The 144,179-nt window shown below is 39.3% G+C and overlaps 1 protein-coding gene and 1 long non-coding RNA gene across 3 annotated transcripts; both read left to right on the top strand.

Moving 5' to 3' along the window:
• Nucleotides 1–30,621: 30,621 nt before the first annotated feature.
• Nucleotides 30,622–99,175, top strand: LOC136881092 (sphingosine-1-phosphate phosphatase 2). Of its 2 annotated transcripts, XM_067153713.2 has the most exons (5): nucleotides 30,622–31,519; nucleotides 36,836–36,999; nucleotides 48,018–48,107; nucleotides 87,884–88,056; nucleotides 97,654–99,175. In XM_067153713.2, exons 1-5 carry the CDS (start codon nucleotides 31,045–31,047, stop codon nucleotides 98,069–98,071), a joined length of 1,320 nt encoding a protein of 439 aa, XP_067009814.2. In that variant the 5' UTR covers nucleotides 30,622–31,044; the 3' UTR covers nucleotides 98,072–99,175. The 2 variants fall into 2 exon arrangements, with proteins under 2 accessions (XP_067009814.2, XP_067009815.2); XM_067153714.2 differs by lacking the exon at nucleotides 48,018–48,107.
• Nucleotides 43,050–45,356, top strand: LOC136881093 (uncharacterized). Its single transcript, XR_010860982.2, has 3 exons — nucleotides 43,050–43,941; nucleotides 44,028–44,211; nucleotides 44,395–45,356. It is a non-coding gene; the product is annotated as an uncharacterized lncRNA (long non-coding RNA).
• Nucleotides 99,176–144,179: the final 45,004 nt, after the last annotated feature.

Here is a 144,179-nt window from a genome sequence, read left to right on the forward strand (position 1 = left end):
TTGTGATAGCACATGCGAGGATGTGGGCTGGATAAAGTCCAGAGGTTGTGTTAGTTAGGAATAGGTGTCATGCAATCATAACCATTTCCTTGCAATTTTTGTTATTATGGGGATCAGTCCTTCTTGTCACTGCCGGGTCTGCTCGGGTCTGCTAGCGTCTGGGCTTTGGGCCACAGGTTCGTCCCATTGTCCAGCAGCCAGCAGTCCCTGGTGCCAAGTCTCCTTTTGGAGAGGGGGGAATTAGAGCCAAGCCTTGCATGCAAGGGGCTATCTTCTTCCTCCTGTCGATGTCCCTCTATGCGGTGTTGTTTGAACACACTTGTCACTGCAGATCTAAAACTAAGGTTATTAATAACATATGTATATACAAGTTCTCATTGGAGTGCCGGCTGTTTGCCTGCTCTCATGTCCAGCGTTCAACCTAGATAGGAGTGAGATAACTTATTAGACAGATAGATATTAGTGCTGTTTATAGGGCGCGGGCTGGTGTTCCGCTCCCATGTCTCTGTAGGGGGGCGGGGGTGGATTGATACGTCCTTGGCCGTCTGGCTTCGTTGCCGTCGTCTTCTTAGGTTGTACTTTTTGTCAATCTTCCTCGCCTGGTCCCTGGGTCTAGGACAGCTGAAACATATTTACATATTTACATAGGTGTCTGCAGTGTGTGGGTTTATGTGGTATATAGGTGTCAGCTTGGCGGGAGTGGGTTGGCTATCGGCCCCTCGCCCACCCAACCCTGTGGCTGAACAGAATGTGCTTCGGTGTAGGATACTTTTTGTACAGATCAACGCCGTAGCGTCCGATCCCGCTTATTAACGGGTTGACCTTGTTACTTCATGACTTTCTGTACATGTTTAGTGTCTGTTTACGTATTTGGTGCCTTATTGAGCTGACTTTCGCAATACTGCGTAGTTGGCGTATTGGCGTGTCGTAAGGGAGTCTGGTCGCTGCTCGTAGGCATTTATTTTGTATTAATTCCAGCTTATCCAGGTTCGTCATTGCAGTGAACCCCCACGCTGGGGCTGCGTACATGATTATTGGTCTGATTAGGGCCTTATACATGTTTATGGCTACTTCCGTGTTAATACTGGACTTTTTGTTCAGTATAGGATATAGCTGGTTAAGTCGTATGTGTGCTTTTCTTTGAATATCATTGATGTGGTGTAGCATGGTGAGCTTTCTGTCTAGGACTACTCCTAGGTATTTGACTTTATCATGCCACGCTATATCTTCGTTGAAAAGCTTTAGCGCTTTTATGTTGGCTGGTCTGCGTGTGAGTCTGTTCTTCTTAGTGAACAGCACTGCTTGGCACTTGTCAACATTGACCTTGATGCGCCATTTCGTTAGCCAAGGCTCGAGAGTTCTTAGTGGTACTTGTAGCCTCTTTCGAGCGCACGCTAGCTGTGGATGTTGAACTGTGATAGCGGTGTCATCAGCGTAGAGGTGTGTGGTAGTGAGTTCTGTCGTAGGCATGTCGTTTGTATACAGGACGAAGAGGATTGGGCCGATAAGGGACCCTTGGGCTACGCCCGCTCTAATCCTGCGTGTACTTGACAGCGTGTTATGTACGTCTACTTTGAACTCTCGGCCCTCCAGATAAGATTTAATAAGTCTTATATAGCCTGGGTGGAATTCGTGGTCTATTAGTTTCGCTAGTAGGCCTTCGTGCCGACTTTGTCAAATGCTTTCTGGATATCAAGGAAAACCGTTCCTGTGTCTCTTCGTTTGTTGAGCCCTATGGTGGCTTGTTCTATGAATCGAGTGAGCAGTTGTGGGGCAGAATGTGCGTTCCTAAAGCCAAACTGCTCGTTGCGAATTATACCTTTTTCCTTGATATGCCCTATTAACCTTTTCAGTAGTATTTTCTCGAATACTCTACTGAGGACGTCCAGAAGGCTGATGGGCCTGTAGTTGTTGGAGTCTGACTTGTCTTTGCCTGGTTTTCCAAATACGAGGATCCTAGCCCTTTTCCATTGTTCAGGGTAATATTGGAGTCTGAACATTGCATTGAAGATGCTAGTAAGTAGTGTTAGGGCTTTGAGAGATAATTTCTTAATTATTATGTTCTGGATCTCGTCTGGGCCTGGCGCCTTCTTGGAGTTAAGATGACCTATAATCCACTTAATTTCGTGTATATTTGTCCTGTTAACCTCCGGCTTAGGTGCGTTTTCAAGGAATTCTGCTACCTTTGCCTCAGTTTGCCTGATGAAGGCTGGGTCAGATGGTATTTCGTTTGGAGTGAAAGCCGCCTCTATGGAGTCCGCTATGATTTCGGCTTTGTCACGGTTCTCGTATACTGGGCCGTTAGGTCCCTTGATGGTAGGGATGCTGTGTGTTTCTCGCGTGAAGTGTCTCGCTAGGTTCCACACTGGCCTGGTGTTGGTGTCGAAAAGTTTGAGGTGGTTGTTCCACTTTTCCGACCTGTATTCCAGTAGTTGAGTTTGAATTTCCGTGTTTAGTTCGTTTTTCATCTCGCGGTCTTCGTCTCTGTGATGTCGAGCCCAGTTACGCCTGTGGCTGTTGCGCCTGCGTATTAACTCTTTTATGTGCGCTGGAATCTCGAAAAGAGGTGATTCTCTGTGTTTGCTTAGCGGTATGCTCGCAGTTGTGGCTGTTTGAATTGCTTCTACGAGGGCTTTGACTGCTTCGTCAATTTGGGCTGTGCTGTCTATTAGCATGCCTTCGCTTCCCTGTAGGAGTGTGTCTAGCTTGCGTTCGAATTTGCCCCAGTTGGCTGCTTTATAGTTGAGCCGGCGTCTGGGGTTTTTCTCATATTCCTCTGGGTTCGCATCTAGTGTAAATATCACGGGTTGGTGCCTCGACCCCAGGTCGTTCACTACCTTAATGCTATGCCTTTGAGGAATATGTCGCAATAGGGCTATGTCAAGTATGTCGGATACGTGATCGTTCGGTGCAAGGAACGTGGGCTCACTGGGGGCTGTTACCACATAGTCCTGGGATAGCATGTGGTCATACAGCCTTGTGCCTGCTGGGTTTGGTTTCAGGCATCCCCAGGTGGCGTGTTTCGAGTTTAAGTCCCCTCCTAGCACTGTGTTTCGATTTAGCCCTAGTACTGTTTCTATGTCCTGAGTGTTAAGGCTTGTCGGTCTGGAGTATGCTGCTATTACATTTATGAGTGTTCCCTGCACTGGTAGGGCTATTCCACATGCCTCTAGCGTGACCAGCTCTGGTATGTCTACCTCCATGTGCTTGATGTCCTTCCTTACCAGGACTGCCACTCCTCCAACTTTGTTAGCCTTATCGCTTCTGTGCATTTTGTAGCCTCTTATAGTGAACTTCCTCCCCGGAGGGAGGAAGGTCTCTGTTAGGAGAGCTACGTGTATTGAGTTCGCGGCTAGGAAGGCTTCGAGTTCATATTTCCTAGACCTGACGCCCTGGCAGTTCCATATTAGAACTCGAAGCTCCTGAGTGTTATTGTTATTATTATTATTATTATTATTATTATTATTATTATTATTATTATTATTATTATTATTATTATTATTATCTTCGTTGGGTTGTTCAGCCATCCGGGGTTAGGAGTTCGGAGATTGCATTAGCCAGTTCCCTTAGCCAGGGGTAGGGGAGCATGTTGGCCATCATAACCCCAGTGGTTATGGCTACCGACAGGTTCAGGTTCGGAAAGAAGGTTTTCAGGATTTATGAGTGACAGACAGGCAGCTCATTATATACTGCACACGACGTAACAGACACGCGCACTGAAAACTGCGCGTCGAGTCTCGAATGATCCACGCTTGCGTGCGTGCGGCTGGCTGGCGCTGAGCGAAGAGAGCGGAGGACATACAACACCCTCCCGTTGCCTACGAGATACATAAGGCCGGGAAATAGGAAGCAATTTGCCGCTGAAAAAGCGGCCCGATCGTGTTCGCGGCTTGGCCGCTAGATGTCAGGTTTCCGTTCTGTTCTTGGCGGACTTTTAACATTGTGAGGTGCGGACTAATAGTGATGTTGTGTTGATTTTGTGCAATTTATTGTCAGTATTTTTTCTGTCGGTGTGTGTATGTGAGGTTGAGAAGATGGCGAACTGTTGTGTACCTCTGTGTACTTCCGATACTGCTAAAAAACAAGAAAATGTGACGTTTCATAGCTTCCCTTCGGAGCGCGGTTTAAGAGAGAAGTGGAGGCAAGCCATTTCCAGGCAAGGTGATAAACTAGGATGTCTTTAGGTACATAACAATTCTTATCGAGTGTGTAGCTCGCATTTTAATACGTCAGATTCACCGAGCTCGATAGGTGCAGTCGCTTAAGTGCGGCCAGTATCCAGTATTCGGGAGATAGTAGGTTCGAACTCCACTGTCGGCAGCCCTGAATATGGTTTTCCGTGGTTTCCCATTTTCACACCAGGAAAATGCTGGGGCTGTACCTTAATTAAGGCCACGGATGCTTCCTTCCCACTCCTAGCCCTTCCCAGTCCTATCGTCGCCATAAGACATATCTGTGTCTGTGCGACGTAAAGCAACTAGCAAAAAAAAAAAAAAGTTAGATTTTAGTGTAAGCACATCAATCAAGCGAATTCTTCCCAACAAAGTTCCTTCTGTTTTTAGTGTGTACCCTGTTCATAAACAGAACAGTAACAAGCGCAGGAAGGATCCAGCTCCCAGAAATGACATACCATCAAAATTTAGTAGAATTTCTGATTCAGATAATGATATATCTTCAACAAATAACGGTTCTACACCAGTCACAAACGAAAAAGGGTTACGAGTCTCGTTTCTATGTAAGGGAAAGTCTACGAGTAGCTCTTTTAAATCGAAATATTTATTGACGAGAAAGTCAAATACCAGGTTAAGGGAAACAATATTTAAATTGAGAAGTAGGATACGGGCAATGAAATCAGAAAAACGTTTTAAGATATCTGAACTTCATCGAAAATTTCCGATCAGGATGATGCGTTCAAGAATTTCCGAAGGAAATCCCTGAACCGCAAAGTGCTGAAATTTTGATAACTTCCTGCACCTCCGGTAAGCTAATCTTATATATCGGTACGTCATACATTATAGATAATATTGTATCAGATTAAATGAATTGTTTCTTCTGATCATTTGAACATTAATGCTGCTGATATGTATTTGTCTTAATTGATCACGAAGTTTTCGTGAATTACTTATTTCGTCTTAACACAGTGTGAGACAAAGGCATACGTTCTAGAAAATAAGTCATACAATTGCTCTTAGTCTATTTTTTATCTTATATCTGTTTGGTGTCCTCTGAAATTACTAGTTTTAATTAAATTTTATAGTTTTTCGCAAACCAACGTGTTGCAATGAGCGCGCAAGACAGAATAGTAAAGAGAACTCTAGCGGCGCTTGTCGAAAGTATCTCGAGACAAGTTTAGAGTGCTGTATTTCCCGGCCTTGGTGTATCTCGTAGGCAACGACCCTCCCCACCTAAATACGCCGATACGGCGTGAAGCGGCGGTGGCGCTGGCGGCGGCTACGATGCTGGGCAGGAGCTTCTGACGTCTCTGTTGTATTGTCCGGAGCTGTGACTGGGCGGAGTGGCGCTGCATCGTCCTGAAAGGAACCCATGGTTATTAAATGGTCTAAAGCTCGTTCAGCAATAGATTTATCTGGCTTAACAAGAGAATCAATAGCCGGATATGGACGGTAGCGCAGGCGTATCTGGTCCTGGTAGCGGCAAATGCGTTTCTCAGCAGTCTGAATCTCGTAGAGACGATGGCCCAAAGATCTGCGGATGACACCAAGTAACCAGAGCGGGTTTGACTTGAATGTCCTTACGTAGACCCTGTCGTTGACGGTGAACTTTGTTGGCGAGGTCTTAGGCTGGGCCAGAAGAGGCTGCAACAGAGAAAGTTAAGTTCTGTGAGGTCGTCCATGGAGCTTTTGTGCGGGAGTGACATTATCAGCGCCGGGCAGAGTTCTGTAGTTGCTTAAGAGTTGTAACAATGCTTGGTCTTTAGTTAAGCCTGAAGAGACAGCTTTTTTCATACTTTTCTTAAAAGTTTGTACAAAGCGTTCAGCTTCACCATTAGATTGAGGGTGAAAAGGCGGTGCTAGGATATGGCGAATGTCGTTATATGTACAGAAGTTTTTAAAAGCAGTAGCTGTAAATTGCGGTCCATTGTCAGAAATTAGGACTTGAGGTAAGCCTTCAGTTGTAAATATTTTCTGAAGAGCACGAATGGTAGCTTCTGTAGTAGTAGTCGAATGCATATCCACTACATAGGGAAAGTTCGATAGAGAATCGATGACGATGAGCCACATGGAATTGAGGAAAGGACCTGCGAAATCGATGTGAACTCGTTCCCATGGGAGAAGTAGCAGGAGGCCATGAAGCTAGATCAGAACACGGGGCGTTCTGATTAATTTGACATTGTTCACAATGGCGGATGAGCTTTTAGATGGCGGCATCAATACCAGGCCAGTAGCAGTGCTGACGTGCCAGTTGCTTAGTGCGGGATATACCCCAATGACTTTGGTGTAACAAGTCGAGAACTTGTGTCTGCAGCCTAGGTGGGGTAACCACTCGGAAGGTGGTGCCGGTTTCGAGGAGTATAACTCCGGCACGAGTCGTAAGACGATGCTGAATACGATGATAAGGCGCAAGGTGGACAGGAAGTTAGTTCTGAAGGGGCCAACCATTGCGGATGTAAGTACGTACCGTAGCAAGTGTACTGTCCTTATCCGTAGCTTTAGCAATGCAGGTAGCGTCAATAGGAAAGGTGGACACGGTGTATTCGAGTTCTGTGTCTAACTGAAGACATTCGCCTGAAGACATTCGGATTCTTGAGAATCGAAGGCGGTATCAGGACCGACTGGTAAGCGAGAGAGAGCATCAGCATTACAATGCTGGGATGTGGCACGATAGGCGATCTGATAGGAATAATCAGAAAGTAACATGGACCATCTTTGAAGCTTTCTGAGGGAATGCTCAGGGATCTTATTACCAGGATGGAATAAGTGTACTAGAGGCTTGTGATCAGTAATGATCAGGAAATGGTTGCCATAGAGATATTCATTGAAACGGCGAATACCGAAGATGATTGCTAAAGCTTCTCTTTCTATCTGGGAGTACCGACGTTGATGCTCATTAAGTGTCTTCGAAGCAAAGGCGATGGGGCGTTCTTGTCCGTGACGATCCTTCTGGGAGAGAACGGCGCCGACGCCGTAATCTGATGCGTCAGTAGCTAGCGTGATGAGCTGGCCAGGCTGAAAATGAGTGAGTTTAACAGCTTGAACAAGGGCTTTGTTGATCGTTTGCCAGGCCTGTTGGCATTGCGGAGACCACTGAAATTTAACACCTTTTTTGCGTAAGGCGTTTAATGGAGCTGCAACTGAAGCGAAGCGGGGAATGAACTTGTTATAGTAGTTCGCTTTGCCTAGGAAGGATTGGAGCTGCTTGATGTTCTGTGGTACAGGCATGTTTACAATCGACGAGACATTCCGTTCACTAGGTTGAATGCCGTTTTTATCGAGGATGTGTCCCAGGTAGTAAACTTGCGGCTGAAAGAAAGTGCATTTAGCGAGATTCGCTCGTAGGCCATTGTCTTTCAACTTCGTGAGAAGGAGGCGCGGATTATGGAGATGATCTTGATGATCTGCGCCGGTCACAATGATATCATCAAGGTAGTTAGCACAACCGAGAATGGAGGCGGTAAGTTGAGCTAAATAGCGCTGAAAAATAGCAGCTGAGGAAGAGACGCCGAACGGGAGACGCTGGAGCTGGAGCAGGCCGATAGGAGTGTTGTGTGTGAGAAATTGCTTGGATTCTTCGTCTAAAAGTAGCTGTAGATAGGCTTCTTTAAGATCCACTCTAGAGAAGAATTGTCCACCAGCTAGCCGACGGACTAAGTCCTCTGGACGGGGAATTGGAAATATATCTGTGTCGATTTGTGCGTTGATCGTAGATCGGAAATCACCACAAAGTCGTACATTGCCATCAGGTTTCTTGATTACAACTAGTGGAGTGGCCCATTGACTGGAATTGACTGGTACCACTATTCCAGCTTCTACCCATCTTTCTAACTCCTTAGTGACCTGGTCTTGAAGTGCCAGGGGTACTGGACGTGCTTTGAAAAAACGCGGCTTAGCTCCTGATTTCAGCTGTATGTGAGCTGTATAGTTTTTGGCGGTTCCGAGCGTAGAATCGAAGACTTCAGGAAACTGCTCGAGGAGAGCCGTAATATCAGACGTAGGTTGCAACGTAGATACTACGTTGATGTTGTCATGAATCTGGAAGCCGAATAAATTAAAGAGATCCATGCCCATAATGTTCGATGCGGTGTAGTTGTTGACTACGAGTAGTGGAATGACCTTCCGAACTCCTTTATAACTGGCTGGAAGCGTGATTTGGCCTTTAATGTCAATCTTCCGTTTGTTAAATGTAACCAGCTGGATGTCAGCTGCAGAGCATGAAGGTGAACCTAAGTCGTGATATGTAGCCAGGTTAATGATAGAGACAGGTGATCCAGTGTCTAACTGAAAATCGACAGAGCGATCAGAGAATGCTAGAGGAACGATGATCTTGTGAGAATTCTTGATGGGAAGAATAAGATTTATCTGATCAACTTCCATGTCCTGTCGGGGCTGTATATGCTTCGGGCGCGCTGCAGGAGTCTTAGCAGGGCGGAGCGAACTCTGACATACAGTCTTGATGTGTCCTACTTTATTACATCGTTCACAAGTGGCTTTGAAAAAACGACAGGCACGACGTTCATGATGTTTGAAACATCCTCTGCAGGAAGGCAGGAGTTGCGACTTGCTCTTAGAAGTGGGCTTCCTGGGAGAAGAACGAGAGGGAACCGGGCGAGAATGCTTGGCAGAGAGCGACTTGGCTGCGCGGTTCAAGGAAGCAGAGGACTGGCGGGCTGGAGTAGAGACTTGAGCGACTTCGTGTTTAGAAGCTATTTCTGCCGCAGTCTTGGTAGTAAGTTCGTATATCGTAGCAATACGCTGGACGTCTTCTAAAGAAGGGTTACTCTTCTTGACAGCGTCAAAACGAACTTTGTCCTCAGGAGTATGCAGAATGACCATATCCCGAATGAGGGAATCGGTATAGGGCGTACCACAACCGTCCTTATAACATATAAACTGGCAGGGTTTAGCTAGACCTCGCAATTCCGCTATCCATTCAGCATGAGTCTGATGCAGTTGCTTCCTGCTCTGAAAAAATTTGTAGCGAGCGGCCACTAGTGCGGGGCTTTAGCATAGTGTTCAGTGATACGGGCCAAGAGCTGTGCGAATGGCACTTCAGAGAGTTGCTCCTCTGGACTTAATTTTTGTAGTAATTCGCACGTAGCATTGCCAACCGAACTGAGAAATAGTGCACGTTAGCGCTTGTAATCCGTGACGGAATGGCATATGAAATGTTGCTGTAGGCGGGCGAAATAGACTGACCATTCTTCCTTAGCCGGATCAAAAGCAGAGAACGGAGGAATTGCTGAGGGCTGTGTAGAAACAGAAAGAGTTTGCATAGCTGTGAGCAATGCCGCTTGTTGTTGCTGCATGAATTGCTGTTGTTGCTGCTGTAGAGCTTGCAATACGGCAGCTAGCTGCTCGGCTGTAGCCATGTTGAGATGCGTGAGAGAAAAGAACTTGTCTAGCAGCGTGTACTGAGCTGGCTGTAGGCGAGACCTTCACCGGAACAGCTGGGAGTGTGTGAGAGAGCAAGCCAGGTGCTGCGAGCGAGAGAGAGCCTTGGAATGTCGGCTGACTGTCCGTAGTTCGAAGGAGGCTAATAGTTGCACTGTAGAAAAGGCTAACTGCTGGTAGAGGCCATACAGGTTCCAATGTGGAGTGGTGATAGTTACGGAGTATAGTGTCACTGTGCCAATGAGTGGACGATATCCTGTAAGAGTTTGTTGCCCTGTCGCGAATGAGTTGACGACAGAATGTACTCACTTTTGTACCTCGTTTCGAATGAGTGGGCGACACACTGACCACTGTTTGACTTCGTCGCCAATGTGTTGGTGGCAGATGGCACGTAGTTTTTTAACTCGTCGCCAATGAGTTGTGTTGTAAACAAGATAAGGTTTACAAGAACACAACTTATTTATTTGCTTCACACAGAATTCTACAGTATGTACAGGTATAAAACATAAAATTGTCTTGAAGCAAAGTAGATGATTAATCTTGAGAGAGTTTCTGTTTCTATACACTATGTACACTCTGAATATATTTACACTCACTGCTATCTTGAAAAGATAGTTCTTGGGAAAGATATAGTTCGTGATAGTTGAAAACTATCATTTGCACTAGCATAGAGTAGCTAAGATAGTTCCTTCTAACTTGAAGTGTCTGAGTTCATAAGCTTGTACTAAATGAAAGCTATGTTCACAATTAGAGAATCTAATGTGTGTGTCGGAGCTTGAGTGAGCTTGGGGATGTGTGACATACAACATCGGGGCTCGACATGGATGAAGGAACGGGAAAGTGGAGTAGTGACCTGAGGTGAAACCTCATACTACCAGAATTCCGTCCACCTGGTCGAGACACATTTTTAAGAGGAGTAGCCTCCGTGTTCGACGTTCAGTGTATTCTGGAGCAGGACACTGGGGAGAATCCTCATGAGTGACAAGGACCAAGGGGGAAGTTTTCATTCCCCTTCCCGAAGGGAAGGGGCGGGCCACCTAGAAGGTTACGCCTTCTCTCTGGCCAGGAGATTTGGCGGGGTTCGGGGATTTGGAGTGGTTTGATGTTAAAAGGAAGGAGCTTTGGATTTGGTGAAGTGGGTGTGTTTGGCCTCTTGGCTAAGGGTGCAGGACCTGCTCTTGTGCTTTTTATTGAGTTTTCTTGAGATACATTGAGTTACAATTATACATATTAGGTTTACATTGCGGTTTACAGTATAAGATTTAGTTTCACAAGTACATATAGAGTTTACAATACGGTTTTACATATAGTGATGGTATAGTTGCGAGTTGGACGGGGTGCTAAGGTACAGTTGGGATCTTAGGAAGTGGAGGGTTGTTGTGATGTTTGTGATAGAGGTAGCTAGTAGTCGGAGAAGGTCTAGTATTGGGAGGGGTGGTATGAGGTAATTGGTTTGAGGAATAGGTGGGTGGATGCCTGGCGGAGGTGTTGGAGGTGGGCGGGGGCGACGGTGGGAGTTGTTGTTGTTAGGTGTACGCGTGGTTGGGGGTGGGGAGCGGGATTGCTCTACTCGGTGGTGCTGAGAGTGGATTCGGACGCCGGTGGTGATGAGGTGATGTGCATCTTCTTCAGAGGGGACTTGAATGCGAACCATGAATGTTGGGCCGTTCCTGTTGTAGATTCGGTATGCTCTGAGGGCTGAGATGCCTGCTGTTTTGAGTTGTTCGAGGATGTCACTTGTGGTGATGGCTGGGTCTATACCCCGTATGACACAACTCGGCGCTGGTGGTTGCTGAGGTTCTGGTGTTGTGGCACTTGCTTCTTCTTGAGTGGCTGGCTGAGCTGTGCGGGTTGCGTCTACTCGGTTGACGGTTGCTTCTTCTTGAGTGGCTGGCTGAGCTGTGCGGGTTGCGTCTACTCGGTTGACAGGGGGTTGCTGGGTACTGGGTTGTGGGGAGCTAAGTGGGGTGATGGGTATTGACATTATGGGAGAAGGGTGCGTAGTAGTGGTGGTGATGATAGATGTGTAGGTAGGAGTGATGGCCGAGGTAGTGATGGTAGTAGTGGTAGTAGTTATTGAGATGGACGATATGGCGGAGGGGGTGGTGGTGGTTCCTGAATTGTGGGTTGATTTTCAATAACAGTGGGGAGAGTGTTGGAGTTGTCATCCATTTGCTGAAGAATATAATCTGGGGTTGGTACCACTGCATATAGCCTGTTGTTGATTTTCGCTCCGTCGACTTCCAGGACTGCTACATCGATGTCGTTCCGTAGGTAGGCCAAGACTTGCGTAGAAGGTTGAGAAGTTGTACGGTCCATGAGTCTGCGGACATCGTGGACTCGGAAGCCGGCTTTTCGTAGCTGGGTCCGGATGACATGTTCTGAGAGGTTGGTGTCTACACCTGTGATAAGGCAGGAATAATACATGTTGTTATGGGGAGGCGACAGCCAACTAGGCGTCTGCCTATTTATGCTTGTGTGGGCCGACTGAGTTGCGATTTAGAGTTGAGGGCACCCCAGCCGAAAAAATACAGGTGTATTAGTTGATCTCGAGTATGGAGAGGAGATGCATTAGTGACAGACAGGGAGCTCCTTATATACTGCACACGACGTAACAGACACGCGCACTGAAAACTGCGCGTCGAGTCTCGAATAATCCACGCTTGCGTGCGTGCGGCTGGCTGGCGCTGAGCGAAGAGAGCGGAGGACATACAACAGGGGATATAAGGCCTTTCATGGAGCCCTCTGAGGTTGCGGGGTCTGTAGAATATAATATCCACGGTATCCCCTGCTTACCGTAAGAGGCGGCTAAAAGAAGTCCCAGGGACTTTCAGCTTGGGAGCGTGGGTTGGCGACCACGAGGCCCTTAGCTGAATCCTGGCATTGCTTCCACCTAGTAGTGCCACTTTCATCAGTCCTGTCCAATCTCTCTTGGTCAACTCTTGTTCATTAACAAGCCCGGCGGTATTAAATGGTTTCCCATTTTCACACCAGGCAAATGCTGGGGCTGTACCTTAATTAAGGCCACGGCTGCTTCCTTCCCACCCCTAGCTCTTCCCTGTCACATCGACGCCATAAGACCTATCTGTGTCGGCGCGACGTAAAGCAACTAGCATGGTATTAGATCTGCGAATGCTACGGGGTCTTTCATTTTCATATCCTTTGTGACCCTTGTCTTTCCTTGGCCGATACCTTCATTTGTCGAAGTGTCGGACCTCTTCCTGTGATCAGTGTTAAGCGTTGATGGTTGCCCAGTTGTATTTTCTCTTAAAGCAATAATCACTACCACCTTCTCACTGCCATGGAGATATAAACAGAAATAGAGATAATTACGAGGTTTGGATTGAAACGGAGATTAACTAAAGACATAATTTCTAGGGAGATAACTAGCTATTCACGAATAAAAACTATGTATATTTTCTTTAAACAATTGTATTATTTACTGAGAACTAACCAAATCTTCGTTTTACTTTAATAATAAAGTTACACTGAATTTTAAACATTTCGTTTGCTCTCATGAAAATATTCTTTTTGTAACAGTGAATAAATATTCTTTATTTACAAAGAGTTTTCCATGGATTCTGTCTGAAGACACAAATCTAACAGAACAGTCCTGAATAAAATTATTTTATGGTATATTCCTATCCCGCTGAAGTTCAGCATTATGTTTCTGACAAAGTGATATTTAATATAAAATTTATTGTGCAGGCGTACTTTGTATTTCTGAAAAACTTCGAATTTTAAAATATACTTCCAGTTATTTTCAACAATGTTTTCAATAATTATTACTACTGGGGATGATCTCATGTCATCATTTATAAAATGCGTACTACAGTGAAAGTGTATATTTCAGTATTTTCTTAAATTATGGTATTAATGCGTGTCCCAATGCGCGCGCAACCCCTTGCCTCTATTGCGTGCTGGAGTAAGATACTTCTTTGGGGTCGGAGCGGAGTCGGCTGGGAGGCCTAAGATTCACCGCCATCTAGCACCACACGTGACGTCACGCAAAGCCGAACATAGCCGACTCCGCTCCGACCAGGAACAGTCTCTTTTACTGTAGCACCCGACAGGGGCCAGCGGCTGCGCGCGAACTGGGACTCGCATTAATGTAATAATTTCAGAAAATTCTAAAATATACACTTTCACTGTAGTACGCATGATGACATGAGATCATCCCCAGTAGTCATTATTAAAAGTAAATTGAAGTATATTTTAAAATTCGAAGTTCTTTATCTTTTCAGAAATATAAATACAAAGTACACAATAAATTTGATATTAAACATCACTTTGTCAGAAAGATGATGCTGAACTTCAGCGGGATAGGAATATATCATAAAATAATTTTATTCAGAACTGTTCTGTTAGTTTTGTGTCTTCAGTCAGAATCCTTGGAAAACTCTCTGTAAATAAAGAATAGTTTTTCACAGTTACAAAAGGAATATTTTCATGACAGCAAACGATATGTTTAAAATACAGTGTAACTTTTTTTTTCGCTAGTTGGTTTACGTCGCACCGACACAGATAGGTCTTATGGCGACGATGAGATAGGAGAGGCCTAGGAGTTGGAAGGAAGCGGCCGTGGCCTTAATTAAGGTACAGCCCCAGCATTTGCCTGGTGTGAAAATGGGAAACCACGGAAAACCATTTTCAGGGCTGCCGACAGTGGGATTCGAACCCACTATCTCCCGGATGCAAGCTCACAGCCACGCGCCCCTAACCGCACGGCCAACTCGCCCGGTATGTGTAACTTTATTATTGATGTAAAACGAAGATTCGTTTAGATACCAGTTCTCAATAAATAATAAAACTGTACAATAAAATATACAGCTATTATTTGTGAATAGCTAGTTATCTCCCTAGAAATGATGTCTTTAGTTAATCTCCGTTTCAACCGAAACCTCGTAATTATCTCTATTTCTGTTTACACCTCCATGGCAGTAAGAAGGTGGTGGTGATTATTGCTTTAAGAGAAAATACAACTGGGCAACCATCAACGCCTAAGAAACTCATTACAGGAAGAGGTCCGACACTTCAACAAGTGAAGGAATCGGCCAAAGAAAGACAAGGGTCACAAAGGGCGTGGAAATGAAAGACTCCGTAGCATTCGCAGATATACCGCCGGGGTCGGAAATGAACAAGAGTTGATCAAGAGAGGTTCGATAGGACTGATGAAAGTGTGGAGTCTGGCACAACTAAGTGGAAGCAATGCCAGGACTCAGCCATGGGACTCGTGGTCACCAACCACGCTCCCAAGCTGAAAGCCCCAGGGACCCTTCTTACCCACCTCTTACAAGCAGGGGATACCGTGAATATTACATTCTACAGACCCTGCAACCTCAGAGGGTACCGGGCGAGTTGGTCGTGCGGTTACGGGCGCGCAGCTGTGAGCTTGCATTCGGGAGATAGTGGGTTCGAGCCCCACTGTCGGCACCCCTGACGATGGTTTTCCGTGGTTTTCCATTTTCATATCAGGCGAATGCTGGGGCTGTACCTCAATTAAGGCCACGGCCGCTTTCTTCCCATTCCTAGGCCTTTCCTATCCCATTGTCGCCATAAGACCTATCTGTGTCGGTGCAACGTAAGGCAAGTTGTAAGAAAACCTCATAGTGCTCCATGAAAACGTTATACGTACCAACAATAAGCCTATACAGCACGGTACTTCAGTGTAAATTTTATATTAAAGATTTCTATATTGGATATATAATTCGGAATTTTTAAAAATAATGCGCATAGCTATAACACATACAAATGTTTATTTAACACATATTATTCTACGCTGCTATTAGATCCGTAGCTTTAATGGCCAGCGTCAAGACCTCCATTTCAGAACGTCATAGGTTCGATTCCCGGCCGGGTTGCTTTTTAACTGCGTCTAGTTAACTTAATTAGGGGACTGGGTGGATTTTTTTGCTAGTGATTTAAAGTCTCATTAACGCATGTTCAGGGCTGCCGACAGTGGGATTCAAACCCACCATCTGCCGCATGCAAGCTAACAGCTGCGTGACCCTAACCGCATGGCCAACTAACTCGGTACTCGTAATATTTAATATATCCCTCCACATATATTTGGCGTTAGGAAGGGCATCCGGCCCTAAAGCAGGCTCAAGTCCACATGTGCTGCACAGTTGGCACCCGACTTCACAAGGATGTGGGAAAAACGGAAGAAGAATAGAAAAATTCCATGTCACTATTGCTTTCCTATTGCATCTGTTATAGTTGTGCACATTATTTTTAAAAATTCAGAAATGTTTGTTTGTTTGTTTGTTTGTTTGTTTGTTTGTTTGTTTGTTTGTTTGTTTAAAGGGGCCTAACAGCTAGGTCGTCGGCCAAATTCAAAATTAGTAGGCCTATCCAATCTAGAAATCTTTAATATTAAAGTTTCACTGAAGTACTGTATAGGCTTATTGTTGGTAATATATAACGGCTTTCATGGAGGCTTTGAGAGTGCGTGGTCTGTATCCCCTGCTTGTCGCAAGAGGCGGCTAAAATGGGTCACTGGGGCTTTCAGCTTGGGAGAGTGGGTTGGCTACCATGAGGCCCTTAGTTGAGTCCTGGCATTGCTTCCACTTAGTTGTGCCAGACTCCACACTTTCATCAGTCCTGTCGAACCTCTCTTGATCAACTCTTGTTCATTTCTGACCCCGGCGGTATATCTGCGAATGCTACGGAGTCTTTCATTTCCACGCCCTTTGTGACCTTTGTCTTTCTTTGGCCGATTCCTTCACTTGTTGAAGTGTCGGACCTCTTCCTGTAATCAGTTTGTTAGGCGTTGATGGTTGCCCAGTTGTATTTTCTCTTAAAGCAATAATCACCACCACCTTCTTACTGCCATGGAGGTGTAAACAGAAATAGAGATAATTACGAGGTTTGGGTTGAAAACGAGATTAACTAAAGACATAGTTTCTAGGGAGATAACTAGCTATTCACTAATAAAAGCTGTGTATATTTTCTTTGTACAATTTTATTATTTACTGAGAACTGATATCTAACCGAACATTCGTTTTACTTTAATAATAAAGTTACACAGAATTTTAAACATATCGTTTGCTGTCATGAAATGAATGAATATTCTTTATTTACAGGGAGTTTTCCAAGGATTCAGCCTGAAGACACAACACTAACAGAACAGTTCTGAATAAAATTATTTTATGGCATATTCCTATCCCGCTGAAGTTCAGCATTATGTTTCTGACAAAGTGATATTTACAGTAGTATCAAATTTATTGTGTAGGCGTACTTTACGGTATATTTATATTTCTGAAGAAAAAACTTCGAATTTTAAAATATACACTGACTGACAGAGCAAATGCAACACCAAGGAGGAGTGGTTCGAAAGGGATGAAAGTTGGGGAAAAAACAGAGAAGGCACGGACGAATAATTGATGTTTATTTCAAACCGATATGCAGGTTACACAATGCGCACGGCATCGACTCAGTAGGATGTAGGACCACCGCGAGCGGCGATGCACGCAGAAACACGTCGAGGTACAGAGTCAATAAGAGTGCGGATGGTGTCCTGAGGGAGGGTTCTCCATTCTCTGTCAACCATTTGCCACAATTGGTCGTCCATACGAGGCTGGGGCAGAGTTTGCAAACGGCGTCCAATGAGATCCCACACGTGTTCGATTGGTGAGAGATCCGGAGAGTACGCTGGCCACGGAAGCATCTGTACACCTCGTAGAGCCTGTTGGGAGATGCGAGCAGTGTGTGGGCGGGCATTATCCTGCTGAAACAGAGCATTGGGCAGCCCCTGAAGGTACGGGAGTGCCACCGGCCGCAGCACGTGCTGCACGTAGCGGTGGGCATTTAACGTGCCTTGAGTACGCACTAGAGGTGACGTGGAATCATACGCAATAGCGCCCCAAACCATGATGCCGCGTTGTCTAGCGGTAGGGCGCTCCACAGTTACTGCCGGATTTGACCTTTCTCCACGCCGACGCCACACTCGTCTGCGGTGACTATCACTGACAGAACAGAAGCGTGACTCATCGGAGAACACGACGTTCCGCCATTCCCTCATCCAAGTCGCTCTAGCCCGGCACCATGCCAGGCGTGCACGTCTATGCTGTGGAGTCAATGGTAGTCTTCTGAGCGGCCGCCGGGAGTGCAGGCCTCCTTCAACCAATCGACGGGAAATTGTTCTGGTCGATATTGGAACAGCCAGGGTGTCTTGCACATGCTGAAGAATGGCGGTTGACGTGGCGTGCGCGGCTGCTACCGCTTGGCGGCGGATGCGCCGATCCTCGCGTGCTGACGTCACTCGGGCTGCGCCTGGACCCCTCGCACGTGCCACATGTCCCTGCGCCAACCATCTTAGCCACAGGCGCTGCACCGTGGACACATCCCTATGGGTATCGGCTGCGATTTGACGAAGCGACCAACCTGCCCTTCTCAGCCCGATCACCATACCCCTCGTAAAGTCGTCTGTCTGCTGGAAATGCCTCCGTTGACGGCGGCCTGGCATTCTTAGCTATACACGTGTCCTGTGGCACACGACAACACGTTCTACAATGACTGTCGGCTGAGAAATCACGGTACGAAGTGGGCCATTCGCCAACGCCGTGTCCCATTTATCGTTCGCTACGTGCGCAGCACAGCGGCGCATTTCACATCATGAGCATACCTCAGTGACGTCAGTCTACCCTGCAATTGGCATAAAGTTCTGACCACTCCTTCTTGGTGTTGCATTTGCTCTGTCAGTCAGTGTACTTCCAGTGATTTTCAACAATTTTCTATAATTATTTCTACTGGGGATGATCTCATGTCATCATTTATAAAATGCGCACGATAGTGAAAGTGTATATGTCAGTACTTTCTTAAATTATGACATTAATGCGAGTCCCATTGCGCGCACAACCTCTGGCTTCTACCGGGTGCTGGAGTAGATACTGTTTCTTGTCGGAGCGGAGTCGGCTATGTTCGGCTTTGCGTGACGTCACGCGTGGTGCTAGATGGTGGTGAATTCTTCTTCTTCGTGATATATATTGGGCTTCTTGTGTTACATTTATGCCCATTAAGGTAGCAACAAAAAATGAAAACATGTAATTGAGTCTTTATGGTTACCACTAATTGAAACTATATAGTCAGCTATGCAAGATACGCAGGAATTGCGAAATATTGGGAGCATTTGCTCATTGATTAACTTCTTCTTCTTTCTTCCTATCGGGATGCCAACCCAATAATTGTATCATTACGCAGAGTGGGGATTATCTGAGATAGTCGTAAAGGAGTACACATAAAACAGGGACACAAGGTTCTAGTCTTCACGTCAGAGTGACCCGTCTCGACGTCTTTTCTACTTTCACACACAAAAACCGGGCCTACATAGAAAGGTTAGGAACGGTTAATGAGGAAGGGATACAAAGAGTAGGGTAGAGGAGCAAAAACACACACACAAGGACACAAAGTTAGCAATCTACCGGGTAATTTATTGGGATTCGTAAAAAAGCATGAATTTAAGTAATTTTATCACACGTTACCTTGGCTGCAATAAATACGAAAATGGAATTATATATCGAGCCGGAGAAATGCGCCGAAACAGTAATACTGATTTAATCTGCACGATGTTTACCTCCTAGTCATGTTGGTACTACGGACTACACGTGGATCTTGCTTTGATCAAGAAAGCGATTAATGACATTCTTCTTCTTCTTCTTCTTCTTCTTGAAAGGTGTGGTTGGACTCATGTGTTATCGTCCAGTCACGAAAACATTAATTACTTAACACTGACACATGTATCACTCGTATTGTACTTTAAAAAGTAATTGATAGAAAAAAAGGAAAAAAAAAACATTCTATAGGAGTCACACAAGAAAACGATGATAACATATAGACAGAGGGTAAAGAGATTTATATCCTACCAAAATTATGATAAACATTTTGCAATGGAAGAGAGAGCATAAAGAGACTGTCAGAGGATTATAATATAATATGTGCTTCATCAAGAAACTGATTTATGCTGTTCACAAGATTAGGAGTTAGAGAGGATAATAAACACGAAATACTTGTGGGGAAGGGGATGCCCATGTTAAGCAAAGAGGATAGGAAGCGCTGGCGGGGAACATCAAAAGCAGGACATTGTAACAGAAGATGATTACTGTCAGTATCAGACAAGCCACAAGCACAGGAAGTTGGGGGAGGAAGATGAAAACGATTTTTATATTGGGGAGTAAGGGCATGATTAAAACGTAGACGTATAATAGATGTGATATGGCGTCGAGAGTACGTACCATAATAAAACCACGGTTTAAGAGGAATAACAGGTTGTAATTGATGATAAAAACATCCCTTTTCTCGTGACGTTTCATTCCAATCGGACTGCCAATGTTGATATGCTATATCCCGCACTTCATGAATGAGATCAGAAGGGGGGATCGCAAGAAATAGAGAGGGGGATTGTTGTGATGCTCGTTTAGCTGTCTGATCAGCAGTCTCATTCCCCATGATACCAGAGTGACTGGGAACCCAAACTAGAGTTATATAAACACCAGAACGAGTAAGGATATATAAGAGATACTTAACGCTATATAAGTACCAATTAGGGGAAGAGAGAGGCGAGCATAAGGCATGCAGAACATTTTGTGCATCCGTGAAAATCGTAACCTTATCATAAGCATGTGACCTGATGGTAATGAGGGCTTGTCGAATAGCAAACAATTCGGCGGTAAAAACAGAAAAGGCAGAAGGGAGGGAAAACTCAGAGAGAGTATATGGTTGGGGGATATAAAAGGCTGCTCCAACGCCGTGTGCTGATTTTGATCCGTCAGTAAAAATGCTTACTTCCCTTATGTAGAGGGAAAGTCGAATACGTTTAGTTGCAAGAGGGGAAAGAGGAGTAGAATGTGTTAGACAAGAAAATGATTCAGAAGAAGATATAATTACTTGAGGACAAAAGGACTGACTGTCATAAGGGATAGAGTATAAAGGCAATGTGGGTAAACGGAGGAGCTCATCTTCTCTTGGTATAAGAGAACGAAATGCGGTATATAAAGCAGGGACACGGTTTCCACGGGGAGATTTGGAAGAATAATAAGAATGTAAAAGTCGTAGCTTGGGGATAAGCTGAGACCGGGTGACAGTAAAATGTTTGAGGACATACTTAGCGGCTATAGTCTGTCGCCGAATCTTTAAAGGCTGTTCACCGGCTTCTATTAATAAGGCATTGGTTGGTGTAGTTTTAAGTGCTCCTAAACAGACACGTAGTGCGCGGTATTGTATTGTATTTAAACGTGCAAGGGTAGTAGCAGAAGCGGTGTCGATAAAAAGAGCACAATAATCTAGCAAGGATCGAATAGTTGCTCTGTAAAGGAGAATAGCTGTAATGGGGTCAGCGCCCCAACTTCGACGGGTGATCGTACGTAAAATAGAAATAAAACGATCAGTTTTACGTTGAAGAGAGACCACATAAGGAGACCATGATAATTTGTGGTCTAATATGACTCCAAGGTAGGGATGCTGATTAACAAAGGGGATAGTAAGACGATCAAGAAGGAGAGGAGAACGGTTAGGTGCGCGAGTATGGGTAAATAGGATTGCAGCACATTTGGAAGGCGAGAGAGAGAAACCATGTTCATGTAACCAGAGAGCAACCTCATGAAGGACACATTCTATTTTTCTCCTACACACATCAACACTATCATGTGATACGTATAAAACATAGTCGTCTGCGTAAGCTAAAACTCGTGCGTTCTTTGTAATTATACGTTCTAAATCTCGCATATAAAGCGCAAAGAGGATACCGCTTAGTATATCACCCTGTGGGACTCCATGCGAAACGTGTCTTCCTGGAAACGGGGGGAAGGGGGATTTGAGAATGAGAGTGCGAGAAGTATATAGGCGTTCTAATAGAGAAATAAAAGCCGAGGGAAAGCCAAGCGAATCAAGGCACGACCATAATAGATGTAAAGGAACGGAATCATAAGCTCCTTGAATATCAAGAAAAACAGTAATAGTGCTATGTTTACGATGTCTAGCTAGTAGGAGATCAGTCAACAAAATATTGAGTGGATCTTGTGTGCTACGTCCTTTAAAAAAGGCATACTGATATTTAGGAAGGATCTGATGTTTCTCCATAACCCAGAGAAGACGCCGTAGTAGAATTTTTTGAAAGAGTTTCCTAACACAGGAACTTAAAACAATGCCACGATAACTTAAAGGAGAAGAGGGATCTTTTCCAGGTTTAAGAATTGGGACTAAATGAAAGTTGTTCCACTGTGCCGGTACCTGTAAGGTGAGAAGGATATTATTAAAAAGAGAAAGTAAGACAAGAAGACCGGTATGGGGTAAAAGTCGGAGCATAGTGTAAGTGATACTATCAGGACCAGGAGATGAACTACGCACTACTTGTAAAACGGACTGTAATTCGGACAGTTGGATGGGTTGAAGTAAAACAGAAAATTGGGGGGATATGGGACGGAAAGAAGAAAAGGGAGGCGGAATTGTGAAGTCAGGTGTTATAGTATATAGAAAAGAAAGAAGGACATTAGGCAGAATAATCGAATGCGCAGGATGTACAGAAGTAACACGGGTAAGTGCGCGAATGGCGTTCCAAAGGGATGTTGCAGATACGCGATGATTAAGAGAGGAGATGAAGGCCTTCCAAGACTCGCGTCTCTTTGCATTAAATATGCGTTTGATACATGCATTATGACGTTTCAATGTTAAATAATTAGCTAGTGTCATATTCTTACGATACAATTTAAATAAAGCTGTTCGCCGCAGTATTAACTTGTGACATTCGTCGTCCCACCAATGTATTTTCTGATAAGGACGGGGGCAGAGGGAGGGGATAAATTTGAATGGATGGAAAGTCTCAACATATGAGGAGAGAATGCGTAGAAGGGTAGGATAGTCTAAGGTATTGGGCGTGTATTGAAGGAAATGGGTGTGAAGGAAACTACAATACAATTGTTTATCAAAATTTCGGAAAGACCGAATATTACTGAGCTGAGAGGGTGGGGATGAGGAAAAGGGTGGTTTACAAACACCAAAAGAAATAATAATAGGGAAATGATCACTCAGATGAGTGTCACTGAGTATATGCCACACGGTATTAGGAGTCATGTGGTCATGGCAGAGCGAAAGATCAACAGAACTAGGGGGTGAACCAGGAGGGGTGAGTCGAGTTGGGGACCCGTCATTTAAAAGGGTAAAGTGATGGGATTGAGTTGCCGTAAGAAAATTTGTCCCTTTAGATGTATCTTTAGAACTACCCCAGGCAGTATGGGAACAATTAAAATCACCAAAGAGAAAAACATTGTCTATGGAATCAAATTGGGTAAGGAAGCGGGACCAGTGAGAGGTAGAGATATAAACATCAGGAGGACAATACATATTGATGAAATATATATTTCGCACGATAATACCTAAAGCAAGAGTATTTGGAATGCAATGCGTCAGAAGAAAGGGGACATATGGAATAGACTTATGAATAAAAATGGCAAGGCCTTCACTTCCATTAGTATCAAGGCGTTCGACTCGAAAATCAGGAAGATGAAAAAGGGTGTTTGCATAAAACCACGTTTCTTGTATTATAATGATGTTAGCACATGTTTCCTGAATTAACAGTTGAAGTTCATGTTTTTTATGAAAAAGACTTCTAGCGTTCCACTGCAAAACGCGTATCATATAGGGTAAGGATATGAGCGATGCGATCTCGTAGTTGATAAATTACCGGTGAAATGGGAGACTCTCCTCCCACATTCTGAAGAAGCAAGAATAAGATTTGTTGGATTTCTTGATGTACTTGGTTTCTTTGTATTAACAGTTGAGAGTCGTGGGATCGGGGCGGGTAACTAGGACCCGAAGTAGAGGGAGGTGATGCTGTGGGAAGAGAAGATGGTGTTGTAGCAGGCGGAGGAGAAGAAAATGGAACCCGGCCCGTAGAACCAGGGTCAGGGCGTACCAAGGCAAGATAACCAGTTCTATCATAACCCGGAGTCAAAGGCGGAGGGGCAGATTTCTGGATTACTTGTGTAAATTTACGTTTTCTAGAAAAATCTTGAACAGGGGAAGAAGAGACTTGTTCTGGTACCAGGGGAGGAAAATCCTGGGGGTGTTGAGACGGATGATAATGAGGGAGGGAAGTCTTGTTCTTAGCATCTTGAAATGAGATATGTTCCGTGCTCATGACCTTCTTTATCTCTTGTTGGTATTTGTGTTCCGGACAAGTTATTGCTCCCGTTGGATGTGGGCCTTTGCAATACACACATTTTGCAATTTGAGATGTACAATGATCGGTGGCGTGCTCCATTGAGCACTTTCCGCAGCGTGCTACCTGTGCACGACATTGGGCATGTGTATGACCATATCGGAGGCATTTTCTGCAAAGAACAGGGGAAAAAATGAAAGGCTCAACATGCAAGTAGACTTGGAAAAGAGACACTTGTGTAGGCAACTTTTGGGCTCGAAAAGTAATTTTAATTGACCCAGTGGGGACATAACCAACTCCATCATTGGAAACAATGCGACGATTGAGACGTTGTACTGCTTTAACCGGTACGGTTGAAGTAAGATAAAGTCGAATGTCGTCTTCAGAAAGGTTCTTATCCACATCTCGAATAATCCCCACACGAAAAATATTAGATGACGGGATGTATGCCTTAAGATGTAGAGATGTGAGCAGAGGGTGGCACAGAAAATCGTTGGCTTGGCCCGCATTATTAAAAATTATTTGTAGGCGATTACGACCTTTACGGGAGATAGACTGGACGGGAATATTACGTTCATAAAAATGTCTCCCAAGGGCCATAGGATGGAGTTGCCCTAAATTTTTGTTTTCCAGAGATTCAACGTACACAATATAAGGTCCAAGGTGTGAATGGGAATACTGTTCACGTTCCATAGGCGGCAGTACATTGACACCATTAGAATTAGAATTTTGTGATAATTGTGAGTCTGTCAAAATTGATTGAGTTGCCAGGTTTCCAGAAGATTCGTCTTGCATCCGAACTTCTTCCTCCTGCGCAACAACTAACTTATCTCCTAACAAAAGGCTTTCACCTCCACTGGAGGCAGCCATAATAACACACGGCACTAGCACTTAAACAAGAAAAAAGAATCCTCACAACCAAATACTGAAAACACGTAGCACACGACTAAGCGTATCGTAATGTGTAAGTATTAGGTAGCGACTGGAGGCACAAAGTTCTTCAAAATATACCAGTAAATAAACTTCAAACTATTTGCTGAAGTTCAAACAACACCTCTCACGGTTGCCAAGGAAAACAAATGTGGCCATACAGCTCAATATGCAATTAATGACATTAACTAGTTGCGGAGAAGGCTTATATAATAAACAGGATAAACTTGTAGGAAACGGAATGCGTAATTGTGTTAAATTGTGCAGAAATTTTTGCCGAGATGTATGAAAAATTGTGCAGTTGAAAAGAATATGATTAGCGTCGCTCGCTATATTACCACAGTAACATCTAGCATGTGGTTCAAGATGAAACCTGTGTTTATATTGGGGTGTGAGGGCGTGATTGAAACGTAATCGTATGATATTTATAATATGTCGTCTAGTATAGTGTCCAGTATAATACCAGGGTTTTTTCCCTGCCTGCGGTTGAAGCTGATGATAAAATTGACCCTTATATGTGGATGTTTCCTGCCAAAGCTCATTCCAGGTATTGGTGCTATCAATCCTTATTGAGGTTAATAAATCCAAGTAGGGCAGGGCAATGTTTCTGATATTATCTGTCTCATGTGCCGCATCCTTAGCCAGTTGATCTACAATGGTATTGCCAGTTATTCCCGAGTGTCCGGGTATCCATACTAACGTGATGTGTTGTCCTGCTTTTTTTAAGTCATAAAGGAGTTTTTTAACGTTGTACACGTACCAGTTGGTAGTGGGTTTTAAAGATGATATGGCCTGAAGTGAGCTCAGTGAGTCGGTAAAAATATGACCTTTATTGTGTCGGGATTGTTTGAAAAATAAAATAGCCTGTCTTATTGCAAATATTTCTGCAGTGAAAATGGATGATTTATTAGGTAGTGACATCTTTTGATGGGTTTTCGTTAGGGGCATGTATATAGCTGCTCCGACTCCCGTCAGAGTTTTTGAACCATCCGTGTAAATTTCCAAACTGGGTGACGGGTTAGCAACCCGCAATCGCTTTATAGATGCCGGCTTAAGTGGAAAATGGTTGTTGGGTGTATGACTGTAATTTTTCGAAGGAAATATGATGGAGGGAGTATAAAAGTATATATGCAAACTAAAAGCAAAATGTGGCTGGGACATACACTTTAGAATATCACCTTCATACTGCAACAATTGGGAGAATGCGTGAATCAAAGCCGGCTGAGGGAAGTTACTCTGTTTAGTGCGCTGTAGGATTTCATACTAAAGTTGGAGTTTGGGCAGAATGCCAGTGTTAGTCAGGGCCATCTTTTTAAGGATATATTTTTTAGCTAAAAATAATCTGCGAATGTGTAGTGGTTGTTCTCCTGCTTCTACCAACAGAGCATTAGTGGGCGTGGTTTTGAGGGCTCCTAAACACAGCCTTAGGGCTCGAAATTGAATACGCTCTAGTTTTTGAAGTTGTGTTTTCTTAGCTATGTCAAAAAGATGAGCACCGTATTCTAATCTTGAGCGGATGGTAGGTTTATAAAATGCAAGGGCAATAACGGGGTCCGCTCCCCATTGCCTTCTAACTACAGCTTGCAGAATATGTAGACAATGTTGTGCCTGTTGGGTTAAGGTTTGAAAGTGGTATTTCCATGATAATTTATTATCCAAAATTAGTCCCAAATAGCGATGTGAGGTGGTTATCGGAATGTTGATATTATCTAAATTAATAGGGGAGGTGTCATATTGCCGGGGATGTGTAAAAACCATCGTGGCACATTTGGAAGGAGAGAGCTGCAATCCATGATCCGTTAACCATATATGAACTTCCCGTAGAGTATTTGTTAATATACTCCTACATGTGTCCAAATATGCATGACTAGCATAAATCAATATATCGTCAGCATATGAGATAATACGTGATGTTCTTAGAACTAAGCGTTCGAGATCATGTAAGTATAATGCAAAAAGGATCCCACTCATAATATCTCCTTGAGGCAAACCCTTGGAGGAGAACCGGAGCGGCATTGGGGGGCAGGGAGTTTTGATAAATAATCGTCGATCCATCAACAGCTTACTCAAAATGATGAGGAAATTATAGGGTAGCAGTAAATCTTGAAGTTTACGCAGGAGAAGATCAAGTATGACATTATCATATGCTCCCTGTATATCGAGAAAAGTTGCCATGACGGTATGTTTTCGAGCTCTTGCTAGAAGTATGTCTGTTATTAGCACATTTTGTGCATCCTGTGTGCTTCTGCCTGGAATGAAGGCATATTGGCTACGAGGAAGGAGGTTGTGGAAATTGAGGCACCATAAAAGGCGATAGAGTAAAATCTTTAAGAATATTTTTCGCAAAACAGAACCTAAAACAATTCCCCTGTAATCAGCTGGGGTCGGTGGATATCTGTTTGTTTTTGGTATCGGAACTAGAAAAAAATCATTCCATTCATGGGGGATCAATGTAGTAACCAGAATAAAGTTAAAATGATCAATCAAAGTCTGCTTGGCTGGGACAGGCAAAGCATGTATCATAGAGTAGGTTATACTGTCAGGTCCCGGAGAGGTTGATTTCTTGTTAATAATACTGAAATCCAACTCTCGAAGGGATATGGGGTGCAATAAAGCATTGAATTGGCTACTCGATGGTTGTAATATGAGAGGAGATATAGGTAATGCTGTGTCGGGCGTGAGTTGCTGATAGAACTCTTGAAGTGTATGTGGTGCAATGATGTTAGCTCCTGGTGAATGATTTCTATGGGTCAGAGAACGTAAAGCCTTCCAGATGGCTTTGGCATTTGTCGTCATCGTAAGGTTGGAAATGAAAGTTTTCCAGGCTTCTCGCCTCTTGTTGTTAAAGATTCGCCTCATTACAGCAAGATGTTTCTTTAGGACAAAATAATTTTGGGGAGTAGATGCATGTCGATGTTTTGAAGAGCTGACTTCTCATTTGGACTAAATTATGGCATTGTTGATCCCACCAATGAATTTTTGTGGAGGCTTGTACAAACTTTGGAATAGTCATCACCAATGGGTGATGAAGATCCAAATATTGCTTGATCAGAGTTAATAAGCCGTCATAAGTGAGGACATCCTCTCTGGTTTCAGTCATGCGAGTCCAAATATAAGTTCGAAAATTATCTGAATCAAAGTTAGTGAGTGATCGATGGTAATAATGATATGTTTGGCACGCTCTAGTCGGATGCGAGTTGCTGACACCAATTGAGATAAGGATAGGGAAATGGTCACTGAGGTGCGTGTCCTTGATGGTGGTCCATGATATGTTATGAGCGAGAGGGATTGAACACAAAGATAAATCAACTGCACTTGGGGCAGATCCCGGGGCAGTTAACCTGGTAGGTGAGCCATCATTCAGGATTATGAGTTGTTGTTCAACTACTGTATGGTAGAGATTGTTGCCTTTTGATGAGTTGTCTACACAACCCCAGTAAGTATGATGCTCATTGAAGTCACCAGCAATAATAATCTGTGGATAGGGTGTAAATTGTTGAAGTATGGTGGTCCATTGAGCTCGTGTAAGATATATGTCCGGTGGACAGTAAATATTAACAACCATTAGATTGAGCAGCTGGATCGCAAGGACATATAGATTGGGGATAGAAGTCTGAAACGAAATCACTCTGTAAGATAGGTTGGTTGCTATTAAAGTAGCTATTCCATCACATCCATATCCATCTATCCTTTCAATTTTATAGCCCTTCAGATTAAAGTTGGAGGATGGTTGAAACCAAGTCTCCTGTAACAAAATAATATGCGGCACATATTCCTGGATAAGTAGTCGTAGTTCATGTTGTTTTGTCAGAATACTTCTGCTATTCCATTGTAGTATTCGGAGCATTTAACTTGAAAAAATTAGTTACAGATTCCCGCAGCTTATTTACCACGGGGAAGGTCTGATCATTTGGCCCTAGGAGTTGAAGAAGCTGCAATATAGTGTTAATAATTTCTGTTTGCAACTGCTTGTGTTGTGGCACAGACGTAGATGCTGTACCTACTTGAGGCGGTGGGACTGGCAGAGGTGAGGCTGAGGCCTCTTGAGTAACAAAAGCATTCTCTTTCTGGGTCGCTGGTGTAAAAGTACTCGAATGACTATATGGCTGATGTTGCCCAATAATAAGACGATGATAACCAGCTTTATCATAGCCGGGTCGCGGAACAGGTCGAGGCTCCCTAGCAACTATGGAGGTAAATTTTCTTTTCCTGGGTGTATCAATAGCTGATTGGGATGTTGGTACCGGAAGTGGGGGGAAGTGTTGAGGGTGTAAGGCAGGGGCATATGTTGCAGGTTGTAACTGCTCAGCTGCCTCTTTGAAAGTGATGTTATCTGTACACATTATTTTCTTGATATGTACCTGATATTCATGCATCGTACAGTCTTTTGACCCCACTTGATGATTCCCTTGACAATGGAGGCATATTAAACAATCCTGCTGGCAATCATTGGTAAGATGTGACATAGCACAGCGTCCACATCGAGGTGATTTCGCACGACAACAAGCTGCTAAATGCCCATAACGCTGGCAAGTCTTACAGATTAAGGGGTTGAAGATAAATGGTTGGACCTCCAGAACCACACTAAAGAGACTGACCTGGCTAGGCAACTTTTGTGCCCGAAATGTAAGTTTCACAGAGCCGGTTGGTAGGTATTCTATTCCATTTTCTGTGACAACTTTTCGGTTAAGCCTTTGCACTTTGGCCACTGGGAAGATGGACTCAATGTGCGCAAGTATCTCTGGTACTGTTATATCTTTATCAACTCCCTTTATCAAACCAACTCTATAGACATTGGATGTAGGAATATAGGCTTTTAGCTTTTTCTCCTGTAAGAGAGGATTATTGAGAAAATCATTGGCGTTTGCTGCGTGAGTAAAAACAACTTGTATTCGATTGCGCCCTTTTCTAACAATTTTTTTAACACCAGGAATTTTTTTATCATAAAATAATTTCCCTAAAGCCATAGGGTGAATCCCCGCCACATTTTTTTGATCTATAGATTCTACCATAACCAAATAAGGGCCAAAATGTTCGCGCGAATAGGTTTCCTTAACTTCGTCCTGGGTATTAGTATCCAAATCCATACTTTTAGGTTGTTGTGTGCTACCAACGTCACTCGGGGTATTAGTAGCCAAATCCATACTGTTAGTTAGTTGAGTGCTACTGAGATTATTAGTAGATGTTAAATCAGGTTTTGTAGGGTTGGAATTAATTGTTTTTTCCTTCCGCTTCACCACAAGTTTAGGTGGACGGAGTGTTCCGCCACCCCCACTTTCAGCATCCATCGCCTAAAAATCGTCACACACACCGACTGTCACACAAAACACCACCGATGCACGGCCGACACACGTCCACGCCAAGATCCGGAACAGTCCAGAAAGCTCGACGGTCAAACGAATACTGATGGCGGTGAATCTTAGGCCTCCCGGAGTCGGCTATGCTCGACTTTGCGTGACGTCACGTGTGGTGCTAGATGGCGGTGAATCTTAGGCCTCCCATTACAGAACACATTCGCGCTGCACGTGTTTACGTATCTGCATCATAGATGGTGCTACTAGTTCCTCAGAATCGATTCCGGAATCGGATACCCGATTCCGATTCCCCAGGCATAAGGAATCGATTCTTCACGATTCCAAATGCAACCCATCACTACTAATATCGATAGCTGCATTAAGGTCTGATATATTGTAGTTGGTCTTGGTCCTGGTCCTATGCCCTGAATCGATTTTTTAATGAAAAGAGCTGTATTTACTCCATTCGCTGCATGCATAATGTATCCCTACGTTATGTTTCATCCTTTTTCCTTCCAAAATTCCAGAGTTTAAATTTTTAAAATGAACTATTGGAGCTATTTGGGAATGCATATAGTGCAAGTTACGGAAATCGCTCTTACTAATTCCGGAAGATCGTTAAAATATATCCGCTATCGATTGTCGTTCGTTAAATATTTTGCAGTGTGACAGCTGATCACCTGACTGAATGTCGTGTTTTTAATCACCTGTGCTGAAGTTCTCAGTTACGTCATAGTTCAGCCGTTACTGTGGTGATAGTACCGCATGACAGGCGATGACTATAACCTATTTACTTTGATGCAAAGTGAATAATGCCTACGTTAGGCCAGACACTGTCTCCGCTGTCCCTGCTCGTAGCCTACTGCTAATGGTGCATTGATCTGATTGTCATCAGCAGAAGTGTTCTCATGACGAAATCTATTCTAGATTTAATCTCACTTTCAAGGTCTGTTCTCTCCACGTAACATCCAGGGCGGAAAAATGTGGAGTAAACTGCCTGACGTGTATCATGATTTCATACACATTCTCCATTCGTTGCCCATCATCATGCTTTAATAATCGTCGCGTACAAGCCGATTAATCAGTGAAAAGAAAAGAAATGATGTGGGAATTAATCGAATATTTGAAAGACCCACTCTTAGTTGCTAGGATACAGGAATATTATGGAGTGAGAATCGCCAATAATTATTTAAATCCAATTAGCGTACCGAAAGGTAACGAGTGTCAGAATGGAGGGTTAACTAGTACTTTCAAGAATGAAAATGAAGACATTGTGTTGAAACAGCGTCCGTCTTCTCAAAAATCAAATTCACCTAATAAATCATCCTACGCGGTGAAGAGTAATGGGTCTGTACGAAAGAATGTCGAAGACTCTGAAACCGTTTCTTCAGAGTCGGACTCTGAATCTAAAGGTTATGTTATTACGAACTGGATGTGGTATTATTTATTTATAGTGGGAACTGCACTTGGTGATGAAATATTTTATGCTTCATTCATTCCATTCTGGTTTTGGAATATTGATGGAGCTGTCGGCAGAAGAGTGGTGTTGGTATGGGCAATCATCATGTACGTAGGTAAGTTGAATTAACTGCATTACTGTATTATATTATTGTATCGTAGGAATTTTAGATAACACATCGGTAAGGGCTCAGACAAGGGTTATGGTTCAACTTAAGCCATTACAGCGCCTGTAATTGACTGATTTATTTGTATAATGTACCTGTAGGCCTACTCTATGGTATAAAACTTGCTTTGCTATGAATTCACATTGATGTAACCGATTAAAATTGCTAGCCTTGGTGTTGGCATTCATAGTTGGTGTTATAATCTACAAGACATCATTAGATTTCAAGATCATGTTGGATTATTAATATATTCCCATGTTTCATAGAAAATATGTGTTTGCCCATCTTTGCAAGGCTAGTAATTTTACATAACTCGAACATGGAGAGTGACAAAATTAGATTTGGTATAACCGTCAAGCAGTAGGTGCAAATTCAGTGTTGTGATGAATGCTGGGTATTAGATATTCAAAATACGATTTATCGCAGTGGATAGATGACAGCAAGGCGAGCAGCTGGCATGTCAGTGGACTGAGTAGAGTCATCACATGAGTGACATATTACCGACAAGATGATTTATAGAGAAGAATTTGTGAATGCTACAAATGCAAAAACAATAGAACAAATTCAGAATGGAATGTGTGTTGATCATTCAGAGCAAAAGGAACCAATATAACCAAGGACTGATTGACTACCTAATTAAGAAGTCATAGATTTAGTGCACTCCTGTGCCTGACGTGCCAGATGAAGTATGTCAACTTCATATCAGTAAATTTATGGCATGCAACAGAACTCCTTCACAACAACATTCTGGTATCTCTATGTCTCCTGAAACCATGAATGTAGATCGTAAGACTAATGCAGTAATATTCAGTAGTCATTCCTCAGATAATGACGATCACTATGTGGAACGAGACAAACTGCTAGACATCTAGTTGCTGCAAAGAGAACTTGCTTTGCCACTTCAGAAATAAACTACAGCTGTTGTAATAATGCTAAAAGGCTCAAATTGAATTTCATAATTGCTCTATTGATGATGAAGGCATTAGTACAGCCCGTAGACCGGCAAAGATGCCTTCTTTCATCACTATGTCAGCAGTTCATCTTGTTTCACCAGCTAAAACCCAAAATAATATTCGTGTCCAATATTTTGGGCCATGAAAGCATAAATCAGAACATTTCAAAGTCAGCTTTTAATAAGAAAATGACATATGCCTCACTCTATAAAGTTCTCAAGTTGGGCTCTTAACTTAATGTGTCCAGCTCCTTGGCTGAATGGTCAGTATAGTGGCATGCAGTTCAGAGGGTCCAGGGGTCTCCTAGTCAGATAAGGGATTTAATTTTTTTTTCTTTTTTTTTTTTTTTTTTCCTTCTTCTTTCCTGGCCGTATGCATGCCCACAATAGACACTCCTAAGCATCACTCAGGGTCGACTTTTCTGATCCGTAGAGAGTACGCCCTGTGGTTGGATGTCTCTGCCACTGGAATGCCGTTTCTTTTCAAGACCTTTCCGGCTGTATGCCACCATGTTGCTTATAAGCTATAAATTTCATTTTTGCTCCGTATTGAAGTGTAATTATAAGAATAAATTGACAAGAGGATCCACCTTTTCAGTACAATATATCAAGTAAGTGATATTACATAAGTCTTGGGGCTAGTTTCAGCCACTTAGTGGCCATCTTCAGCCAAATAAAAATTAAACAGATTATGTGATAACTAAAACATGTGCATACCAGCCAAAGACAATGTTGTAGGAATAATTATAACATTAAAATATATAATAACAAAAATTAAGGTTATGATCATCTTGTCACAATATGATCTCTCTAAGTTGACTTAGGACTTCTTCTTTGCCCGAGGTCCTAAGTCAACTTCTTTTGCCTTATCCAACACTCGGAGCCATATGTGAGGGCAGGTCTAACAACAGTCTTGTATATCTTGCCTTTGGGCTTTATAGGCATCCTGCTGTCACATAAGACGCCTATCAGCAAGCACCATTTCCTTGGCCTGTGGACTGGGTGGTTGTGCTGTTCCTGACATCCTTGCAACTTGTACACCACACATAACACTATCCTCCATCACAATAACAAGTAGGTCTAGTTTCCTGTACACAGCACATGCTGCTAATCCTTGTCAAAGGGTCTACCTTACCAGGCTATCAATGTCCACATTAAATTATTATTACTCTTAATGTATCCAGTTCCCCACTTGAAATCATATTTAGAAAGATAGCAACATACCAGAGGATAAACACAATGTTAAAGTTCAGCATCAGAAGGAGGAGTAACAGTAAGAGAAAACATATAAACCCTAAAGCGCAAGCACAATCTCCACATCTTCATCCACTCATAATCATAAATTCTCCGCTCCAACAAGCTGGGCACGGATGTTTACGAGCCTCTTCCAGTTCGTGGTGTCCATCCACAGCTGATGTCCTTTTTGCAGCAAGTTTAAATCGCGTTGCTCCGGTGAAGAAGTAGAGGACTGCTAATAATCATATTGCTTTAAAAATTACTCTCATATGTTCAGAACTCCATTTTGAAGTTAGTCAGGTCCCGAAATGTACGTTTTTCCGTCCCTACCACCTCCCATCACGTTTTGCAAGGTCTTTGAAAATTGCTTTTCCCAACCATTACAAGGTCTCCTTCTGGGCCTTCTACCAACATCGCTTCTTTCATGCTATGCTCTTGGCGTCCTGTTTCAAACCATCCTTCTCACATGTCCATACTATCGTAATCTCTGTAATTTTAAGGTTTCCACAGACTCTTATCCAATCCAAGTTGTTACCAAATATTCTCATTCCTTATTTTCTTCTCTCTCTGTCTTTTGGAGACACGAACAAAGGAACTTCACATTTCAGTGGTCTGTAGGCATTTCTTTGCAGGCCCAGTCAATGTTGCTACCGGTACTTTCAAGTACAAGATAAGTTTTGTACAGTGTGATCTTGGAAGCTTGGGGAAATGAGTCATTCTAAAGTACTTGATGAACAGATTGTGGAGCATAGATCTGGATTGTGCGATATTTGTTTTCATTCCAATTTTTTAAAATGTTGTTTGTTCGGGTTGTCGACCCACGTGGATCTTTTGCTCCTACTGGCACCATATTGTATGAACCTGCGTGTATAGTACGCAAACCTTTTCTTGAGCCCTAGTTCCCATTCTGCACTATGGAGCTCAGGGCTCAAGAAAAGTTTCGTGTACTATAATTGGAATGGCAGTAGTGTGGAATGTTGTGTGTGAGGAAAGGAAGATTGAGGACATCACAAACACCCAGTCCCCAGGCCAGGGATATTAACCATTACAATTAAGAAACCCTGACCCAGCCGGGAATCGACACGTTGCCCCCTACACCGCGGGGCCGGACTTCATTCCAATTTACTGACACTTTAATTATTCTATCACTGACAAATTCAATCTGGCTACAAACATCTATATCTTAATGAAGTATAAATCCCACTCTATTTCTTGACTCCAAGCTATTTTCAAACCAGTATAGTTTATAGTCTAGCTGCAGATGTCTTATTCCTGTTGCCTTACATTTTATTTCACTCATTCCCATGATGAGAAATTTCCTCCTTTCCATCATATCAGCTGTCTCTTCAGTTCTATTTGTCAGTGTTAAAACATTCAAAGTTTCAATCTGGTTGAGTCTTGATTTGGGTTTCGTGGGTGGTGAAGCTTCGGTCTGAAAGCCATTGTAGACACCTAGCTGTTGTGGTTGTCTTGAGGTCTTCGATCCGAGGCTTAAAAGCACACTTAATTCGCTATTGGCCAGCTATGCCAACTATGCCTTTACCAGAGCCCCGTTAGCAGTCACTTTTCAGGGTTCCTGTAGGACCTTCACAGCTACCGTAGCAGTTACGGGGCACATGATCTCCACTGTACTTTACCCCTACAGGCAATCCCCTACTTCATGCCGTTGCCCATCTCCCACATCGCGTACGACGGGGACTACCATCTTCAAATAAATAGGCTGTCCATATCCATTCCAGTTGTTCTTCATCCATTTCTTCTCAGCCCCCAACAGCCCCCCAAAGCTTCATCAGGTAGGGCAAGCTTTTACATTCACTGAGCAGCCATCTTCTCAGATCTTCAATCTTGATATGGGATCTATAGGATTAGAATAAAGGCACAAAAAGACAGGAAAAGGGTTGAGATAAAAACAAGATGAATACTGGTAGTAAAAGACTATGATCTTCACACATCAGGATGTTCTTTACACGTTTTTCCTCGCCTCCTCTTTCACTTTGCTCCCTTTCTCCACACTGATCTGTCATTGTGTTCATCCTACTGTATGTTCCTTTCTAGGTAACTATCATTGTAACAGCCTTAAGTCACTCGCTTCCTCCATCAAGACATCCTGTGGCACAGAGCGAGGTCAAGGCTGCCAACAGACAGCGATATTCCCTGAGCAAGCCTTAAGTTGCCTGAGTGAAGGACTGGAGACAGCGGCAGCTCTATTCTCACTTTTAATTCACTGCTTGCTCCCATGCTAGCCACAACACTGCACGCCCCATTAATCAGCATTGGAAAGATGGTCCTAGGATTGTATCCTGGCCTTCCCATATCCCACATATGCCTGTGTGATGTCATGAAATAAGCGGGATTTTCCCTAGTGTTTTCTATCCAGAGTTACACTATCTCTGGATTTTACAGGGACTCAAACATTTAACATTGGTTTTAAGTGATTTCCATGGCAGTTTCATGTTCTGGATATGGATTTCAGGATCATCAGGTTGCAGAAACTCAATAGAATGGTTCACAAGCTGATGAATATATCCATCCCTTTCAGAGATGATGTCATATGTTTTCTACCCATAGTACTTTCTGTTCCATGAAGTTAAAAAGAAAAGAATTATGAATTTTCAGAGTTGAGAGAAAAGAAAAAAACCACTATTTTCAAAAACTAACAAAAACCACACCAAAAATATCCATGTTCCACCTTACAGGCCCATTAGGCAACAATATTTGTTGGAAAACTGTCAAAATTAACCATCAAGTGTCACAAAATCAATAAGTAGCAAATATATCAGTATCAACCATAACCAGTCCATTGAGCTTAATAGATGCTTGTTGTTTAAAGGGGCCTAACATCTAAGAAGAAAATCTGGTGATGTCAAAGAAGATAGGATCACTGTGATGACTGACATGATTGGTGCATTTCATGTTTTCATTACATGATCAAAGCTGCTGGAATACAGGGTCTGAAGTGACTACACAGAGTGCTTAATGCAGTGTAAAAGAATAATTATTGTATTACAGTAAGTTATTTCTGTTCAAATGTCTATATTAGGGAAGATGAATTGAAGCAGTTGTCATATTATTTCCAGGGCAAGGAATCAAAGATATTGTGCGCTGGCCCCGTCCATCATGTCCGCCTGCAGTCCGACTCCAGAAGAAATGGGCATTAGAATATGGCATGCCTTCTACACATGCTATGGTTGGGGTGGCCATTCCTTTCTCAGTTATTCTGTATACGATGAATAGGTACCAGGTGAGTGCTTTTTTGTTTCCTTGATGAGCTTGATTTAGTTTACGTGAGGAACCAGTCCTCTTGTGCTTGGCTGAATAACACTGCCCTTCAGACTCCTGGCTCAGACCAGTGGTATAAGATGTTCAAATATTCCAGCATTGTGTCTGTAGTTTTACTGGCATGTAAGAGAACTCCTGTGGGACAAAATTCTGGCACCTCACTGTCTCAAAAAGCTATTTTAAGTAGTTAGTGGAACATAAAACCATTTATTATTATTATTATTATTATTATTATTATTATTATTATTATTATTATTATTATTATTATTATTATTATTATTACCACCGGGGTTTCGTGGATCACAGAAAGGTGAAAGAAGGTGGCGGGCTGAATGGGTCTGTCTACGAAATTCAAAGATTCTCTTAAAACTTTAAAAATAAAGGTTATATTTCTTTTCAACTTTCAAACTTAACAAACCTTCACTAGGTGAAGAAAAAAAAATGTCAGGTACAATCACAATTTTGACACAAGAGCAGAAAACCCCAAAATAGGGAATTTATAAGTTTTGAGCTTCAAGCTCCCAGTTTACAAATTTGCAACCTCACCAATGTTGTGTTATTTAGACAAGGGCAGAAATATCCCAATTCAAGAGCACTTTGCTTCAAGGGTTACAAATACAGCCTTCCAAAGGCCCCACACAATATTACACAAATACCTGAAAAGAGCTCTCCAAATTCAAACAAGGAGACTGCGCTCCCAATTCCTCGCAGCCTACTCAAGGCAATTTTACATAAAACCTTACAATCTCTGGCCTCTCTAGGCACAGCCTACAATTTACCATCTAGTTAATACAGGGGTATCCAGTACCCATACTACTGGGCCTTCGTGGAAAAGAACGGGTTAATTTACTGGCCCAAACTCAAAATGTATGGTGGCGTACACTTGCGCTCCTAGAGAACCAAGTATAAAACCCTACTTGGGCTCGTGGCCCGATGATACAGAGGTTAATCCCAAGCTACTGAGGTGACTAGAATGAAAGGTTAATTTAATGCATTACAGGAAAATAAACAGTTACAAAATCGTAGTCGCCTCAAGATAAATTGAAGGGGAACTCGAGAGGGTAGCGCACTCTCTATTCCTGATTTAAGACTTTATGAAATTTTTCATGAAAAGGAAGAAGTTTACATTTTAGAAATCAAACAGTTACATAGTTAAAGCTTCAGAACGTTCCCCTCGGACAAGTTTGCAGGGATAGCTACAGAGATAGAGAACTGGTGGCCATTACCTGGGCTGATGTTCTGCCTGCTGAAGGATGAGGCACCCCGCCTCTGTCTTAACACACACTCAATACTTCGACGATCAATAAGACAAGGTAGCTTGAAAAAACCACAGCTTATATACCCGAGGGAATGGTTTAAGAAGTCTCTGGACTAAATCTGGACACACCCTCTCATTTTTATTGGATAGTTTAAAAGTTACAAGAAGCCTATTATTGGCTGAAAAATAATTACAGAAAATTTCCCTTTGGCCAGAGTCAAAGCTGGCGGAACGAGAAGGAAGTGTTGCAGACCTTTGAACATCAAAATAAATGAAAGTTAATTTAGTTGAGAAAATATAAGAATACAAAACTTCTTTAAATCACTAGTTCTTCCACTGTGCACCAGAGTGCATGACCACAGTTTTTGTAAGGACATCTGTGGAGAAAAGTTCAAACTTCTTGCTGTACACGAAAACAAAATAAATAAATCCAGTCAGGTTAGGAAACTTTAAAATAACACAATACTGTTATTTATGAGTGACATCTTCCAATTAATGTCCCAACTTCATGCACTAGCTGTTTCAAGATTTGTATGAGAGATAGCGTTCCTTAAGGTGCTTCTTTTAAATGTGTGGAGTTGAAGTGTATCTCCTGGTACGATTATTATTATATATATAATTCGCTGGGGCCATCAAGGACCACGTGAAGTCTTGTTGCATTTGACACTGAACTTGGCTTCTTTAGAGCCCAAATTTCCCTCATTCTTTATGAGTGGGCCTGCTTACGCTCCTCTGTCCAAGCGGCACCGTGTCTTCTCTTCGGTTGCTCGTCTCGGTTTAGCCCGTTCGTCAATATTTTCTTGCGGAAGAGATCTCTGTTAAGGGCGTCTTCAGCTGAGATATGTAGCATTTGCAGGTCTTCTTTGGTATTTCTAAACCAGGGAATTGTGGTTTTGGGGTTTGAATCAAAAAAGTGAAAGATTTCTTTAGTTAACTTTCTTCCGTCCATTCTTTTCAGATGACCGTAAAATCGTGCCAGTCTTTTTCTGATTGTATTGGTAATTTTCTCTATTTTGCTGTAGACTTCCTTGTTGGATCTCTTTTGATGGATTCCATTTCTGTACTTTGATCCCAAGAGTCCTCTCACAATTTTGCGTTCTCTTTTCTCCAGTTCTTCAAGGAGTCCTTTGTTGGCATTTAGAGACAGGGTTTCGGCTGCATATAGAACTACTGGCTTCAGAACTGTTTCATAGTGACGTATTTTGGTGTTTTGGGAAAGGCATTTTTTGTTGTAGATTGTGCGGGATGTTTGGTAGGCTATTTCCAGTTTGCGTACTCGCTCCTGAAGTGCTTCTTTGTCCAGTCCATTTTTCATGATGATCTCACCCAGGTATTTGAATTTGTCTACTCGGGTGATGTCCCCGTATTTTGTATGGAGTTTTTGTGGAGCCTCTTTGATGTTAGTCATTACTTCTGTTTTCTCAAACGATATCTGCAAACCAGTTTGTTCGGCAATTTCCTTTAAAATTTCAACTTGAGCTCTAGCGGTTTCTATGTCTTTTGAAAGAACAGCAATATCATTGGCAAATGCTAAGCAATCTGTTGCGATCCCCTTGGATTTGGTTCCTATTCTCAGTGGACTGTAGTTGGTTTCCTGTAATCTCACCCGCCAGGTTCTGATGATCTTTTCAAGAACACTGTTGAAGAGTATCGGGGATAGCCCATCACCTTGTCGGACTCCTGTTTTGATGTCAAAGGAATGCGAGAGACATCCGTGGAACTTCTCCTTGGATTTTGTATCGGTCAGGGTGGCTCTAATTAATGCCAGCAGTTTCAAATCAACTCCAAATTCATTTAAGATGTTTAGCAGGACTTCCCAGTCAATGGAGTCGTACGCTTTCTTAAAGTCCACAAAGACAGACACATACTGCTTGGACCTTAGTGTACAATATCTGATGATCGTTTTGAGATTTTGGATCTGTTCAGCTGTTGAGCGACCTTTTCTGAACCCTTCTTGGTATTAACCTATTTGATGTTTGACTTGTGCTTCCAAACGCTCCAGGATGGCAAGTGATAGAATTTTGTAAGCCACGGGTAGCAAAGATATTCCTCTGTAGTTGTTGATGTTCTTCATGCTGCCTTTTTTGTGTAATGGATGGATCAAAGCTATTTTCCAATCTTCGGGTAGGGTCTCCTTGTTCCAAATTTCTTCTATTTGCTTTTGCAAGATATCAAGTGATTCCTCTGGGGCATATTTCCATAGTTCTGCTACTACTGAGTCTTCCCCCGGCGCTTTGTTGTTTTTGAGACGGGCAATGTGGCGCTTGATTTCATCTCTGTCGGGTGGTCTGGAATCTGGGTACCTGAGTAAGGGTTCCTTGGTCTCAATGGCGCTTTGCGGTTTAGAGCAATTAAGTAAAGTCTTGAAGTAATCTGCCAGAATGCTGCAATTTTCTTCATTTGACGTCGCCAGTGTGCCGTCCTTTCGCTCAAAGCATAGAGATGGTGGTTTATAGCCAGTGAGTTTGCGTTTGAAGGCTCCGTAGTACTCTGCTTTCATTCTTCCTAAAGTTTTGTTCTATCTTTTCAATGAGAGATTTTTCGTATTTACGTTTCTCAGTTCTGAACACCCTAGCTGCTTGGGCACGTTGGGTTTTGTAGGTTTCCCAATCATTTTCTGATTTCGTAGAGTAGTACTGTTTCCACGCATTGAGTCTTTCTTGGAGGACTGATTCGCAGCTACTATTCCACCAGGCTTTTTGACTTGACTTTGCTTTGTTCGGGTACCCATCCTTTTACAACTAGGGTTGTTAGCCCTAGAGGTTGCCTCAAGATGTTTTCTGGCTTCTGGTCATTTACCAGTCTTCACCGTAACCCTGGCAAGGGACCAGTTTTTTTTTTTCACGGTGGTATTTTATTTCCCTACTACCCTCCGACTCTGCTGGCGGCAGAGCCAGCGAGCTTCCCCAATTCCAATGGGACGCGCCCGATGGAGGTCACCGGTAAATCCCCACACGGGCGATTATTATTATTATTATTATTATTATTATTATTATTATTATTATTATTATTATTATTATTATTATTATTATTATATTAGGACCTACTAAAGACCACGTTCCAATTTCAATTCTTCATCCTTTGTTGTTGTTCCTTCCTTTTCTTCCAATATTCCTTCATTTTTTCACTATGTTTCTTTTTTCTTTCTTCAGGCCACTTTGTGCTGGTTTTCTTTGCCTCCCTCCCTTGGGATCCACCCATCTTTAAAACTTTCTTCCTGAAAATTTCTCTTTCTCTTTTTTGATATCTTGAATCCAGGTGGTTATTATTGACTTTTTCTTCCAAAGATATTATTATTATTATTATTATTATTATTATTATTATTATTATTATTATTATTATTATTATTATTATTATTATTATTATTGTCTTGTAAATGTTTGTTGACAGACTAGTACCTACAATTACAAGTAAATCATGTGCATATTAATCCATATTGGCTATATAACTTGAGAAAAAATACACAGAGAGCAACCACCTAATCAATACACAATATTCTAACCTAAAAAGATTATTTATCAGACATAAATGGACATACGTCTAGGCAAGGAAAACAAAAGGGAAACAAGCGAACTCATCGTCTACATTTAGAAGGGCGGAGGGGGGGTTTCCTGTATTTGTTGGCAGTGGTCCTTTGAAATGTAAGCTGGGATGTTCAAATGGCACAGTGGCTTTAATAAGATACCAGGTTTGGTCTTCAAAGATCTGGGTTTAATCTCTGTGCAGGTCGGGTAGGACACAGTCATCCTTTTAACGTCTTCCAAGGAAAATCAGAGATTTTTAGACTTTACCCAATGGGGTATTCTGATGTTTCCCGGATGACACAGCGTTTGATGAATTTCAAATTAGAGTTGATAACTCCACACATCCTAGATAATGCATCAGCAACAATATTCTGCTTTCTCAGGAGATAAGAGATTTCAAAATGATAGTACGGGAGTTATTTTGCATAGGAGAGATTCTGCAATTTCACGTTTCAGATTTTCCGTATTTGTTATTTCATTGGCTGCATGGGGAATGATTTTCACTTAGTCGAGGTTCTTAATTTTTCCTGAACCGGGCAAGTTGACCGTGCGGTTAGCTGCTGTGAGCCTGCATCTGGGAGATAGTGGGTTCGAATCCCACTGTCGGCAGCCCTGAAGATGGTTTTCCCTGTTTTCCCATTTTCACACCAGGCAAATGCTGGGGCTGTACCTTAATTAAGGCCACGGCCGCTTCCTTCCATTTCCTAGGCCTTTCCTATCCCATCGTCGCCATAAGGCCTATCTGTGTTGGTGCGACGTAAAGCCACTAGCAAAAAAAAAAAAAAATTGTCTGAGAATTTGGGAATCCATTTGGAATAGTGGGTGAACATTCAAACACCTCATTTTAAAGTTGTTGTATCTCAGGGCACTGGAAGTTCTAGGTCAAATTGTCTTGTTACTCAGAAGGTGGTCTATGTAGCATGATTGAATCCTGAGAGAAATGTTGGTTATCCCTATCTTTTGGCCACATCAAGAAATTTATCCAAATTTATGTTGTGTTCAGACTGATCATGTCCATCATGATGATATCAAAGCATCTGAATATCCCTTAAAGATACTCATCTAATATGATTTTATCTATAATTCTCTGGAAACCAGCAAATCCATTAATCACTTTGAAATATATTATTTTGAATATATTTTGATATAGACATCCTGCAGCTTCATATTCTGTGAATTCCTTCATATCTTCCTGAATTTGTATTTGATGTTTGTTTGTTTGTTTGTTTGTTTGTTTGTTTGTTTGTTTGTTTGTTTGTTTGTTTGTTTGTTTGTTTCAGTACCATTCTCTTTTTGTCACTGTTTCTCATCCAAGCCAAGGGGTTGGTTTTACAATGCCTTCGTTTGGTAATCTATCAATCTCACTGTTAATGGATGCAAAGTCTCGTTGGAAGAAATGTCAAGATTTTGTGGCAGTAGGCTTGCAGTTTGGTTGTAAATTACTGAAAAGGCGTGGAGGTTTTACAACAGTATGTGCTGGGCTACATATAGACAATGGGGGTTTTGATCCCCTAAAGGCCAGATCAGTTTTGGAATGCTGTCTCATAGTATCATGTCCTATCAGTATATCAATACAGAGATTAGAGAGACCAGACAGCTTAACGTTTTTATACTCATGTTCCTGAATTCCTAAATCTGCTTGAATGTTTCCGTCTGAGGTTGAATAAAAATTTGAAATGGTCATAGACAGGCCATTCCAACTCAGCATTTGGGGGCTTGGGAGCCCTGACTCAGGCCCATGTGTGCCCACGGCTGACCCTCACTGCTGTCTCTTTCTTGCTGTGGCTGTGACAATGTAAAAATGCATGCACTGTGTTTCTGACCTTGCCCTTTTTAGCGATATTACAGATCATTTGAGTGATTTAAATGTTTCTTTGTTGGGCAAAAATATGTTGATTGGTGAGAAAACCCTGGAGCATTAACGTCATCAGTACATCTGCTTTGTGGACTTCGAGAAGGCTTCCGATCATGTACCTCGTGATGCTCTTTGGATGGTGCTTCACAAGATTGGCAGTCCTCCAACATTCCCATTGGTCAAGAGCCTCCGCGAAGAGATGCAGTGAAATCTGCGTCAGTAGTATGCTTTCAAAAGGGTTTGAAATCAGTTGTGAAATGAAACAAGGTGTGTTCTTGCTCTAATATTGTTTTCCATTTACTTCAGGGCTGTGATAAATGATGTACTGAAAAATGATGGGTGTCCTCTTCCAGTATTGGTATGATGGAGGCGTCTTCAACTTGCGAAGACCCTGAGCAGGTTCCAACTGTAAATGGGTTGATATTTGCTAATGATGTGGTCATTGTCGCAGATATGAGGGAAGGACTTCAGAACAGTGTGAAGAGGTTTCACGAATCTTGCACCAGATTTGGACTCTAAATCAAGTGTAAAAGAAACGTAAGTAATGGCATGTGAGATAGACCCTGCAGTGTACTTGCCATTAGATATGAACACTGATGGTGTGAACCTCTTAAATCTGTGGAGAAATTCAAGTGCCTGGGTAGCACTATAACATATTAAGAGTCTGATTTTGGTTCATATTGAAGTCACTAAAATGAAAACCTACAACTTTTTTTCCAGTCATTGACCGGGTCAGGGATGGAATGAATGAAGCCGCCATCTTGCGGCGAGGATAGGAATTGTGCCAGCTGCTGAGGCCTGTCGCAATCCTCTGGGTCAATGATTAATGACTGACAAATGAAATGATAATGGAGAGCATTGCTGGAATGAAAGATGACAGGGAAAACTGGAGTGCCCGGAGAAAAACCTGTCCCGCCTCCGCTTTGTCCAGCACAAATCTCGCATGGAGTGACCGGAATTTGAACCACGGAACCCAGCGGTGAGAGGCTGACCGCCTGAGCCACAGAGACTGCTGAAGTCACTAAACATGTACAAATACAAATGTAAAAGATCCACCAATTTGATATACTGTATCATCATTTCCCGTTTCCAGCTTCCCGGGTCGGGTTGTGAATCAAGGACTTTCATCGCTGCCTGTCTCTCCACCACTCTTCTCCTTTTTTAAGTGCATCTTCTGCTTTTCCTCCCCTCTTCTCTATGCACTCCCACACTGAATCTGTCTATCTCCTTCAGGATCTTCCTCGTGGTCTCTAACTTCTCTGAAAAAACTTTTTTTGGCACACTCTCTTCTCCCATTCTCATCATATGCCCATACCACTTTAGCTTTCTTGTTTCTATCCTGTCTTGCAGTTTCAAGATTCCTGTCCTTTTCCTTATTTATTCATTTCTAATTCTATCCTTTCTGGTCCTGCCCTCGATACCTCTTAGGAATTTCATCTCTGCTGCCGTATTCTACTCTTCTTGTGTTGTTGTAGTCCACGATCCAGCTACCTAGGTTAGTATGGGTTCATAATATGTTGAATTTAATACTTTATTTGGGACATCTTGGTTTCACAAAATACCCCTTACATTCTGGTAGTAGCTGTTTGCTCCTTGTATTCTTTTTCCAATTTCCTCAGTTATCTTTCCATCTTCTGTGATCAATGTACTATTTATTCAGATAAAAGTTATTACCTGACAGCAAATACCAGTACATGTTTCATCCACTTAGAGGAAATCTTCAGCTAATACCATCAGTACTAAACCATTTACACTCAGTTATTAAAAAGAACAATGGAATTAAAATTTATGGGAAAATAGTGCATGACTCATTAAAATTTAAAATGAAACATATTCTGGCAAGCTAATTACTAAAGTCTTAAAATTGTTATTTGATGTGTTGATACACATGGTCTTGATGTGGTGAGAACCAAATTACAGTAAAACTTATTTTATATGTTTCACTCTTATACGTTTTGTACACTTATACAGGCTTTTTTCAGCGGTCCCGACAAAATCCTATACCAGACATATATGGCGAGTTATTTCATTTATACGTCTTTCACTTATACGATTTTTACCCTTATATCTTCAGTCCTTGCAAGCAGAATGCTTCGTTCATACGATTTACGATGGTTTTAGTCTTCAGAATCACAAGAAAAATTCTAATCAAAAACTTATAACTCGCACTGTACTTTTCTTGGAAATCATACCTCTGTACGTGCATGTTTGGTGACCTGGAAGCTATTTTCAAGCATACAGTACTCTTGGTGTTCTGTGCTTCAGGTGTGACCGAGTTGTGATTAGCATCGTGAGATTTGTGAGTAGTGAACATGAGTGAAAGAAAGAGAACAAGCATTATGTATTTTGAGTGTAGTGAAGGAAAGTGGCAACATGAAACAAGTTGAAATTGCTAAGAAATTGGAGATTGCTCCGTCTACCTTAAATACTATTGTAGCTAAAGCTGCGGAAATAGAAAAAAACGCGTGTTAGGTGTTACGACAAATAAGCGGATCTGCATTCAGGGCGGGAAAAAAGAACGCCTGGCATCATTTCTGTGAGCAGTGGGAGTCAATAGATTGGCGTGGATCTGCCATAATTACGCTAGTAACATTAATCAGTCACTACCAATCTGCATTTAGGGCAGTTGCCCAGGTGGTAGATTCCCTATTTGTTGTCTTCTTAAATGATTTCAAAGAAATTGAAAATTTATTCAACATCTCCCTTGGTAAGTTATTCCAATCCCTAACTCCTTGTCCTATAAATGAATATTTCCTGTTTGTCCTCTTGAATTCCAACTTTATCTTCATATTGTGATATTTTCTACTGTTAAAGACACCACTCAAACTTATTCGTCTACTAATGTCATTCCACACCATCTCTCCACTGACAGCTCAGAATATACCACTTATGATATAGATGTTAATTCCCATTGGGAACCTGAAATATTTGTCCCGAATGAGTAAATTTATAATACCAATATAAATGGTCCATTATTGGACATTATAAATTTTCCAGCTAACTTATTCCTGGTTGCCAGCATTTCACCCCAGTGTGCTAAGTTGGGCTCATCAGTTGGTAAATAGCACATCAACCAAGATGCATGGCTAGTGCATACCGTGGAGGCCACTGCGTAGGCTACTTGGAGCCACTGGCAGTGCCAATGCACTATGAGAGACTTAGGTGTTAATATAAGGAAAAATCTTCATTTGGGGTAATCACATAAATGGGATTGTAAATAAACGGTGCAGATCTCTGCACATGGTTATGAGGGTATGTAGGGGTTGTAGTAAGGATGTAAAGGAACTTTCACTCCATCAACACAGTAATTAAAACTGACAGGACTGTTCCTATTTGTGAAACTCACAATCTGACTTTTAACCTCGTTTATCATACCATTGCCTGCTGTCGATCTCACAACATTATCGAGGTAATTTTGCAGTTGCTCACAATCTAGTAACTTATTTATTACTCTATACAGAATAACATCATCCCCAAAAAGCCTTATCTCTGATTCAACTTCTTTTCTCTTATCATTGATATATATAAGAAAACATAAAGGTCCAATAATACTGCCTTGAGGAATTCCCCTCTTAATTATTACAGGGTCAGATAAAGCTTCACCTACTATAATTCTCTGATTTCTATTTTCTAGAAATATAGCAACCCATTCAGTCACTCTTTTGTCTAGTCCAATTGCACTCATTTTTGCCAGTAGTCTCCCATGATCCACCCTATCAAATGCCTTAGACAGGTCAATCGCAATACAGTCCATTTGACTTCCTGAATCCAAGATATATCTGCTATATCTTGCTGGAATCCTACAAGTTGAGCTTCAGTGGAATAACCTTTCCTAAACCCGAAATGCCTTCTATCGCACCAGTGATTTATTTTGCAAACATGTCTAATATAATCAGAAAGAATGCTTTCCCAAAGCTTACATGCAGTGCATGTCAAACTGACTGGCCTGTAATTTTCAGCCTTATGTCTGTCACCCTTTCCTTTATATGCAGGGGCTGGTATAGCAACTCACCATTCATTTGGTATAGTTCCTTCATGCAAACAGTAATCAAATAAGTACTTCAGATATGGTACTATATCCCAACCCATGGTCTTTAGTATATCCCCAGAAATCTTATCAGTTCCAGCCTCTTTTCTACTTTTCAACTTTTGTATCTTATTGTAAATGTCGTTATCATAAGTAAAGTAACAACCCAGTAACAGCACAGACTCGATGCACTTCATGACCCATCGCTAGGAATGTATCACAGATGTTACATATGTGTTTATAATACCCTAACATTTTTTGCTGGTTTAATTGTGAAATTCATTCTCATTTATTTGTTCTTGTTCTTTGTTCTCAGTATCCTGTTTTCCTGGGAGTTTTGTTCGCCATCGGATGGTGTTCTGTAATATGCATTAGTCGATTATATCTTGGGATGCACTCTGTATTGGTAAGATAAATAATGTTTGGATCATGTTACGTATTACAATATTTCACCCTCTTGTGAAACTACCCACTTAGTGATATTTTCACATTCCATCCTATCACATCTCAAGGAATCTTTTCTTGTACCTGGGTTGTCAGACTTGCTGGGACATGATCGGCTTTCCAGTTAAAATTCACACGGCCCTCTTCGAACTTCGGAAAGGCACAAAAATTCCTGCATTTAGAAAATTAACACCACTTTACTATCTTTGTCATCCCTTGTAACTTGGTAACTTTTTTCATAGTTATTAATATTTTAGCATAAATGTTATTTACGCAACAATGTGCATTTGAATTTTGCCACATTGTCACACTCCGTTGTGAATAGTCGGAATCTCTCTCAAACTGTGGGTTGGGGTGGTAGAATAACACCCACATTATCCCCTGCCTGTCTTGAAAGGTGACTAAAAGGGGCCCCAAGGGCTCTGAACCTGACAGCATAGGTTGGCGACCACGGGGCCTTTAGCTGGAACCTGGTATTGCTTCCACTTACGTGTGCCAGGCTCCTTACTTTCATCTCTCCTATCCGACCTGCCTTTTCTTTCCCGACCCTGGTGGTATTAGAGCATCAAGGCCTGCAAAGTCTTTCATTTTCTCGCCCTTTGTTGCCCTTGTCTTTCTTTGGCCAATTCCTTCATTTTGCAAAGTGTCTGACCCCTTACATTTTTTTTCCTCTGTTAAGTGTTAATAGAGGATGGTTACCCAGTTGTACTTCCTTTTAAAACAATAATCACAAACACCATCTTCAAGCTGCGACTGAGTTCCAAATTTTTTTCTATAAAAATAAGAATTCTTATGTGAAGAATACCTAGCTTTAAATAAATGTATCACTGAAAAAAAAATGTAGATGAAGATTTTTGTGAGGGGAAAAAAATCTAAAATAGGGGCTGATATTTTCTTTGAAGTACTGAGCTGCTCAGTTGGAGAAATATTTTTTTATTTTTTCCTACACCCCATTCTAACACTTCTTAAGAAAGAATTTTCAATGTCTTCAATGTGTGAGTGAGAATAATTATTGGTAAGTCGATTACAATTTATGTCGAGTTCAAGCAATTTTTAAATTCTGAAAATGGAAAAATAAAACTTGTTGAAAATGCGAAGTCTAGTGATAAATATGTATAAACTCCCAAAGTATATGCTTTATTAAAACAGGCATTAAAGCAGATAAATATTAATGTTTTATACCTGGAGAATTGTAACTAATAAGTTATTTAAATTATTTGTTTAAATTCATGAGCCTCCGTGGCTCAGGTGGCAGCACACCAGCCTCACACCACTGGGTTCCGTGGTTCAACTCCTGGTCACTCCATGTGAGATTTGTGCTGGACAAAGCGGCGGCAGGACAGGTTTTTCTCCAGGTACTCAGGTTTTCCCTGTCATATTTCATTCTAGCGTTCGGCTCCATGGTAAATGGTTAGCATGCTGGCCTTTGGTCACAGGGGTCCCGGGTTCGATTCCCGGCAGGGTCGGGAATTTTAACCATAATTGGTTAATTTTGCTCGCACGGGGGCTGAGTGTATGTGTCGTCTTAATAATCATTTAATCCTCATCACGACGCACAGGACGCCTACAGGCATCAAATCACAAGACCTGCATCTGGCGAGCCAAACCTGTCCTCAGACACTCCCGGCACTAAAAGCCATACGCCATTTAATTTTTTCATTCCAGCAACCCTCTCCAATATCATTTCATTTCATCTGTCATTCATTAATCATTGCCCTAGAGGAGTGCGACAGGCTTCGGCAGCGGGCACAATTCCTATCTTCGCCCCTGGATGGAGGCTTCATTCATTCCAGTCCTGACCCGGTCTAATGACTGGAAACAAGCTGTGGATTTTCATTTTCATTTAGTTTAAATTCATATAAAGGCTCTTTAACTGTCAAACTTAGGAATACCTATATCACAAGGTGTGATGTAATGTGTAGGTACTGTATAATGTAAAAAGTATCCCACATTGGCAATTTTAAAATCTGTCATATGAACTGTTCAGTTTGTAACTAGAAAAGCTCAAGTCCTAAATTGTGCTGTAGGTATGTGTATTGGGCTGTGTTGCCAAAGTTTGTGGCATGCACATTACATTTTAATACATTGGACACAATTGCAGGTTATAAAACTTCATTTTCCTTGTCCGTATTGAAGATTTACTTGTGATACAATTCCTTTAGTTTTGCCAATTGCCACCTTTTCAATACAATACAATATTGGACACAGTTCCCCAGCATTACTCGGGTTCCCTTATTTACTGCTAAAATCTTTGTATGTTAGATTTGAAACTTCCATGTTTCTTCTGGTAAACATGCATAACAATATTACAGTCCCTCATACTGCTGCTACAAGGGAGCACTGGCATGCCTAGATAGAACACACTTGTTTTCAAGAGTAGGAAAAAACTCTTTATTTTCCCTCTCATTTTTACAGTGGCATCTCAGTGTCTTGAATCTCTGAACAAAAGCAAGATAGGAACCCTGATAAACTATAAGACAGGATTCAAATTAGATGGCAAAGTCATTGAAAGAGACTGGAAGACGATCAAGACATTAGACTGCCAAAGCTGCAGTACACCTCTCCGTTTACCCTAATGTATTCAAACTTTATAACACAAAGTCAAAATGTTCGTAATTGGGACTCTAGAGAATGGATTATCTTTACCGACCACATTTATTCTTTTAAATAGTCTACTTATGATTATTTAGCAAAGTTAGACATGAATTTGAAAGAAATTTAAATTTCTTACATGATTTAAAACAAATGAGGAAACAAAAACTGAAATACATGATAAATATATTTGCCCCTTCTCACATTTTTATGTAAGAAATAAAAATAACAAATCAGTCCAGTGTTGTGACAGGCAGTTGTACAAAAGAAATAATTAATTTAGCTCAAAATGTGGAACTTATAAATTGTCAAAATTTATCATAAGGAAACCTTAAAATCTATTGATGAAGCTTTCAATTGCCATAAAACAAGAGACTATTACAGGACATTTAAACAATAGCAAACAAATTATACTCCCCCTACTCTTCTGATGAATGATATGAATGGAAAGGTGGCCCATAATGATTATGACAGTGCAATACAAATTCAAGTAAAGTGGGTTACTTTACAGAAGAAACATTTATTAGGTACTAGTTTTGACTCATTATCAGGATCGTCATCAGCCAAAAGCACGAGTTGCGCAATATATCAAATAGTTTATAGAAATTGTAAAAAAAAAGTCGCTAAAACGTAGTGGATTTGACACTGAAAGGTGAAGAAGAAATAGTCACAGTTGTGGTAAAAGTTTCAGATAATGCATAAAATGCATAATTAATGCACTTAGCTGTTTTTGTACTCTGGCTTTCCCTGTCATATTTCATTCCAGCAACACTCCAATGTCATTTCATTTTATCTGTCATTCATTAATCATTTTTTCCTCCAAGCCAGAGGAGAAACCCCCTCTCCACTCCTCTTCACTGCTAATTTTAAATAAAATGAATGTAGAATTTAATAAAAGTGAAGAGGAAGAAGCTCTTTTTAACAAACGGCTCTTTTCAGGGTTGAATTCTGAGTTATTTAGTGAATTGTGTTGCTATAATTTGGAATATGCCTAAATTGTAATTCTAGACCAGGTACTACTACTACTACTACTACTACTACTACTACTACTACTACTACTACTACTACTACTACTAAATGAGCCTCTGCCTTAAGAGTGCACACTGCTCATTCAAAACAGCACGTCAGAGTAGGGATCGAATAGCTGAAATACTATAATAATAATAATAATAATAATAATAATAATAATAATAATAATAATAATAATAATAATAATAATAATAATAATAATAATTTTGTGTGGCTATTTCTAGCAGAGTACAGCCCTTGTAAGGCAAACCCTCCAGTAGTTATCGAAATATAACAATTTAAAATTTGGGAAGAATGAACACTCCTTCGTCACCTGATTCATAGTGCCGCCCACCTGGCGTGTATATATAGGCCACTGGACCAAGGCCAGAGAGGAGAGCAGTCTGACCCATGTGGCGAGTACAGTCTGTCAGTGCAGTCTCGTCAGTGAAGGGAACTGCGTGTTATTGTGGTGGAGGACAGTGTTATGTGTGGTGTGTGAGTTGCAGGGATGTTGGGGACAGCACAAACACCCAGCCCCTGGGCCATTGGAATTAACCAATGAAGGTTAAAATCCCCGACCCGGCCAGGAATCGAACCCGGGACTCTCTGAACCGAAGGCCAGTACGTTAACCATTCAGCCAATGAGTCGGACGCTGGAATACTATGATGAACCAGTGAGTTGCGTACCACCAGTACGGTATCAGAAAATATATGAACCAGAAGAATGACATGCTAAAGAAGAAAGTTTTCTATCTCCCCAGCTATTTCCCGCCAATATTCAGTCAGGCTGTTATACTCGGTATGCAACAGTAATCCCATGTATCGGAGTTGACCGGCAGCATAAGAGACAAAGAACATCACCACAGACAATGGTCAATGTAATGTTATTATTGATCAATGTTATGCGCTTTCAATATTGTAGGCCTTCACATTTAGTTTTCTTCCGACTCTGAAATACCACTCTTATCATAGTCGGTACGGTAAAATTGATTAAACATAAATGGTCGGAAATTGTATTCTCTAAAACTTTTGTTATGTAGTACTTTTCGATAGGACGAATAAAATAGGTATTTAAAAATTAAATTTTTGGCACCTTACCATAAACTACAATTTCATAAAGGGCAAATAAAATTGTTTATAACTTAGACCGTAGTTTCTTATTCCCCGACTCTTTATACCGACTTTCATTAAATTCTGTTAACCCATTTTCTCGTGGTTTGGCGTTGATGATGTACCAGGAAGGCCTAGGTCTTGGCACATATAAATTAAAAACTTTATTTTCAGTATACATTTCCATTCCGATACGTGAACAGCTGTGTGAAAGAATGTTCTAGTACATACCACACTTCACGAGCAAGTCGGGCAAGGTCAAGTGACGTCACCGCCGCTTGCAGCTTACTTCCCCTACAGACGTTTCTAGACTATTTAATTAACTTTTTAATGCCTAGACCGATTAAAATGAGACCAACGCTAAATTACAGCTAACATTGTGGAAGTAATACCCTGCTAATTTCAAGTAAATCCATCCAGTGGTTATCGAAATATAACAATTTAAAATTTGGGAAGAATGAACACTCCTTCGTCACCTGATTCATAGTGCCGCCCACCTGGCGTGTATATATAGGCCACTGGACCAAGGCCAGAGAGGAGAGCAGTCTGACCCGTGTGGCGAGTACAGTCTGTCAGTGCAGTCTCGTCAGTGAAGAAAGTATGCTCCGTCGCGATTCGCGAGGGCGTAGTTATGGCCATGATCGAACGCCGTTGAATTAGTACCATACGTGAAGTTCCAACACGCCGCGACGACGGTAAAATTCTAGACGTTTCCGTAATATAACATTTGTGAAATTATTAACTGAATAAGACTATAATTAGGAGTGAGAATTCAAGTATCCGGTATTTTACGGACTGGTACAGTTTACTAATTTTGTGTAAATTGTGAACTATGACGATATCCTAAATTATCGTGTGTGGCAAACGGAAACCATAATGTATAACCACTTTAATAATTCTAGGACACATTCTTTTAAGACAGTATATCAGTGAACTGTGTTTAACTTTATTTTCTCAGTATTCGTCCCAGAACAGGACAAGACTTTGCTATTTTTCCCAGTGAACTTTCTCGATCTTTCGATCAACACTATAATAAACTCAGAGAACATTAAGAACTTTTTATAGTTATATTAAATAATTCAGACTAGTGTTATATAAACACGATCATAAAATCACCTTAATCTGCCAACAACAATTGTTCAGAGACTGTGATAAAGACTATGGCAAATTTCCTTTTCAAGTGTTTGAAGTGTGCTTATTACTTCACAATCATATTTTCAGACGTAATCAGTGACGATTATGAACTGTGTTTTGTGCAGCAAGGACTGAACTGTGTATCACGACCGTGAGTGGTAATAATATCCGTGATTACTGAATTGGATAGTACCAATTGAACTTTCCGTGTGCTAATATCACCCCCAAGAGCGATGGAAATCTTGGCGAAATACTACATCCTGCTACATCAAACATCATTTCTTCATCTATGGTACCCATCGAGGGACGTCGACGTGGTCTCTTCACGGAACATCGCCGAGTTCGAGTCTTCATCCGCACTCCGCGGAATATTCCAGACACCAAGTCTCCAACTTCAACATTCGTAAGCAGATATTTCTATTCTGAGTGAGTAATTACAAACTGATTGACTTTTACCAAACAATTTTAATAATAATGTTATTTGCTTTACGTCCCACTAACTACTTTTTAAGGTCTTCGGAGACGCCAAGGTGCCGGAATTTAGTCCCGCAGGAGTTCTTTTACGTGCCAGTAAATCTACCGATCCGGGGCTGTCGTATTTGAGCCCCTTCAAATACCACCGGACTGAGCCAGGATCGAACCTGCCAAGTTGGGGTTAGAAGGCCAGCGCCTTAACCGTCTGAGCCACTCAGCCCGGCACCAAACAATTAATCCAATACAGTGATATTATCAGTGCTTCGTGTGAACAGTATTCCATAATTTTCACGTAACCTAGATAAACTTTAGGGTTTTCAAGTGCTTTATTATCATTTCTTTCAATTCAAACAAACTGAGAGACACTCAACAAGAGTTTAAATATTTTATTCAACTCTTTCATGATAAGTGTGTGTGTTCATTTTTGTGTGATTTAAGACTTAGAAAGACTCTAGGTGCAAAATTGATATTTTGTATTTTCATGAGATTTAGAAAGACTAGGATATTAATATCCCATGAAGGAGTGATATTTATTTTTAGTATTTTCAAACTGACTTCAAGAAGATCAATATAAATCTTTTATTTTGACAAATATTGGTGATAGATTCGAGTTCTACAGTAAGATTGCAGGGTGATATATCTTTGAATATTATTAATAAATATTATAGAAAAAAGTGTAACCATCTATTATTTGCCCTGCAATTCTATCCTTCTCTGTATCGACTCCAAAAACACCGAACACTACCTGAGATCCTTCTCATGCCCAAAACCCACAATCATTTCCTGGTACAATGTGGACTTGGCAACAAAAATACATATTCATTAATATCTGTGTTATCAAAGCTGGTACGGTAACAATGTATGACATAAATTATCAGAAATTTAATTCTATATAACTTTAGTTATGTAGTATTTATCGATAGGACCACTAATATAAATATTTAAGAATTAAATTTTAGGCCTTCCCCTAAACTACCATTTCACTCAGCGTAAAATGATTAATAGCCTAGATTGTAGTGGCTCATCCCCCAACTTCACGTACGGATTTTCATTAAATTCTCTTCAGCCGTTTTCTCGTGATGCGTGTACATGCATACAGACAGACAGAAATTACGGAAAAGTAAAAAGTGCATTTCCTTGTTACTATAGACATGACTGAGTTACTATTTTGATTTTATTACCATTTATGGTGACTTCTTTTAGCTGTGTTGGTTTTTGGGGCATAATTTCTGTTTTTTCAAATGATATTTTGAGGCCAATTTTATTTGCAATGTTTTGAAGTTCTGATATCTGGGTTTTTGCTTCTTTTATGTCCACTGCTAGTAATGCTAAATCATCAGCAAAACCCAGGCAATTTGTTTTGATTTTTCGGCCAATCTTTATTTTGGGGGGAGATTTTCTAAACCATTCCCTCATTACCATTTCTAGAGCAGTAGAGAAGTAATAACACATAACTTAAATGAAAAAATCTCAATCCAAGTAAGAACAAATAGATTAGCTAAAGCACAAAAATTAACAGGGATATCTACAAAAAGAAATGTCTATCAATAAATACAAAAATAAAACACTACAACACAGTTATAAAACCGGAAGCTACATATGCAGCAGAAACACTCTTTTACCTGAATAAACAATCAAAGACTGACAGACTTCAGAAAATTGAAAGGAGGATTGGAAGAACCTGTATCAACAAAAAATATCAGAAAGATGGACAGTGGCGGTTAATACCTAACAAAGTCGTGTACAAAGAGCTAGAACCCATTACAGATACTATGCGTAAGAGGAGACTGGGATTCTTTGGACATATCATGAGGATGCAGGACTCGAGACTTCTGAAACAACTAGTACAACACAATCTCGTCTCAAAAAATACCACAACAGGATGTAAATGGATCAGAGAAGTAAGAGAGGATCTGAAGGAAATAGGCCTTACAACAGAAGACACCAAAAATAAGATAAAATTGAATACAAAACTCAAGAATACAAACCTCCGCTTTACCCTTACACAAAACAAACCAACAACACGCACATTTTCAACTGAGGAAAGGGCACGAAGATCGGAGCGTCTGAAGAAGTACTGGGAGGACCGCAAAGCCCGAACAATCCCTTCAAAGAGACCTGAACGACGGACTGACTAAAGTGATCCTATGTGGTCATAAAAGAAGAAGAAGAAGAAGACATGACTGATACAGAAATACCATTCTTTTCAAATTCTGAGCAATGTACAGACAAAACTCTTATTTTATATATGTTGACTGAATATAAAAACTGGGCTAAGTGCCAAAACAATCAAATTCCATTGCTAAAATGTGGGCTATGTGCGTATGCCTGTGCAGTAAAAATCGGGCTATGTGATATTCAGTCTTCAAGTAGTTCAAACTTTAGCCACAAGAATTTGCCTGGGTCTAAGTGCCACCTACCTGTATCAAAATCCGGGCTATGTGTCAAGCGCCATGTGACTGGTTTTGTAGTTACACGATACTGCAGTTCAGTACCGGTTTTACTTATAAACAATGAGAAAATACTTTCCAAACCTAAGATTTCGGAAACCAAGAAAAGACACGTGTAATACTTGCGATTTGTTGCACAACAAAATACAAAATGACCAGAGTAACAACAAACTACACCAAACCTCACTGGAAATTCACCACGTGAAAGCAGAGCGAGCCAGAGAAATGATGAAACTAGATCACAAAGAATCACCTGCTCCCGTAAGTGATACCTGTACAATTTCAGTTGACTTGCAGCAAGTGTTTTCTTTACCAACACTAACCCACTGCCAAATGTATTACTTACGACAATTGTCTTGTTTTAATCTGGGTTTGCACATGGCTGACAACAATCAGGGATTTATGTTTGTTTGGCACGAGGGTTTGAGTGGCCGGGGAGGCAATGAAATTGCCAGTTGTGTATTCAGAGGCATTAATAGTAACATAACAAGGAAAAACTGATCGTATGGAGCGACAACTGTGAGGGCCAAAATAAGAATAAGATGCTATCGTTTCTTTGGATATATTTGGTATCTAACAACTATGTTGATGAGATTCAACATAAGTATGTTGTCCCAGGCCATTCCTACTTAAGCTGTGACCGCGACTTTGGCCTCGTAAAAAAAAAAAGAAAAAGAGTTGAGAAATGTGAGGTTCCTTTGGATGTTGTCAGACTTCTCTGTACAGCTTGCACAAAAAAAAACTTTGATGGATGAAGAAGATTTTTTTATGACCGGCGCAGCAGCTAAAAGTTGCCTTAATATGACAACTTGAGAAATTTCTAAGGTGGTTTGGATCAAAGTCACCAAGAAAAATCCAGGAACCATATACACACAAAAAAAACTTTCAGTGATTTTGAACTCTGGGCAAAAACAAACGTGTTTAAAAAAAAAGGGTAACGAATGAAACTATAAAAAACTTTGAACTGCCACGGTTGGGAATGACGTCAAGATTGAAGCCTGAAAAGAAGGAAGATCTGAAAAAGATGATTTCATACCTAAAGGAAGAAAACAAACCTTTTTACACTGAACTAACACAGTAGCCATGGTTGGAAGAACACCATTTACGTATTAAAACTTAAATATTTCTATAACAATTATTATAGCCTAAAGAAAAGTACTGTAAACTAAATTGTTTTCAAATGATTAATTTTTTCTACAACAAAGTTTTCAAGAACACTACTTTTTACTTAGGGCCTATTATTATTATTATTATTATTATTATTATTATTATTACTTGAGTACTTAGTTGCTTTTGTTTTATAAATAAAATTCATTTTAAAAAGATTTTCTTCCTTCTTTATCAAAATGTTTTCCATACCTGTCGTTTGCTCACTCTGCTCTTGTAAATTATGGCTTTCATTATTGTGATACTTTAACAGCACTTAGCCTGGTTTTAATGGAACAGAGGTTGGCACATACCTCATTTCATAAAATGTTCAGACAAAAGAGGTAATAATAATATTCCTTAGGTAACATTAAGCTTTCATAAGTGTTTATAATGTAAGTGCTTCTGACTTTTTTTTTATGCTTTTTTAGAAGAAAAAATTAAAAAACTGTGAAAATGACAATATTTTTTCTGTTTATCTCAGAACTTAGATTTTGGCACTTAGCCCGGTTTTTATATTCGGTCGACATATACAGATGTTGGTGGCTTAACCAACCAATCCGTGCATAAAATATGTTGTCACATGTTGCAGCAAAAGCCTCCGTGGCTTATGCGACAGCGCGCCGGCCTCTCACCGCTGGGTTCCGTGATTCAAATCCCGATCACTTCATGTGTGATTTATATAGGACAAAGCGGAGGCAGGGCAGGTTTTTCTCCGGGTACTCCGGTTTTCCCTGTCATATTTCATTCCAGCAACACTCCATTATCATTTCATTTTATCTGTCATTCATTAATCGTTGCCCCAGGGGAGTGCGACAGGTTTCGGCAGTCGGCACAAGTCCTATCCTTGCCGCTAGATGGGGGCTTCATTCATTCTATTCCTGACCTGGTCGAATGACTGGAAACAGGCTGTGGATTTTCATGTGTTGCACCAAATGAAGGACACATCAGAGTTTGAAAAAGTTTCAATCTTTGAGAAGCCTATATTTCATGTCTTTAATATTCTTGTTTAATCAGTGCAATAGCAGCTTCATGGCTGTGCACCAGTTGGGAATTTCTTCAAGATCTGCAAGTGCATGTCAAGTATTCTGGTTTATGTTTTTGCCCTGCGTGATCTTGTTGAACTGGATAAATAATAATTCTCTTAGTTACTTGCATTAATTTTATTAATTGTAGCTATATGTAGCCTAATCAATCATTTCTGTTATGTCGCAGCAATTTTCTTTATACAAATATTTCATGATGGTATGAAAACACTTTTAAACAAGTGTTAGTTTTAAAACCTCACACAGTTTGATTCAAACTAGAGCACCTATTACAGAGGGGTTCAGAAAAATGTAGACACTCTTTGATAGTTAATATCTTTGGAACAAAATGACATATTGTTGCAATTCTTGCATGGTGGCGTAATCCATTGTTTCCTCAACAGATGATGGTCATGTGAATGGCGCAACTATCTTAGCGTGCATTTTCCAGCAGATGACAGTGCAGCAATGAATAAGTAAGATTGTTGTTTAAGCAACGCAAGGCCGTATTGAAGTGGTACTGGAAGTATGAAAACATGTTGGACGTGCAATGGCAGTGGTGTAGTGTGTACGGAACTCAGCCACCAACACGTACAATAATTTATCATATTCAGGATATATTTGAAGCCGACGATACTGTTCAGGATGTGCATAAGAAAAGGTCTGGCCGACCGACCAAAAACATCAAGAAGTCCATCTTCCAGCACTGCTGTGTTGCAACACTTTACTAGGTCACCTCAAAAATCTGGGAAAGTGGGGTAAGCCGATCAACCGTATGACGAATTCTGAAAGCTGCAAAGTGGAAAGTGTACATTCCAAGATCGCTGCACACCATGAATAATAATTTAATTTAAATTTTGTGTGGTTATTTCTAGCAGAGTGCAGCCCTTGTAAGGCAGACTGTCCGATGAGGGTGGGCGGCATCTGCCATGTGTCGGAAACTGCGTGTTATTGTGGTGGAGGATAGTGTTATGTGTGGTGTGTTGAGTTGCAGGGATGTTGAGGACAGCACGAACACCCAGCCCCGGGCCATTGGAATTAACCAATGAAGATTAAACTCCCCGAACCCGGCCGGGAATCGAACCCAGGGCCCTCTGAACCGAAGGCCAGTACGCTGACCATTCAGCCAATGAGGCGAACCCCATGAATGAATAATATAATGTTATTGGCTTTACGTCGCATTAACTACTTTTACAGTTTTTGGAGATGCCGAGGTACCAGAATTTAATCCTGCAGGAGTTCTTTTATATGCCAATAAATCTATAGACATGAGGCTGACGTATTCGAGTATCTACAAATACCACCGGACTGAGCCAGGATCGAACCTGGCAAGTTGGGGTCAGAAGGCCAGCACCTCAACCGTCTGAGCCACTTAGCCCGATATGCTGTGAATGAGGGCGAGTGGTTTGAAAGCATGTTTCGTGAGGATGAACAGTTTGCAGGGATGGTTATCTGGTCTGGCGAGGCGCAGTTCAAACTGAACAGTATTGTAGACCACCACAACTGCGTGTACTGGGCTCCTGAAAATCCTCACGTTCACATGGACAAACATGTTAATCTATCCGGTGTTAATGTGTGGTGTGGTCTGTCATTGTGCGGTTTGATTGGCCCATTCTTCTTTGAAGGTACCATAACTGATGAGGTGTATCTTCGTATGCTGCTATCATCGATTTTACCTGCCATCCGAGAGGTGTTTGGAAATGAAAGATTTTACCTACAACAAGGTGGTGCTCCACCTCACTACCACAGAGATGTCAGAGCCTACTTGGATGAAAATCTACCTAGATGGTGGGTAGGTCGAAGAGGAGCTGGTGAGTATCCACCACGGTCTCCAGATCTTACACCTCTTGACTTCTAACTATGGGGGGGCCTTGAAAAATGAAGTTTATCGACAGAAGCCAGCTACACTGAATGAGCTACAAGAAACCATCGGGGTGTCCCGTGTGGCTATCACACCAGCAACACTTACAGCCGTAGTTTGGTCAACAGTTCGGTGGCATCGACGTTGTTTGGCTGCTAATGGGGGTGGCTTTGAACACATAAAATAACCTTCCCCACTGTGCAAGATTTGTAATGGTATGTTATTTTGTTCCATTAATATTGCTATTATTTATTTATTTGTTTATTTATTTATTTATTTATTTATTTATTTATTTATTTATTTATTTATTTATTTATTTATTTATTTATTTATTTATTTATTTATTTTATGATGAAAGGAGGAATTTCAGCTATTTACAAAATATATACAAAAATACACACATATATACACACGCACTCTCAAGTTCATAAAAATATTCCCATTACTGTGTCCAGATGGTTAATGCACTCAATGGCTTCTTGTCTTAGGTTGTGGAGATCTTTCATTGAGCCTCTAAATGCTCTGAGGTGACATTCAAGCACTATATGATCCATGGCTTGCTGCTCTTCACCGCAGTTGCAATAAGGAGAGTACTTCCATCCTCACTTGTTCAGTATTGCTCCCCATCTTCCCTGGCCAGTCCTTATCCAGTTCAGTACACACCACTGTCATCGAGGTGAATGAAAACCTGCGGGTTGCTCCAAAGGAGTTTTAATTAAGTAACGATGTGTCGGGGAGTTTTGGTTCTGCCATTGATTGTTCCAGGCATTTAGTATTTTGAAGTGATTGTCATGCAGATTGAATGCTGTTCGTCACGATGGTTGTCTGGACTTTAATCGCTGAGGTAATAATACTGGACAATCTGAATGTATTGGCAACAGTGGGTTGTTTTCAATTTTCTTCCGTATGTTCAGCAATGACTGAGATCTTCTTAGGGGTGATGGTGGAATGTTACTTAGAACCAATAGCCAGTGTGTGTTAGTAGATCGAATACATTCTGTGATGAGCCGCTTTGCTTGATTGAGCTGTGTGTCAATTATTTTAGTGTGAGCACTGTTTAACCATTACAACAGCAGTATTTTGCAACTGAGTATGAAAGAACCAGAGCTGTGGATCTAAGGACAGGTGGCCCCTGTTAACTTCTGTAATATGTTGTTCAGGGTTTTAATTTTAGCTACTACGCTCTTGAGATACATTTTGTATGTCAGTGATCTGTCCAGGGTCACTCCTAGGTATTCAGGGTTACTGCAGTATTGGAGAATTTCATCTCTGAAACTGATTGTGGGATTGTAATTTGCATGTTGGTTCTGCAGATGGAAAGTCAACACAGCAGTCTTTTCAGGATTCGGTCATAGAGAATTATGTTTGAAGTATTCATCCAGTATCTTCAGATCTGATGTCAATGTTGCTTCAGCTTTGGGGAAGCTTTGATCCTGGGCTATCAAAGCAATATCATCAGCGTAAATAAATTTCTTAGACTTGGTATTTGGAAGATCGTATGTGTACAAATTAAAAAGGAGTGGAACCAATGCAGATCCCTTTGGGAGCCCGTCATTTATTTTTGCAACCTACTTGTAGAGTTTTCTAAAAACTCTTGGAAATGCCTATTGCTCAGCATATTGCCTATTAGAGTGGTTAGTTTCCGACAAGGGATGACACTAATGAATTTGAATAGCAGTTTGTCACGCCAAACGGTATCATATAAGCAGCATTTAGATCTAAGAAGACACCCATGCTTATCAACTTTTCTCAAAGCCATTTTCGATATGAGCTGCTACTGCTAGCACCTGTTCCTCACATCCTCTTCCTAAATCCAGCTTGCTCTATAGGGACAACCTTGTTGAAGGCTAAGGAGATTCTGTTGTGAATCAGTCTCTCTAGCAGCTTGAATGTGACACGGAGTGCAATGGGGTGGTAGTTTTCAACTTTTGAAGCGTCTTTCTTTGGCTTTTGTATAGCAATGATCTTGGTTTTCTTGAATAGTGGAGGCAGATAACCTGTTTCTACAATGTTGGAAAAGGTGTTCAACCACCTGACAGTAGCTGGACCACAGTGTAACAGAAATTCAGGGTGAATGCCATCAACACCTGCTGCCTTTCCAGGTTTCATGCACTTCATAGCTTTTATAGTCTCTTCTAGTTGAAATGGGGTAGAGAACTCTGATTATGGAGGTGACCTTTTCCTTTTATTCAATTGTTGTCTGACTTCTCTTATGGTATGTTTTTCCTTTCTTGACTTGGAGGTAGTGATCATGTGTTTGGCCATATCATCTAAGTTTATGTTACAATTTTGCCTGATGGTATTTTTTGCTTTATCCAGTTTCCGGATTAAGGACCAGGCCTTTCTGCTGGAGTGTGTGTGGTCCCAGGATTCTACGGTTTCTTGCCATTTGTTTAGTCGGTTTTCATTTAGTGATTGCAGAAGGACAGAGGCAGTTGCAGGATCACCATTGTCTTCATATTCCTTGACAAACTTTTCGCTGTCTTCATTCCAGGCAGGGATGTACTCTTTGCGGTAACCTCTTGGTATGCATCATTTTGCTGCACCTTCTAGTACACCAATAAATCTGCTGTAGTTGTTGAAAGTGGATTTTATTCATCTTACATTGTAGTCGGTCTGCTTTGAAAATTCTGTCTAGTTTGCTTTGTTGAAGTTCCTTTGTGGTCTCGGGTCGGAGAGGATAATGGGTATGAAAAGACCTGACTGGAGAAGTACTGGCCGGTGCTGGCTATGAGCGAAACAGGCTAGTACTATGCGACGCACCTCATTGGGAACGTTTGGAGACTGCGTAATGAAGCACAGGTCAGGTGTATAGCCATGATTCCATCGTGCAGAGATACTATTGCTATTTGTTTTACGTCGCACCAACACAGATATGTCTTATGGCGATGATGGGATAGCAAATGCCTAGGAAGTGGAAGGAAGCGGCCATGGCCTTAATTAAGGTACAGCCCTGGCATTTGCCTGGTGTGAAAATGGGAAACCACGGAAAACCATCTTCACGGCTGCCGACAGTGGGGCTCAAACCCACTATCTCCCGATTACTGGATACTGGCCGCACTTAAGCGACTGCATGTGCAGAGATAAGTTGCCTTATCTTTAACATCATAAACGAATTTGAGGTTTTCTGTTTCCATCCAGTCAACAAGTTTTTGTCCATTTTTCGTCACACTCCAGATATCCCCTGAGAGTATGATGGCTATTGAAGTCTGCAGCGATGATGCTTGGCTGTTGTAGTGACGGTAGGGTTGGAGAAGGCCAGATGAATCCTGGTGGTTTGTATAAGTCGATTATCATGAGGTTACCCACCTTAACTGTTGCTGTAAAGGCATTATCATCTGAAGTTGATGGCAGGACTTCGTAGTTACTGATGTTATTTGTTATATAGGTTGCTAATCCATATTTGGGATGAATGATTGTAGCCACAAGCTTAAACCCTGGGATCCTTCCTCTGTTGTGAAGCTGTAAGTCATCTTCAGCATGGGGTTCCTGGAGTAAGATGACATCAGTTTGATGATTCTTCATGCTTTTGGATAAATATTCACACTTTGCTCCGCTTATACCCTCTACGTTGAGTTGGTAAATTTGTATTGATGATCCAATCTTACGAACTTGAGGGTCCTGAGAAGGACTTATTCGGATATATTTTCTCCTTAACTTTTGACTGAGAAGTCGATTAAGACAATTCGGCCTCATCGTGATTATTGTTGCTCACTTAGCACCACCTGGGAGGACACATGCAAAGTAATGAGGAGGTAATTTCTGAGGACGTGAACAACAGTGGACTAGCAAAGAGTGTCTACATTTTTCTGGACCCTTCTGCAGTTGTGATTCAATAATGCTCATATGCTATGCTGCAATGATTAGCTCTTTCACTGCTGCGGTTGAGTATACTCGGTCTCCGAGAAGTGAACCGTCAATGCTTACAATTGTAAGTATTGACTAGGTTGACATTAAACAAGTATTTTTTTAAAATTATATGTAATCACTGTCGTCAATACGGACCAAATATGAGATTAATGACTTGTCAGTGCTACAGTCGAATATACTCGATCTGCCTTATAACTGTGTTATATGCTTCTGCATCTATTAGTCACACTTAAAACTAAGTAGTTTATATTATTTGCATGGGTAGTTCTGCAGGAAAACTTTTTTCTTTTGTCACAGTTGTAAACATCGTGTTTGAATGATGGCATCCGCGTACGAACGTAAGATGCGTCCGGAGGAAATCGTTCACTTTTAGAGAAGATTGAGTCTGAAGTGGATTTCTACGGTGACTGTGTTGATATTGAGGATATCAGTGAAGTGATAGGGAGTGATAAGATAGAGGTGATGATTTGCTCCCAGAGAGAGAAAGAAATGACACTTATCTGGGCCTGCCCACGTGGTCCGACGGCGAGTTTATGCCAAAGGCGCATGCATTTCTAGCGCCAAACCTGGCTATGTCAGATATAATTTGACCCCTGAATGCCCTGAAATTGATTATTTCAGGATATTTGTGAATGAAGAGCCGTCGGCGAGAGTAGCGGGATGCTAAGTTTTGCCCAACATTTATCAATATTGAGTGGTTAATTTAATCTTTCTGCTGTTAGTCATGTACTGTATATAGTAGGCATAGCCCACAATGCAAATGAAAATTTCTAAGCATCTTCCTATTGTTACATGTAATAAATATCATTTTTGGTCCGTATTGATGATATTAGATTGAAATAATAACATTAAGTTATTTATTAGACCACCTAATCAATACAAAATCGTCTTGGATGATTTACATAAATTTGTTAGCTAATAATGGGACATGTTTCGCCTTCCCTGAAGGCATCATCAGCCATAGTCTTAACCTTAAATTAAAAATAGGCGTCTAAATAACATGTAGTAATGAAATGAATTTTAAAAATCTTGAAGAGATTTGAAGTAAAATAAAGTTAAAAATAACAATGATGGTTTGAAAATACAATGTGATGAGATACAATAGTGGAAGTATTAACAAAATTAACATTAGAAGGCTGCTAAAATAAGTACAATGGATAAAACAACAGATTGTTATACAACAAGTAGTAAGATTGCATAAAAGTAAAGTTGATAGTCATGGCGGTTATAATTAGACAATGGCGAAAAATCTTATATAATCAAAGTAAAGAGGAGAGAATAAAAGTCAAAGTTAGTCGAGAGATCCAAAGTTCATCATGATCTTGAAGATAAAAGACGAAAGTCAGATGCATATGTTGAAGTTGTAGAACACGTTGAGGATATGAAGTTGGTGAATAGAAGTTGAAGAACAGTTTCAAATAGGATCACTATGGACCATCTCAAAATTTGAAGTGATGTTCAAATGTTGTAAATTGTGAGTTTGTAGATATTCTAGTTGAAAAAGCATATAAAAGTGGAATCTGTAAATGGAAGCAAGAAACGTAGAGTTAATTGTGTGAAAAGATATTTGAAAAATATTGAAGTAGCATCGTATGCACTTACCATTTGATGGTGACAAAGATAGCTTGTAATATTATGAGTTAGAAGAATTTGCAACCGTAGACTTCTTGCTACGTGTGTTATAACTGAAGTTTTGTGCTGGAGGGGGATCTGTTTGCGTTGACGTAACTATTGGAGGGGGGCTGCTATTGGTGGGAGGGAAGGAAGAGAGTGTATTACTGCGCGTGTTGTAACGGTGTAAGGCTATTGGAGGGAGCGATGTTCCGGTGGGTGTGGCTATGGGTTTATTGGTTGTATTTGAATTAGAGGTACTAGCGGCGGGGGGAAGGGAGGGGGGTATATTAGCTGTAGGGGAGGTGGGAACTCTAATTGATGTGAGGTTGAAGATTTTTAAGAATTTGTTGGTGAGGGAAGTTGATTCTCGTAATAAAATAAGAATCTGTTCATACAAGGGGCTTTTTTTATCAATAGTGTCGTTTAGATTTTTATCTTTATTAAAATGTTGGTCGAGGAAAATAAATAAGTTTTCATATTCTGTCATGAGTTTGCTTTTATCGACTCTTTTTAGGATATGGAGGTCTTGTTCTATTGTGGTGAATTTATGCCCGGTGTCCCTCATATGGTTGGCCATTGCGGAGAATTTGTTGTGTCGTTGGGCATTGTAATGCTCGGCATATCTGGTAGAGAAGCTGCGGCCAGTTTGGCCAACATAAGAAAAATTACATGTAGAGCATTTCAATCTGTATATTCCTGATCCAGAGTAACTATTGTCTGTGATGTTGATAGAGTTGTGATTGAAGAATAAATTACGATTAGTGTTTTTTGTTGTGTAGGCTATTTTTATTTCGTGCTTCATTAATGAATTGGTTATCGGGTAAATGCTATGGTTAGTGAACGTGAATTTAGCGTATTTTGGTTTGACGGGTTTTAATGGGGTTAAATTGGTAGCTAGTTTCAGTTTGGTTTTATTGATGATTTTATCAATCATACTCGTGTTAAATCCATTGAATTTAGCTATTTCCTTGATGAATAGTAATTCTTTCTTTAAATTAGTAGAGGACATAGGGATCTTTAATGCTCTATATATTAAACTGTGATAAGTGGCTTTTTTATGTGAGTTGGGATGTAAAGAATCATTTTTTATGGTTGTTGGAGAAAAGGTGGGTTTTCTGTATATTTGGAAGTCGAATTTGTTCAATGCTCGTGTGATTTTGATATCTAAGAAGTTCAAAGAGTTATTGAACTCATCTTCTTTGGTGAATTTAATATTATTATCTAAGTTGTTGAGGAATGATAGTATGTTATTGCTGTTGTTGATTTGTTTATCAATGATAGCTATGGTATCATCAACATAGCGATGCCAAAGACAGAGTCCGTTGATGTTATTAATAATCTTACTATGTTCGAGATTATCTAAGTATATATCGGCTAGTATTCCAGACAATGGGTCTCCCATTGCTAGACCTTCTTGTTTGTAAATTTTCTTATTGAAGGTAAAATAGTTGTTGTCTAAAACGAAATTAAGTAATTTTAACCATTCATCAATTTCGATTTTACTCAATGTGCTATGTTTCAACAGATTGTTTTTTATGATGTTAATAGTATTGTTGATAGGGATATTAGTATACATGTTGGTGATGTCAAAAGAACATAAAACGTGGTTTGGTTGTAGACTGAAATTATTTAGGGAATTACAAAGTTCGATCGAGTTCTTTATGGGGTTGGAGTTGTGAAATTTGAAGTGTTGTTTTAGGAATTTGTGTAGGAATTGAGAGGTTTTATAGGTAGGACTATTGATACTATTAATTATAGGCCGAATGGGGACATCATTTTTATGAATTTTGGGCAGTGATCTGACTGTAGGTAATTTTGGGTTCATTACAGTTAATTTCTGATAATCTTGATCATTTAAAATGAAGTTAGAATTTTTAAGAAGGTTTTTTAAGTTACGCTGTATTTTGTTTGTTGGATCTTTGTTAATTAAGGTATAGGTATTGTCTGAAAAAAAGGTTTCAGTTTTATTGATGTAATCTTGTTTGTTCATTATTACTATGGTGTTGCCCTTATCTGCTTTTGTAATTACTACGTTGTTGTTATGGATTTTGGATTTCAGGTTTAGAATTTGTTTCGAGACATTGTAGTTATTATTAGAAGTTATCTCATTAATCAAAGTTGGGAGTTTCTTTTTTACTTCATATCGTACGTCATTCTGTTTATCAATTGGGATTTGTTTATCGATATTAGTTTCGGTTTCAGCGATGGTAGTGATGATGTCTTCTGCCTTTTTGTGATTGGGCCAATTATGTTTGATGCCTTTATCTAATAGATTTAATTCTTGGTTAGAGAAGGTTGCATTAGATAGGTTGATTGTAGTGGGAATGTTAGTCAAATGGGAAGGGGACACTTTGTTGCTTGTATTTTGGTCAGGAGTTTTACATTTGTTTTCTTGAAGACAAAGTAATTTATGGTTTAGGGTTTTCTGTTTCTTGTCTAATACGTAAGATAGTTTGATGTCAGTGTACCTTAAAAATGAGCTCCATTCAAGTGGGGGTAATTTCTGAGAGATGGTCAAATGAGTCCTATATAATTGTAAATTTAGTAAAGATTTCTTCTTGTATAATAGTTTAATTTCATTTTTCAACCATATGTTGTTTACTTTCTTTTGAGTGGCATTAGATTTTGAATAGGGATGACCTTTTCTTTGTAAAGATTTGAGAAATTTAGGTACCAACTCTAATTTCAAGCAATCTTTAAGAAACTTGATATCTCTAGAAATCTTGCCTATTTTAATTTTTAGGTTCAAGTACTTGTTAGGTTTTACTATTGCCTGGTTGGCATTGACATTACATGTAATAAATATCATTTTTGGTCCGTATTGATGATATTAGATTGAAATAATAACATTAAGTTATTTATTAGACCACCTAATCAATACAAAATCGTCTTGGATGATTTACATAAATTTGTTAGCTAATAATGGGACATGTTTCGCCTTCCCTGAAGGCATCATCAGCCATAGTCTTAACCTTAAATTAAAAATAGGCGTCTAAATAACATGTAGTAATGAAATGAATTTTAAAAATCTTGAAGAGATTTGAAGTAAAATAAAGTTAAAAATAACAATGATGGTTTGAAAATACAATGTGATGAGATACAATAGTGGAAGTATTAACAAAATTAACATTAGAAGGCTGCTAAAATAAGTACAATGGATAAAACAACAGATTGTTATACAACAAGTAGTAAGATTGCATAAAAGTAAAGTTGATAGTCATGGCGGTTATAATTAGACAATGGCGAAAAATCTTATATAATCAAAGTAAAGAGGAGAGAATAAAAGTCAAAGTTAGTCGAGAGATCCAAAGTTCATCATGATCTTGAAGATAAAAGACGAAAGTCAGATGCATATGTTGAAGTTGTAGAACACGTTGAGGATATGAAGTTGGTGAATAGAAGTTGAAGAACAGTTTCAAATAGGATCACTATGGACCATCTCAAAATTTGAAGTGATGTTCAAATGTTGTAAATTGTGAGTTTGTAGATATTCTAGTTGAAAAAGCATATAAAAGTGGAATCTGTAAATGGAAGCAAGAAACGTAGAGTTAATTGTGTGAAAAGATATTTGAAAAATATTGAAGTAGCATCGTATGCACTTACCATTTGATGGTGACAAAGATAGCTTGTAATATTATGAGTTATTATTTCAATCTAATATCATCAATACGGACCAAAAATGATATTTATTACATGTAATGTCAATGCCAACCAGGCAATAGTAAAACCTAACAAGTACTTGAACCTAAAAATTAAAATAGGCAAGATTTCTAGAGATATCAAGTTTCTTAAAGATTGCTTGAAATTAGAGTTGGTACCTAAATTTCTCAAATCTTTACAAAGAAAAGGTCATCCCTATTCAAAATCTAATGCCACTCAAAAGAAAGTAAACAACATATGGTTGAAAAATGAAATTAAACTATTATACAAGAAGAAATCTTTACTAAATTTACAATTATATAGGACTCATTTGACCATCTCTCAGAAATTACGCCCACTTGAATGGAGCTCATTTTTAAGGTACACTGACATCAAACTATCTTACGTATTAGACAAGAAACAGAAAACCCTAAACCATAAATTACTTTGTCTTCAAGAAAACAAATGTAAAACTCCTGACCAAAATACAAGCAACAAAGTGTCCCCTTCCCATTTGACTAACATTCCCACTACAATCAACCTATCTAATGCAACCTTCTCTAACCAAGAATTAAATCTATTAGATAAAGGCATCAAACATAATTGGCCCAATCACAAAAAGGCAGAAGACATCATCACTACCATCGCTGAAACCGAAACTAATATCGATAAACAAATCCCAATTGATAAACAGAATGACGTACGATATGAAGTAAAAAAGAAACTCCCAACTTTGATTAATGAGATAACTTCTAATAATAACTACAATGTCTCGAAACAAATTCTAAACCTGAAATCCAAAATCCATAACAACAACGTAGTAATTACAAAAGCAGATAAGGGCAACACCATAGTAATAATGAACAAACAAGATTACATCAATAAAACTGAAACCTTTTTTTCAGACAATACCTATACCTTAATTAACAAAGATCCAACAAACAAAATACAGCGTAACTTAAAAAACCTTCTTAAAAATTCTAACTTCATTTTAAATGATCAAGATTATCAGAAATTAACTGTAATGAACCCAAAATTACCTACAGTCAGATCACTGCCCAAAATTCATAAAAATGATGTCCCCATTCGGCCTATAATTAATAGTATCAATAGTCCTACCTATAAAACCTCTCAATTCCTACACAAATTCCTAAAACAACACTTCAAATTTCACAACTCCAACCCCATAAAGAACTCGATCGAACTTTGTAATTCCCTAAATAATTTCAGTCTACAACCAAACCACGTTTTATGTTCTTTTGACATCACCAACATGTATACTAATATCCCTATCAACAATACTATTAACATCATAAAAAACAATCTGTTGAAACATAGCACATTGAGTAAAATCGAAATTGATGAATGGTTAAAATTACTTAATTTCGTTTTAGACAACAACTATTTTACCTTCAATAAGAAAATTTACAAACAAGAAGGTCTAGCAATGGGAGACCCATTGTCTGGAATACTAGCCGATATATACTTAGATAATCTCGAACATAGTAAGATTATTAATAACATCAACGGACTCTGTCTTTGGCATCGCTATGTTGATGATACCATAGCTATCATTGATAAACAAATCAACAACAGCAATAACATACTATCATTCCTCAACAACTTAGATAATAATATTAAATTCACCAAAGAAGATGAGTTCAATAACTCTTTGAACTTCTTAGATATCAAAATCACACGAGCATTGAACAAATTCGACTTCCAAATATACAGAAAACCCACCTTTTCTCCAACAACCATAAAAAATGATTCTTTACATCCCAACTCACATAAAAAAGCCACTTATCACAGTTTAATATATAGAGCATTAAAGATCCCTATGTCCTCTACTAATTTAAAGAAAGAATTACTATTCATCAAGGAAATAGCTAAATTCAATGGATTTAACACGAGTATGATTGATAAAATCATCAATAAAACCAAACTGAAACTAGCTACCAATTTAACCCCATTAAAACCCGTCAAACCAAAATACGCTAAATTCACGTTCACTAACCATAGCATTTACCCGATAACCAATTCATTAATGAAGCACGAAATAAAAATAGCCTACACAACAAAAAACACTAATCGTAATTTATTCTTCAATCACAACTCTATCAACATCACAGACAATAGTTACTCTGGATCAGGAATATACAGATTGAAATGCTCTACATGTAATTTTTCTTATGTTGGCCAAACTGGCCGCAGCTTCTCTACCAGATATGCCGAGCATTACAATGCCCAACGACACAACAAATTCTCCGCAATGGCCAACCATATGAGGGACACCGGGCATAAATTCACCACAATAGAACAAGACCTCCATATCCTAAAAAGAGTCGATAAAAGCAAACTCATGACAGAATATGAAAACTTATTTATTTTCCTCGACCAACATTTTAATAAAGATAAAAATCTAAACGACACTATTGATAAAAAAAGCCCCTTGTATGAACAGATTCTTATTTTATTACGAGAATCAACTTCCCTCACCAACAAATTCTTAAAAATCTTCAACCTCACATCAATTAGAGTTCCCACCTCCCCTACAGCTAATATACCCCCCTCCCTTCCCCCCGCCGCTAGTACCTCTAATTCAAATACAACCAATAAACCCATAGCCACACCCACCGGAACATCGCTCCCTCCAATAGCCTTACACCGTTACAACACGCGCAGTAATACACTCTCTTCCTTCCCTCCCACCAATAGCAGCCCCCCTCCAATAGTTACGTCAACGCAAACAGATCCCCCTCCAGCACAAAACTTCAGTTATAACACACGTAGCAAGAAGTCTACGGTTGCAAATTCTTCTAACTCATAATATTACAAGCTATCTTTGTCACCATCAAATGGTAAGTGCATACGATGCTACTTCAATATTTTTCAAATATCTTTTCACACAATTAACTCTACGTTTCTTGCTTCCATTTACAGATTCCACTTTTATATGCTTTTTCAACTAGAATATCTACAAACTCACAATTTACAACATTTGAACATCACTTCAAATTTTGAGATGGTCCATAGTGATCCTATTTGAAACTGTTCTTCAACTTCTATTCACCAACTTCATATCCTCAACGTGTTCTACAACTTCAACATATGCATCTGACTTTCGTCTTTTATCTTCAAGATCATGATGAACTTTGGATCTCTCGACTAACTTTGACTTTTATTCTCTCCTCTTTACTTTGATTATATAAGATTTTTCGCCATTGTCTAATTATAACCGCCATGACTATCAACTTTACTTTTATGCAATCTTACTACTTGTTGTATAACAATCTGTTGTTTTATCCATTGTACTTATTTTAGCAGCCTTCTAATGTTAATTTTGTTAATACTTCCACTATTGTATCTCATCACATTGTATTTTCAAACCATCATTGTTATTTTTAACTTTATTTTACTTCAAATCTCTTCAAGATTTTTAAAATTCATTTCATTACTACATGTTATTTAGACGCCTATTTTTAATTTAAGGTTAAGACTATGGCTGATGATGCCTTCAGGGAAGGCGAAACATGTCCCATTATTAGCTAACAAATTTATGTAAATCATCCAAGACGATTTTGTATTGATTAGGTGGTCTAATAAATAACTCAATGTTATTATTTCAATCTTCCTATTGGCCGAAAGTTTCGCCGCCCTGGGTCCCAAACAGGAACTGTTTCCAACACCGTAGGAACAAACTGGCAAGTTAAAATATCATCTCAAAGTATTATTCTGTAGTTAATGCTTGTATTTTATGTTTAAATTGGCGATAATATTTAATGAGGTTGTTGGCTGAAAAAATCCAGCACTGGGGTCGGACCAGCCTGTCCAAGAATTCAGCAGCGAAAAAATTAAAGAATGCTAACTCAAGATTGATACAGCTGTGGTATTACATCCTACGATAGTTATTATTTATTAATAAATTCTTATATTATCAATTTGGAGTACCTAACAAAGTTATAACTGCTTTACTAATAATACCATATTTACTTGTATACATCACACACCTTTTTTTCTTGAAAATTCAACCTTAAAAGTCAGGGTGAGATATAATCAAAAACGTAGTAAATTGAACTTCATTAGAATTTAAATACTCTTTAAAAGTAATGCATCCTCATTATTTTGCATAATAGATTGCATTGTATTGTGTTTCATAACATGTTTGTTAGAATTCCATTCCTAGCTGAATACACTCCCCTGCTATTTCCACTTCCTCTTCATGAATTGGACTACCCAGCTACGACTCACCTTCCGTTCTGTACATCAATTGTTTCTATTTCACTTGCTTTAAATTGTAGCATTCCATGTGAAACACCGTATCCATCATCACATGAACATTTTACCTATTGAAGCAGTTCATTTTCGACCTCATGAGACTTATAGAATTATGAGTCTTTATTCAATCTTCCTATTCAGTACACAGTTCAAACCTCCGTGAGGGTATCAAATGTTTATAAATCATACGTGTTTCACTTAACATTGTATCTAACTAAAAGTTTGACATTATTTAGATTGACGCATTCATGGCCCTACAAATGAGGCTATGACTGGAATGTGTGACACTGGTAAGGAATGTTGGGATACACAAGAGGGGAGAGGAGAGCTGTGAAGAAACTCAAAGATGATTCTGAGCCGACCATTCTCTCAGTTGATAAAGATAATACAGTGGTGGTAATGGACACTGGTGAGTATAAGAACAAGATCTCGGCTGTATTGTTAGAACCCGTTCAGACTGAGCACACGTGACCTCGCCACTCGTGTTTCCTACACCACTGTGAAGCTCTTAAGGCAATCCTTAATTTAAAAAGAGGAGGTTAAACATCTGACTCCAGCGAACACACTGTGCTACCAAGATTATATGGACTGCAGAAATTCATAAAGACAATATTCCCCTCAGACTAATAGTTAATGAGATATGTTCTACATATGCTCTGGCAAAATATCAGAGCATGTGTCTATATTTCGTTAATACATTATCGACCATAACCCTTCATCCCAATGCACTTCTGGAGAGTTTGGATGTGGAGTCCTTATTCAATAAAGTTCTAGTTGACTTGGTCATTGCTTTCATTGATCACCTCTGCATGACTTTCAACTTTTTCTTGTGGGTTGGGAAATTTTAAGAACAGACAAATGGTGTGACTATAGGAAGTCCACTTTTGCTGGTGGTGGCTAATTTCTTTATGGTTTGGTGGAGGTATGTTGATGATACATTTGTAGACAGCAGCATACTTCAGTTAAATTCACTACAGAGATGGAGTCGGACGGATGCCTTCCTTTCTTGGGTGTTCTACTAAGAAAGGAAGTCTGTCGTAAGCTTACGCAAACAAATTGCTCTCTCCATGCAGATTCTCTTTACCGTCCAGCACAAAAACAGAGTATTCTCACGACACTCACCACAAAGGCGAAACAAATTTATGAACCATCAGCTATCCAGTAAGAGATGGACACACTGTCATTTTCTGAATTCCAGAGAGACAACTAAGCAAAACTCACAGAACAAAGAGGTAAAGGGAACTGCCTACCATTGTTTTATCCACAGTACCACAGACTGAATTGCCAAGATCCTCTGCAAGCACAAAATAGAATTTGTGTTTGACACCGTCACAAAAATTTGCCACAGTTTGGGTAAAAGCAAGGACAAATTGTCCTCACTATTACATCCTGGGGAGTACGAAATTCTCTGTACTTCCAGCTAGGTATACATTGGCCAAACATGCCAGTCCATTGGTACTTACATCAAGGGACACCAAAGAAACATACGTCTCAACCAGCCAGACAAGTCGGCGATAGCTGAGCATGCCCTATCGTTGGGCCATGATGTCATGTTCCAAGATGTTCAAGCTCTTATCCATACAAAATACTACAGGTCTAAGATCAAAAGGGAAGCATTGGAAATACATAAAAATCCTCATTTAAGCAGGGACACTGGCTATCAATTAAGTAATATATGGTTGCCAGCTATTAAGGATTTAGATTTACGTAGTTAGTTCTCTTCAATGCTGTTGTTTCATTTTTTCTTTTTTCAAATTCGTACTCTCCTTGTCACTAGATGGTTCACTCTACGCTGTGCGTCATATTTTCATAACCTGTGTGCACGTGTTTTTGTATGAATTCTTACTTCTTTTCACCTATTCAGTACATGTAGTACGTCCTTCATTCCAACCCTCCCTCACATCACACAGTTTTTTTTCTTTTTTCCTTTTACACACTTTTCTTATCATCATCTCTATTCTGTTCTTCTATCCTTGTCAGTCTTTCATTGCACTTTCAGAGGTGCCAACTATTACAGATTTTCCGTAATGATTATGGATTTATTACGGCATTATGGTCAAAGGGAAAATTATTACGGAAAAGCAACATTATAAGTCTTAAAAATCACAAATATTTATTTGAGCAATCCACCTATTCAGTACCTTCAGTACCTTCACATATAATAGTCCAGCCATTTATCAAATTTTTCAAACCCTCTAAAAAAACATGATTTCAAAATTGCCTTTAAGGCACAAAATGCCAATCAAAATATATTATTTAACCATAATAGTGCCAACTTAATCAGTAACCGTTACTCAGGCTCCGGAATATACAGGCTCACATGTTTACAATGCAGTGTTTCTTACATCAGACAAACAGGCCGCAGTTTTTATACCAGATACTTAGAGCACTTCAATGCGATGAAACTCAATAAATTTTCAGCGATGAGTTCTCATATGAAGGAAACCGGACATAAATTTACAACAATAGAGCAGGTCTTTGAAATCATTAAAAAAGTAAATAAAGGTAAATTAATTAATGAATTTGAGAATATCTACATCTTTTTTTTTTTGTTTTGCTAGTTGCTTTACATCGCACCGACACAGATCCGTCTTATGGCGACGATGGGACAGGAAAGGGCTAGGAGTGGGAAGAAAGCGGCCGTGACCCCACCATTTGCCTGGTGTGAAAATGGGAAAACCATTTTCAGGGCTGCCGACAGTGGGGTTCGAACCTATCTCCCGAATACTGGATACTGGCCGCACTTAAGTGACCAAGCTCGATAGCTGCAACTTGCACACAGTTACAATACGAGAAGCAGGAGCGCAGCGGCTGCCAGTCGTTCCGGCGCAGTCAGCACAACTAGTCAAGAGTCGAAGGGGGAAGTTATAAAAATCATTTAATGAGGTCTCCTCAATACTAAGAATAACACAATTCGAAACCAACTTACACGTTTTCTTTTCATTGCAGACATTATCAACACGTAACCTGCTATCCAGAAGTAACATACAAACTATCTAATATTAAGTTTGAATGTCCCCTTTAGACCAACAACACAACAAGAGGTAGCAAGTCCACTTCAAATCAAATAAGTACAATCAATTCTTGCTGACATTTTTCCATCAGTTATACTGACAATAGGACTGAATAATAATGCCGGATACAACAGTTAAATTATTAAATAACAATAATTAATGATAATGTCAACACATCGTCTTCTAAACAAATCATAATCTGGACATACTCTCAATGGAGGACAGTCATAAAGGACAGCTATTATCAACATATTGCATTACCAATGACGTAAAAAGTTTTTAAGAAGACATCAGATCATGACGTTTTTAACCAGATTTTCTTTTTAGAAGTTAATGAAAGTACAACTGTTTCCACTAATTTTCATATAATAAAATTTTAGCTGGAACAAAGTTTTAGACATTAGACAGTCAGACCAAGAAGATCCTAACAGTATTGTCAACATATTTTAATTTTTAATTAAATGATCTCATTATCAGTAGTGCCACAATTATAGCTAAGCAATTATTCTTAGGTGTTTTATAATCTAATGCTGTTCTCAAACAATCAAAACAAGAACTTGTAAAATAGACTTTTTAAGCCTGCATAATATAGAAATTAAGCAATATTTTTTTAACATAATCAGGATCCTGATTATAGACTTTGAGGTGCTATGATGGCTGATGATGCCCAGCAAGTGGGCGAAACATGTCATTTTTTTTTTTTTTTTTTAATGTGCAAGTATTGAATAGGTGGATTACTCAAATAAATATTTGTGATTTTCAAGACTTACATGAAATTCAACACGGACCAACAATGAGATTGATTACTTGTAATAAAAGCAACATTATCACAATAATAATTAATTTCTACGAAAAAAAGGAAAGAAGTAAAAAATATTCATTCCCTTAGAATTTACTGGTCAACCCTCCTCGTTTCAGTGTTTGGAAGTTGGCAACTAAACTCATTTGGCGGTTATTTGGTCGTCACTTCCTTTTGTTTCCCGCAAGCATTGTGAAATAACTGCTAGCTACATAGATGCACCTGCTCTCTTAGCTATAATGACGCATCAAGTCGGCTGTGAAGTAGGCTCTGCTGCTTTCCAATGCGCACGTTCGGCTCTCCCTTTGTTGTGCGCGTAGACCTGAGTGGTATATTTAGCGTGTTTCAATTCTAATTATCTTTGTCGTTGATTCGAAAAGAAGTGGTTGGTTTTGTAAAATGAAGCAGAACAATTCAATACCTGCCAGCAAAAACGCTGTAACCCTCAAAATGCAAATTTTTCAGGAGAGAAGAAAAATAAACAAGCGAATTGTTTGTGAATGCTTATTCTGCCATTGACAATTACTTTAAATGAGTTCACTAGTTATTAATGCATAATAATTTTGATAATGTGCACCTTTAAAATCAAGATATAAGAGATGATCGTTGGATGTCCATACAAAAAAGTTGTAACTGTAATGGAAGTAGCACATTTTTGCAGGTTACAACATTTATACTACTGAAAATATTTATAGCTTTTAATATCATTTATTATTTTTATTCTGTATAAAAATAATCAAACAGAAACCACACTTCTAATTTGCATTACCCATTGTTATAGCTTCACATTGTTTAACAGAGTTCACTGAACACCAGCAATATTGTTGTGAGAATGTTTTGCAATGATGAATAAATATTACATTGTCACTTCACTTTATCTTTAGGTTCTCATAATAACCTCGATATTTTTCAGGAATGTATCGACACATGTCTAGCAGATTACCTTTCTTTTGCACAGATACAGGTAATGGGTCTTTATACAGTCTGGGTAGTCTATCCAAGCTTATTATAACAGGCGGAACTGAGATGTTGGTTTTACCTCTAGAAAGTAACGCTAAGTTTGCATAGTACCAAGGTTGTAGGTAATTATGGCTCTTGCAACATTGAAGTACTGTTGGAGAGTCTGAGGATATCCTCATCCAAACGTAGTCCGTTACTTTGCAATTTGGATCTTTGCAGGTTTGTTTTTCAATAGCGCTCAGATCAGTGAAATCATCTTGCTGCATGTAGCAAACCAAAAACGAGTTGCTTGGTCTTGCAGTCGCTTTTACCTGGACCCATTCAAACCGTTCGTACACAAGGTGGTCCTTCTTGTTTCTCTCAATTAATTAAAAATCTCGATCACAGTGCAAAAAGGTGTGGCCCGTGAGTAGAAATTTTTGCTTCACAGATGTGAAGTACTTCAAGTTCAGCAGATACTCATACAAAACAATAGTTTTCCACTTATTATTCTGCCCCATACATCGATCTGACCACACCACTAAAGTTCTTTCTTCACTCGATTTTAGCACTGAAAATTCAGAGGATATGTACTTCAGGAGGCAAGAGGTTATTTCTGCTGATCCATGTCTGGCTACATTTTCAGGCCATACATACATCCACTCCTTATTGTCTCCAACATTATGTATTACTTGATTGTAAGTTGACAGTTGACGTTGATAGAATACTGCAGAATGGTTAAGTACCTGTACCTGCTGGAGGTCTGTGCATATGACAGTGTAGGTTTTGTTTGTTGTAGTCTTTCCAGTATCCTTCTGCAGCATTGAATAAGCTGCTTCCACCCGTAAATGGTGCAGTTTGCTCCCTTCTTCTATTTTCTTTCTTTCGGTTTCATTTTCACTGTTAACCGTCTGAAGGAACAGTCTATCACAATACCCATGTGAGTCCGAGCGTAGTACTCCGAAGTGTAGATTATATTCTCCCCTGAAAATATCTCTGTACGCTCTTTCGCTGCATTGTACTATAGGATTCTCTTCTTTAAAGAGTTGGTAAAGCATAGTAACATTCAAATTGGAACTCAGGCAGAGCTTTTCATTCTTATATCTCAAGTAGTAGCTTTCTAGTCTTGGTAGCTTCTCACTGTGTTTTCTTATAAAATCTTTCACATTGTTCTGAAGTTAGTTTGGACGATTCTTATGCATACCTCTTCTGTCTTCAAAGGGAATGCCACATTTTATCTTCTCTTGGAGCATTTGCAGATGTCTAGCAGTAATTCTGTGTATCGTAAATAAGGTTTTTTGGCATACTTGAATTTGTTCTGCATTTTTTTCTTAAAAACTACTTAAATGTTCATTGTCTGCGCAAAATGGCCTCATCAGTCTCCCTGAATTTGATATCTACAATTTCAATGCATGGCGAAGCTAAATGTCATGTTTGTGCATTGTTGTCTAAATTGTAGAATTCTTCAAACAGCTTTCTGTTGTCCTCCAAACTCAGTGTTCTACATTGGTATTTACATTTACAGGTAGCAATCTCTAAAGAGAGCAAGACATATGTATATGCATATACAGTATATATAATACATTATACACGTATATAATACAGTCGATAATAAAAGCTTTGATTGTGAATTAAAATATAAGACATGAATCTCCCATTAAACACGTTGACTTTCTTCCATTTGCTTACAATGTTTTTGCACCCATCTGTTCAGCAGGGATTTTTCCAGGCACTGATTTGTTATTATTGTGAGCCAAATATGGTTGCCCCAAATTCCACTTGTATTTCTTTTCATTCCTCTTCCATTTACTATGTGTAATTTTGCGTTCTTGTCCCCTGTTTATATCGTTGCACACACACTAGGACTTAGCGACACACAACGTTCCTCCTCCATTGATACAACATTTCTGCATCCGCACGACCCATGGCGAAATTTAAACAAAAGAAAAAGGGCACTGAATATACATGTTTGCCAACGTAACTTCCTACATGCCTCACTCTGACCGCATACATCGTTTATGCCCAGAAACCCAGCATTCTAGAAAAGTGAGGGTTACAAGGTTTTTGCCGGCAGGTATTCAGTTGTCAAATTGCATCTTCTTCTAAGAAGACAGCAGTGTTACAGAAATATTAAGACGGTTATACAAACGAATGGCCATGCCTACTTGCTTCATGTGTTGGCAAAAACCACGTGTTCTGCAGTGTGTGTTTGTGTGATTTCTCTGTGGCTCACGGTGGATGAGATGATTGCAGAAGACACATAGAATCGAACAAACATCACATACGATGAATTAAAATTACTAAACCAGTCTGTTTCATCGTTCTTCATAAAAAATAATTAAACTGCGGTGACAAATGCCAAATTGCTGTTCACATAATTTCTTTTGGAGCATAATATTCTGTTATCAGTCTCAGACCATGCTGGAAATTTATTTAGATCAATGTTCGCCGACTAAAATATCTCAGAAATATGGCTCTGCAAGAACTAAAACTTCTGCTTTAGTTCAGTACACGACATCTGAAGCAAAAAAGGAAATAAGTGGACTTTTGCAAATAATGCCTTTTTCTTTGGCTACTGATGGTAGTACAGATCCAAATGCAGTTAAACTTGATTGTATAGTTGTCTCTTTCTTTAATGCTCAGAGAGGCCAAATATCAACTCTTCTATTGTCATTGTTAGAGAGTACTGACAACACAGGCGAAAGAATTTTCTCTGTTATTAATATTGATTTGTCTTCTTTAGCCATTCCATGGGAAAATTGCATTTCTTTTTTATCTGACAATGCATACACAATGATAGGGGCAAATAAAGGTTTTGCCAGATTTGTGAAGGACAGGCATTCTTCTGTTTATGTCTCGGGTTGTTCAGGTCATTTCATACCCATCTGTGCACCAAAAGCAGCAGCCCAATTACCAGTCAATGTAGAGAACTTTTTGGTTCTTTTAATTGCTATCTTGATAAGAGTTCTAAAAGTTGAAAGTATATCAGGCTGTTTGCGGCACAGAGGGTTACAAAATTTTGAAATTGTCATTATCCGTTGGCTCTCGCTTCTTCAGTCTATTAATCGAGTTTTTGAGCAGTGGGAAGCTTTGACACTCATGTTTTGTAGTGAGCCCCACCACAAAAATGAGAGCACCAAGCAGTTTGAAACTGTAAAATCTTTCCTACAAGATCCACACACAAAACTGTTTTGCTACTTTCTTCAGAGTATACTTTCTGTTTTTAACTCAGTGAATTTAATTCTGCAACAAGATGCTCCAGCCATACATCTTCTCAGGAGGGAACTTACTGGTCTTTTAACTGACCAATTGGTCAGATTTCTTCAGCCATGTTCTATTCAGTCAGAATCTACCTCCCTTTAAAGTGTTGAATTCAAGAGGAGGAAATACCAGAAAGCCAATGAGGACTTGGTAATTGGAGCAAAAGCCAGGGCATACTTGAAAGATAATGACTCTGATAAAGAGATGTTTTATAATTCTGTAAGAGAGTTTTATATGCCAGCTTGCAGTTGCATTATCAGGAAATTATCCCTTGATTTTGAATTTCTCCATCATGCCAAAGTTGTAGTCATCTCTCTCAGAATGAAGGTTTCCTATTCATCTCTTGAATATTTTCTTCGAAGATTCCCAAGTTTGGTCAAGGAAAGTGAACATGACAAACTTGAAAAGGAATTTTCAGTTTACCAGTGTAATACTTTCCCTGAATATATTGTACATGGACGTAACATTGATGTGAACTGAGGCAACATTGCATAGCTTAAAAACGAAAGTGGACAAATTAAGTATAAAACCTTAAGTAATGTTGTATTTGCAGTATTAAATGTACCTCACAATAACTCTCCCACAGAAAGAGTTTTCAGTGTTGTGAGGAAAAATCAGACAGAATTCAGGCCTACGTTATGTATATCTAAACTGGAATCGCTTATGGTTCTGAAGACAAAAATGTCATCTCAAGGGGAAGTATGTTTCAAGAAAACCTATACTGAAAAGCAGCTGCTGGGTGCAACACAAGCTAAAAAGAATTTTATCACAGAACTAACAGGTAATAAGCAAATTTTATTATGTAATATAATATATTTTAGAATAGATTGCTGTTGAGAAGGCCAAATGGGGTGCTTTGGATTTGACTTTAAACATTTTGAGGGGGGTGGGGCGCGAATTAAAAATGGGATTACTGATAACCCACTTCAAAGGTTGACACATCTGCACTTTATTTTATTTATTCCTTCCCCATCGTCTTTGATTCATCTGATGACCTTGCTGTCTGTTTTGCAGTGCACATACTTACTGAACAGGGAACATTTTAATTGGAGCTAGGATACCTCCCACTTCCCTCTCAGAAAGCTAGCGCACAGTGAGCCATCTGGTGACGAACGAGAATAGCACTTACAGTAGACGAACGGTAAAGTATCCTCAAATTCAAACCGTCATTATGAGAGAAATCTTCCTCATGGATAGACATGGTATCCCTTCTGAAGATGTGATGCAAAGTCTCCACAAACGTAAAGAATTTCTCTTTGATTTTTGACATGGCAAAAGCCCGAAAGCTGCAATATCCATTACATTAAATTGTCGGCCCACTATGTTGCTCTGAAAATTGAATCGCTTGAATTTTAAAACTTGCTGTCAAATTTGAACACTTCTCCACACCTCACCTGTAAGCAAAGTCACGCTTGTAAGCAAATTACTATATCACAATACTCTGGACTTAATTTTATACCTTAAATCTCGCGCATTCCGTATACTGATATACTGAAAGCGGAGACCGCTCAACAGTCCCACATTCTATCTAGTTTATTAGGCCATTCACCAAGCAAGGGGAGAGAGTTGCTGTGACTAATAATAATAATAATAATAATAATAATAATCGTATGGCCTCAGCTACCGTATGCAGACATTTCAATTTGACGCCATCTGGCTCTAGGCCCACTAGATGGCAGACCGAGTAAACCGAAACTCTCTTGGGCATCTCTGGCTGAGATTTAATGCATTTTGTCGGGTAAACACGAAATGTGTCACCAGAGATCTTTTACATGCCAACATCGTACGACATGGAGTGTCGAATGGACTTTTTTCCGCCCTTCAAAAATCCGACTACCTCTGCCGGGTTTGAACCCGCTATCTTGGGATCCAGAGGCCGACACTCTACCACTGATCCACAGAGGCAGCTGCTGCGACTAAGATAAGGGGAGGATTATGGGAGACAGTTCAACCTTTTTCTCAGAGCAGACATCCATGCCACAGGATGTATCTTGCCACATTTATATCAACACAACAATGCAAGATATAAGTGGGGATTATTTTTCTCCCTCATTTCCAAATAAAAAATTAGGATACGTGACGTACGTGATGACGAGATACATGCGAATAAATACAGTACGTTGAACTCTTCCTTAGGACCAACCCTTGTCCTGTTTCTCTATGGGGTTGGGTATGAAGTTAGATGAATCTTTGTAGCAAGTTTTTACGATCGGATAACGTTCCTGACATCAGCCTCATCAGGGCAGTAAACGAGATGAAATGAATGACGTGATATATAATATTAGGAAGAAAGAGGGTGAAACCTGGTGCCGGCACATAGCCTACTCCTATCGAATAGTACCAAGGGGTCTGCTCAAGGCTTTACATCCCCATCTAACAGACGAATCACCGTCAGCAGCATCATTTGCAGAAATGTTTGGAATTGAATCCAGACTTTTGGCATGCAATAGAGTGATTAAAAATTGTATACCACCACCTCCCTTACCCTGCCAGCCAACATTCTGATTGTGAAATTTTTTTTTTTACCAACATGACTCAAACCAGTAATCACAGTGCCAGACCATATAGATTTCATGCCTTAGTGATGATGGCTACCAGGCGAGCTCCTTAGGGCATACAGATGATAGAGCAGAGTGGCACATTGGAAGCATGTTGGGCCCATAACCCAGAGGTCCGTGGATCAAAAATCTATGATGCACGAGCAATACTTTGTATCTCCCAATGCTCTTCCTATCCATTATATTCCCTAAGACTGGTCCCGCCTCCCAGCCACACGAGGATATGCAGTCCATCAGAACAACGTTTGTTGTGTTCATTTTCCAATGCCTATGTGTAAAGGAAAATAAACCTTACTGTACCATGCTGTAGGAATGTATATTTTCATGAAGTATTTACACACTCCTACAGTATAATGCATTTAAGGTCCACTTTCCTTTACACATAGGCATAGGAAAATGTACACAACAAACGTTGTTCTAATGGACTGCATATCCTTGCGTGGCTGGGAGGCGTGAGCAGTCTTAAGGACGACAACAGATCGAACAAACATTGTGGGATACGAGGTATTGCTCGCCCACCATCGAAATAGACTAGTTACAAATTGAGTCATTAAAGATAGGAACCTGAAAAGGAAGTCATGGATGGATAAGCATGAACACAGGTCAGTGCGGAAAGAGGAGGCAAGGACAAGAACAGTCTCCACATCTTTGTACTCTGTCGTCTTGAAATTGGCTCCCTCTTCATCAGTTGCAGTTCTTCAAAATAAATCTCTTCTCAAATACAAGTTTGTTGTATCATCCAAGCTTCATCAAAAAGGCAGACATCAGCGCTCATTGAGGGGCCATTTTGACAGAATTTGTCATGATGTGGCAGATGTAGAACATGAAAAAAACTGGATAGACACAGGAAAAGGGAAGAGACATAAGATAAAAATGAATACAGGCAATGATCAGTCAGTCACTACTGATCTGTATTTAAGGTAGTCGCCCAGGTGGCAGATTCCCTATCTGTTGTTTTCCTAGCCTTTTCTTAAATGATTGCAAAAAAATTGGAAATTTATTGAACATCTCCCTTGGTAAGTTACTCCAATCCCTAACTCCCCTTCCTAAAAAGGAATATTTGCCCCAATTTGTCCTCTTGAATTCCAGCTTTATCTTCATATTGTGATCTTTCTTACTTTTAAAGACACCACTCAAACTTATTCCACGCCATCTCTCCACTGAAAGTTCTGAACATACCGCTTAGTCAAGCAGCTCGTCTCCTTTCTCCCAAGTCTTCCCAGCCCAAACTTTGCAACATTTTTGTAACACTAATCCTTTGTTAGAAATCACCCAGAACAAATCGTGCTACTTTTCTTTGTATTTTTTCCAGTTCTTGAATCAAGTAATCCTGGTGAGGGTCCATACACTGGAACCATACTCTAGTTGGGGACTTACCAGAGACTTATAACTGGGCAAGTTGGGGCCATGCGGTTAGGGGCGCGCAGCTGTGAGCTTGCATCCAGGAGATAGTGGGTTAGAATCCCACCGTCAGCAGCCATGAAGATGGTTTTCCATGGTTTCCTATTTTCACACGAGGCAAATACTGGGGCTGTATCTTAATTAAGGCCATGGTCGCTTCCTTCCCAGTCCTAGCCCTTTCCTATCCCATCATCGCCATAAGACCTATCTGTGTCGGTGCGACGTAAAGCAAATAGTAAAAAAAAAAAAAAAATCCCAGAGACACTTATATGCCCTCTCCTTTACATCTTTACTACAACCCCTAAATACCCTCATGACCGTGTGCAGAGATCTGTTATAATAGATGGCAAAAAATTGTAATGGTTTAGAACAGACAGACGAATTCAACAAGGAAGTGTACTTTCACAGTGCTCTTTTAATATACTGATGGACTACATATGAGGGAAGTTCACCAGTGGTCAGCAGCAAATGATGTGAAAGTCATAGCATATGCAGATGATGTGATAATATGGAAAGAAAATTATAAAAAATTGGAAGAACAACTAAATACCTGGCAGAGGACAGTTGAACAAGCAAGTGAGGTAATGAATATCAGTAGAGAAAACAGAGAAATGAAGGATGTTAGGTGTAATTGAAAAATTCTTAAAGAAGTAGATGCTTTTAAATACCTAGGAAGGAAGCTAACTGGGGAAGGAAACATCAAGAAAGAAATTTTGGAAAGGATAGGAAATTGCTCAAAATTTTATTACTGTGTATTGGAAATTACGTACCAAAGCAAAAATCATTATATATAAATCAAGTTATTTGCCAATATTGACCTATGGATCAGACTGTTGGATTTGGTCAAAGAAAGATCTGAGTAGATTACAAGCGAGAGGGATGCACTTTCTGCGAGGGATCTTGGGTAAAACGAGGAGGGACAAGATAAGAAATTAAACAATATGAAACACGCTACAGATCAACCCCCTAAAAGAAACTTTGAAGAGAAATAGGCTGAGATGGTTTGGCCACGTCGAGAGAATGGGACAAGAAAGATTACCAAGAAGAGCTGTGGAATGGACAGAATCTGGAAGAAGACCAATTGGTAGACCACGAACAAGATGGAGGGATCAAGTGGAGGATGACATAAATGGGAAACGGTGATGAATGATAGAACGATAGATTGTAGGGGGAAAAAAAGAGAAGATTGGAAGAGGGTCTGTAAACGACCTGCATAAGCAGAAACGTATCAGGAAGAAGGACAGGCAGTGAAAGACTAGAACACTTTTCAGACATCAGGAGAAAAGGGTGGTAATTTAAGTAGTGGTAAGGTGTGAACAAGTAACAAATCAAGTCGTATGGAGAGAGGATAAGCAATGACGGGTCAGTGTGATAAGGAGTCTCCACATCCTCATATAGATGAGCTAACTCTATGTTGAACTCTTCCTTGAGACAATACGTGGTATGTTCAACATTAAGAGCCCTTCACAGATAGAGTGAAAGTATAACCCAGTGAATGAACTGGAAACTATCAAAAATTGTACTTAAACATTGTTTGTATTGATATCTATTCTTACTTACAGGACATAGTTGTTGGACTAATCCTTGCCTTGCTACTCATGGTACCTCTTGTTCCCATCGTGGATGCTCTGGACTATTACCTTCTCACTGGACGCTGGTCTCCGTTTATTCTGCTCTTGATCTCCATACTACTGGTAGTGTTTTATCCCAGCAGTGACCGGTGGACTCCCACTCGGTGAGTTTATATTGCGTAATTAGTTTTGTTTTCCTCACAGTTTGTTTTTACATTGTACTGACACTGATAGGTCTTATGGCAACAAGGGGATAGGAAATGGCTGGGAGTAGGAAGGAAGCCACTATGGCCATAATTGGAGAGCTCAAGCACCATCTGCCACATTTTGAGTAAATGAAGGATAAAGTCAACAAGGGATTTACAATTATAGCAGCTTTCAAGATCATTTATTGAACCACTTGGACAATGAGAAAAGTATCCACTTTCTTAATAAAAAATATTCCAAAGTATGCATATCAGTACTACAAATTCTACAAATTATGCCCTCAAAGATATAACTATAATATGCCCTCTGACAGTCAGCATGGTTTTAGGGTGTAAAGATAATGGGGAGATTTTGTTTGCTCTTTGGATAATTGCACATACCCTAGGAATTAAAATATATGCCTTTGAAACTGAAAGTTGAAACTGGTCTCCAAGAGCAAAGTGTACTATCCCCCATACTAGTCGTCATAGTCATGAATGAAACAGAGATTGGGTGGACAGGCAACAAAAGCCATGTTGTTTGCAGATGATATGGCGATAGGGGGTGAGGATGAAACAGAAGTGCAAAAACAAGTAGATGTATGGAATCGAAAGAGAGAGAAATTTGGGATGAAAGTAAGCACAGAGAAAAGTAAAACAATAAGTGATGACAAGGGGAAGGAAGGAAGGAAGGAAGGAAGGAAGGAAGGAAGGAAGAAGAAAGATAAAACTGAATGGTAAAATTCTGGAAGTGGTTAAAAGTTTCAAGTACTTGAGAAGTGTGATCACAGAAAATGGAAAGATAACCGAGGAAATTGGGAAAAAATACAACAAGCAAACGGCTTCTACCAGAGTGTAAGTGGTATTTTGTGGAACCAAAATGTCCCAAAGAAATGTAAGAAAGTATTATATTTAACCTATTATGAATCCATACTAACTTATGCAGCTGGATCGTGGACTAACACAAAACGACAGGAGAGTAGAATACAGGCAGCGGAGATGAAATTCCTAAGAGGTATCGAGGGCAAGACCAGAAAGGATAGAATTAGAAATGGAAAGGAAAAGGACAGGAATATTGAAACTTCAAGACAGGATAGAAACAACAAATATGGGCATATGATGAGAATGGGAGAAGTGAGAGTGCCAAAAAAAAGCTTTTTCAGGGAAGTTAACAGGAAAGAGACCACGAAGACTCCGAAAGAGGTGGACAGATTCAGTGTGGGAGTGCATAGAGAAGAGGGGAGGAAAACCAGAAGATGTACTTAAGAAAGGAGAAGAGTGGTGGAGGGAGAGGCAGCGATGGAGGTCCTTGAATCACAGCCCAACCCGGGAAGCTGGAAACGGGAAATGGAGATGATGATGATGCCCTCTTCATCCTGATCTGCGATTGCCTCCACTGTTGCCAGATTTCTGTAGAACTGATGAAGAATAGGAGGGATAGACTTCAACAGCTTCGATAGGTCAGTCTATTTTGCAGTCATTGTCCTGTGTCCTTGAGAATACAAGAGTGGGCAACCAACTGTTCTCTTACTCAGATCAACGGTCACTGGAACAAGTTCTTGAAAGTTGTAAAAAGCTGTGTCACCTCTGGCACTGAGCCACTCAATTAAAGTGCAGCCCCAGCATTTATTCCTGTTGAAACGGAGTGTATTAGTACAATGTGATTGAGAGTATGATGGTACACTTTATTCATAGGTCAAAAATTAACAATTCATCATGTGGAAATTGCTGATTAAATTGTATTTGTGTTCGAGAAAAAGCTGCCCCGCATGGAAGAATCTTCCGAAGGGAACTATTTTCCTTAGGGAAAAGTATAGTTATGGAGACTGTCAATAAATAACTCTCCCTTCACAATAAATAGAATGAGTAATAACTCAGCTGTACTCCTAATTATGACTGTTAGAGTTGGGCCACGGTAACTGTGATGTCAGAGGCCACTGCTACGACTGATCGAAGAAACATTAGTTTATATTTCAGTGAGCCAGTACATGTTAGTGTTCACAGCTGGCTGCTGTCTTGCCTCGCATAGCCTCTCTGCACGTTCCGTTCCCACTGTGATGCTCGCTCAGAGACGCACTGAAGTAGAAAAGATTGTAGTGAAGGTGTTTGGCTATTCCACGCATGTGCAGAATCATTCTGCCTCTTTTTTCCATCATATGTCTTCCTCCCACTATGACAGCCACAAGTTACACAACTACTGGGGTCCATCTTACTTCAATAACATGAATAGAAAGTGAGTTTGTTCTTCTGTCAAAAATCACATCAAAATCACTTTATTTGCAAATGAGGTGTCTACCTCGGTGGCAAATGGTACACAAAAATACATTATTATCAAGCACTAAATTTTAAATTAACAAGAGAAGACGACATTTTCCAAAAACACAGTATTATACAATTTACACTAACAATTTTTCTATTAGTCACACAGCTCATCCTTAATAAATTTACATTATTTACAAAATTCTACCCATAATATCTTCTGTACTTACAAACATAATCAACTCGTATGTGCAATTACTTAAGTATGTGGAATTGCTTCAAATAATACTATACAACTGCTATAAGATTAAAATTTACATTGCATTCATGCATTTATTTATTTATTTATTTATTTATTTATTTATTTATTTATTTATTTATTTATTTATTTATTTATTTATTTATTTATTTATTTATTTATTTATTTATTTTATTTTTGGAACCTAACAAGCATAACGACCTGATGCATCTTAACCAGAGCACCTTTTGCCACTGCTTTAAAGAGTTCCTTACTCTTTATTCAGATCTAATCAATTTTACCCACGTACTGCATACAATCTTAACACTCATCATCAGTTAAGTCTCCAGTTTCCCACGTGCGGAGTATGAGCCCGTGCCACTTCAGTCGATTCAGGTACCATTCTTCTTCCTGTAGGGTCTACTTGTTCCAGTCCACTCCTCTATGTTCTAGATCTTTTTGACTTGTTCGATCCATCTCTTTCAAGGTGTGCCTCTAGGTCTTTTGCCATCTAAGGTTTTCTCCAACCATTCCTTAGCTATGAGCAAGAATCCATTCTCATTACATGGCCATACCATTTCTATCTAGATCTGATTATGGTATCACACAACGATTCTCTTATTTGAATCTCTTAGCGAATCCTCTCATTGTGGACTTTATCTCTCCTGGTTTTTTGTAGCATTGTCCAGAGGAATTTCATTTCTGCAGCTTGCAGCCTACTTTTATCTCCGCCTGTGATAATACAAGTTTCAAGGCCATATGTTGTTATGGACAAAAAGTAAGCTTGATAAAGTGTTCGTTTGGCCGGTTTTGGAATCTGGCTGTCCAAGAGAAGGCTTCTAACCTGATGGTAAAGGACACCTCCTCTTTGAACTCTGTTTGTGATTTCAGCATTTGATTTGATCGATTATCTTCAATCAGGACACTACCAACGTATTGAAAGTGGTTAACTTCTTGTAATTTCTGTCCGTCTACTGTGATATTTGCTCCTGACTTTTGTCTGTTGACTGTCATAACTGTTTTCTTAAGTTTGATTTTTAGTCCAAATTCTTTAAAATGACAATTCCAAGCATTAATCTTTCCTTGAACTTCTTCCTCATTACCTCCCCAAATCACCACATCATCTGCATATGCAAATGCCTTGAATGCACTGTTTTTGCTGTGCTGTTTCACTCTTTTCATTATCTCATCCATCACTGTGACGAAGTGCTGCCTTGTTGCACTCCTTTACTTGTTACAAACCAGTTGGAATAGCCATTTTGTATCCTTACACATCTCTGGCAGTGTTTGTACGTTTTTACTGTACTGATGAGAGATACTGAAAAGTTTCTCCTTCTTAAGCAATCCCAAGGTTTATACTTCAGTATGCTGTCATAGGCTTTTTCTAGGTCCAGAAAGACGAAAACGACATTTTTTTCCCCTTTCCCAATGTTTTTCCATTATCATCTTAACAACAAAAATGAGATCTGTTGTTGATCTGTTACTTCGAAACCCGAATTGTTCTTTCTCATGCTGTGGTTCAATGATCTTTTCTCTATCATTTTCTCCATCAATTTAATTCCATGATACAGGAGTGTGATTCCTCTATAATTGCCACATATTCCTCTGTTTCCTTTCTTGAAGAGGGGATGCTATACAAACCTTAGTCCAGTCATTCGGGATTTTTTCTTCATTCCACACAGCAGTCATCACTCTAAATCAGGGCCTCTCAGGGTACATGTGCCGTGCTGAGAGCAATTTTAGAGCCTTCTTTAAATTACAATCAGAAATAGGCCTACTCATACGCAATCTGGTTTTCGTACAAGTCAAAGCAGGAAAAAATACCTTTCACATATGCATGTGGAACCAAATATAGAAATAATCTTAGCTGCTTCTCGATGCAGTTTAGGAAAGTCTTCCTTCGACAAATTCTCGTAGAATTTGAGCTAAGCCTTTGTATTGGAAAATCTTTTTGATTAACTTATCACATAATTCTTGTCTCATGGATTAAGCATTTGGCTTTATCGTCACGACTGACAAAGAAATACGAAAGTTCCCAGTTCTATTGAAATAAACTTTCGGAAGTCTTTGCTTTCTTTGAAACAGGTTGCTCCATTATTATGCTGTTGTCTTGCGCGTATCTATTTCACTGATAAACAAGCCGTCTATCACCGAAGCTTCGTTGCTCTCAGCGCCCTACACCATCAGAGTCAAGCCGAGTTGAGCCGACGGAACGATGCACAGTGCACGGAGTCTCTGCGCCTCAATGTGCACGCGTGAGATTTTGAGCATTTGAGAGGCCCTGCTCTAAATAGCCACTGAATCCATGAGTTCCAGCAGCTTTAATCATGTCTGAGCTCACCTCATCAAAGCCAGGTGATCTGCCTTTGCTCATTCTGTTCAGAGCATTTTCAATCTCAAACCAAGTCAATGGGGCTTCACTTTTTCCAACCTTGTTCACAGTATCCAATTCCAAATCTTCTTTAGTGATTTCTGCTGGGTCTGTTCCATTATACAAGGAAGAAAAATGCCTTCTCATCTCTTCCTGAACGTCTTCCTCTCTCCACGTTATAATTCCATCACCCCTTTCCAATGCTTTAATTGGTACATGATTAGTTCTTCTGTTTTTCACATTTCTGTATATAAGTTTCTTATTTCCTTTACTGTCTTCTATTAATTTGTCAGTTAATTCAAGCTAATTTTTCTCTTTCTCAGATTTAATTACTCTCTTTGCTCTGAGTTTTAGGTTGATATACTTCTGTTCTAGTTAAGCAGACCCGGCCAGCAGCTGGAAACTGCAGATGATGATGATGATGATGATGGCGATGATGACTTCTGTTCTAGTTCTGTCAGTTTTACGTAATCCTTATCTGCGCGTTTTAGGTTCTCTCTTTCTCGTCCTGCCATATTCACATCCTTTATGGCTTGCTGAACAGAATCATTCCACCAAGAAGTTTCCTTTTCTTTTGGTATAAAACTTGTTTTTCTTACAATACCAACAGCTGAGCTTACAAGTATTTTCTTGAATCGGGTTCATTCCTTTTCTCCCGTTTCTATCTCATCTGTCGGGAACTGGTCACGGATCCTTCTTTGGTATTCTTCCATTTTTTTTTTGTTCCTTCATCCAATTTCCTCACCCTTATTTTGGGTTTTTGCCTGGTCTTCACATTTTCCACTGGGATGTTTCTAAAGGTTCCCATCGGTAATCTGCATGTGCTGTCCAAGCTTTCTCCTGGCAATACTTTCACATCAGTGATAAACAAGCCGGCTTCCTTATCAGAGATAATATAATTGATTAAAGATTTCTGCTGGCCATCCGAGCTGTATCTTGTTACTTTATGGCTGGGTCTTTTCTGGAAAAAGGTGTTCTTAATTATGAGGTTACTTCTTAAACAGAAGTCCAGCAGATCTTCACCTTCTTGGTTCCTGTTTCCAAAGCCATTTGGACCAATCACATTTTCATACCCTGTTCTATCAACACCAACTTGGGCATTCAAATCTCCCATCATGATTATATTATTCTCTTCAGTATGCTCAGGAATGTGTCTTTCTCCTCTAAGTACACCCAGATTGAGGGGCATATACTTGGATTATGGTTAGGACCTCTTTCCCCATTTTCCATCTTAGCTTAATTATTCTGTTACTGACATGTTCTACATCCGACACTATGTCAGTGTTCTTACTGATGACGAATGCTACGCCATTACAGGGTTCCTTTTCGTGTCCTCACCAATAGATCTTATAACCCTTCCTCAATGATTTTACACCTTTCCCTTTTCATTCTTTCTCACTCAATACTAGAAAATCAAACTTTCTCCTTTCCATCAGGTCCACTAGTTCTTCACATTTTCCTGTCAGGGTTATAATATTTAATGTTCCAATTTTTTTTTTTTTTTTTTTTCTCATGTAGATTTTGCTCTTAGCATATCTTCGCTGATTATCATCGGGCTGCCAGCCATCATACTTAGCAGAAGTATGTGAGGATGTTGCCGTATTCGGGACTTGAATTCCATTGTATCAGAGGCTCTATTTAGTTTTGAAAGTGGACACCAATTACTCTCCTGTTGACTTGCTGGGCCTAACACAAAAGAGGATTTTTTTCTGTCAAGGCCATCTCCCTTAGCCTTTAGCAGTCTCCTTACACATCTACAAGCAAGTCAGCAGCTTTTTAGTGAATTTATGTGGCATTTCCTCCACAAAGGTTTCACTCAACCTCCTAAGGAGAACTCCTCCCCCCATAGTTGTTTGTTCATCCTTAGTTTGCCAGGTTTGGTATTACATATAAATTATAAACATAAACATTTTCCACCTATTCAATTGAATACTACATAATATATGTAATCTCAGTTCAATACGGACCAATAACCCTTGAGGTTTGGTATTAGCCACCTGACCCTCGGCCAGACAGTTGCAGGTTGTACTGTCTACTGTCACATACGGTAGCAGGATTGCTCCTGACCTGATGATATTTGAGCACCTGTCTACTTTGAAATTATGGCACATGTTGAAATGACTAGAAAGATTTTGTCATTGATTTTCTCTGTTATTTCCAAGTTTCCTTTACTTTCCTTTCGGATAAATATGACTTGAGAACACAATCGCCCAGACACAAGATACTGAACAGTGGCTTGAAGGAGGAGATTAAATGTTCCTATTGACATACAAGTAAGCTGTGGGCAAGAGACAACAGTTCACAAACTGTGAATGGGCAGAAGTATCCTGAATTTTCACAATTTAGATGATGATAACCAAAAATGTTTTAAATAAAGAAAACACTAAACTGTTATCATTTAGGAGCAGTATAAGTGATGATTTAAAATAGTCACAAAATCTTTTAAAATCTCCACTATGACGTGGTCTGGATTCCAAGTTAAAGTTATTGCGTGTTAATTTCTTGAAACTATGTTTCTTCTTATGTTATTCAGTGTCTGGAATGGCTTTATAGTGCAATATTTATTTAATGTGTACTCTTCTGGGGCTCCAAGCTACCCCATGTGAGCAAATAGGGGAGAAGAAATGAGCACACATAACTAAAGGTTAATACCTACTGGACTTGAGATGTCAGAATATGACCTAGTATGAAGTTTGACAAGATACAAATAATAACCATGAAATGCACTAAGTGTTTAGCGGCACTTTGTAGTGCTTTCCCATCGGATCAAGCCCTGGCAGACTCTTTCTATTCCTTAAACTTAAATTCACCCTGAAAGGATGAAAAAAATCGCTGGCAGAACTGCACATGGTCCCCCAAATTGCCTACCAGGACTACTGCCATGGGTGGAAGTGTTGTAGTAACAGAGGAGGGGAATGGGCTGCAGGCAATAAGTTTGGTTATTTTTCGGAACAGACCTCGTATGCCTCTCATGGTTAAAAACAACAGAATAAAAGCAATATATTTCTACATTAACCTTAGTAAAGCATTAACAAAAATTAAGGTTATGATCTTCTTGTCACAATATGATGTCTTTAAGTTGACTTAGGACCTTAGGCAAAGAAGTAAATCTGGAAATGATAGCCAGAATTAGGAATAAATAAATATACAGAAAAGAAATTAAAAAGGAGAAAAATCATTTATAAGACTCACCACTAATGTCTGATGTAGAACAAGCACTGACTTGCTGGAGGAAGCAGGCAGGCCATGTAAACAAAGGAGTCGATAGGGAGAGGAGGGGAGGGGGTAAACAAGGGAGGGGTGAAGGAGTGTCTTGTCTAACGTGGGGCTGAAAGGTGAGGAAAGAAAGACTGCTGCTGAGAGGAGAATTTAAAGAGATTATGAAAGAATTATTTTTATCTGAGACATGATTACTAAAGATAGGAATTAAAAGTCAGTGCTTGTTTCCTATCCACTCCTTTGTTTGCATGGCCTGCCTGCTTCCTCTACCAAGTCAGTGCTTGTTCTACATCAGACATTAGTGGTGAGTCTCACAAATAACTTTTCTCCTTTTTAATTTCTTTTCTGTATATTTATGCATGCCTAATTCTGGCTATCATTTCCAGATTTACTTCTTTGCCTGAGGTCCTAAGTCAACTTAAAGATCATAACCTTAATTTTTGTTATTATATATATGTTAATGTTATAATTATTCCTATGACATTGTCTTTGTCTGATATACATAAGTTTTAGTTATCACATAATTTGTTTAATTTTTATTTGGCTGAAGATGGCCATTAAGTGGCTGAAACTAGTCCCAACACTTATGTAATATCATTTACTTGATATATTGTATTGAAAAGGTGGACCCTCTTGTCAATTTATTCTTATAATTGCACTTCATTATGGAACAAAAATCAAATTTATAGTTTATAACAAGATTGAAATGGTATGGCCATGTAATGAGAATGGATTCTCGCTCAGTAGCTAAGGAATGGTTGGAGAAAACCTTAGACGGAAAAGATGTGGGGGCAGACCTCAAAAGAGATGGATTGAACAAGTCAAACAAGATCTAGAACATAGAGAAGTGGATTGGAACCAAGTACAGGAAGAAGAATGGAATGGTACCTGAATCGACTTAAGTGGCGAACGCTCACACACCGCATCTGGGAAACTGGAGACGGTTAACTGATGAGGATGAGATTTAGAGCAATATTACAAAATAATGCAGTGTTCAATACACAAGAATTTCAACTACCTGCACCCACACACTCACATTTCAAAAGTAGGCCATTTCATGAACTGATCAAGAAAATAATCTAATTCACATATTTTTGTGTGTGTGTGTGTGTGTGTGTGTGTGTGTGTGTGTGTGTGTGTGTGTGTGTGTGTGTGTGTGTGTGTGTGTGTGTGTGTGTGTGTGTGTGTGTGTGTGTGTGTGTGTGTGTGTGTGTGTGTGTGTGTGTGTGTGTGTGTGTGTGTGTGTGTGTGTGTGTGTGTGTGTGTGTGTGTGTGTGTGTGTGTGTGTGTGTGTGTGTGTGTGTGTGTGTGTGTGTGTGTGTGTGTGTGTGTGTGTGTGTGTGTGTGTGTGTGTGTGTGTGTGTGTGTGTGTGTGTTCAGTTTTTTTTAACTGAGGCAGGGTACAAACTACAATTCTGTTCTTTGTGGTACAATTATCTTCTACTCATCCATATATTCCAGTATTTTTAATACAGAATCTGTGTTTTAGAGGTGATACAACCATTGTCCTGAGCGTTTCGGTGGGAGTTCACATCGGTGCTTGGATCAACTATCAGCTGGGAAATATGAGAGTATCTCCTCTTACTCCTCCATACGCAATCATCTGGCCATCGTATTCTATGCTGGGGCTTGGTGCTCTAAGGACAGTCATTGGCTTCTGTGGCATCATTGCCACTAGAGCAATGTGCAAATCTGCTTCTTATGCAACTATCTGTGCTCTTCTTCGTCTCAATTCCAAAGAACTAAAGCAGTCCGAGGACAGCATTGAAAACCGTCAGAAGATACTTGTCGAACTTAGTTATAAGTTTATTACTTACATATTGTTGGGTTTCAATACTGTCTATTTATTACCAAATGTGTTCAGACTTATAGGCATTGAAAGACCTACATTTTATACAGAAATCTGAATTTGGAATTTATTGTTCTTGCTTTGATTACATCCAGCTAGAAATTTTGGTACTCTTTTTTGCCTGTATGCCATTTATGCTGTATATACAAATAGTTATTCCCTCTCTATTCTACAAAAATTTTCTGAGGAGCAAATGTTTATTTTGTTAATTATTCAGTATTTAAGGAATTCTGTGTGAATGTACGTATAATTCCTCCAGAGAGTTCATGTTAATTTATGTCCATTCACTGTATTTTATGGTCATAGTATTTGTATAAGATAAACACCTTAAATCCAGGGTGATAAAGGAGATGAAAATGTTACTAAATTCTATCCTACAAAATTTTACAAGCACAGTATGACATAATTGTATGTCAGAGAATATTTGTTTATAGCTTGTTATTAATCCCCACTGTACCACCACAGTTCAGCTGAACTATTCAAAGAAATACAGTTAAACTGTAGTTCACAATTGGAAGTCTTAAAACATTCTTTCTGTAGTGTTGCCTCATTATGCTTGTAAAATTTTGCTGGACAGTATTTAGTCTCTTAACAGTTTCATCTCAGTTTTTGCCCAGGATTCATGTATTTGTAAGTTATGAGAACAAATTTTGCTGCACATTAATTCATTTTATTTGTATGTTTGTAATTGTTTGTATAATTTAATTATATTTTGTCATGTTATGTATATCACCAAATGTGTTTGATGTTATCTACTGAATTTCTAAAATTGTTCTGTGCGTCTCAAATATGGTAACATTATTAGATGTAATTCTTCACTGTGACTTCATATTTGTTTGGAAACAAAAAAGGAGAAGGTAATAGCATTCAGAATTCTCTCCCTTGCTCATAATTTTGAAAAGTTCCAGGTATCTCTTTCCAATGCTGATGACGGCTCAGTGAGCCAAAACGTGTACATTTTTAAAAATATAATATGTTAATCAAGTAATTTATAAGATTACATTATGTAGTATTGAATAGGTTGAAACTTTATATTTTGAGATATTACAGTCAATACAGACCTTGAAAATATGAATTTCATTTCTTGTAAAGTTCCAGGTAAGTTTGAGGGTAAAATGTTCAGAATTGTTTCAAAATTTAAAGAAGCCAAAAGGTGTTTTATTTGAAAAATGTTTCAAAAACTTACTCAATTTATTGAACTTTACTCGTGATCTTTATTTCGTTTGATGGAAAATATTATGTTTCATGTTCTTTCCCCCATAATTTTTTACAAAAATATTAAAACCTTTATTTTTATTGCTATCAGAAAAGTTTGGAACAACATAGCTGCCATTTCATAGAAAATTTTTAGAATTTACATACAGTTTGTCTTTGGGTGACATTGTTGAGAACATTTTTGGAGTCTGATAAACCTTACTATTCAATATCCATCAGTACTCGGATTGGAAGTGGTGAAAATGATGCAATTAAATCCTCAAGTATCCAATATTATGAAGGTCGTAGGCAAGTAGAGTTGGTGTAAACAATGATAAAATAGAGGTTTTTGTATTAAGCAAATAACTGAAATTATAATTAGTATACCATTAAGTTTCTTTAGAGAGTTACATTCAAACGACACCTTATAATACTAATTTTTTGTTACAAGGAGCATTAACTTCCTGAATATCAATATCAGAATTTTTCCATCTTCATCAGTGAAGGTTTTGCATGTATGCTAAGAATATTTCTGTCGACTCTGTTAGTGTATCCCAATTCGCTGGATTGTTCGTAGTGGTGTGTCTATAGCAAAATGACCGATGTCCGTCATTAGACTCTAGAATGATAGTATAAGTAAAAATTTTCGCCTTTTCCGCTTCCCCAATGTAATAAACACAAGAGGTTATATTTCTCGTTCTGTGATTAGTACACGCAGACCACAAGAATAGTTCCCCGTAGGCATGCATTAAAGAATAGTCTTTTGTATCTGTGAACTTATTCACCAATATGGAGTAGATTGCACCAGTATTGAATATGTCTCCAAGAGTGTTCATCAGTGAAATGCTTAGCCAACTCACTTCTACGCCCCGTCGACTTGCAGACATCCAAAAAACAGTTGTGTATCCTGTATGAACAAGAAATATGATGCTGCTGGAGTTTTGAACCCAGGACTCGCATGCTGCAACCGTAATCTTTATTCTTGCAAGGAAAGAGAATGTGTTTTGCCAACTCTTCAGCCACAAAAGACCTACAGCGACCAAACTCTGCTTTGCATACTTGACATTGCTTTAAACCTTGTTGCATACATTGAGAGCAAATACTGTGACCTATTACACAATTGTGAATTTGATCTCTCATACACTTAAAACAAACTGGGCATTCGAACCACTTCAGTAGCTCCTCGCTAAACACACCAGGTCGTGATCCAGCAGATTCAGCTATTAGATCTTCCTCCATTGACACAAGTTTCTGTAGAGATTAATCAGAACTCCTGGATGTAGAAGCGTAGTTCAAACTCGTGGAGAATATCTGCTGCATCAGCTTATAAGTCTGGGGGTTGGAGAGAGAGAGAGAGAGAGAGAGAGAGAACAAACTCACTAGCAGGACAACAAAGATACTAACATGGAATGTGGAAGAATTATGCAGTCTACTGAATCTTCTATCACGAGAAATCCTAAACAACTATGATATTTGCATTCTCACGGAAACTATGGTTAGAGAAGAATAGAGATTTGACGTCCCAAACTTCTGCAATTTTCATGCATATGCAAGACAATACACAAATAGAGGAAGACCATCCAGTGGCTTTGCCTGTATAGTCAAACTGCACCTGGCCCCAATAAAGTTACTATGGAGGAAGGAGGACATATTAGTTGTAGAAACAAAACTATGTGTGATAGTTATGGCTTATTTTAATCCTGAACAATCCGCTACAGACATAGTATACTGTCTTGGAGCAGCTTTGAATACTTTTCAAGGAACAAGAAAGGCTGTTCTAGCTGGTGATCTAAATTGTAGAATGGATATAGAAAACTCAAAGAGTAATGAAGTAATCAATTACCTAAGAGTGGAAGGTTTTCAAGTCCATAATTGAAGCCAAGACTGGTCATATATAAGTCACAATGGGGCTAGTACAGTAACCTCATATGCACCAGAGGAATGCCTGGAGAAAGGAGTGCCAATACAATACTGTCGGAAGGAGTCACTATCTGCAAACATATCCCAGTCAGCTTAGAAGTAGATGGTGAAGCTAAGGGCAATATTCCAGCAAGAGCAACTAACAATACAAACAAGAAAATAAACATAGATAAAGTGAGAGAAATGATGGAGGATATACCAAAGGTAGTGGAACACGTCAAGGAAGGAGATATTGGCGACGCTGCAACATGGATCCAATATTGCAGCAGCCCCATATGTATAAGGGAGAAAAGCAAAACCATAGTTTGATGAATCATGTTATATTCAGAGGAAGAAGACCATGAAAAAACTTCACAACATGAGAGAAAAGAATGACAACAAAACATTGGAAGAATACCGGCAGCAGGGGAAAAGCTATAAAGACAAGTTGTTCTTGTTCTGAAAAAAGGTTTTCATACACTGAAGACACTCTGTTAGAAAATAGTGGAATAAATGATGAGATAGTGACGTTTGTCTGCAGCATTTAAGAGATAGCTTAACATTCCCAGCACACGTGCTTATTTTCTGTAGTATTACCTGTTATCTACACTATTCCTTACTTCTCTTTCCTGTTTTTGTTGCAAATCAAGTCTATATGGTCTGACACCATTCGTAAAAAAAAATTCAACATCAAAATATTGGCCAGCAGGATAAGAGAGTTTGTGATAACACAATTTCTATCACTAGATTGCATGACAAAATCCTGGGTTAAATTCTAAACCTCTCCATGGTGTTCATATGGAATGAGGGCATATAACACTGTTGATGGTGATTCGTCTGTCGGATGGGAACATTAAGCCTTGAGCAGACCCCTTGGTGTTAGTCTATAGGAGTACTGCTGCTGCTTGTCGTTTAAAGGGGCCTAACATCTAGGTCATCGGTCCCTGTCTATAGGAGTAAGCTGTGTACTGACACAGTTTCACCTCTCCATATCTCGTTATCTCACACCTAGATGCGTAGGTCCTAAACAAAAAAAACAAAAAACAAAAAATTGCACCAGACTAACAATAAGAACTGAGTGATCCTGGACAAAAAAAACTATTTGCAGCAAATTAGCATTATTGAAAACTTTATACGGAAGAGTTTTCTAGCCTAGTACCATTGAAAATTTCACCAAAGCACGTGTTTTGTGAAACATGCAAGTGGTGTGATACTTTTAGTTGAACATGGAGAATGTGACGACTGTCTATGCCATGTGAAATCTTAAAAACATGTATGGATACATCAAGGGGCAATGCAAGGTACACTCATCTTTTTTAATTATAAAATGTGACGATAATAGTGTCTTACCGGCTGGATGTTACTGAATGAATGAATGAATGAATGTTATTGAATGTGAACATAATCTTCCGTGCAGTAGACCATGCCACTATGAACATCTTATTTTTAGGATTGGGGTCTCTGCATAGACGTCAGCCATATTTAGGCAGCTGTATCTTGTTTAATTACGCACTCAAGCAAGAAATCAGCAGTCGAATACAATTTTGCTACTGTGTATGTCACCTTCCCTGGGATGAGTCTTTTTTCTAGTCCTCAAAAATTGCACTGTATAGATCACTGCTGATAAACTTAACCATAATAGTTATTTGTATTTGTTCCTGTATTGACTTGTCTAAAGCTGTTAGCCCAGCATAACCCCGTGTGGGTGGGGGACACAGACGAAGAATACACCCACAGTATCCCCTGCCTGTTGTAAGAGGTGACTAAACGGGGCGACCAAGGGATGATTGTATTAGAACCATGAAACTACTTTTGCTTAGTACCATCACGCGGGGAATGCCATGGGTCGCCTTTACTTGTGAGTAGTACCACTATGTTAGGTACGCAATAGGTTTGTGATTAGTACCAGCAGAGAGTGGTTCACTGTGGGTTTCCAGTACATGCGATTAGTACCACTATATGAGCGACACCGGTGGTCTGCCTGGCCTCTGATTAGTACCATTGTGAGAAACACCATGAGTCTGGGCGTAGCCTGTGATTAGTACCACTATATGAGCGACACCGGTGGTCTGCCTGGCCTCTGATTAGTACCATTGTGAGAAACACCATGAGTCTGGGCGTAGCCTGTGATTAGTACCACTATATGAGCGACACCGTGGGTCTGCATTGCCTGTGATTAGTACACTTAGCTGAGGAACACAATGGGTTTGAGTTGCATATGAGTGGTGCCATCATGTGAGAAATGTGCACATTACATTACCTGTGAGTAGTACCATAATGTGTGGAATACCGCGAGTCTACGCTACTTTTGATTAGTACCGCAACATGACAAATACCATGGTTCTACTTTATTGGCGATAAGTACCATTATGAGGGGCTCTTGACCTGGATTTTGGACCCCTTTAGACAACAAGCATCCTCGTTTCAGGATTGTACTTAAGAAGCAGTCCTTTGGTCAGTAATACTATTGTTTATGCTAGTTTCTGGGTCAGATCCACTGATTGTTTTAAATTCATATCCATCCATTCATATTTCATCACATTTTTTATTCTGGTCAGTGGATGATTTTGAACTTTGAAATTGTCATTACATTTTGTACCATTAGGGGCCGATGACCTAGATGTTAGGCCCCTTTAAACAAGAAGCATCATCATCATAACTGAGCATTATTTGCTAGGTGCATTAATAAGAATGAATACGATATTGAGAGATAAGTATAACATGAAAATTAATACAAAAAAGACCGAAATTATGGTATGCAACCGCCAGCATATTGCAGTCGACATCAGAATTAGTGATATACCACTAAGGCAAGTAAATGCCTTTACCTACTTAGGAAGTAAAATCACTACAGATGGAAAAAGTTCAGTCGACATAAAGAGCAGAATTTCCCAAGCAAAAATTGCTTTTTACAAGAAAAGGATACTACTTACATCAAGGAATTTAAATGTGGAGACTAAGAAGAGTTTTATTAAGTGCTATGTCTGGAGTGTGGCCTTGTATGGTTCAGAAACGTGGACTATTAGTGCACGTGATAAGAAACGTTTGGAAGTATTTGAGATGTGGTGCTGGAGGAGGATGGAAAAGATCTCATGGACGAATAAGTGAAAAAAGATCCTTTTTAGCAACAATAAGAAAAAGAAGAGACCAGTTAATTGGCCATCTCTATAGGCACAATGGATTCATAGTTAATGTCATAGAAGGGAAGATTCAAGGTAGAAGAGGAAGACCTAGACTGCAATATTCAAGACAGATCAGAGATGACGTAGGAACAGGCTCATATGTGGAAATGAAGAGAGTAGCAGATTACAGAGAAGAATGGAGAAGACGAATTGCTGCCAACCAATCTTAGGATTGAGAATTAAGAAGAATTAAGAAGATGATGTCCAATGGCATTCACTCCATGAGCCGCAGAGCAAGGAATACATTTATCAGCATCACAGGTCCATACTTCATCCACCTGCTGAGCTGTAACTCGGTCATCTCCTTGTAATTTTTCTTCAATTTCCACGTCATTTTATTCATCAGAACTGTTACTATTACTACTCACGCTAGTAATAATTTCACTAATAAAATTATATTCCTAATCATCACGACTTTTTAAATGGGGTTGTATATTGATAACTTTCAGTCATTTACTGGTAGCCATGTTTAAAAGTGGATTTCAAAGTCTAGAGATAGCCCACTTTAAACTAATATTACCAAGCACACTATTGGTATATATTAGCAAACAGCATATAACATTGGAGAGAAATAATCCCTACACAAATCACAAATGCAACTCGTTCTGCCATCTCTTGAGGAAAAGTTGGATTATGTAGTAAGGGGAGACAACGGAACAGTTCCATGGTCCAGGATTCGGTCCACCAAGACAAAGCCTGGAATGCTTCTGTGGCTCGGGCACAATGAGTTAAAAAGGAAGATCCTCTATTTATGTCTACAGAAGACAATGAGAGATAATATGAGAAATGAAGAAATTCACCAAAAGCTTGAGTTGCAAAGGAGCTTACTAACATTAAAACTAAATAGACCAAAGAGGAATGGCTATATATATTATACCTTACAGGGCATAAATAACGATGCATAATCAAACTTACCTGCTTACCTGTTACTAAATAAATGCACCAGCCTAGCTGCAGTCGGCAGACGGTCGATTACTGGGTCCATGCGACGAGAGTATGCGGGTTAGGAAAATTACTCTATTTCTACAAATTACGAAATGAGGAACTCGGTTATGATTCATATTTTACTGGACAAAGCATGTTTGACTAATCAAATAAACAAGAATTTTGTTATCACTCTTTCCTATGTACAATATAAAGGCGCATATTCATAATTTATAAAATTACATTCAGTGATGACTCTGTGCGGATGAGTAAATCTGTGAACCAAACTTGTATTCCTCTTTAAGGAATACCATCGGACTTATAAAAGTAAAAAATCATGATGCCAAGATCAGAACTGTCTCGCAGAAATAAAGCCATTGCAAGGGATCCCCTCACATATTGGGGAGTACACACACAAATAGTAAGTTCGTCTGTTACAACTACGACTAAAATAGATCTACCACTGCAACCGTATCTGTCCCTACCATGCATAGAGGTATGCATACGGATGCGAACTCATGTCTATTAAGTAATCATTGTATTTACAAGATAGCCTAACGCTATTAATTCCTTATAGTCACGATGTCCTATATATAATTCATGACAGTATTAACATGTAAGAGCCTCCGTGGCTCAGACGGCAGCGCGTCGGCCTCTCACCGCTGGATACCATGGTTCAAATCCCAGTCACTCCATGTGAGATTTGTGCTGGACAAAGCGGAGGCGGGACAGGTTTTTCTCCGGGTACTCCGGTTTTCCCTGTCATCTTTCATTCCAGCAACACTCTCCATTATCATTTCATAGCATCTGTCAGTCATTAATAATCACCTTGGGAGTGGCGACCCCATTGTAATACTAGCCTATATATGTTTCATTCATTACACTCCTGACCCGGTCTAAGACTGGAAAACAGGTTGTAGGTTTTCATTTTCATTAACATGTAACCGGAAAGAGAAAGAAAAAGACAAATCAAAGAAACATCACTGTCAAATATTTCTCTACCTGAAGGAGAATGCCTTACCATACAAATAAACATACACACGGATGCCAACAATAGACATCAAATTAATCATCTGGAATTAAAAAAACACAAGAGAAACAGACCAAAAATAACAATTCGCATGCAGACATACGAGATGAAAACTCCCCTTGAAAGGGTGTGGGTCGTGTCTTTGACCTGCGGAGTGGGGTGAGGATCTCTCCCCGACTAGCAGCAAAAAAAAAAAAAAAAAAAAAACAGTAAACAAACGTGCCTCCTCGACCTAGTTCCTCTCAGCTGATGCAAACTTGACGGGACAGGGACTCTCATTCTTCCACTCTTACAAGCGGGCATATCAGCTCCCTTGGCCATTCCTACCACAAGGGATCATTTATTTTCACAAATACAAAAGGCTCAAACGTCTGGCCGCATCTAGGGCCTATCTCATTAAATCAGGGTACTCTGACATACCAATTCATTATGAACGCTAGGGCGCATCTTTCATACAGCGCAACATCTCTTCCTTGAGTCCCAGGTTCAAGTCAAGTGCATAGTGAAAAACTCTGTCGGAAATTCAGATAATCTTACTGTTACGACGTTGCTACAATTCATATGCCACCTCACCCAAAGCACTGGAAACCATGCAATACAACATGCAGATCCCGACTTAAATTTTACTAACATTTTGTTCCTACCCAGACTCCGTCTTAAATTATCAGAACTTTCTGTTGACGACACGTTGCGCAGATCCCTCTATCCTACCCAACAGAGAGAAACAATAAACTACTCTGAGCAACTCTCATTTACAAGAAAATTTTATACATATCCGAAGGAATATACTAATCTAATGTACACAAAACAAGCTCCCGTAATACTAGGCACTCTTCTTCCTATCATGTAACCTAATTTCTATCGTTGCTGCATATATATATATATGCGTTACACATTAATGTTATAAAATCATCTTAATGAATAGCCTGATAGGGTATAATCACATCATCTACCAATTATTTAGAAATTTAACTACTGTATTTCTGCGCAACAACCCCCGATCTTAACATAATATGTTTAAATATGGTTCACTTATCTATCATTTTGGTGACCTCTTCCGGGTTGAATCGCGCCAGCTTAACCCATCATGGTGGTGGTATGGTCCTGGATCGAGCCTCTGGGTCCAGTCTCCATGTGTAGCTCGTTCATGATGTCTTCTTCGGTGAGGATGGCTCGTTGGTCGCCTTCTTGTGGTTGTAGCCGGAAGATCCCGTATCCCACGTCTCTTGCACACGTCGTAGGTCTTTACTAGAATGAAATGCCTAATTTATTCACAGCATACCATCTCCCGGTATATTTTGTTCACTTTTGAAATGGAGATCAATACTGGCTATCTGCGACCTTAAAAATTGAAACCAACACTGAGTCATAAGGGGCAATTCTTACTATTTCATGCACCGCTGATCTAGTCTCCTAAGTCTAGCAGGAATGACACCGATTGCTTTAGTTTATCATTGGTATGTCTTTTGCCCTTCGCAAACTTCACCCTTACCGCTTCATAATGAAGTCTATAAATACGGCATTCTTTACCGTCAATTAATTATGCACTCGCGATATCACTGCAAAGCGCCTAAATATTATCGTACACTTGAATTACTACTGGAAAGTTTAGGGATCTCCGATCCACTGAATCTAAGTTATCGCCACTACACTTATTATTCACAGTCTTTGTCCTAAACAAAGGTTTCTGGCGAAAATACAAGCAGACACGCGACACGCACGGGCAGCGGTCTTATCGTCGAATGAATCCCCTCCTTCCACATTTCTCAGCTCTTATAGGAGGCAAACACCCACGCGACGCCCGGGGAAGCCCCTGGAAACAACTTAAGATTGGTATGCAGCCACTAAACAGTTTCCCACGGTCGGCGGCTGGCCACATAGTTATTAATCTGATTATTTATTAACAGCATTACACGTATCGTTGGCTTCGTAAAATTCTGGAGATAATTTCTATCCTTTTATTATCCTGGAAAACCTTCAGATAGAGGAGATATCACTCAATTCCCATGATGTGGTGAATCTGACTACTCACGCTTAAAATTGTTGTTAGGGTGGCATGGTGTTTCCCCAAACAAATTCTTATCTCTCTTTCTCCCTTCCACATATTCTGTCTCACTCATGCATCGCCTAGGGAATCACCTTCTGAGTTCCCGTGTTCTATATGGCATCACGCCCTTCCAGTTGGCGTCATGTTGCGCAATATTATTTCGGCGTTAAATATCATTTGTTAATAACTGAACAGAATGGTACAATATATATACTGTCCCAGGCAAAGACTGTGAGGAAGGCCTACAGCAGAGGATCTCAACCTTTTCAAGATTGTCAGCTCCATTCACCTGTAATAAATAGGGGTAGTGATTTTTACCAATTTGAAAGCAGTTTTGTACATTTACCTCTCTGTATTGTTTTTGAGTTAATTCTGATAAGTAATGTCTTTTAAGCCAGCCCTGTGGTGTAGGGGTAGCGTGCCTGCCTCTTACCTGGAGGCCCTGGATTCGATTCCTGGCCAGGTCAGGGGTTTTTTCCTGGATCTGAGGGCTAGTTCAAGGTCCACTCAGCCTCCGTGATTAGAATTGAGGGGCTATCTGACGATGAGATAGCGGCTCCAGTCCAGAAAGCCCAGAATAACGGCCGAGAGGATTTGTTGTGCTGACCAAATGACACCTCTTAATCTGCAGGCCTTCGGGCTGAGCAGCTGTCGCTTGGTAGGCCATGGGGTTAGTTAGTTAATATCTTTTGATGTTAATGTGTAATTAAAATCTAACTTGCATAGAGGTAATAGTAAAATAAATATATCGTAAGGTTAATAAAATAACACATTTATTTTAAATTGATGTATGCCTAAGCATAACATGGGAAAAAAGCAAATTTATATTTGCCATTGATGCTTTCATGGCCCGCACTTATGGAGATGATATAGGCTTTTGGGCTTATGCCATGTCAAGAAAATAAGGTAAAATTCTTTATACTGTTCACGAGGAAGTCTTCCCCATGAACAGTCAAGATTTTCTCCTGAAGATGCAGAGAGAAGTTCCTTGTGAAACATACGTTTCACCTTATTTTCTTGAAATGGCATAAGCCCAAAAGCCTATATCATGTCGATAAATTTATATTTACAACAGAGTAATTAAAAGAAAATACACAAAATATGTATAAAACTACAAACTTGCTTGTGGTGTCTTGAAATTTATCAAAGGAAATACTCGTTTTATTCTTCAAATATACAAGGTGACCCAAAAGTCCGTTAACATTTGATGAGGTAATACTTCAGGAAATATTGGAGGTAGAGGGGTAATAATTGACACACATCATTGGCATGACATGTGTTTTATTGACACTAAAATAAAGTACACAATATGACCAACAGATGGCACTGGACAGCAACACACAAGGTACAATTGGCCACACATGCTTGACATGACACGGAGTTTTATTGACTCCAACAAAAAGTGCACACACAGGCCAAGAGATGGCACTGGATAGCAACATGTCAGTGATACTGCACAAGACCCGTGTATGGTATAAAAGGAGCTGTCGTGAGAGGCAACGTTGGATGCACCTGCAATTGTGGCATGCCATGTTTGGTCTCGCTGGTCTCCCATTCTTCTTCTTTTCCTACTGTTTTTCCCACACCTGTGGGGTCGCTGGTGGGAACCGCGTCGCACATGTGGATTGGGCCCTGTTTTACGACCGGATTCCCTTCCTGACACCAACCCTATAGGGAGGGATGTAATCGCTATTGCGTGTTTCTGTGGAGGTTGGTAGTTTTAGTGTGTTGTGTGAATATGAAGAGGAGAATGTTGGGACAGACACAAACACCCAATCCCCGAGCCAGAAGAATTAATCAGAAGCGATTAAAATCGCCGACCCGGCCGGGAATCAAACCCGGGACCCTCTGAACCGAAGGCCAGTATGCTCACCGTTCAGCCAGCGAGTTGGACTGGTCTCCCAACCTCAATTGATTATTGGTTGTGGGGTTACCTGAAGTCGCAAGTCTACCATGATTGTCCAACTTCGTTAGGGATGCTAAAAGACAATGTCCGACAGCAATCTCTAACCATACTTATGGATATGCTGTACAGTGCTGTTCACAACATTGTCCCTCGACTACAGGAATTGTTATATGAATGACTGCTAACTTGTTGAGTATGCATTATAAAGAACGTAGTCTTTGCTAAACTTTGATTGTTGTGCTAATTATTGCTTGTGTATCATATGTACTTCATTTTGGTGTCAATAAAATCCCATGGCATGCCAGTGATGTGTGTCAATTATGACCTCTCTACCTCCAATATTCCGTGAAGTATTACCTCATCAAATGTTAACGGATTTTTGGGTCACCTGTATATCTAATGGAAAGAGATTGTATTCTTTGGATACCATTAAGGATAATATCATAATAGTAATATTTTACAAGCACAACAGTAAATACTCGTAGGAACCGTTTTGATTTCTTAATCATTTTCTGTTCACATTACATGTATTAGGAAATTTGAAAGTTTCTAGCAAGGATAGGTAAAATTTATGTTAATCCTCCTCCTTTCTTGAACCAGTGCCTCAGAGGCACCAGACAGATCTTCCTTCACTGCTGTCACTCACAGAGTGGTTCAGTTCCTAATCATAAGATCAAAAATTTTGTATGATAGTTTACTGTTGGACATTCAAGAGAGATGAGCCTTTAAACATAAGATGGCCCTTCCTCATAGAAAGCGAGAGCTTTTACTACATAGAGTACAGCTCTGCATTTTGACCTCGCTTGATATTCACCATCGGAATTTCGAAGTGGGTCAAGAATCCTGCATAGAATTATTGTTTTTATAATTAAATTAGTGAAACTTTAAGGCTGAGGAAGAAAGTTTGTGTTTTTTAATATTTTTTTTTACATTTTTAGAGATTAAAATTATCTGTAAGGTACAAGAGACCAATCAGTTTCATTGACACACTGTTTTTCTTAAAAATATATTTTTCTAGATTTCCTGGGTTTGGACCATTCTAATATAGCAACACTATTGTAGATGGAAAGTACTATCCGCGTAACTTTCAGTGGCACTTCATTTTACGGGGTGAGGGGCAAGGAGGGAGCTTCAGCGGTGCCAGTAATATTGCCAATTGAACAGAACTGAAATCTTAATTGAATCAATAGTATAATTGATGTGAATTTTCCGAACCTTTATTATCTAAAGCCCACAACTGTGTCACACACGTACACAAAACTTTTTTCTGTACTATCCATAATAATAATCATAATAAAATAGACTGACCTACCTCTTTTTACGAGAGGTGCTTGTAAATTCATCAGGCTGAGGGGCAGAAAATGTTTCATTCTCTTAATCGTAGTAAGAGATTTTATTGTACATGGGGCAGCTCTTTCAATCAACTTAATGTTTATTTTATTTTCCTATGTCACAGCAATCTGCTACTTTAGCTAATACTTTTCTACCCTCTCCGTGTATAGCCCGTGATGTTTGTTTCTGAGTGGGATTTCCAAGGTGTCCCTGGTGGATGTACTTGAATTTTCCTCAGCCATAGCAGTAGGTTTCAAAAGTTCACTTTTCATCTACATTCCTTTGCTTTACTGTATAAATAACAATTATTTTCAAAGTTCCCAATTACACAGCCAGATGTCTCATGGCAATGCATAATTGATTCATTTTTAGTGTCAGAGGTCGCCAATCCTTATCTTAGAGATAACAGAGGTCTAACGATCCAGTACTAGGGAACTGAAGTGTCACTAAAAGTTTTGCGGATAGTACACAGTCTTTATGTATCCTGATAAAATAGGTCCTGACATATCTTTCAAGGGATGAGCAAGGGAGAAAGTATCATTTAAGATCGTCTTCAACCAACAGTCTTCAACTCTCAGTCTCTAGTATGCTTTCTGTCTGTATTGTACCAACATGTTTGTCTGGTCTTCTAAGAAAGTATGCTTATTTGCTCCACTGATGAAAGGTGATCAGACAGGAGAGTCTGTGTCAATTGGGAAGCTATTTCAGTTTTTAGTCTGGCTCAAGTGATGTTTAACGCAGTGAAATTTTCTGCATAGCAAGCGAGTGGGTTAATGTGAGTAACATAGCAACCACTTAACTGGAAAACTCTGAGTAACCTCTCGAGGCCAAAACATTTCCTATTGGCACAGGTTAGAATCTTGGATTATCAAAGATAGGAAGTGAGATTGTCACAAGACTAACATTGATAAGCAATTGTCTGTGATATATGTTAGAAAACTTTACGTAAGGTGCAGTGTGAGAGAATCTTTGTTTGTCACAAGTTTCGTTGGATTAATGTATCATATTTGTTTGCCTTGATGTGATGAGCCTTGCGATTTCATTCAGACCTTGTGTCTGGATCATATTTATGCAACAGAAGGAAAATTAATTCTGTTGTTTCATTTAAATACTGTTTGAAAATTATTTTTTATATTGTTTTTGTACCTTCGTTGTATTTGCCGTAACAGAATGTAATTTTCTATCATATTCTCTTGAGGGATTTTTCAAAAGTTCATGTTAAAAGCATTAAGTTTGCTTGTTTCTCGTCTTAGATTGTGAATCATCATGTACTCTATGATAGCTACTTGTGGAGGTAGTTTATAATGTCTTACTTATTGTTCATAAAACCAAACACTTTTCTGCACAGGTAGTATCATATACATCGCATTCTAATTGTAATTCCATATCATCAATTAAAAGATTAAAGTAAATAATTAGATGCTGTAGTAATTGATACGTAGTACAGTCATTAGTTTGTGGACTGCCCTCATAGTATCAATGTAGCGAATAGCTTAATAGTGCTGTGTCAGTTCTTTGCTCGTCTCAACAAGAGGCAGTAAGCAAAATTTCAGTCTCTGTTGTGAAGGGCAGTTGTATAATGTCACAGTTTGAGAAATCTGCCAAAAATTAGATAAACCCACTAGTGACATGTTCCTGATGATGAAGCAAGCATATGACAGTGCCGCCTTCTGCCGCGTGCTCTGTTTTAGTTGCACCAATGTTTTGCACAGGGTAAAGACAGTTTGGAGGAGGATGAATATACTGAGCGACCATGAATAAACAAAACTGAATAATCAAAGATGTCGCACTGTTGGTGCATGCCAACCATGCTCAAATGGTGGACGATCTCTGTGCTGCGGTAGAGATTAGCCATGGTCCATGCCACAAAATTCTGTCTGACATGAACATGTCGCATGTTATCCTGCACAGTGTGGCAGTCGTCCTGGCGCACGACCAACATGACTAACAGACGAGCCTTTGCAGAGACCTGATCAGTAATGCTGATGATGTTACAATATGTAACTGAAGCAACATTCAACCCAACATTCAATCACCATGACAGAAAAAAAAAAACATGAGAGGTCAAAAGGCAAGGTGATGCTTGAACTGTATTTATTAATCATAGGAAATTGTCCACATGGAGTTGGTCGCTAAAGGAGCCAGAACAGGGTTTTTTAAATGCTTTTTTTATGCTATTTGTTTGGGGCGTAGACCTAGAAAGATCTTTTTCCCCTACTTGCACCATATGTTATGAACCTGCATGTATTTGGATATTGCGGAAGTATAAAGTGTTGAATGTGAGGAAAGGAACGTTAAGGATGACACAAACACCCAGTCCCCAGGCCAGGGATATTAATAATTTACAATTAAAAACCCCTGACCCGGCCGGGAATCGAACCCGAAACCGCCGGCGACAGGCGGACGCGTTGCTCCCTACACCGCGGAGCTGGACAGCCAGAAAGTTACGAGATCCTTTGCTGTCTACATGATTCAGTTTATCGTAAGTATCCTGAGCTGTGGCATAGAAAGAATTTGCTGTTGCTGCACTACAACACCCAGAAATGAAAAGATCGCTCTTGGCTTGTCTTAGAGGAACTAGCAAGGTAACAAGTAACATCCTTCATACTCGTCTGATTTCACACCTTGGGATATCTTTCTTTTTCTCCATTTGAAAGCAAAGCTATGTCAGAGTTGATTTAATTCCACCAAGATCATCACTGTCACAAGAGCAACTGCACAAGCTCTTCCTGCCGATATAATTTACTAGTGTTTCCAGCAACTATCCCATAGTGGCCAGTGGTGGCCAGTTTGAGGGACAATGTGGAACTGTCCAGTGTTTGCATTGTTAAATTACTGCTTACACTGTAGGTGCTGGTCCACAAACTTGACTGTGGTAGTATGTAGATAATAGATAATATGTCCATCACATTAACTGCCTTCAAAATGAATTCAATCATAGTTCATAATTCTAAATCTAAAATAATATTTTTATTTACTAAAATGAGGTAAGAAATATAATGTTAAACCACTCAAATATGAGGTAGATCTTGCTTTTGTTTGATGAACTATCTGAATGATATTCTGTGACAAAATTTATTGGTGTTACAGCAGTGAGATTTGGCCTAGATATATTTATATCATAATATTTGTTTTGTTTAAACATAATTCTCTTTTAGTTCATGAGACATAAAACTTGCCTTGTGTTAACCCTTGCCTGTTGAAATTATTTTGAGTGACAGGAAACAATGATTTTTCATGAAATATTACTAAAATTTTTATATCTGAAACTGTGCTCCAAATGTTTTGTACTTTTAGTCTTCCCTACAATCAAATGTTAGTGACGCCATGTGACATCATAAGGCAGATTTAATAGACGTACTTATGAAAGTTTTGAGACTCTGTGAAAGAGGAATATAAATTTAAATTTTTAATCAGAATGTCTCTATTGAAGCAAAGGGAATGACAGGTTAAAAAATATACATTGAGATAGAAGATACGGAAACAATGAACAAATATTAGGTCTAGGTTAAACAGAGGAAAACACAGTCCAAAAAATCAGAAATTTTCCTCTAGCTACTTAATGTAAATGTCAAATGATTCTTGCCATTAGTTCAACTAGCAGTAACTAAACATAAAATACGATATCTATATACAATCGTTTCTCTCAGTTCTAACAAACTGTGAAGAGATTATCAGTGTAATTTATGTCTGTACATTGGATATTCCATGAATATTCACCTGATGAAGCTGCACACCCTGTATAGAACCAAGGCAGAGAAGTTGCTGAGTTTACCAGTAACATAGTTAGCTGTTCATTCAGTTTATAACTGTGATATCACAAGCATCTGTGATACTCGGACTATTTCAGTGTTTGTCAACGTAGAGCATTTAGGTTCCTATACTCATTTACTATTGCAAGGGAAAATGAAATGGAATGGCGTATGGCTTATAGTGCCGGGAGTGTACGAGGACTTCTTCGGTTCGCCAGGTGCAGGTCTTTTTATTTGTCGCCCATAGGTGATCTGCGTGTCGTGGTGAAGAGGAAATGATGCTGAAGACGGCTTATACACCCAGCCCCCGTGCCAACGAAATTAACCAATGATGGTTAAAATTCCCGACCCTTCCAGGAAATGAACTAGGGATGCCTGTGACCAAAGGCCAGTGTGCTAACCATTTATCCATGGAGTCGGACTGCAAAGGAAAAATCACTGTACATACCCACAGGAAGAATTGTGCTGTTTATGGCAAAGATTCTGTAACTCATCAGACATGCTGGAAGAGGTTTTCAAGATTTCAGTCTGGAAATTTTTCTTTAAAACGCAAATCTAATGCTGGCAGACCTGTAATTACCGGTATTGACATAGAAAAAGTGCAGCTTTGCATATGTGCAAAGAAGAATTGACTTGCTTACAACGCATGCTCTTAGACAGTTGAGTATTATTACAAAGAAATGAAACCCAGATTGGTATTTCCGATTGCTTTACCGTCTGGCTGATATAGTAGTGAGTAAATAAATGCATCTAAATAAGCAAATGGGAGCTTCAACCAGAAGAGAAAATCAATCCACCATTCTCATTGATCTTGCAATCCCAGTGTTGGATTGAAAAGGTAATTGTAACTTAAAATCTTTCCAGTCTGTTTAATCATGTATTACAGACTATGAATCTCATGTTAAATCCGTATTGATGGTTGAACTTCTTACAAATTTGTACAATACTATTTAATCCTCCTAGTCAATACTAAATATTTTACGTCCAATTAAGGCGAAACTTCACCTATATAAATAGACGTTTTGACCCGGCATTGGGTCATCCTCAGTAAGACATGAAATAGAATTTAAAACGTAGGAAACACACAAAATGAAATGTTGGTTAAAAAGTTTTTTAAAAGCATGATGAAAGCTAAAAAACTGTGAAATGTTGATCATTAAAAAACAGTCTTGAACTGGAGGTCTTTCTGTTTCAATGTTTTGTTGCCCTTTGGTGTGGTTCAACTGATATCTGTATACTGTTGGCTTAGTTGTTGTGTTCCGACATGGGCTGATATACGTAAGCATTATTGAAGTTGAACTGTCTGATTTTAATGTTATGTGGCCCGCTTGTATCACCCTTGTTCTCTGACTGCGGAGTCCAGCTCTCGACGTCTTTGTGTATATTCAATTGTGTGAATAATGCTAAGGGTCCGGTGATATTCACATTTAAATATTTTGCAGAAGACTGAAGACCAATGAGAGTACTGGTATTTGAAGGAAAAATCATGTTAGTCCATTCTACTCTTTTCTTACGGAAGAATTATATTTCTCAGAAGTTGGTATTTCTGTTTCTCCCGACGTCGAGAGCAGGATTGCATAGTCAGAGAACACGGGTGATACAAGCGGGCCACATAACACTAAAATCAGGCGGTTCAACTTCAATAATTCGAAACGTATATCAGTCCATGTCGGAACACAACAACTAAGCCAACAGTTTACAGATGAACCACACCAAAGGACAACAAAACATTGAAACAGAAAGACCTCCAGCTCAAGACTGTTTTTTAATGATCAACATTTCACAGTTTTTTAACTTTCATCATGCTTTTAAAAAAAACTTTTTAACTAACATCTCATTTTGTGTGTTTCATGTGTTTTTAATTCAATTTACATGTCTTACTAAGGATGACCCAATGCCGGGTTGAAACATGTCTGTTTATATGTGAAGTTTTGTCTTAATTGGACGTAAAATATATAGTATTGACTAGGAGGATTAAAATAGTATTGTACAATTTTGTAATAATGTGTTGGTTTTTTTTTTTTTAACGTGTATGTTATAGTGTAATATTTGTATTGAACTTGTGTGTTCGCCAGACTGAAAAGCTTTCAAGTTACATTTAAGTGAGTCGACACTGGAAAGTATGGCTTCCTTCTTAAGGAAAAAAGAACTGAATGAAAAGGGGAATTTGAAGCGAGGAAGACCAAGTTTGAACATCATTGAGCAAAAGAGAACAAAGTTTTTGGAACTCTCAGTCCCTCCAGCTGATGTAAGGACTACTGCCACTGAGGAATGAAACGTGCACAACATGCAAGTTGTCCTTGTGTAAATAATAATAATAATAATAATAATAATAATAATAATAATAATAATAATAAAGTTATTGAATTTACGTCGGGGATGCCGAGGTGCCGGAATTTAGTCCAGCCGGAGTTCTTTTGCGTGCCAGTAAACCTACCGACACGAGGCTGACGTATATGAGCATCTTCCACCGGACTGAGCCAGGATCGAACCTGCCAAGTTCAGGTTAGAAGGCCAGCACCACAACCGTCTGAGCAACTCAGCCCAGCTGTCCCTAGTAAAAGGTACACTACATCTCATGTGAGAAAAATTTAAAGTGAACATCTGTATGAACATAGAAAGTAATTGGTTCAAGGGTTCTTACACTATTTTGCTGCAATAGTGTGTAAGTTTTAAACAGTACGTGTAGCAGACTCTGTCGCTAATTCATATTTGCATATATGTAAAAAAGACGAAACTAATGGTAGTTGATCGACATGGTCAAATCCAAATTACAGGATGTCTAAAGGAATTTGTATACCTTGGGTCAGTCATCAATGACATGGGAAGTTGTGAAATAGGGATCAAAAGATGGATTGTATTAGGTCATGCTACAATGGTTAAACTCACTAAGATCTGGCAGAATCGGGCAACAACAAAAGCTATGAACATGCGCTTGGTGGAATCACTAGAGTTCTCAGTCTTTTTTTATGGCTGTGAGACCTGGACCGTGAATGCTAGAGGCAAAATTCGAATTGATACCTTTGAGATGTGGTCTTGGCGGAGAATGCTGCATGTAACCTGGATCGAAAGAAGAATCAATGTTTCCATTCTGAATGAACTGAGCATCAAGAAAAGTCTATCTTCCCGTGTGAGTGAGTGTTACCTCCAGTTCTTCGGCCACATTTCCAGAAGAGAACTTGGAAAAACCCATTTTGCAAGGCAGTAGACCACGGGGAAGAACAGCAAGTTGATGGTTAGATCAGGCGAAGAAGATCACTGGGCTATCTCTTCAGATCATGTTAAGGAAAGCTGAAAACCGCTCTGGATGGAGTCATCTTGTCAAGGCTGCAACACGGAAATGAGAGAGTTATGAGGTCTCGACGCTCAGCAGTGAGCTAAACGACTAATGGTGATGATATATGTAAAATATTCAAAATTCATCGTATTTTGATTGACAAATATTTTACGCTGATTATGATGAGCAGAGTGGCCATACATGATAACACTCTACGGCTATGAAGTCAAGCTATGCATTCGGAAGACGCATAGGTTCGAACCCTACTGTTGGCTGTCCTGGGAATGGTTTTGTGTGGTTTCCCTATTCATAGGCCGCAGCCAATTTCTTCATCTCCTTACCCAATTTCATTCATCATCATTGATTTTATCTTCATTAGCTCCTTCACTGAGGTTAGCATAAGGAAGCACATCCGGCCGTAAAAACATGGCGTATAAATTAATCTCTCCTCGTCGTTGATCCCGTGTCAAGGAACAGGACTAATGGGTAGTCATTGTATGTTGATTATGCTTTACTTTTGGAATTTAAAAATTGTCAGGAAATAATAAATTGTGCATGTAAAGTTTTGAAAATAACAATGCACTGAACAAATTGTAGGTGCTTGCAATATTACAGTTGTATCCTTGGCTGTGGTGATCTCAGCAACTTCTCTGCCTCTCGCTGTACAGTGGCTTCTCCAGCCAATATATTGTAGTATAAACTAGCATGGGGTTTAAAGAGAAACATCTTCTGTACATCCCTTCGGTCCCAGAAATGCTGAAATAGTTTGGGTTTCCAACTATCTCCTAACACTACCACTAGGTAAATTACCATAATGCCACATAGCTTCATCGTGAATTATAAATGGACTTAAAACTGTCAGGAACTTTATGATGCATTATGGCATCACTGGGCTGTAAAAGCTTAATAGTGGATTTGTGTTTCATAATTCCCTTGTCTTGTCATATATTATGTCCTGTTGGTTGATAAATAATGAAATTGCAGTGTAATTCACTTTGGAAAGCACATTTTAAGAGCAGAATGCACCAGTATTCATATTTGATTCATGGGCCGGTTCTGTCATCTACTGGTAAACTATATCGACCTCAACTATCCAGAATTGTAAAATTCCTAGTTACCATGTCTTGCTTACTACCACGTATGTATAAGTATTAGGTAACTATCAGGAGATAGACACTGATAAAGGGGTTAGCTAGGCCTAATTTGTAGCAAATTGTTGCTTTTGTTTGAGGTACTATCGTCAGAAGTATGAAGTTAATTTCAAACATCTTAATTTCCTTAATCAGCTGAGTACCTACCATCAATAGGGCTAAGCAAGAGCATGGTGTAAACTGTAAGTAATACAGGAAGCAGATTGGCATTAAGCTTGTTTGTTTCTCATCTTAGATTGTGAATAATCCATCTCTCTTAGTATGATAGCTACTCAGAAGATACTGTAAGAGAACAGATTCTGTAGTGTAGCGACTGGAGAAGATAGGTTGGAAATTTTAAAGAAAGTCGTAAAAATGCTGAAGATGCATTTCCAAACCTTTAATAGTTTATGATAATGAATAAATAGCCTTTCTCAGTATCAAAGAACTTGCAATATTGTATATTGGACTAATTTGAGATATCTAAGCACATGACAATATCAAAAATTGCACAAATTTGGCAGTAAAATGATGATGATACAAATACATCCTGGAACCAAACAATTTTTACAGTTCTACTACAAGTAATTTTCAGCCCCCAAAAGCTGTTAAATCAGCTCCATGATTATGACCAAAGAAATCATTGATATCAAGAAAATCATTCAGTTTAACCTGCAAACCTGATTCTGTTCCCTCCAGTACGCACCAGTGTTGGTTGCTCTGCTTTGTTTTCATCTGCACAGTGAGCTAACCTAGGTTGTGTGCAACATGAATACAGTGAACAATACGTGAGTGATTTATGGGAAGTCGCTTACTTTCCTTACATTATTCCATTTTTTAGCATATTGATGTTAAATTATCATCATCATTAAGTGAAACTAAACAAACTTTCAACATTATTGCTCCCAAGCAAAGTTTGCATGTTACATTCTTTCTTTAATTATTTTCAGGCCCAACTAATTCAAAATACTTTTTCAAATAAGGGATTGGAAAATTCTCAACCCTTTGCCATCGCATGTTTATTCTAGTTGTGTTCTCGACCATGTAATACACAATTATATAAACCTCAGCCAGTAACCACGAGAAGCTGTGAGTAAATGAATGAGTGCATGTCGTATCCTTGGCACGACTTTGCAAGTGCTGGGGCTTCAAATTCTCAATGCGATGTATTTCTTTTTTTTTTTTACATTGCACCGACATAGATAGGTCTTACGGCGACAATGAGATAGGAAAGGGCTAGGAGTGGGAAGGAAGCGACCATGCCTTAATTAAAGTACAGCCCCAGCATTTGCCTAGTGTGAAAATGGGAAACCACGGAAAACCATCTTCAGAGCTGCCAACAGTGGGGTTTGAACTCGCTATCTCACGAATGCAAGCTGACAGCTGCGTGCCCCTAACCGCACAGCCAACTCGCTAAAATGTAACAATTACAATTTTATTTCATGAAGTAAATTTCTTTCTTTCTTTCTTTCTTTCTTAATCTGTTTACCCTCCAGTGTTTGTTTTTCCCTTAGACTCAGCGAGGGACCCCACCTCTGCCGCATCAAGGGCAGTGTCCTGGAGCGTGAGATTTGGGGTCGGGGATACAAATGGAAAGAAATACCAGTTCCTTACCCAGGCAGCCTCACCTGTTATGCTGAACAGAAGCCTTGTGGGGGGATAAGAAGATTGAAAGGGATAGTGAAGGAAGCGGCCGTAACCTTAAGTTTGGTACCATCCCGGCATTTGCCTGGAGGAGAAGTGGGGAAACTACGAAAAACCACTTTGATGACGGCTGAGGTGGGAATCAGATCCCCCTCCCCCCCAACTCAGTTGACCTCCTGAGGCTGAGTAGACCCCATTCCAGTCCTTGTACCATGTTTCAAAATTAGTGGCAGAGCCGGGAATCGAACCCGAGCCTCTGGGGGTGGCAGCTAATCGCACTAACCACTACACCACAGAGGTGGATCACGAAGTAAATTATGAGTAAAAGTTACATTTTGTGAATAGTAACGATTACAAGTAAAAATTACCGGAAAAGTAATTTGATTACTTTTACTCAAATATTTCCCGACTCGGGCGGTAGTTACTGCGCATCCTGACTGGAGTACTACTTCAGGCTGTCAGTAGCAACACTAAATTATTTGTATTACCAGTAGATGGTAGAATCAACCCTATTTCACATAAAGTTTGAGTTCACTATCAATACTTAAAGAAAAGGGTTGTAATACTAATGAAAGAATGAACAATCTTGGGACTATACATGTCTTTGTCTGTACTTCTTAATTCTCAAAGTTGGAAGAATTTAGATATAACATTCAATTTATGGTTTTTTAATGCTGTTCAAGATTTGAATAGTTCTTGATTGCTTATGCAAACTTGAGTAGTCTTGCATACAACAAGTTTAAGAATCACTGTACTCGAGCACTGAGTTTAATTTGCTTTTCCAGCTTGTACATCTTAAAATACAAAAGATAGTCTTAAGAGAAAAAGCTGTACTTTGTTAAATGTAAACAGGGTTTGGCTGTGATAGAAATTTTCAGCAGGAGCAGGAGTAATGCTTCCGTCAGGCTGGCTGTAAATCCACGTCTAGTGATAAGTTTTTATAACGTTGTGCTGCATTAAGTTGTAACATATGACCCATGTTGTCACATTGCTGGGATTTAGTCTTCTCACAGTTAATATTGTTGTTAAGTGGAATACATTCAGTAATAGAGTAGTTCCATTTTGTAAAATTATATTTAAGGAAGAAGAATGTATGTGTGCGTCCTGATAATGTAAGTGTTGTAAGTTTCTCAATTACAAGAGTAACTCATAAAATATGTTTCCCTTTTATATTCATGAGAGACAGAGAATGGAGCTCATTGCAACTGAAGTGTCTGATAGATTGCACGCACACACATGAATCATTACAATTTCAATGTGATCTGTATTGACATTTATAAGTTTCAAAACAAAATGTTAATTAAGGTCAACCTAATCAATGCTTGTATTATTTGTGATGAGTTACATTTGGTCAGTACAGTATTTTGTGTATGTCTTTTAGTCTATAAGAGAACGGCTGTTCTTTATCATGCTTTGTCAGTGAAACAAGCCGAAACATGTACTGACCAATTGTAACTCATCAGAAGTAATATACAAGTATTGATTATATGGACCTTATGTTAACATTTTGTTTTGTAACACATGCACCTCTATATATACAATGGTCAGAAAGAAGGTGAACCAGGTATACAGTATGTGTGTTAGAGGATTGGTCATATGATAAATATTTTTTTTTTTAAGTCAATATATCGCGCCGTTGTTATTTTATTAGCTTTTCAAGTTAGCCAATCAGATCACTTTGCGGGCAAATTCAAATCGGCTTTCCAAGGCAGTGTTGCTGAATCTGCACATGACTTAAGACCGACTTGAGAGCCATGCAACACAAATACACCGTGGATTTAGGCCAGTGTCACCGTAGTGCGATCCTGTCAGCTCGGAGGTTTCCTTGACATGGCAAAAGCCCAATGTCCTCCTTATCTCTACTCCAGCATTTATTTAAATTCTATTTTAAATAAGTTGTTTCTTTTGCAGGTGTTTTCTCTTTCAGATAGTTTGTAAATTTATTTAGTCAAAGTTAGTTTTGGCAGGCTGAAGATCCTATCAGTTATAATTAACTATAAAAGATGACGAGCAAAGTGGCTGTCTGCAAACATTAGCTGCATTCATTAATGTAATTTACGAACTGGGACAGATGTGTAATGTTGAATAACTTTTAGAAGTGTTCAAAGAACAGGATGCCACTTCCTATTGTCACCCATTTTAGGCTATGACAAATGGTAATTATGTTAAAAAATAATTAAATGATGCCAAAATGATCTTTACCTGTTCACATACAAAATATTAGGGAAACTTACTTTTTGACTTGTCCTCATACTTGATTATTGGCTTTGTACAAAATGTTTGAATAATTGTAGGTATTGTGATGTAGTTTTGCATATACTCTTCCAAAAGTTGTTACATTGTTCAAGTCTTTAAACAAAATTTAATTATTTCTTTGCATTTATTCCTAAACTAGCTTATGTACCCGTGTTTCGCAACGGGATTATCATATAAAATACTTGCTCAAATGAAAAACTGCACATTTTCTCACTTTTAACGAACAGTACTACGATTATTAAAATTATAAAATCCTTTTAATAACAACCACCTACTCAATACAGTATATTACTCATTGAATTATAAAATAATCATGAGGTGCTGTGAGTTTGCATCCGGGAGGTAGTGGATTCGAAAACCACTGTCGACAGCCCTGTAGATGGTTTTCCGTGGTCTCCCATTTTCACACCAGGCAAATGCTGGAGCTGTACCGGAATTAACGCCAGGGCTGCTTCCTTTCCACTCCCTTTCCTATCCCATCGTCACCATAATACCTATCTGTGTCGGTGCGACGTAAAGCAATTTTTTTAAAAATACTCGGTATACAGCAGTAATCCCATCTGTCGGAGATGAGTGGCAACAGAAGACACAAAGCACATCACAACAAACAATGGTCAATGTAATGTTATTGTTGTTCAATGTTATGAGCTTTCTGTATTGTAGGTCTTCACATTTAGTTTTCTTTTGACTCTGTGATATTAGGGCGTCTTATGAAATTATTTATAGCGTACGTAGACTGCAGTTCCTTATTCCCCAACTTTACATAACAATTTTCATTAAATTCCGTTTACCCATTTTCTCGTGACTTGGTGCTGATATGGATTTAGCAACAAAAATTCCAATTCATGAATATCTCTGTTATCATAGCTAGTACGGTAAAATATACAGGGTGAAGCGTAATTCGCGCACTTGGGCGTCGCAGCGCGACTCCTCACATGCCAGCAATAAAAAAATGTCTCTTACAAAATTTCGTCTTGCGAGTATATCCGGCAGAAAAACGACGATGAAGAGTAACAATCTGGCAACACTGTAACCACATGTAGGGTAACTAACTCTGTCAGCAGACGTTAGTCGTACTGTACAGGTGGTGCAGTGGATAGAGTTTTGGGTTAGCATGCAGGAGGTCGAGTGGTCGATCCTGGGTTGAGGCGTGTGTTTTTTATTTTGTAAATGTAGTCCAGGTGGTATGGTATCTGGCATCTTAATCGTCAACAGCGATTGCAGTGGGTCCTCTAGAAACCATTTGCACTTACATACTACGATCCTAGAAATGGACGAACAATCATTTTCATTGGTCAGCTTTGAAAGGCGCCCTTTCCACGTCGTGGGCGTGAATTTATTCGCACCACTTCATCTACTAGATGTGTAACCTGTTTGTTTCAGCTGTCTATTTCTTATTAGTCTAACCAGGTATTTGTTGTTTCAGCGTTACAAAATGTTGTAAATGTAGGATACATGTGACCTCAGAAACGGTGTCTTACTGTATTACAGTAGGTAATGTCAGATGGAAATTAGCAAATAAAAAATGCTCCTCAACCCAGGATCGAACCATCGACCTCCTGCATGCCAACCAAAAACTCTACCCACTGCACCAACTGTACGGCACGACGAGAACATGCTGACAGCGGTAGTAACACTACATATGGTTACAGTGTTGCCAGATTGCTGCTCTTCAACATCCGTTTTCTACTGGATATACTCGCAAGACGAAATTTTGTAAGAGACATTTTTTTATTGCTAGCATGTGAGGAGTCGCGCTGCGATGCCCGAGTGCGCGAATTACGCTTCACCCTGTATAAGACATAAATGATCAGAAATCTAATATTATATAAAGGCATAATAAATAAATAAATAAATAAATAAAACTTTAGTAATGTAGTATTTGTCGATAGGACCACTAATAACATAAATATTTGAGAATTACATTATAGGCCTTCTCCTAAACTACCATTCCACTCAGCGTGAATAAAATTATTTATGGCCTAGATTATAGCAACTTATTTCCTGACTTTGCATACCGATTTTCATTAAGATAGGACCACTAGTAACATAAAAATTTGAGAATTTAAATTTAGGCCTTCCCCTGAACAACCATTTCTTTCAGCGTGAATAAGATTGTTTATGACCTAGATTGTAGCGACTTATTTTCCGACTTCACATACCGATTTTCATTAAGATAGGATCACTAATAACATAAATATTTAAGAATTAAATTTTAGGCCTTCCCCTAAACTGCCATTTCTCTCAGTATGAGTAAAATTATTTATGGCCTAGATTGTAGCGGCTTATCTTATTCAGCCGTTTTCTCGTGATGCGTGTACATTCATACAGACAGGCAGAAATTAAGGAAAATTAAAAAGTGCATTTCCTTACTACTATGGACACGACTGATACAGAAATACCATCCATTTTAAATTCTGAGCAATGTACAGACAAAACTCTTATTTTATATTTATATAGATTTAGGAGTTGGCAAGATATCAGATTATGGTTACTAAGTGAGTTTTGTTGACGATTGAGGTAAGGGGGCATTCCATGTGAAGACAGCAAAAGGAAACTTTTTTTTAAAAGGTAATATCTTAATAAAATAAAGTTATTGAAGATACTAATTTCTGCTCAATATCAGCTTCCTCTGTTTCAACAGTCGTCATTACATTCAGTGTTCAATCGAGTATATTTTTTGACAGTTAACTGTTTACAGAAATATCCACCACAATTTGCTCTACATCACAGCGACACAGATAGGTCTTACGACAACAATGGGATAGGGAAGGAAGCGGCCATGGGCTTATTTAAGGTACAGTCCCAGCATTTGCTTGCTGTGAAAATGGGAAACCACGGAAAACCTTCTTCAGGGCTGCCGACAGTGGGGTTCAAACCCATTATCTCCTGGAAGCAAGCTCACAGCAGCATGCCCCTAACTGGACGGCCAACTCGCCTGGTAACAGAAATATCATGAACAAACTATTAAAAATAGGACCTTCATTTTTTGACAGTTATTATGCAAAAACAGAATATAGAATACAATATTAACTGTTGTAAGAATTTAGTTATTTTCTTACATGTTCTGGAAATATTAAATTTGATCTACTTCATCATCCAGCTCCTGCCAGTTCGGGGCATTTGTGGCACATCTCCACCTTTCCAGTCCAGGCTTCCTTTTTCTGCACTCCTCTTTATTGAATCGATCCACTTTGTTCTAGGTCTCCCTCTCGCTCTCTTTACCTCAAACTTCATCTCCATTATCTGTTTTCGTATTCTTTTCTCCTCCATTTACATGTCCGACCATCTTGGTTTACTCCTATCAGTTCTCTCATTTAGGTTTTCCACTCTGACCTCTTTTCTCACATCCTCATTTCTCAATCTGTCTTTCTTATCATGCTTCCTAGGTACCGGTATTTCATTTCACTGGTTGAATTCTACTCTCTTCCCTACTTGTCATCGTCCATGTCTCGGCTACACAAGTCAATATGGGTGCGTAATACATTTTGTACATTATCTCTTTACACTGTCTTGGTACTTTCTTATTCCAGACAAGGTTTCCTACACTCTGGTAGAATGCATTGCACTGTTGTACCCTCTTGCTAATATTCAAGTCCAGCCTTGTATTCTGCATGAATTCATTCCCTAGGTATTTTTAACTGTCAACAGTTTCAAGGCTTTGACCACCAATTTTCACGTTCCTTTCTCCTCTTGATATCACCATGGTCTTGCTTTTCTCTGCGCTGGTTTTCATACCATCCTTTTCGATTTTCTTGTTCAGTGCATCAAACTGTTCTTGTACTTCTTTGCTGTCTGTTCCCCAGATCACAATATCGTCTGCAAATAGTAATAACTTCATCTCCCTATTCCCATATGCTTCCTTTGTCTCCTTTACAATTTCGTCCATAACCATTAGAAACACAAGACGTGACAGCACACTCCTCTGTTTTAGTCCAATTTCATTTCTAAACCATTTTGTCTTTCCAACCAGAGTCTGTACCAACTTTACTTGGATAACTGTGGTAATTCTAGAGCTAATACATGCAAACAGAGTCCCGACCAGAAGTGGAAGGGACACTTTTATTAGGTCAAAATCAATCGGTCGGCTCGTTCAGTAGGTTTGCCTTGGTGACTCTGAATAACTTTGAGCTGATCGCACGGTCCTCGTACCGGCGACGCATCTTTTAAATATCTGCCTTATCAGCTGTCGATGTTAGGTTGTGCGCCTATCATGGTTGTAACGGATAACGGGGAAGCAGGGTTCGATTCCAGAGAGGGAGTCTGAGAAACGGCTACCACATCCAAGGAAGGCAGCAGGCACGCAAATTATCCACTCCCGGCACGGGGAGGTAGTAACGAAAAATAACAATACGGGACTCATCCGAGGCCCGTAATCGGAAGGAGTACTCTTTAAATCCTTTAACGAGTATCCATTGGAGGGCAAGCTGGTGCCAGCAGCCGCAGTAATTCCAGCTCCAATAACGTATATTAAAGTTGTTGCGGTTAAAAAGCTCGTAGTTGAATTTGTCACCCACCCTGTAGATTCATTCCTCGTCGGTGTCTAACTGGCATGGTTCGAGGGACGTCCTGCCAATGGTGGCGAGTCGAAAGCGCGCGGCCGCTGTGGTTATCCGCGTGCGGTTCCTGCGCGCCGTAGCCGGACTCCGATGAAATGCTACCGTGGTACTCTTCATCGAGTGTTGAGGTGGGCTGGCACGTTTACTTTGAACAAATTAGAGTGCTTAAAGCAGGCCGGCTGTACACTGCTGATGCAGTTGTTGTGCACTGCTTGCACCATTTCTGCAGTTTGTTTACCCAGTCTCTTTATGATCATCCTTCTGACCCACTTACACACATTAAAATAATATTCTGAAAGTCACTACAGTTTCCTCTTCAAAGCAGGAGACTGAATGCTGCAGTGCCATATATTTTTCATTTTCTTTTACAGTAACAGGAAGGACCCCTATAATTTTTGTAGAAACATTCAGCTGGGTTTCTCGTAAAGAGACAGACAGAGAACAGATGACTTACGCAGAGTTACTGATTTCATTCAGAAGATGGTAACACTGAAGTGGCATTGGGATGGACATGTGGCTCATAGAAAGGATTGTCAGTGGACAAAACTTTTTTCTTGATTGGAGCCCTAGAGAACATCAGAGACCAAGAAGTAGCCCACTGAACCGATGGGACAAGGACTTAAAGAGAATTATTGGAGTTTGTGCACAGAGAATTGACCAAGACCTGTGTAGAAAGAACTGCCACATAATTATTTTGCTCACAGAATTCAAGAGGTCACATCATATAATAACTGAATGAACTGATGATAATGTCATTATCAGCCCCATAAATTTGACAATGCAGTTTATTCAATAGACAAAACTAAAACACTATATATTCAGATATTTTTCCATTTTAGAATAAAAATATAATTTAACATTTTAATGATTTTCTCAATAACTTCGTTAACCATTTCAAATCAAATAAAAGGCATTTTGTGCAGAATGTAGTGATATATATAAAACAGGTTTCAAACCCCACTGTCAGCAGCCCTAAATATGGTTTTCTTGATTTCCCATTTTCACTCCAGGCAAAAAGCTGGGCTGTACCTTAATTACGGCCACGGCTGCTTCCTTCCCACTCCTAGCCCTTTCCTATCCAATCGTCGCCATAAGACCTATCTGTGTCAGTGTGCCGTAAAGACAATTGTAAAAAAAAAAAAAAAAAAAAAAATCAGGTTTAAAGATGTACAACACTAGTATGTTATAATAACTGTGAGATTAAATTACAGAAAAAATATTGCAAAAAAATTGACAATGTTGGGGTATATGGAGAATGTATATGAGGGGAATTTCAGGAAACAAAAATTATAACAAAGAGCAGGTCGTGGCACTTCCAAAAAGGTGCCACTTACCAGTTCATAGGCAGACTGCAGGAAGAAGAAGAAAATAATAATAATGTTATTTGGTTTATGTCCCACTAATTACTTTTATGGTTTTCGGAGATGCCAAGGTTCCAGAATTTAGTCCTGCAGGAGTTCTTTTACGTGCCAGTAAATTTACCAATACGAGGCTGATGTATTTGAGCACCTTCAAATACCACCGGACTGAGCCAGGATCGAACCTACCAAGTTGGGGTTAGAAGGCCAGAACCTCAACCGTCCGAGCCACTCAGCCCGGCAGGAAGGGGAAGAATAATAATAATTGCAAAGACGTCACCTGGTAACATATCAGTGCAGGCATTACAGACCTCCCAGTGGATTAGACATCAATATAAGTCCAGTGAGTCCATGGACACTCCATTCACCAGATGTATTCATGTTTTGAAAAAACTTGCAGCCATCTCCCAATGCAGCCCTTTTTTTTTTTTTTTTTTTTTTTTTTTTTTTTTTTTTTTTTTTTTACATCGCACCGACACAGGTAGGTCTTATGGTGACAATGGGATAGGAAAGGTCCTAGGAATGGGAAGGAAGTGGCCATGGCCTTAATTAAGGTACAGCCTCAGCATTCGCCTGGTGTGAAAATGGGAAATCACGGAAAACCATCTTCAGGGCTGCCGACAGTGGGGTTCGAACCCTCTATCTCCCGGATGCGAGCTCACAGCTGCGCACTCCTAACCGCACAGCCAACTCGCCTGGTGCCTACTTTTTTTTGGCTCCAACACCTTCATTCTTTGAAGTGTCGGACATATTCTCTTTCTTTTTAAAATAGATTTAAGAGTGGAAAATCATCTCATCATATTCCCCTTTAAAACAATAACTATCACTACCATCACTCTGATATCTGTTGTCTCATTCTTACTATAATATTGCATTTAATATTATGTAATGGTATATTGTTCTGAAGTTTTTATTCTTTTTGTTTACTGTAAAGTAAAAGACTCTGCAAGTTCATGGAATAGCCTTGTAGTTAGCTTTTTCCTAAATGCAGAACTTAGAGGTGAACAAAACTACAGTACAAGAAAAAGACTTCCAGATTCTTAGAATTTAATTGGAAAGTAAGAAGTCAGATCACAGAATGTAACATATTGTGTTGCGAGTGTTGTTTATTCTCCTGGAAACTGAATGCCTATTTTGCATGAGTGTAAATTTATTAGGTAATATTCTAAAATATAATTTGAACATATCTTTACTAGGAAAAATAGCATCTCTTAAAATCAAGTGGATGCTACCTTCCCTTTATGGTAAATTTTGTAAATATGGTTCTGTACCTGATATTGGTTACTTCACAATGGGTGGTAGTATCAGAAAGTTTCCTGAAATTAGACTCATATTTTATTTATGAAACTCTGTAACTGTAGTTCATACATACCCATTTTCTCTGGGGTCAGACGTGTGGAAAATCTCCCACTGAATGGCTCAACTTCAGCAGTTTCCTGTCCCCTTTAGAACTTCCCATACCATTTGTGTATGATTACCTTTTTCAGAGCTTCATCTCCATAGGCTTGCTGCAATGACCTTGTTTCTGCAGCAATTTCTTGCAGGCTGTACGTGAACTTGACGTTGCATCTTTGCTCGAATTCTGACATTCCACCAGACAGGTTCAAGCACGCCTCCTGTCTAACTGAGTCCTGCAAAACTTCATGTAGCTATGTGGCATTCCTCACTGTTACGACATATGGTACAGAGAAGCAGTGTTGCCAACTCTTTGCATATTTACATTTTATTGAACTTTTCCAGGAACTTTTTGATACTACTATGTATTGATGGTTATGAATTTCATGTTTTTGGTCCGTATTGAACTGAGAATAATATATAAGTAATAATAATAACAACGTAAACGTTTCCACCTTTTCAATACTAAAATATATTCACAAAATTATAAATTACACGGTACTAGTTTCGACCCATCTAGGGGTCATCATCAGCCATATTGGAGCAAGCCGTATTGGAGCAATTGCTCCAATACGGCTGATGATGACCCCTAGATGGGTCGAAACTAGTACCGTGTAATTTATAATTTTGTGAATATATTTAGTATTGAAAAGGTGGAAACGTTTACGTTGTTATTATTATTACTTATATACTACTATGTATGTTGCAATAAAGAAAGTTATGTAACGTATGCTGTGATTTCAGTATCATGTGAAATGCAAGCAAATAATTTGTTACAGCACTGCCAGTAAATTAAGTTAAACCTTAAAACAGTAAATATATGGCTGAAATCAACCTAAGTAAAACTGTACAATATGTTGCCATAAGAAAAATTAGTAAAGGTTCAATATTTGAAATATCCCTGTTGGAATTTATTTCTTCTGGACCAAACATTTTGATTCCTATTCCTTCACCAGAAAATATCACATTTTTCTTTTTACATACAGGTTGAGTTAGCTCGAATGTTCACCTCTGATAGTAGAACCAGTGACATGCACTGGGCAAAGGATTTTGTACTTACATTTTCTTATTACTCCTTAGAATGCTTTTTATCAAGTTTAAAATACAGCAAACAGCTAAGTTCAGCCAAGTACAGCTGTCTCGACAATCTGCTCGCTGTACAGCAGTTCAGGCATCTCCAGTGAGCTAGGTTTATTTACCAGCGCGAAAGAGAGCTATCCCAGCAAAATTGAAGTCGCTGTGTTGACGCATGCGCTTGAAGCCTCCTTGTCCTGGGGATGGCTATGCGCCACCCTCGAGATTCACAGCGTCTTCCGGCGACAGCCAGCTAGCTTGGTTAAGGTAGGTGTTAGTTGTAGTCATTAACACACAAAGTGTTCAGCGCCATTCATCAGAGGCTACAAAAATAATTATCAATATGTTGACAATGTAGCCACTTGCACATCATCTTGCTAATAAAAGTAGAGCTACTTTATGAAATCAATGGTAATAAAAGTATATATTTTATTTTTAGATTTGGGCATATACAGTTTTTGGGATTATTCATTGATGGCACATGTAGAGGAATTTTTCAATATCCTCGGGAAAATACTTAGGTTGCCCAGTACGAACACAGAGCCAAGCGCGGTACAAGAACTTTGTATGTTATAGCTGTGCACCTGTGCATTTGCCTGTAACAGTGGTAGGGACTGTGAATTATGGCAGTATTCTTCTTGGATTATAGATGAAATGTTCATGAGTGTTATTCGTCGTGAGGAATACTTGCCATTGTCTGTCGTCGCAAGTGGAACTGTAAAATATAGGTTAACTTTTTTTCACTTTACAAAAGAAAATATTTATAAAATCCTCCTATCAATACAATTCAAGTCATCTGTTAGATGAAACAAAGTCTATACATGTTTCAGCCTAATCTCAAGGCCATCTTCAGTAGTAAAACGATTGTTACATAATATACAACTACTGAAGATGGCCTTGAGATTAGGCTGAAACATGTATAGACTTTGTTTCATCTAACAGATGACTTGAATTGTATTGATAGGAGGATTTTATAAATATTTTCTTTTGTAAAGTGATAACCGTCAATACGGAATGAGATTCATAACTTGCAATAGGTTAACTTTTGCTCACTCCATGTAGGTTAGGATTTTAGGTTAAAAAAACAAAAAAATTCCAGTACATTTCCGTGAAAACCATCAATGTACAATTATGATGAGTGACAGTGTGAAAGTGTGAGTACATTGTTTAAAATCTGTTGTGGCTTATATTATGATGCTGCCGTGAATACCAGTTTGGAAATGGTAATGTGGTGGGGCTGTGATTGCTTACTTTTTTATTATTATTATTGTTATTATTTTGCAGCTGGGGTAATAAACGTCTTCACCGCACGCTACTGGGAAGAACTGCATGTTGGAAGCAAGTACATTAAATTTGTCTAATTTAACACTGCTGTTCTGATGGATAAGGCCTGCCTTTGGTAACAATATCTCCGTTATTTAAAATCCCACAGGAAACAGGAACATATTGTTTCACAAGCTCCTTAATACCATTTAGGAATATTGAAACAAAATATTGATATCTTTAATGAATCTGGAGATAGCTGAATTGGACATTCTTATTGACTCATGGATCAGTGGATCGAGGGTCACCTCCCAGATCCAAAGATAGTGGGTTCAAACCCGGCAGAGGTAGTTAGCATTTTGAAAGGCGCAAAAAAGTTCATTGGACACTCCATGTTATACGATGTAGGCATGTGAAAGATCTGGTGGCACATTTGGTGTTTAGCAGAAAAAAATTCATGAAAACTGAGCCACAGATACCCAAGAGGTATTCGATTTACTCTACTATCTAGTAGGTCTGGAGCAGAGATGGGCAAAAGATAACACAACAGTTATTTTGGAACTGCTCCGGAATCTGAAATAATCTTTAAAATAACAGTATGCAGGAACATCCTGTTCCAAAAATACAGTGTTCTATGTCGCCTGCACTCCAGCGAGATAGGTGTAGCAACATCCTGTTCCGAAATAAGAGCGTTCCATACCGCACTCCTGCTCTCAGCTAGATTGGCCCAAGAGCGACTCTTAACGGTTCTGATTGATCTAGGTGTTTGAGAACCGCACATGTTCCACTGGTTGGCTGATTGTTCCGACTCTGTGCGAACGTAAGTGCTAGTTCTCTACACTAGTTTCGATGTTCTTTGGAACTAGTTATTGGCTGCAATGAATAGCAGGTGAGCATCAAGGGAAGTGGAAGGGAACCCATGAAATATGAAATTGCAAGAAGCACGCATCTTAGTCAGCATTTTGACAGACAGGAAATCTGCGGTATGTATGCATGACACTGATTATTAATTTTTGTTTATATTAATTCTCATTGCGTTAAACCGCGTGCATCATCAAAGCCTTCTTTTACCATGATTTAAGGCTGTTTGTGTTGTGTTATCACTGCAATTTGTTGAAATAGATTATATACATACCGGTATATAACAACATGGCAATGTTAATATAATAAATGTTATTGAACTAGGCCTACATGTTTCATATTTTCCGATACCTGCCTTCTTTTGCCAGTAAAAACTTACTTACTTACTTACTTACTTACTTATTCAGTCGTTCCTCTTGTACCTTGCAGTGTCAAGGTTTGGCAGAGAGACCGCCAGGCGTTCCTATCTTGTGTCATCTGTTGACCTTCCCTCCACAGGATACCTCTGGTTTCTAGGCTGGACTTGATATTATCTTTCCACTTAATGCGGGGTCATTCTCTCCCTCTAGGTCCTTCAGTCCGGGCTTCCCACACACCTGCGTGGCAGTCGTGTTTCCGACATCCTCATCACATGTCCAAACCAACATAATTGAGTTCCTTATATGGTGTCTTTCAATGGTGTTACTCCCAATGCCTTTTGAATACGGTCTCTCCTTGTCTTGTGTTCTCTTCTTCTCAGATATCTCATTTCAACTGCCTGCAGCCTCCTCAGGTGTTTTGTGCCAAGTGCCCATGATTCACAGCTGTATATATACTGACTTGTATACTCTTAAGTTTGGTCCTCTTACTCACTTCCTTCTTATTGACAAAGCTGTGTGAGAGAGAGAGAGAAATATAGGCATCCAGCAGAGGCAGTTTGATTGTTATGTTCATCAGCAATCCTCCCATCTTCACTCACAATGGCCCCCAGGTATTTGAACATTCTTACCTGTTCTAATTCTGTGTCATCAGCCTTGATTTTTCTCTCTCTTTTCTTTCTTGTGGCAGCTATCACTTTTGTCTTGCCTGGGTTTATAACCATGCCCTCTTTTTCATTTCTCGATTCCAAATATCTAGATGGTATTGAAGATCCATCGGGGATTTTGCTAAAATCGCAATATCATGTGCAAATGCCAGCTGTGTTATGTATACAGGTTTCAGTTTGTAGTTTCCCAATTTAAATTTCTTAACTTGTTCTTTACAGCTAGGAGGATTATGAACATATAAGGTGACAACACGTTTCTCTGTCGCACTCCAGCTGCTGTGATGAACTCTTCAGATGTATAGTTGGATGTCCATAACTGCTTTCTGCATTTTCGGTAGAAACTTTTAATTGCTTGCAGGAAGGAAGGGTCCACTTTTATTTTGCTCAAAATTTCCCACAATACCTTCCATGGTACCTTATCAAATGCTTTGAACAAATCTAGGAAGCAGACATAAGTGTCACGATTGTGCTCCAAGTTCTTTTCACATCTTTGTCGGATATTGAAGATCAAATCCTGGGTGCTTCTTCCTTCTCTGAACCCACATTGCTCTTCCTCCAAGTATTCCTCCACTTGACTTCTCAGTCTGGTTTCCAGGATTTTCAATAGATTTTTCCTGGGATACTAAGCAGTGATATGCCCCGATAATTTTCACACAGCCTATCGTCTCCCTTTTTGAATATCGTAATAATTGTGGCTAGTTCCTAATCTTAAGGAATTTCTTTATTTTCCCAGGCCAACCTTATCACTTTAAGTAGTAAGTGCTCTCCTTCATTACCCATAAATTCGATAATTTCAGGTGTTATCTGATCGTGTCGTGCAGCTTTTCCAAGTTTGATCTTTTTTTATTGCTGCTCTCAATTCTTCCACTGAGATCTAAGTTCCTTCATATTGTTCTTCTTCTGTTCCTTCTCCTAGATGGTTTCCTGTATGTTCAAGAAGTTCTTCAAAATATTGTTTCCATCTTTTCATAATGCTTTCTTCAGCTGTCAAGAGTTCACCATTCTCATCCTTGATAAATTTCAGGGGACATTCCTTCCCTGTCCTTAAAATCTTCAGGATTTTGTGGAGGAGTTTTTGATTCTCTGTAAAGGCTTTTTCGATCAATTCCACAAACTCTTCCCAGCTTTGAGTCTTTGCAACTTTTACAACCTCCTTCACTATAGCCCTTTGGTTCTTATACTTTTGATAATCCACAGGTATTTTGGTGGCAAGATCATCATCATCATTTCCCTTTATCCAGCTGTAGCAGGGTAGGGGCAAATATCGTTCCTCTCCACTTTGTTCGGTCTTTCCACCACTCCTCTTCCAACACTGTGTCCCAGTCCAAGTTTCTTTCTATAATACTGCATTGGATTGTATCCTTCCATCTCAATCAAGGTTGTCCATGGCCTCTCCTTCCTTGCATTTGCATTTCCATCACCTTTTTTGGCATTCTTTCATCACTCATTCACTTTATGTGCCCAAACCATCTTAGTCGACTCTTCTCTATTCTAATTGGCAAGATTCTTTTCCATAATATCTTCTTCTCCTTTACTTCCTCTTTTACTTGCTCATTCCACCATGATGTTTTCCTTCTGTTTGTGGTACACTATTCCCTTGTGTAACTCCACATATTTGGGAGGTACTTTCTAGGATAAATGTCTTGAATGCTACCCACATTATTTCAAGATTAGATTCATCTTCTGGCCCCAGTTCTTGTATTTTTGCATTGACAGTAATTTTATATTGTTCCTGTATGGCTGTTTCCCTTAATTTATCGACTTTATCCTGGGATTATATTTCTTTGGGACCTTTCATATTACATATTTAATAATTAATTTATTAAACACAATGTGTACAATCAAGTTTCTCACCACTCTGTCATTTCTGTGATTAGAGATTGAGGTCTGTTCCATTAAATGGTATATATTTTGTAACAAGAAGCCTGTGATTACTTCCTATCTCTGGACCTCTTTTCACTCTAGTGTCCCTAATTAATCTCATGAGGTGTTCTTTCACAATTATATAGTCAATAATTGATTTTTTTACCTCCTGCAGGTTCGACCCTTGTATACTTATGTATATCTTTGTCAGAATTTGGTGTTTGCTATGTTTAATCCATTATCCATAGAGAACTGCAACAACCCGTGATCACTGCTATTGATATTACCTTCTCCTTCTCTCCCTATTATATCTGGCCATCATCTGCTTGTATCATTGCCTACTCTTCCATTCAGATCTCCAAGGTTAATAATATCCCCATGCATAGCTTGATCTATAGTTCTCTGGAACAGTTCACAATATTCATCTTTTTTTTTCCATCTCTCTCATCCTCATTTGGTGCATATGTGATTACCAGAGTGATGGGTCTCTCCTCTTCCTCTATATCCACAGTCATGATTCTCTCATTAACAAATTTCCAGTCCTTAACATTTTGAGTTTTATTCTTGTCAATCAGCAATCCTGCTCCCGCTCTGGCTCGTTTTTGTCTAGGTCACCAATATAGAATAAAAGAAATCCATCCTCTAACTGATCACAACCTTATCCTTTCCTTTTTGTTTCTGTCACAGCCAGATAATGGACTGGGCTCTTCTGTATCTCCTTCACAAGTTTTATTTCCTTCCCATTTATACCACTTACATTCCAAGTTCCTTTGATCATGGTCCGTAATCCTCGCCAGTTCATCGTCTTCTATAGCAGTCCGGTTGTCTCTCTTTGTGTGCTTTCATATTGGGGTTTGAGAATAGCAGGGAACCGGCCTGCTGCTTCCTCATAGCCTCCAGATCTGCTATCTGGATAGTTTGCTGCTTCTTTGCAGTTCAGTTACTTCCTGAGGTAGTTAATTATTCTATGGCACCCTCAGGTGTATCCAGAACCCTCCTCCCTTCTCAACACGGGCTTGGGACCATCTATGGCGATGTTTATGATTAATTACAATTTTGTAAAATATCTGAAAAATAAAACACTTAACAAGAGAACAAACCTGAATATTAATTTAATTTAATTGAGGTGTTCTTTTTCAGGTTTCATTAATACCCAATTTACTGTGATAAAACCATGTTTTAGCATTTTCTAGAGACATTAAAATTAAAGCATGAAACTAGCAGTGAGGAAACAACTTTTGAATTACTATTTATGAGGTTCATTTCTTAATTTCCCACTGCTTAAACATTTGACTGCTATTTTGGAACTGTTTTTTGTAACAGGAACAACCAGAACTGTTCCAGAAAAAAAAACTTGGCCTGTCTCTAGTCTGAAGTAAAATGGAACATGTGATAGTACATACATCACACCCTCGCACTATATGTAGAAGTGAGAGATATTATTGTCAGTATTCGATTTATTATTATATTTATTATTATTATCATCAGTATTTCAGTTGTATATTTTGTCATTAATATTTGAAAGCTGGGAGGTCTCCATATGTGGTATGAGTAATTTGTTTTGTACAACGGCTGGGAAAACATTGCTATATTGAACTTGGAAACTTTGCATGAATCATGTGAATAGCCCAGAATCACATGAGCTTGTTGATGTTGTAGTCGGAAATCTCCGATGAGTCATGTGAAACACCCCAGAGTTTGTTTATGTCTTGGGACCAAGAAGAAGTTCAGGGCGTAGTCTTGACAAGAGGATCTACCTTGATTGGATGGCCAGGATCAATCTTGACGTATTGTGTGAGAGCTGAGGTTTATATATGCATCTGATCAAACGGCGGGAAGCACACACACTGTACGGGAAGGAAGTAGTGCTAACACACACGGGAGTGAAACTGGATATACTGTACTGCAGTGACACGGCTGCACTATACTGGACTGGACTTCGAACGTTTGTGGAACGTAGTCTTATTATGATTGTGGAACGCGACTGATCTACAAAATGTGGAGTGTTTACGCACTGGGCATTGTATCACTTGTGGCAGCCTGGTATTACATGTTGCTGAAAGCTGGGAGGTGCTATATCTCAGACTTTCCATAATTTATATTCAGGAATGACAAGCGTGTGTTGCTCAAATGTATATATCTTTACAACAAGTGTTAAAGTCAGTGAATGCAGTATTACGAGGTACAATATCTGTGTGATATTATAAGTGCCGATTATGAGAATCAGCAAGTCGTGTTGATACAGAGACAGTTAAGGGTTCTTATCTACATATATGTACATTGTTCAATGGACTAATCACAAATGGTGGCTTAGTTCTCGCTTTCGTTTTCCCACTGTTTCTTTGTTGTTGTTGTAAATATGGAGTCTTCTAGTAATATTTTGTTTGTGTATTATAAGTGTATTTTGGTGTGTTGATGAGGTGCTCATGCACAGATTTTATTGAGAATATAGTTAGATATTTTAGAATCAGTGGAGTTATTGATGGATCTGGGTGCAGTTCCTACCTATTTAGTCATTTTCAGAAGGTTAGGTAAGTCCTGTAGCAGATGTACCTGTATGCAGCTTTTATGTACACACCCTGGAAGATAAAGAATTATCATGCTCTATTTAAATTCGAGGGATCCATTCTGGTGAACTCTGGCGCCCATACTACGGACATTTTGATTAATTATTTTTATTAATTTAATTTACTTCAAGTATTTTATTAAGTTTTTGAGTAATTTTATTTATTCAGTTATATATTTTATTATTATTAACAGTAAAGTTACAAATGGCACCCAAGCGTGGGGCAATTATTATTATTATTATTATTATTATTATTATTATTATTATTATTATTATTATTATTATTATTATTATTATTATTATTCACAAAATGTTACAAACATAAAAATTGAGGAGCAGACAGCCAGATGGCATCAAATTAAAATGTCTGTACACTGTAGCTGAAGTCATATGAATATCATTATTAATAATAATAATTATTATTGTCCGATTCATTGGCTGAATGGTCAGTGTTGAGGCCTTCGGTTCAGAGGGTCCTACGATTCCCGGCCAGGTCGGGGATTTTAATCACCTTTGATTAATTCTTCTGGCCTGGGGACTAGATGTTTGTGTTTGACCTAACACTTTCCTTTTTATATTCAGACAACACATAACACTACCAACCACCACTGAAACACACAATAGCCATTACATCCCTCAATACAGGGTTGGTGTCAGGAAGAGCATCCAGCCGTAAAACAGGGCCAAATCCACATGTGCAACCCAGATCGCACCCACAACTCCATAGGTGTGGGAAAATTGGTAGAAAAAGAAAAGAATGAAATAATAATAATAATTTTAACAATAATAATTAAACCTTCTCCTCATCCTGCAAAATCTTGCAGCACAACTAAAGACATGCTTTCCTCCAGAGAGTGACTTACAAAATATTAATGCCTATATTTATTAATGAACTCCCTATTTACAAAATTTGTTGATGTTTTTAAGAAAGAATTAGTTCTCTATATTTGAGAAAGCATATGCTGCAGAGTTTATTTCTGCCATTGTTTCATTTTCCAAAAAAAAATTTAACTTACAAGGGGAATGAAATGCATGTTCGTTTGATTTATTTTTTAGTTCAACCAGGCGAGTTGGCCATGCGGTTAGGGGTGCGCAGCTGTGAGCTTGCATCGGAGATATCATGGGCTCGAACCCCACTGTCGGCAGCCCTGAAAATGGTTTTTCATGGTTTCCCATTTTCACATCAGGCAAATGCTGGGGCTGTACCGTAACTAAGGCCACGACCACTTCCTTCCCACTCCTAGCCTTTTACTGTCCCATCGCTGCTATAAGACCTATCTGTGTCAGTGCGACGTAAAGCAGCTTGCAAAAAAAAATTTTTTAGTTCATAATATCTAATAGGTTTTCCGAGGCCTCGATTCACTCGCACTCATATTTTAGACTATTTGTATGATGGGTTCGCCACTCTCAAAGGCATTTTATTACCTTCTGCCAGATTCAAATTTGGCCGCCCCTAACATGGAGTCAGACACCTTTTGTAGCCACTCCTCCGGAGTACAGACGCTACCGGTTTGCCCCTTCTGCCATCTCCACCATACCAAAGTCCATGTTCTCCGCCGTAGATGCCGTTGAGGTCTTCACCCATAACGCAGGGCAAGGGCCCTCCATATTTATGACCCCTGGAGAGAGGGTGTCCCAGTATTTTAAAGCCTGCAGAAATTGGGCTACTTGGTCCGCGGGTTGTATTGGGTATTTCAACCAGCCCTACGTTCTGTAGGGACCCCCTATCCGCCACCTGGGGACGCGCTCTGTAGGGGTCAGGTTCCCTTGGTTACTTATTGGAAGTTAACCCCACCCACAAAGACTGAGGTTATTTGCAGTCATATGAAGTCATATGATTATTTACTTATTTATTTTAATTTTTTAGCCAACATAGGACTACTTAGTTAGGTTTATGGAGGTTTTTTTCTTTTTGTCAGCCAAATACTGAATGTAATTTTCTTTCTGCTTCTGGAATCACTCTTCCTAGTCTAGTGTGTTTATCTTTCAATATTTTGAATGTATTGGTTTTGTATTTTAAATCTTCTATTGTAATATGCAACTCTCTCATGTCTTCTTTAAGTTCGGTGATCCGTCTAATATTCTTCTTACTCTTACTCTTCCATACTTTTTCTATTATTTTCTATTATTTTTCTACTGATTCTATTTTCTGGTGGCCATATTAGATGGCCTAAGAATGATATTTGTTTCTTTTTCATTGTGCTAGTCAAAGGTTCTATTTCTTTATAAACTGTCTCATTGGAAGCTAGTCTCCAGACTCTGTTTATTTGATCATTTTTATTTAAACAGGTCCTCACTATTCTCCTTTCTAACTTGAGTACTCTATCTATTGCAACTGTGTTTGTTGTTTTGAATAATGTTTCACCTGCATATGTAATTTGCGGCTTAGTGACGGTTTTGTAGTGTTTCAATTTGGTTGCTATTGAGAGACACTTCTTATTATATGTATTCTTGGTAACATGCTCTGCTGTAACCAGTATATCTATTCTATTTTGACATGCTGGTTTCTCGTTCAGGTTATATGTGATGATTTCACCTAAATATTTAAATTTTTATACAATTTTTATTTCTTGGTCTCCCAGCTTAATTTTGTTTGCAAGCGGAAGTTGAGTTAGCATAATTTCTCTTTCTTCAAATGAAATTTTCAAACCATTGGCCAGAAGAACTAGATCATCAGCAAATCCTAGACAGTTCAAATGTATGTTATCCTTCTGGGTTCAAAATTTTATATTTTTCGAGTTGTTCTTGTACCATTCCCTCATAACGTACTCTAGTGCACAGTTAAAACCAGTTGTTACCAAGAATGGTTCAGAAAGTTCTCCTCTGAACTTAATTTTAGAAATTGTATTAGTTAGAGTAAGTTCAATCAATTTGATTAGCTTTGGGTGAAGTCCAAAATGTCTTAAAATTTTTAATAATGGTGGTCTGTGGATAGAGTCGTAAGCTTTCTTGAAATCTATAAATGTTATTGAAAGGGGCTTGTTTTGTTTTCTGTAATATGCCATGACTAGCTTCAAAGTTATTATTTGTTCAGAGCAGCTTCTCCAAGGTCTGAAGCCTCCCTGGTATTCACCTAACTCTTGGTCAAGTTATTCTTTAATCCGATTATATAGTATCTTAGAGAAAATCTTATACGTGCAGTCAAGGATGGAAATACCAGTCAATCAGTCAATCAATCAATCAATCAATCAATCACTACTGATCTGCATTTAGGACAGTCGCCCAGGTGGCAGATTCCCTATCTGTTGTTTTCCTAGCCTTTTCTTAAATGATCGCAATGAAATTGGAAAATTATTGAACATCTCCCTTGGTAAGTTATTCCAATCCCTAACTCCCCTTCCTATAAATGAATATTTGCCCCAATTTGTCCTCTTGAATTCCAACTTTATCTTCATATTGTGATCTTTCCTACTTTAAAGACACCACTCAAACTTATTCGTCTACTAATGTCCTCCCACGCCATATCTCCGCTGATAGCTCGGAACATACCACTTATGATGATATAGATGTTGATTCCCATAGGGAATCTGAAATATTTGTCCCAAATGAGTAAATTTATAATACCAATATATATAATATAATATATATAAATCACCCAGAACAAATCAAGCTGCTTTTCTTTGGATTTTTTCCAGTTCTTGAATCAATAATCCTGGTGAGAGTCCCATACACTGGAACCATACTATAGTTGGGGTCTTACCAGAGACTTATATGCCCTCTCCTTTACATCCTTACTACAACCCCCAAATGCCCTCATAACCATGTGCAGAGATCTGTACCCTTTATTAACAATCACATTTATATGATTACCCCAATGAAGGTCTTTTCTTATATTAACACCTAGATACTTACAATGATCCCCAAAAGGAACTTTCACCCCATCAACACAGTAATTAAAACTCAGAGTACTTTTCCTATTTGTGAAACTCACAACCTGACTTTAAACCCCGTTTATCATCATACCATTACCCACCGTCCATCTCACAACACTATCGAGGTCACCCTGCAGCTGCTCACAATCTTGTAACTTATTTATTACTCTGTACAGATTAACATCATCTGCAAACAGCCTTATCTCTGATTCCACTTCTTTACACATATCATTGATATATATAAGAAAACATAAAGGTCCAATAATACTGCCTTGAGGAATTCCCCTCTTAATTATTACATCATCAGATGAAGCTTTGCCTACTCTAATTCTCTGAGTTCTATTTTCTAGAAATATAGCCACCCATTCAGTCACTCTTCTTTGTAGTCCAACAGCACTCATTTTTGCTAGTAGTCTTCCATGATCTACCCTATCAAATGCCTTAGATAGGTCAATCGCAATACAGTCCATTTGGCCTCCTGAATCCAGGAGATCTGCTATATTTTGCTGAAATCCTACAAGCTGAGCTTCAGTGGAATAACCTTTCCTAAATCCAAACTGCCTTCTGTTAAACCAGTTATTAATTTTGCAAACATGTCTACAGTTGTCTGGATTACTTCTTTCACCTTTCTTATAAATTGGATTAATTACAGCTGCTGTCCATTGTTCTGGGAATTTTTCTGATATACAAATCTTCTGTAATATCATATGGAGGGATATCTGAGTTACACTGCTGGCATATTTCCATATCTCTGCAAA

The sequence above is a fragment of the Anabrus simplex genome, chromosome 9 (genome assembly GCF_040414725.1).
Source record: "Anabrus simplex isolate iqAnaSimp1 chromosome 9, ASM4041472v1, whole genome shotgun sequence".
Taxonomy (NCBI): Eukaryota; Metazoa; Arthropoda; class Insecta; order Orthoptera; family Tettigoniidae; genus Anabrus; species Anabrus simplex.

What these genes read in the sequence shown, in the direction of transcription:
- LOC136881092 (XM_067153713.2), top strand. Translation starts at nt 31,045, where the DNA reads ATGATGTGGGAATTAATCGAATATTTGAAAGACCCACTCTTAGTTGCT. An exon ending in TTGGGATGCACTCTGTATTG is followed by an intron (nt 48,108 to 87,883) that starts GTAAGATAAATA and finishes TCTTACTTACAG; the next exon opens with GACATAGTTGTTGGACTAAT. An exon ending in GACCGGTGGACTCCCACTCG is followed by an intron (nt 88,057 to 97,653) that starts GTGAGTTTATAT and finishes TCTGTGTTTTAG; the next exon opens with AGGTGATACAACCATTGTCC.